This window comes from Argiope bruennichi, chromosome X2 (assembly GCF_947563725.1).
Source record: "Argiope bruennichi chromosome X2, qqArgBrue1.1, whole genome shotgun sequence".
NCBI classification, from domain to species: Eukaryota; Metazoa; Arthropoda; class Arachnida; order Araneae; family Araneidae; genus Argiope; species Argiope bruennichi.
The window spans coordinates 44,677,724-44,820,341 of record NC_079163.1 but is presented as its reverse complement, the minus strand read 5'-3'; the positions used below and the strand labels follow the sequence as shown (position 1 = coordinate 44,820,341).

At 28.8% G+C, this 142,618-nt stretch overlaps 4 protein-coding genes across 4 annotated transcripts; 1 reads left to right on the top strand and 3 right to left on the bottom strand.

Moving 5' to 3' along the window:
- Window positions 1-22,354: 22,354 nt before the first annotated feature.
- LOC129960262 (serine hydroxymethyltransferase, mitochondrial-like) lies at window positions 22,355-47,592 on the bottom strand. The gene is made up of 12 exons (XM_056073544.1): window positions 47,349-47,592; window positions 42,805-42,993; window positions 42,624-42,703; window positions 37,320-37,520; window positions 32,266-32,347; window positions 31,797-31,919; window positions 30,188-30,327; window positions 26,215-26,377; window positions 25,933-26,032; window positions 23,296-23,451; window positions 22,642-22,749; window positions 22,355-22,553 (listed from the first exon to the last, which is right to left on the bottom strand). The coding sequence occupies exons 1-12, from the start codon at window positions 47,400-47,402 to the stop codon at window positions 22,423-22,425; spliced, it is 1,527 nt and encodes a 508-aa protein (XP_055929519.1). The 5' UTR covers window positions 47,403-47,592; the 3' UTR covers window positions 22,355-22,422.
- Window positions 47,593-57,699: 10,107 nt separating this feature from the next.
- Window positions 57,700-76,816, bottom strand: LOC129960500 (protein ABHD11-like). Its single transcript, XM_056073969.1, has 7 exons — window positions 76,662-76,816; window positions 68,850-68,935; window positions 66,211-66,367; window positions 64,243-64,416; window positions 62,542-62,727; window positions 61,164-61,363; window positions 57,700-57,887 (listed from the first exon to the last, which is right to left on the bottom strand). The coding sequence occupies exons 2-7, from the start codon at window positions 68,927-68,929 to the stop codon at window positions 57,755-57,757; spliced, it is 930 nt and encodes a 309-aa protein (XP_055929944.1). The 5' UTR covers window positions 68,930-68,935; window positions 76,662-76,816; the 3' UTR covers window positions 57,700-57,754.
- A 14,841-nt stretch (window positions 76,817-91,657) lies between these two features.
- On the top strand, window positions 91,658-115,180 carry LOC129960686 (trypsin-1-like). The gene is made up of 7 exons (XM_056074255.1): window positions 91,658-91,803; window positions 94,400-94,542; window positions 94,842-94,948; window positions 97,578-97,677; window positions 107,566-107,755; window positions 112,638-112,780; window positions 114,809-115,180. The coding sequence occupies exons 1-7, from the start codon at window positions 91,683-91,685 to the stop codon at window positions 115,004-115,006; spliced, it is 1,002 nt and encodes a 333-aa protein (XP_055930230.1). The 5' UTR covers window positions 91,658-91,682; the 3' UTR covers window positions 115,007-115,180.
- Window positions 115,181-123,417: 8,237 nt separating this feature from the next.
- On the bottom strand, window positions 123,418-140,573 carry LOC129960180 (trypsin-1-like). The gene is made up of 7 exons (XM_056073388.1): window positions 140,399-140,573; window positions 137,726-138,240; window positions 137,408-137,514; window positions 128,074-128,173; window positions 126,348-126,528; window positions 124,954-125,096; window positions 123,418-124,092 (listed from the first exon to the last, which is right to left on the bottom strand). The coding sequence occupies exons 1-7, from the start codon at window positions 140,451-140,453 to the stop codon at window positions 123,913-123,915; spliced, it is 1,281 nt and encodes a 426-aa protein (XP_055929363.1). The 5' UTR covers window positions 140,454-140,573; the 3' UTR covers window positions 123,418-123,912.
- Between the last annotated feature and the right edge of the window lie 2,045 nt (window positions 140,574-142,618).

Genomic DNA, 142,618 nt, shown 5'->3' with positions numbered 1-142,618 from the left:
CTGGGAGAACTACAAAAAATTCCTTAATACTAATGTAGATCTAAGAATTCCTGATATCCAAAACCCAAACCAACTCGAAACTGAAATTAAAAAACTAATGTCTGACATCACTGAGGCATATAATAATAGTTCCAGGCCTTTAAAGCACCATGAGCAACTGTATCTACCTCCCAGCATCAGAGAACTTAAAAAAATCAGAAATCGTGCCAAAAAGAATTGGCAAAATAATAGGGACCCATCCTCTAAAAACACCTACAACAGAGCTCAAGAAAAATTTAGAACTGCCATAACCGAATACAATAGTAGTGTATACCTAAAACAAAATGAAATCCTAAATTCGCAGGACAACTCACTATGGAGAGCAACGAAAAGGCTTAAACAAAAGCGGTCCCCCATCCCCCAACTAATTGACCCAATCTCCAAACTTCCGGCTCATACTGATATCCAGAAAGCTGAGATAATAGCTGATCACTTCGAAGACCAATTCAAGCCAAATAATCTACCCAACAAACAGACTGAATAAATGGTCCAAAACTCAATAAATAATTATCTTAAACAAAACCCTAATTATAATTATGATGAAATCAAACCATCAGAAATTGTAGAGTACATCAGAAAAACAAAAATAAACAAAACTCCTGGAATTGATGCCATAACCAATAAAATGATCAAAAAACTCCCAATCAAAATATTAATTAAAATAGCAAACCTCATGAATAAGATTTTTGAACTCAGATACTTCCCTGATTGCTGGAAAACAACCAGAATAATACCCATACTTAAACCAGGCAAAGATCCTGGCAAAAATTAGACAAAATTACCTAAATAACCTCGAAAGATGGCTAACAAACTAAAAAATCAAACTAAATGTAGACAAAACCGAAGCAATAATCTTTTTAAAAAGAACACCCAACTGGACTAAAATTAAACTATACAATACAGAAATAAACTGGAAAAAAGAAGTGAAGTATCTTGGCATCACCCTTGACAGGTACCTAAACTATAGAACACATATTGAAAAAACCAGAGAAAAATACAATAAAGCCTTAAGAGCGCAATACCCCCTAATATGCAGGAATTCGGGTCTCTCTCTTGACAGTAAATTGCTAATATACCTTGCTTACCTCAGACCCATTTTAACATATGCATGCCCGGTTTGGGCTGCTACTGCCAAAACCAATCTAAACAAAATTATAATTCTGGAAAACAAAATCATCAGAATGATCACCTCTGCAAAATGGTACCACAGAAACGCAGATATATCTCATGCAATTGGCATTCCCCCAATCAAAGAATTCATCATAAAACTTGCAGAAAAATTCTACAAGAATATACCTGCGACAGAAAATTCAACCCTCCAAAAACTCCCCATCTACAACATAGATGGCAAGCAAAACAAAAAAAGGCCTCTCTGCTCTCTCAAAATCTAAAGTAAACTCCTCTCCCCACATACCACTTACTATCTCTCTTTTTTTTCCCCCACAACAAAAACAAATGATAGTACACAAATTTCCTAATAGCTAATGGCGCAGTTTAGCCAAGGTTGGCTCTTGCGCCACTAAAGCTCACAACCAACCAACCCTAATAGCTAAAATAAATGGTGTACACTCTAATCCAACAAGAAAGTTTCATTTGCACTAAGTCCTAATTATTGCTAGATTTGCAGATGATGGGGCCTGCGGCCCCAATGAGCTGCAACTCCTCCTACAACTCAGAGAGCAGAGTAGTCGGGATCGACGGTAAAGAACTGGCCTTCCAGAGAAAAGCGGAGCAGCGACAGAGTGAAGCTAGTTCTGAACTAAGCTGTGCGCTACTGACTGCAGTAGAGTCTGTTGTTTGCTGCTGTGTATGCTGTTGTATGATGCACGTCTCGGCTGAAGATAATCGTCTTCTATGCTGTATATAGTTGTCGTTTTTGTGCTGTCCTGTTGTCTTCGTGTAAATAAACGTCGTTGTTTTATTTTCTACTGCCGCTTGGTGATTGAGCGTTCTTCACACCATATAACTTCCACTATCCAAACGAACCTCGGAAATTTCGTAACAATATGGTGGGATGTTTATGATATTTGCCTGTACTAAGTGTTTTTATAGTTTAGAAAATGTATATATTTTCGTATTTTTTTACCTCTTAAAAATGTCGCTTCATTTTTATTTCGTAATACACCTTGAAAAAATATATCCCGAAATGAAATATTTTATGAAAATAAATTTAAATTATGTTTTTCATTTTTGTTAAAGCTTATTTTTAACGGCAGATTGGTTCACCTTCATTTGATCACTATTTAAATTTTGATGAACCTTGATAGAATTTTCGATGTTTATTCGATGTCCACCGAACTTTTTATTCTGATCGAACATTCATGTCATCGAAATTAAGCCGGGTAATTAATACCTTCCGATCGGTTTCAGAGGTATCGCTTTGGAAGCATTTCAGAAAGAAACGTACATATTTCTGGATTGATAGACCTTTATTATTCGGATTTATTTCAGAATGTATATGAGTGAAATATTTGTTAGAATGTTTATCGTTTTTATATTTTATTTCATATGCTTCTATATATTTTCAATAATATATAATTTTTCGGAGCCTTATACCCTTTAAAATATCATTTCTATTTCATAATATATTGCTTAATTAATTTATTTCACTTTGCATTTTTCATAAAGATTATTTTTGGTGATAGATCGGTTCGCCTGTCGTTTTATAATTATTTAAATTTTGATGCTTATCGAATTTGATTAGGCGTTCAGTGCTGATAGTATGGCAGTAAAATTGGCTTTATGTTGATAAGATGGGCAAAAGGCAATATATGATGGAATTATAAATGCTTTTTCTTGGGTTTTTTTTATATTATATAATTGAATAACATATTTCACTTCTTCATAGATTTTCCCTCCGTTTTCTTTCAAATATTCAATCATTTTTAACGTCTAAAAATATCCCCCTTTTAAATTATTAGAATTTTTTTGTTGAAATATTTTATTTTATTTTTATAGTGCAGATTATTTTTAAGATTCATTTTTCATATATGTAACACTTTTTAATATTATAATTTTCAGCTTTAAAGTTCATTCGTCACAATATACCTAAATTTTTATAGAATAACCGGAAATGCTATTAATATTCAAAAACATAAGCGTTTTTCTTGGATAGTGGTTATATTTTGATAAGTTTATATTGATGTAAATAGGAGCATTTTCTTTTATTTGACCATTTTAACTGCTTCAGAATTGAATGCCGTTTCTAAAACTTTTAACACATTGCACACATATTTATAATGTGTTCATAGTCACAAATGCCTTTAAAAAATCCATAATAACGCATTTCGGAACTATTACTTTTAATTTCTGAAATTTTATGTTCAAGCTTCTTTAGTTGTAATCATTTTTTCAGCAAACTGAAATCAAATTTTAATCGCATATTTAAATTAAATATTTGCTAGTATTCTTTAAATAAGCATTTATTATAGACATACTGAATTCATTTTTCATGAGACTAGATTTTATACCTCGAATTAACGATCTGTGACGATTACTTAATTTAGCGTGTTAAGAACTTAAATGTTTTGTGTTTGTGTGTGCGTGTGAAATATAAAAAGAATCGAAATTTTTTAAATAAGCATTAAAGTAGGAAACATTTAAAAAATTTCTTTATTGTGCAATAAAATATTATGATATATTGAGAGATAGAGACATAGTAATACTTTCTATTGAATATTTTAACAATGCTATATTTTAATATTTTTATTGGAAGGAAAAAAATATTTTTATTACACTTATTAAATTTGGCAAAGTATCTGAAAATCTCTCTTTTTTTTGGAGAAATTTTGAAAAGTCAATATGATAAGAGAGGCTATTTATTATTTATTATTGTAATAAATAAATAAAAAATCATAATATATCAAGAAATAACGATTTATCTTTGACGATATATCGTGATGATGAAATTCGGTCATCACCCAGTCATATACACAAGCAGCATCTGAAATATAAATGTTCCAAAATATAAGTGGTTAAATCTACAGCAAATGACATAATTATAATGATGAGTATTAAGAATTTCAATTCAAAAGAAAATAATTAATAATCAACACTCAATAAAAGTCATTAAAAAAGCATAAAAATTTGAATTTATCTAAAGGAATTATTTCAAATAAAAATTTTACTGAATGCTTCTGTAAGAAATGATGGGTAAAATTCAGTATCATTACAAAACTTTAAAAATTGAACATCACAATACAAGGAAGAACATAATTTTCATGTTAATGATTTTCGATCCTAACAAAAGGTACAATTACAGTACTATCTTTGTGAAAATGAAAGAGTGCATGATTTTCCTAATTTCTAGTCTCCGCCAATTAAATTTACATGGCATTTAGAAGGAAGAGACATTTAGCAATCTCCAACAAAAAATAACACCTTTTCAAAAACGCTGAGTTATGAAATTTTCATTTTAAATCTTTTTAAGTATTTCCAAAGTAAATGTCAATGCACATTTAAATGGCTGTTGAAGGAAAATTATACTACATATTTTTTCTTTACAATTAAAGACTTTTATATAATGCAATCTGCAATAGTCCTGAAATCTTTAAAAATAGAGAATCAACTCTGCGTGTGCTTCAATTCTGACATCATATCTTCTCAAAATTAAAACAGATTGTAATAAGTATTAATTTATGAATACTATATCAAGCTGAATGTGATACTGATCACTGATGCAAGCCATTTTCAAAAAAGTCTGATACTATATGAAAAGTGAAAATTTAGTTGTTTTAAAAGATATTTTACAGTACTGCAGTCTAGAAATATATGAACAGTTGTTTGGGCTTTAAAACAGCATGTACATATAAACTGCTATTTTATACTTTTAAAAAAATAGGTAAAATTTACTTTGCTACTTACAACTGCTCAATATTCAAAATTTATCAGACGCTTTTTGAAACAAATTCTCAATCAACATCTGAAATACAAATGATAGAAAAAATAAATAATTCCATCTACAGCAAATGACATAATTATAATGGTGAATATTAAGAATTTGAATTCAAAAGAAAATAATCAGCAATCAATGCTCAATAAAGGTAATGAAAAGAAAACAAAATTTTCAATTTATCTAATGGAATTATTTCAAATAAAAATTCTGTTAAATGCAGCTGTAAAATATGATGGGTGAAATTTAGTATCATTAAAAAATCTTAAAAATTAAATATCACAATACAGTACACTCCCGAGTATCCGGCCTAATTTGGCGGAAGTTTAGGCCGGATAAAAGCAAAGACTTGAAGGCCGGAATACAGAAGACAAAGTTTTTATACCAAAATTCACTGATATAATGCGTATTTTATCACTTCTTATTGAGTACTAAGCCCTCCATTTATCTCAAGCCACGTAGAATGTGACCGCGACCCAGTGAATCACAGAAGCCGTTGCCGGTAATATGTCGAGTTAAAATGGAATGCTATGTACTGATAGTTTATATATAATTGTTGTTTGCATAATTGTCTTGCATTTTTCAAGAATTTATTAGAGAAAAGTAAATTACAGGATATAAACTATTCACATTTTAACATCAATTCAGTAATGCCTTACTTAAATGTAGGAAACGTAAACAAAACATTAATGTAAATCGTAGGCCTAATTCTTAAGAAAATTGATTCAAACAAATTTTATTTTTCACTAACAAATGATACACAAATAAAAAAAGGTAGCCCTCAGATAAGAGTAAAAATTTACAATTTTTAGTTCTTGAAAAACTAGGCCGGCTAGTGCGGAAGCCGGATAGTCAGGAACCGGATACTAAGGAGTGTGCTGTTCAAGGCAGAACATAATTTTCATGATAAACAAATGATTTTGCCACCTAAAAAAGATACAATTAGATCACTATCTTTGTGAAGAAGGAAGTGTCCAGGGTTTTCCTAATTTTTTTATCTCTGCCAATTAAATTTACATGGCATTTAGCTAGGGAGAGACATTTAGCAATCTCCAACGAAAAATAACAGCTTTTCAAAACATTAACATTACTTCAAAAATAGAAATAAACGAAGATTTAGACGGGAACAAATACAATGAGGAAAATCGAGAACGTTTGTTTTGTTCGGAAAAGGGAAAAAAGGTGGAGAAAAAAATCACTCGGAACTCTCAATGAAAAATACATATAGATATGAAGGTGGTAGATTTGAATAGATAGAAAGGTGGCGCTCTAATGATTTTACACTGTATACAACTACAATAAAAAAATTAAATTTATATATTTTTTTATCAAATACTATGTTTAGAAAAATGTAGATAAGAGCTTTTAGAAATTTTACTTTTATATCTGAGTATAAAAAACATGAAAATTTTTATTTTGCTAACAAATTTATATGATTCAATTTCATTAATCTTGCTTCAGATACTGACATGTACGAAACATCGTGATTAATCGAAATGATAAAAATATAATTTATTTATGAATTAGAATTTAAAACAATCTGCTTTCAATGACATAGCAAAAGAAAACATTTATTTCTAATTTAGTTACATTATTTTCTTTTTCACAAATTAGTTTCTCTAATTTTATAGAAGAAATTCTCTTTATAATTCATTTCTGTATACCATTCAGTCCACTGTATTTATCTTTATTTCAATTTAAAAAAAATCATGACAGCCTTTAAACATAATGATCTTTCTTTTTCAATTCCTACTATTAGTTCACACTCTCCCTATACATATTTATATATCTTGTTCAAATTTTTAATCCTTAATAAAATACTTTTTATTCATCCACTCAAGTTCAAACACATTTTTTAAAACTTGTAGTGGATGACACTTGATGTTTATACAATTTTTTCAAATATTAATTCATTAATTATTAAATTTAATTATTTTTTAATACTTTAAATAGAGTTTTAGCAGGTTGTAATGAAAATTGAAATAAGCAGGCAGTAGCTCAATCGGTAAAATGCAAGGATTTCATTTTTTTTTCACGTGAAGGTGAAGAATGCGAGTTCAATTCTTGCGAAAGTAGGAATTGACTTAATTTTTTTTTTTTTATATATATATATATTATTTGTTAAACTTGGATCCACTTTTAAATAAATGTAATTTTCAGTTTGTCGATCTGTTGAACATTTGTATTGTGATTTTACACTCTGAATAATTTTTCATCAAAGTAATATTTGAATACATTTATTTTTGTTTTATGTCTCTAATGGTATTTAATTCTGAGAGTCCAAATTACTTATACAGTTTAAAAGTTTGATTTGCAATCTCTTCCTTTTCGATTTTTAGCCTCACTCGCATATAAAAATCCAAATAAAAAAAATCTTTTTATGTTTTCTCTTAGGGTCATGCTACAATTATATCCATTTCTGTCCATATAATATATGTAATCTTATGATATTTATGTAATTAACAGTATTTCATTATATTACTTATAAACAAGACAACATTATTTTGCAAATTCATTTGTGTGTGCTTCTTTGTATTTTTAAGTTTCGGTATTAAAAATTGCTTTGTTTGTTTTATAGAAAATGTAACCGAACTGAAAATATTTTTAGAAACCAAAATATATCTTCCTAAATTCTTATCTTCAATATGATTCACTTATTTGTGGAGGCAGTTATTTATTTGCATCACAGCTATAATATATATATATATATATATATATATATATGAAGAACCCTAATTTAAAATATTTCTACCATACTAGGACATTTAGATTTAAATTGTTTAAAAATATTTGCTTTTGGAAATTCAATTTCATATATTATTCAATGTTTAAAAAGCTGAAATATTAACATTATAGTTGTTTAACTTAAGAATGACAGATTCATCTCATATTTAAACAAAATTTGGATATTAGGACTATGTAAATCATAATTTTAGTAAATCATAATGATTGAATGTTTAGAAATTTTTGTTATTTTATGATACTTCTATTTGTAGTAAATTTTGAAAATACTAACAAATAATGATTTTTTTAATAAAAAATACTTTATGAAACGCTTTTATTCACTTTATATGATAGATTTTTAATTAATTCATTCTAAATTTAAATAAAATTGCTTAAGAAGAACTATTCTTTGCACTTGTAGAATGTTTTTTTATTTACTTCTAAATTTTAGATAATGAAAGTAAATTTGTATTCCAAATAGCAATTCGAAGGTGAATCTTTCAATAAAATCCTAATAGGCATTTTGAAGTTTAACCTTTTTACAAAATACTCATATTGTAACGTTTCCCTCTTCCCTTAAGGACATTCAGACCAGATGTAACATTTCCCGTTTTCCCACACATAGTTAAGTACATACGGACCTCCAAATGACCTTTCACTAGGAGAGCCATTGTGTCTAATCAGTTGTTACTGTATCCAGGCGTGGGAAAACAGTATGCACCCTGTCGTTTCAAATAGATCCATCATGTCTTCAAGGGAGAGGATCGTCGAAGCTTCCAGATGCTAATTTTTTCCTTCATGAAGAGACTTCTCAAGTTATCAATCACCAACAACCATTGTCATTAAGCGTCAAACCCAAGTGGACTAGAGAGACAGTGCTTCAATGCTTGGAATGTCTCCTAAAGAGATGAAATATTATTCGATAGTTATTAATTGTGACATGATGCATCGCTTATTTGAGACTTGAAATAATATTTTCAGGAGAGATACATTCAATTCAAGGTGTTTTTTTTTGTAAATTCATTAGCTAAACGATTTGCTAGCTCTTTCCAGATTATATTCGAGTGACTAGGTACCGGTAGGAGGGATATTCTTTGATTTAATTTGATCAAAGTTTGTGCTTTGGAATACGTTGGATGATTTTTGGCAATTGGATGGATATATTTTTCAAGGATGTATGCTCTCTGTAAGAATCAGGCAATTTTTTTACGGGACGAGGAGTACATCTAACGTTTTAGCAATGGCTAAAATTTCTGGAGTATAAAAGGAGTTGACAGGACGGGTTAGAAATATGACTTTTTGGATAGGGGAAAAAACTGGAAATTGAAATGTGTTGGAGTGTTTTTTTAATGCATCAGTAGCAATAATAAACTGACCAGGAAAGAAATTCCGAATGCATTCTTTCAAATAATTATTAATTTCAATCAAAGGGAAGCTTTTGTTTTGAAATTTAAAATCCGTAAGTAAAATTTTGAAATGATTGGAATTAGTCAAGGAGATTTCAAGCAAGGTGCTAATTTGGTTGGAAGCAGGGATTGCAATACCGGTGTACTGAATACCGGTATTTTGAGCCATTTGTATAATTTTGTAATACCGGTATTTACAAGTTTAAATCCTGTTTTTTCGGTATTTACTAGAAATTTTTTAAAGTGTCTCCACTATATGTTCAGGGATCGCTAACATTGCAAAATAGTATACGTTTTTGTTTTTATGTCTCTCTAACGGGCGAAATTAATTAGACTGTGAATACAAAGTTGCATCGTACAATCAAGAGAAGTGATAACAACGGATTGATGGAAACGGAACAAAGTGACAACGGATTGTAAAACCCTCCGCTCTAAAATGACAGCATTGGATGGTTTGCCATTTCGAGTATTTTGCACTTCTACTGAATTAAGAAAATTACTATCCGCCAGAGGTTTTAAAAATCTACCAACATTGATTAACACTATAAGACGAACTGTTATAAATTTCAGTAACGGTGTTCGCAATTCTTTGAAACACGAGCTAATACAATTAAAAGTAAATGGTGAAAAATTTAGTCTTACATTTGATGAATGGACAAGTGTAAGAAATAGACGCTATTAAAAAATAAATATTCATTCAGAGAAAAAAAGAGATTTTGGAATACAGAATTTAGACATGTCTCGGTAAGTATGTCTGCCGAAAAATGTGTGGAAGTGCTTACATCTAAATTAGCGAAACATTGATTATCCCTAAGAAGATATTGTATCCATAGCTATTGATGGAGCAACAGTTATGAAAAAAGTTGGAAAGTTGATTGATGCAAATCAGCAATTGTGCTATGCTCATGGAATTCAATTATGAGTAATAGATGTATTATACCAAAATAATAAAGAACAGAAGAATCCAAATACTGTGGATATAGAAACTTCGGTTTCCGACTTTGAAGAGTGTGAAAGTGAGAGTGATATTGACATTGAAGATAATGACAATGTAATTGTTGAAGAAGATATTGTTAATGAGAATGAAATATTACCCCATCAATAATTGCTTCCTATAATTTATAAAGTTCGTAAATTATTAAGATATTTAAACGTTCCCCTAGAAAAAAATGCCGTATTATAAAAATATATACTAACTGAAAATAAACAGAATATATGTTAATATTAGATTTTAAAACACGTTGGAACAGTTTACTCCTAATGATGGAACGATTTTTGAAACTGACAAATCCAATCCAAAAAGCAATAATCGACTTAAACCTGCAAATTAATTTTTCAGGTTTAAGTTTTTCAGATAGTTTTTAAGTTTTAAGTTTTTCAGATAGTGAATTCGACTTAATAACCAGAACTGTATCAGCTCTACTTCCAATAAAACTGTCTGTTGAGGCATTATGTCAGAGAGATTCTAATTTATTAACAGCTAATGCAACAATAAATTTCATGTTGCAGTCCCTGAAAGAATAGCATACATCACTATCTGAAGAATTATGTATTACATAGAAAAATCGCACAGAAGAAAGGCATACTGGAATAGAGTATATTTCGGTATAACTTACGATATTTACATAATTATAAAGATTTTAAAAAATAAAAATGAAAAAGAAGAAAATTGACTAACCATTTCAAATCTGATCAAGTTTATAGTAAATTTTCTTAAAATAGTTTATCCTCAAACCTATCCACATTCAGAGGAATTCGGTACAGTTATCGAAGATTATGATGAAACTAATGTTGATAGTGAAAAGGAATTGTCTCTTGAAAAAAAATTTAGAATTAGCGATAAATAAAAAAATTTCAACAAACCAAAATTCAATACAGAAATCAGCTATATCCAAAACCATCCGACGAGAAATTGATTTTAGAGGTAAATACTTGGAAAAAGTATATCGCGCATTGCTAACAACAGTACCACCAACTAGCGTAGATGCCGAAAGAGCGTTTTCGACATCTGGTAATTTTTACACAAGATTATGTTCCAGGTTTAAAGACAGTACAATTGATGTATTATGTTTTTTAAGATCACATTTCCAAAAACTGTAATAGTACCACAGACTGAATAGTGATATTTACACTTCTTTGTGGTTTAAATAAATAAGATGTTTCTTTACTTTTTTGTAATTCTTTATATACTGTTATAATTTATAAGTTACAAATTATTTTTTGCTATATTTACACTCTCTAATAAAACTGGCAAATAAAACAAAGAAACACCTGTATTTTCTTGTTTTTTCTAAAATTTCTACTACTGGTATTAAAACCGGTATCCCGGTATTGAGATCTAAAAAATACCGAATACCGGTATTGAACTTTTGGTCTGATATTGTAATCCCTAGTTGGAAGATTAGTTTAAGTTCTTGAAAATAAACAGTATGGATTTTTTATCTTTGGTGTTCAATTGAATTACCCGATTATTCTGAGAGTGCTATGTTAGAAGTGGGGGATTTAAATCATTAGCTATTTGCTTAATGAAGAATTGGGAAACCAGCCGCTTGATTTTTTTTCAGTGAGAATTTCTTGTGAAGCAGTTTTAAAGAGAATAACATTCGGGGTCCATTTTGAGAGACTTTTGAGAGAGATCAATTCACAAAGCTATTGTTTAAACAGTGATACATGCTTTAAATTAACTCTCATAAAACTTATTGATTAGGCAGCAAACATAATAAAATATGCTGAAAATTCTCTTATTTGTGATGTTGATAATATCTTTAGTTCTGGGCCATGTTTTTTGATACAAATATCTTCTGTCCATTTATTTTTTTAGGAACACGGTTTGTGAGGAATACTAAGTTTTAATTACTTTTAGAGAAATGCATACCAAGCAATTTAATAATTTCATTCCATTTTAAAGGTTGTCCCCGAGTAAGAAATGCAATAAGGTGCGAGGATACGATGCAATTTTTTCTTTCTTGGAGAATTCAGCTGTTGCACTTTACTCTGGAGTGATTTCTAATTTCCAGTAATTGCACCACTTATATATGTTTTGAAATTTTTCGATAATAATTTTCCAGGAATGATGGCTACAGAAAACAAAGATATCACCCGCAAAGAGAATACATTCAATCCCTTCCTTTGTGGTTTCGTGGAATTCGTGCATAAAGTTGGCAAATAGAATGGGCGAAAATCCACAGCACTGAGGTAAGCCTCTGATCAGGGTTTAGATATCTGGAAAGTTCTGGGTTGAAAGAAGTTGGACAACTATTTTGCCATGTTTCCTGTTATACTAAGTTGTAAGTACCTAAAATTAAGGCTATTAATATGGACAGAGCCACAAGCACTTTTGATATTACGATGTTTAACTTTTCTTGTTGTTCATGAGCTTCTGCGATTTTTGTCTGAATGTGGTAAATTGCAGTTCGGATATCTTTGAAGGGTATAAAACCATGCAGGCTATTGTAAAGTTTTTTTTTTTTTTTTTTTTTTTTTTTTTTTTTTTTGTTACAAGTTAAATAATAAATAATACATTGAATGAGGATACGGTCCACGATTTTGCAAAAAACTGAAGTTAGGGCGATGGGACAGTAGGAAGAAGCCTTGGTTTTGCCTTTGTTTGGATTAGGAATCTGAATGATTAGAGCATGTTTCCTCTGTTTAAGGATGTCAAACGAATCAAATTGATGGTGAAATAATTTCAAAATAATTTGAGGTTGATTGACTGCTATTGAGAATTTTGAACCAGATGGTTGGGATGTTGTCAGCTTCAGGGGTAGAGTTTTTAATTTTATAGATTGAATTTTTAAATTCCCAAATTTCGAATTTGCTGTTATGGAATGAGTTTATTCCAGAAAAATTCAAGTGAATAGGTTTAATATTTGTATTTTCAAAGAAAAGTTAATAGTAAGTAATTCACTTTGATGCGCTGGAACACGAATACAGCGATTGTTTTTAAAATATCATTGTTGTATTTAAAATTTGAATTTATAAGATTCGAAAATTTATTTAGGATTCTAAAAAACCTTTTTTGGATTACGAGATATAATGTAAATTTTTTTTCTAATAATCTCTTTTTGCCTTCTTTTACGGTGAAATCGGAAGCGGCTAGGAAATTTTTTATGCTTCATATAATACATTACAGATTCTGAGTGCTTTTTTTTTTTTCGAAAATACTTATTGAGCTTTTCATAATTACAGCGAGAAAGATTCCGCCGTGGATTCCAAATTGCATTATTAATGCCGCGATTTAGGAAAATCAAACGATGAAGAGAAGAGAGGAGAGAACTGCTTAAACACTGCCATCTGTTGGTAGCTTCAGAAAACTCAGAGAGAGCAAACAGAATCGAAAACATCAGCAAAAGGCGCAGTTCTGGCTAAGGGAGAAGTGGAGTGGAGGTTGGGGTAGACGAGTCGACCAATTAGCGAGGCGTTTGGGAATTGATAAAGCAGTGGAAGGAGAGGCTACAATTCGGATTTCGTAAAAATCTGTCGACGAATCACCAGCTAATTCGTGTTACAGAATTGATTCACAGTGGCTTTGTGAAGTCCCAAACCACAGATGCACTTTTTCTGGACGTAGCCAAGGCCTTTGATAAAATTTGGCACGAAGGGCTTTTATTCAAGTGCATGCGACTTGGATTTTCGGCGCAATTTGTCAAAATTTTACGCTCATACCTACTTTCACGTAATTTTCGGGTACGAGTCAACGATGTAATTTCCTCCCCCAGACCAATCTTGAGCGGTTGTGCGCAAGGGAGTTTACTTTCTCCAGCTCTTTTTAACATCTATGTTAATGATCTACCCAGAGCTAGTAATTGTCATTTAGAAATTTTTGCAGACGATACCGCCATTCTCACACAGCATAGGGATCCACATACAATCATAGCAAACTTACAACAGTACATGACCGTTTTGCAGTGCTAGCTCATCGGCTGGAAAATAAAAGTCAACCCAAGTAAATGCGCGTGCCTCCTGTTTACTAAAAAAGTGAATATGCCTGACCTAGCCCCAATCCAAATATTCGGCCAACCCGTCCCCTTTGTAAATGAATACAAATACTTAGGGTTAGTTTTAGACGCAAAATTAAGCTTTAATAGTCATATTAAAGCAGCCCTCTCCAAAGCTACCAAAATGAGTTGTAAACTCAACAGCTTAATTGCTCCATGGAGTCAGCTATCGATTAGGCTCAAGCTTCTGCTCTACAAAGCTATTTTAAGACCAATACTGATGTACGGCTCCCAAATATGGGGGCGACATCAGCCACTAACATCAAGAGGTTGCAAGTTTTTCAAAACAGACAACTGAGGAAAATAGTTAACGCACCCTGGTATGTCAGAGAAAAAATAATACATAACGACCTCAAAATTGAACCTGTTTCGGAATTTATTAAAAGAACGTCAATTAAGTTCTTTGGAAAATTACCCCAGATTCGCAACGAGTTATTAAACTTACCAGCGTATGATCCTGCTTTACCCAGCTCTAGGAAAAGACCTAGAGCTGCAATTGATAATGTATACATCAATTTCCCAGCCGTAAAAAAGCTGAGGACATCTTAACTCTGTTGCCAATCTGGTGGCTTAAAATTCTCAAAATTATTACTGTTTAGGCCCTAGATAGCTACGATGTGCTACACGCGTGAAAATTTTCTGTAATTTTATTCAGCCCAGTTAAAATCAGTCCCCATAGAAAAAGGCACGTGCAACGTAAATCCATTAAAATTATCTATCTACCCCATAAATAATCTTTTTATTATTTTAATTAATAAATTAGATCAAATATTTTAAAAATATGTATAAATAAAATTAATCACCAAATTTCATGACTTTAGAGCTTTACTGCGCTCGTCTAAACTAGTTCAATTAAATTTAACTTTCCCTAAACTAACAAATTAAAGTATCTATTCCAAATTACGATGTGGAGGTGCTCGTGACCACTTTGTCACATCGCGGAACTCCGAAACATCACGACGTTGCCATTGCCGAGAGGCTACATCTCCTCTACAATTTTTTTTTTCACAGTTGGAAAATTTGAAAAGAGGATTGAGCGGAATATTTTCTGTAAAATTTTGTCTCCAGTTGGTAATTCTTTTTCCTAAGTTTTTACTGATATTTCCTCGAAGTAATTTAATTATTGAAGAAAAAAATTTGCTATTTCAAAGAAATCAGCAAAATAGTTTGCTGATTGAAGAAAATGTCTATTCTGCTTCATGTGGAAGTAATACTCGTATTTGTTAAATCGACGTTTTACTTATAGATTCAAACATAAGTTATTTTTTACAGATAAGCAAATAAAATCAATTGATTCTCTTTAGTCGACCATATCAGATTACCAAATCAATGCGATTAGTTGGCAAATGATTATGGTATTAAAAACTAATAATTAATGGAAGTCAGGGAAAACCGGCCAAAAAAAAGCTGATAAATTTTTAAAATACATCATGTCTATTTTTCAATAAACAAATGCCATTTTTAATGTATTTAGACTGAAGCAATTTTTTGAGTTGTATAATATACACCAAATGAAACTCCCCCTCCACCTAAAAAAAAACAAAAAAAAAACAGATTTTTGACTATTAATAATAAAATTGAAAAATAACAGAATTAACTTTATTATTGATGCAATTTCATAAAAACATACAAATATTAACAGAACCTTGCGTGCTTTTTATACATAATATACAATTAATATTAATATATATTAATTATATAATTGATATTACCATTCAGTTGTGTTGATGGGCATTGCCTACAGTAAATACCACTTTATTTTGTGCTTGCCAGGCACAGAAAATCCAGAAGTACCATACTTTTTTTTGTTGTCGATGCAGTATTTGGGCTGCATACAAATTTGCTAAGGCCATATGCTGAAACACATTTGCGAGTCGAAACGAAAATATTTAACTATCGATTTGTCAAGCAAGAAGCTACATAGAATGCGCTTTTGATATGCTCAGCAATAAATAGAGAATATTCCATCGTCCTTTTAATCTTCTATCACAATTTGAGATAATATTTTTAAAGCAGGCATTTTTCTTCATCATTATGTTAGGGATAGAGATGGATACATGATTGAGAATAAAGTGTTAACTATAGGATTGCAAGATATTCACGAAGACGATATCACAAGAGGAGGCTTCAAAGCAAACAATATGAGAAACAATCTATATGGATATTTTATTTAAAATGCATGCATGGTTTCCTGGCATATATCTACAATATAAACATATTCTGATCGCCATGATATTAGCGACACGTAACGAAAATATGCCGCTTTCTTATTTGAAACAAGTATTGCAAAAAAAAAAAAAAAAAAGTTTTTTGTTGCATTATTTTTATTTACTTGTAAAACATTTCTGATTTATTAGAACTAAGTTAAAAGAATAATACAACTTTTCGAAAAACGTAATATCACTACTAATTTTTCAATAAATGATAAATTGGAAGAAAAAGAGAGAAACGATTGATGATAAATCCATACTTTCTCATATACGAGAAAAAAGATGAAGTTGTAAAAATTCTAATTTTGAAATTCTAGAAATGACAGTAGTAACACTCTCAAGTTCCAGAAAATTTTCATTTACATTGCACTATTGTTTCTGGATTTAATTATAAATTCTTTTTGTTTCTGAGTTGGCTATTATTAGCAAATGGTTTTTTTGTAAAAATATAAACAATATTAGAAAACTAGTAAAAATATTACGTTTTTCAAAAAAGTTTTATTATGCTTTTAACTGATTTCTAATAAAGCAAATATTTTACAAGTAAATAAAAATCACGAGAAAACAAAACGGTTTTTCTTTGAATATTTGTTTCAAATAAGGCAGTGGTATGTTTTACAGTTATCTGTCGTTATATTATGGCGATCAGAATATTTTTATATTTTAAACGTATGCCAGGAAATCATGCTTACATTTGAAACAAAGAATCTACATAGAATGTTTCTCACATTGTTTGCTTTGAGGCTCCTTATGTAATATTCTCACCTTGAATACTTCCACTCCTATAATTGCCACTGTATCTCAATCATATATCCATCTCCATCCCAAACATAATTATGAAGAATAATACAGGCTTTAACAATATCATTAGCAAACTGTGAGTCGTTAAAAAGTCTGTGAAGTGAGTTAAAAAGTCGATGCAATATTTGCCATTTATTGCTGAAGATACCGAAAGCGCATTATGTATACCTTTTTGCTCGATAAATTAATAGTTGAAGATTCTCTTTTCGACTGTCAAATGTGTTCCAGCATATGGCCCTAGCAAATTTTTATCCAGCCCAAATGCTGCATTACCAACAAAGAAGTATGGAACTTTTAGATTTTCTGTGCCTGACACGCACTTCTCATCAAGCACATTTTTTTAACTACTTTCTATTGATTTCCGCAGTTGAGTTTACTTAAAAGTCGAAGAGTCGCAGTCTTTTCCAAAGCTGCACAAAAATAAAACGGTATTTACTGCCGGCAATTCCTATTAGAACAATTGAATGATAATATTAATTATATACTTAATATATTAATATTAATTGTACATTAATTTTTAATTATATATTTATGTGTGTAAATCGTATCTAAGGTTCTATTTATATCTGTATATTTTTATGAAATTGCATCAATAAACACAGTTACCTTCAAAACTTTGTAATAGCAATGTGTGAAAATAATCGCAAGTAAAACATTTATTTAACTCAATGCAATTTAATACTCCAACTTATAGATTTCAGAAGTTATTTTCTTATCGCAGTGTTATTGCTAGCATTTCTACAGGCTGAATGCAATTACTCTTTTTGGTAATTTTGTGCTGAATAATATCTTTTAACCATCCATGTAATCCATCAAAGGAAGTCATCCACATTTTAAAGTAATTGAAGAATCTCTTGTCTCAAATCTTCAATTAACGCATAAAAAGCTCCAAACTTATCTTTTCCAAACTCTCTCTCTTTTTTTTTTATTAATTGAATAAATCCAAATAAGTCGATTTTTTTCTTTTCCTCTTCATTCGATGACAAAATAGCAATAAAAATAGAATTTGTTCTATATTCATTTCAAATTACACTTCAGCAGTAAAGGGTTTAAATAACTCGGTTAAAGTAAATTTTTTTATTGATGAAAATCCGCTGACTACGCCGACGGCGACGGAAATTTTACCGCCTCGTGTGTAAACGTTCGATTTCTGTGAGCGGTAACGATAAAATAATATCCGCAGCGGGGAAAAAAAAAAAAAAAAAAAACACTCTGTGTGTAACCAGCCTATAACCAGAAGATATCTCTTTCATAGCTGTCTCAGTTGAATAAATGTGAGATTTCATAGGTATTTGCATGATGCAAAAATTTTGCGCACCAAGTTCAAATTGTTTGGAGTGATGTGTTGGCGAAATTATTTTGCACAATCTGCATAAAATATACTCTGCTTATAAGAACAACTCGTGTGGCTCGAAGAATAGTCCTTTTGATTATTATATATTGTAAGCAGTACCACTGTGCCATGGGCTAATTTTCCTTTCGAAAGATAATCTTTTCTACTTTCATCCAAGTTTCGTAACGTCATAGTTTCACAAACAAATAAACGTGCATTTTAAGCACATAAATGACATCATTTGCATTATATTATAATAAATAAATAGTGAGTGATAAAGACTTCAATTGTACTAAATCGATAATGCTCCAGAAATTTATAATTCAAATTTTCCCTCTATCTCATGTCATTTTGTAGATAAGGCTAACTCCCTCGTTTTCCACCAGGTGACGCTGTAAATGTTTTCATCCAGTAGTGTATAGTCACTTTAACATACTTAGACACCACTCTTAAGAAGGTAGCTGCAGCTATTCGATAATTTGGTTTGGTTTGATTCGTTTTTTATGGCGCGAGGGCCATAAAAAACAGCTGTGCCACTGGCCACGCTGTGCCAAACTCGTTCAATGAAATTCGAAGGTTTCTATGAGAAAGATAGCTCGTGAACTGGAAATAAGGGACCGATCAGAGCAACGAATGGCAAAATCAGAGCTTGGATTGAAGTTTTACAAGGTCCAGAAAGTTCAGCTTCTCACTGAAGAAAACAAACTCGTGCGGCTCGAAAGACGCCGAAAACTTTTGAAACGGGCCGCATGTCAGAACTGAGAGAGATTACTTTTCACTAATGAGAAGTTCTTTACCGTCCAAAATTTCGTAACTCCTAGAACTATAGGATCTGGTCTGTAGACGCACCAAACACTTCCAACAGTTGGTGAACATCGCAAAAATCGGTCATGGTCTGAGGAATTTGTGAAAGCTACAAAACATCCTTGGTTTTTGTGGATGAGAGAGCTAAAATAATTCAAAAAGTGTACCAGTGGGACATTCTAGAAGTTGCTATGTTTCCGTGGCCCAAAACGCACTTCGGCAATGTAAAGTGGGAGTTTCAACAAGACTCTGCATCAGCTCACAAGGCTAAAAAGACAGAATGGGGGAAGAAACATTTTCTGGACGTGATATCATCTGCAGAATGGACACAACACTCGCCGAATCTCAATCCCATGATTAAAGTGTACTGTCCAATTTGGAGTCTAGGGCTTGCATTAAACGGCATAAAAGTTTGGACTCTCTAAAGCAATGGCTTCTGCGGGAACGGGATAGATTAAAGGAAGAAGACTTCCTGTCCATTGCTGAAAATTTCAATAAGCGTTTGCACCTCTGCAAAAAACGGCCACTTTGAAACCAATTAAATTTATTTATCAGTAAAAGTCTACTCTTATTATTATCTGTTAATTTATAAATTTTTAATCAAGTTATATTAAAATTTGTTTGTCTGGGTTTTTCTGCCGCACCCTGTATATTCGATAAATTAAACGATAATACTCAGTAATTCTTCAATTTATTATTATTGTTATAATTGACTTCTTTCAATCAACCTTTTCCTTAACTGTATGTTAGACGTGTTCATTTAGTACAAGCAAAATGCGTCGCATAATTTGTACACTGGAGTTCACCGCTCATTTTACATGAAGCAAAAAATAGTGAAACTACAGCATCATGCATTTGACTGTGACTTGACTATATCAGAAAGACTCTTGCAGAAATAGATCGCAGGTGAGAGGCTATTAAAATAGCGCAGCTTATATATTCATTTGATGTTTAAAAATCTTTATTAAAAGATCCATGAACAAAACTTTTTGTAGATCTTAAACTATTTTTTCAAAAAAAAAACAAAACAAAAGGATTTAAAATAAACATTAAATTATTTCATGAGGAATGTCTTATTCAAATATGCGATTGTTTATTACTTTTTTTATATATGAAGTATTGAGAAAGTATCGTATGATCGTCAAAAAATTCGAGCTCGCGATTTCGACCAATCTCCAGAGTTCGCAAAACACATTTTTGACATTATAAATGTGTATCCGACTATCTGTAACATACATAACTCAAAAACGATTCGAGCTAGACTGATGAAATTTGGTACAAAAAATTACGAGATTTCTATCACATTTTGAGCAAAATCCGTTCAGATGAAGTCTGTCTGTCGGGCTGTTCGAATATAAATTAACACGATAACTACAAAACGAAGGGAATAGATAGATAAAAATCGGTATACAAATTTAATATCTATTGAGTATATACGCAGCAAATTGACCCAGACCGAACAAGGGTGACCGTATGTCGGTCAGTACATTCAGAAACATGTAAATCCAATAACTCAGAAACGCAGCAATTATATATAAAATTTATTAGGAGAGTTTACGACTATAAGTGTAGTTTTGCGCCAAATTTCTATTTCAGTCGGTTGGAGGAAAATCCGTCTAAAACACAAATTCGGTTTTTGGATACTGTTCATCACAGACCAGGGATTAAACGCCAAGAATCTCACAATAGATTCAATAAGAATGCTAAATTCCTGCCAATTATTAATATTTCGTAACTATTGTATGCCAATAAAAGGCGTTCTTTGGGATAACGCCTTTATTAGAAAGTATGCCAGAAAGTTTTGGGAAGACCACTGCCGCTAGTTTGCTAGTTCATACTTAAATAGTTTGTCATACTTAAAAAAATGCCATATTTGAGAAATTGCAAAATGGTCTGAATAATTTTACCATAATTATTACCATATAATTACCATATAAAAACCAAATAAATATGGTCTGAATAATTTCGCTCATACTTGATCGAAAATAATTTTTAAAAATCAATTTTAACTTCCTGAAAGTACGTTCTGTACTTTGTATGGTAATTGATAAGGTAAAAAGTTTCAAATATTGTTTGCACATTTAATTATATATGCACATGCATCATTATAATTATTATTTAATATTCATTGCAAAGTGCCTTATTTTTTATATGAATCTTTTTTAGTCCCTTATCAATCCTCTTAGCAAATCTATTTCCTAGATCAGATTTCCATCTACATGATCCTTATAAAGCTATATAAAAATTTTTGATAGGGTTTCTAATGCATGTTTGTTTCTATTAATTTTTGTACCGGTGATTAATCTGAAATTAGAAATACTATTTAATGTATTTTTAAATCTTACATCGATTTGTGTTATTGCAAAATCAACAACATCACCAAAACTTGGCATTTAAATTTCTCTGTTGGGGTCTTGCAAAATTTCTTCCTTTTTTTAGTTCAGAATATAATCTTTTCTCTCTTCGAATTCCCCGCGAATCATAATTGTACAAATTCAGTTCACTTCATAGAATTAACTACTTGGTTTTACCTCCTCTACTTCCAAATATTTTATTATTTGAAAAAGCAGCCATATTCATTCATTTGAATTATGAAAAATGCATTTGATGGTAATTCCTTTTCAAGGGGCCAGTTCAACTGAGACCAATTCTCTAACGAAATTTATCAGTAAAAAATATTTTTTTTGTAGCTGTCTTTAAAAATAAATCTGAAAGCTGAAGGCAGACAAATACTGAATGTCATATCTCCAGTTATTGAGATTAATTAGAAAAGTTTAAACAAATCATGCAAATTTTATGTTCTGCCAGTAGATTTTACTGCAGCGTTTTTTTATGGCAACATTATATGATGGGAAAATGACCATGCTACATATGTTATCAAGATCAAATAATTGAAGTACTGTCAAAATTGGGTTTTGAAGAATCTGCTATAGTCTAAAGAGAAGAAAATTTCAAGAATAAGTTACAGATCTTAAATGGAATGTGTCATTTCAAGTTTGTTCAATCTAAATCATGAATTATTTATGCGAGATTTATCACATAATACACAAAAGATACAGATGCTTCCTTCAGAAAAACGCAATGTTATATTCAGGAGAAAAAAAGTTAATTAAAAATATCACAAACTATTCAAATGAAATGCAAGCACATTTCCTAGAAATATTTTATTTTTCATATAAACAACTTAAGAAGAAAAAATATTTTAAGGATTAAGTTCTTAGTGATCAGAAAAGCCAGGCATTGGAAAAGTTGAGGCAAAAGCTTCCACATCCTTACGCAACAATCTCATCTGTTCTTTTACTGCTTCATCAGTTTCTAAAAAGGCTTTGAATTCTTTAACTGTTTTGCCTGTGGTCAAAAATGAGAAATTTTGATTTAAAATGTTATAACATGTAGGAAGTTTCTTTAAGTCAGAGAAATGAAAGTTTATAAATACCTGCTTTTGATTTCACACCTAAAGCAATTTCTACAGCTCGATGAATAAACTCAACAACTTGTTCAAAGTCTTTTTCTTTAAAGTTGCGAGAAGTAAGAGCAGGAGCACCTGGGCAGAAGAAAATAATCGAAAAAGATTTTTCATTTATTAGGATTATAATATATTGCATTTCAAACAATTTCAAAATTTAAAAGACAATAAGAATGGCTCATATCCTTTATATATATCGGATGAATTTTTTTTTCATATTGTGGATTACGTACAAAAGGATTAATTTTCTCCCTCACATACAAAAATTGTTGCCTTTATGCCATAAATTCCTTTTTAATCAAAACACAAACTAAACAAGAATTTTAAAAATAAAAATCTTTTAAGATTTCTTAGCTAAATTTTTTAATGCACTTTAACAAAATTTGTTAATTTCAAACCATCACAAACGATAAAAGCTCAAAATCAAATGTTTTATTTCTCTAATTTCATAATATCAAATAGAATGAAAAGTTAAATAACCTACTATTTTATGTTTTAAATAATGAGGATATTTTATTACAAAGACCAAGTTATGAATTTTGATACATTTTTATGTTAGGCATAAAACTGAATTCATGTCATACATTTTAAACTTGGATTTGAGGAATAATTTTGCAAACTTACCTAGTCTTACTCCACCAGGAACTAATGCTGACTTATCCCCAGGGCAGGTATTTTTATTGGCAGTTATATTTGTTGCATTCATTACACATTCCAGTCGAGCACCATCAAGACCCTTAGGTCTGAGATCCAATAACAGCAAATGATTATCTGTCCCACCTGGAATAAGTAATGTTCTTAAGTTATGCTTTATTATTATTTTTTTTTTTACATAAAACTGTTCTTAAATTATGTTCTATAAAAATTTTTCTATACCATTTCATATAAATTTGATAAGCTACACAAAACTGCTTTTTAAATTTTGTATAATTATATGAAAATAAAATGCAATAATGAATAACATGCAAATTTACATATAGCACTTCACAAATGTAAAAATTTACGAAAGTATGAATGCCTAAATTTGTGAAAATATCACATTTCTAAGAAATATTCTTTACCTTTTACAATTTATATGAAAAAGACAAACTGTAGAACAATACAAATTAAAATTTATAAAGGAAAAAAGCAGTAAAAATGATTTTTAATTTTCTAATACAACAAGTGCTGTTTTATTTCTTTAAACAATATCCTTAGAATAATACGATATTTATTGATACAGAAATGACAATACTGCAGAACACATTTTCGTCTAGGTATCTTTTAGATATAACAAATCAGCTTCTTGGATTTTTTAAACCTAACTTTAAATCACAACTTTAAATGTAGCGAATATTGATATCAACTTGGATATAATAATCTAAAGTATTGATGTTGCACCAAATATTACCTAGTATTGATCTGGATTCAAAAACATGGCAAAGATTGTTATTAAATATAAGTCTTTCAACAGCAAAGCAAATGAGCAATCTGTTATCCATAATGACATAAATAGCTTATAATAAAAATTAATGTGCTTAAATGTGTTTTTAAATACAAATATTGAAGGACCAATTAAAAATTATATCCATATAAGGCATACAGTGGGTAAAAAAAGTTTCCATATGGAATACTAAAATAAAAAACTAGCATAATTTCTACTCTTTGCTTTTTATCTTTATAAACTACTTATATATTGTTAATACGAGTCTTTAAAAGGGAGTTTCATAATAAATTTCTCTTTTTTACAAAACTCAGCAAGTCCGTTTGCAATTTTTAAGATAAATGACGAAGTATCATGCAAAAAAAGTTTCCGTACGCAATATGCAAATTCCTCCCGACTTGCTCTACAACTAATCCACAGTAAATATTCGAAGTTTGATGGTTTGTCAGAGTGAAGAATACGACATAACAGCAGTTGTTTAATTCCAATGTTTCGCTGATCGTCTTAAAATGGAAATTCAGAAATCCATTTGAGAGTTAATTATTCGGTTGCGAAAAAATAGATTATTTATGAAAAAAAAAAAAAAAAAATCAGTTAAATGATTTACAAACCAAAGTCTACAGTGCAGTATATTATTGAAACATACCATAATGTGTAAACATTTCAGGATAGAGATCGATCCGAAAGAACTCCAAAGTGAAATCGCTTGGATAAAAGAAGTATCATGTGTAAGATGCAAGATAAGCCCTCGGATAAGTGCACCTCAACTTGCAACTGATTTAATGGTTAATTACAACATTAAATTCGCATCTTAAATTGCAATAAATGCCATTTAAAAAAGGTTATAATGGATGTGGGGCCCCGTAAGAAGCCTTTTATAAGTCTCTGCTACAGAAAAAGCGTCTCGAGTTTACAAAGAAGCATATAAGCAAGTCTCTATCTTTTTGGGAATCGGTCCTTTTTAGTGATGAATGAAAACAGCATATGTTACTAAAGAATTTATGTGGAACTGTGAAGCACGGTGATGGTTGGAATATGGTATGGGGGTGTATAAGTGCTGCTGGTGTTGGATATTTATGTTTTATAAATGGAAATATGGATAGGTACATATATATTGACATTCAAAAACAAAACGCTTTAACCAATGCAGATAAACTAACCCTTGAAATGGACTTTACTTTTCAACAGGACAACGATCCTAAGCACACCTCCAAGTTTTGTGAAGAGTAGTGTCTCTATAATGTTAATAAACAACTTCATAGCCCTCCCCAGTCTCCCGATTTAATCCTTATAGGACATTTATTGGAAGAAATCTGTTGTGAACTAAAAAAATATGACACAAAGTACAAGGTTGAACTCAAAAGGGTCATTCAAGACATTTGGAGTAGTATTTCTAAAGAAACAACAACAAAAAACTGATGGGGGTTATGCCACAACATTTGAGAGAAGTGATAAAGGCCAAAGGAAGGCCTACCAATCATTAAATGCAAGTTGGTTAGCATGAAAAAGGTTTTTCATGTACTATGTATATACCGTATGGAAACTTTTTTGTTCCTTATTAGTGACATTTTTTTTTCTTTCAATTTAAGTATTTAATTTTCTTCATAGTTTTTCCTTTATAATATTCATAAATAATAAATGAAATTGTGTTAAACCAATTTTAAAATTTTCATTTTCATAACAAAATATTTTGTGCCAAAAATTAAACTTTTATTAACAGTCATAGGTATATACGGAAACTTTTTTTACCCACTGTATATCCATGATATTGTTAAAATTAACAAATTACCCCTTCCAAAAAATAAATAAATAGTGTAGTAATTTCACTGACTACTTACCAGAAACTAATGAATATTTTTTGGCAATAAGAGCTCTAGCCATAGCTTTTGCATTTTTCAGAACTTGTTCTTGGTATGCGCGAAATTCTGGTGACATTGCCTAAAATTAGTATAATACTAAAAATTAATTTAATAAAGTTATACACAGAAAAAGACCAAAGAAAGCATTCTCTTCAAGTACAATGTATTATGTATTAAAAAAAATTAAGAACACTACTTGCTATTAGAAGAATAACACATCAGTAAACTGAAGCAAACCACTTAATGAAATTGTCAATGTACCTGTTTCAGAGCAACAGCCACAGATGCAATGGCATGATTGTGAGGCCCACCTTGTAAGCTTGGGAACACTGCAAAATTAATTTTTTCCTGAAAATCGTATTTTATTTCATTTCCCTTCTTGTCCACATTTTTGACACCCTTACGAAAAAATATCATGCCAGCTCTAAGAAAGGGGGAAATAATAAAATACATGAAAAGTATAATAAGCTGAGAGCAATTTATGCAACAAAAAGTGAGAGATCCATTAATATTTTTGTTCTCTAACAAAGTAAAGCAATTCAATTTAAGATACAACTTTTTATTCACCCAACAAAAAAACAGGATCAAATCCTATATTAACACTAAAATGTAGACATATTTAATTTTTAAATGATTCAGAGAATAAGTAGGAAAAGATAAGACAGATACATCTTAAAATACGTTTTGACAAAAATCAGAGAGGAAAAGTGTACAGAAGATATATAATTAACAAGTTAGTTTTATATTTATGGTATAAAAATAAATATAAATTCAATTCAAGAATGAAATGAATTCAATTTAAACAATATAGATGAACTATGAACATTTAAACTCATTTTTTCAAATTTATACATTTAATATAGCTTTTATTCCTGATTTTAAACAGTTTAAGTTTTCAAATTGATGCTTTAAATTAACATATAAATAAAAAAGCATATTAAAATTGTTTTGAAACTACACGGCACATCATATAATTTAATTAATAACTGCTTGTCAAAGAAAAAAGTACTTACAGAATCAGGAAAAAAAAAAAAAAAAAAAAAAAAAAAAATCACGAGTTTTTATGTTATGACTCATGATGAAAATACTTCTTAATTACAATAAAAATACTACCAATTAAAAAAAAATAAAACTTTGAAAGAAAATTTAATAAAAAAATTATAAATATTGTAAAAATTACAGATTTTGTTATTGTAATTCTTTATTCATGAACCATGAAAATAATTCTAAATTAATGCACAGAAAAATGCCTCGTTCATAATTCTTCAGAATTAAAAATATTTTTCTTTTACACATATACCATGAAATGAATATTCTGTTTTAGCACATCAGAAAAGAATTCAAACAACGATATCAAAATGACACAACTATTTCAATTCAGAGGTGTAACTACAGGATAGCAGAGGTTCCATGGTCGAAAAGCTCTAGACTCGCAGGCTTACAATTTCATGGGCACTCATACACTATTATAGTCTTGCCCTTCAAGATTGAAAACAGGATCCATGCTATGTAATTATGCCACTGATACAATGAAGAATTTTTAAGGAGGGGCACTTAAAAAACAGATGTAAAAGATTTTATAGAAAAATATAGAAAATTTGAAAAATACATAAAGAATTTATTTAAGTATGCCTTTGAAATATTTAAAAAGAACCTGTAGCATTGAGAAATGAGAAAAGAAATAAAATTACAATCTTTGTAATTACCTTTCAAAATTATTAGAAAACATCCCACATACTACAGCACAATTATCAATAATGTATAAATGACAAACTAGGAAATATAATTGGTTCTATTACAATAAACAAATTATGTAGCTAAATGATGTCCATTACCAAATATGACAACATCTGATTTGTCTGTATTATGGAAGAATATGATAGCCACAATTTATTTGAAATTAAGACAAAAATGTAAAAAGTTATTGGTGGAATGTTATACATCAAGAAACTCAAAATTATGATAGCAATTACTGCATGAGACATTTATATAACCATGGCACTGCAGAGGGGGGGGACCCCTTTTAATCATACTTATTTTTTCATGATATATTATTCATGACTCAAGAATAGCTATTTAATTTACTTTTACTAAAGCAATTTACCAATTTACTTTTAATTCCTTTTTTAAATACTAACATTTAATTATGTGAAAGATTTGTTTTAGATACAGAAATATAATGTAACTTTTGATTATTATAAAAAAAAAAGCCAATTCAAATGCCATTTTACTTTTTAAAATTTTAAGATGCATACTACAATTAAAAATTTAAAGCACAGAAATAATCATAAATGACAAAAACCTTTTCTGAACAAGTTGTTATGAAGGACACTTGCAGAAAAACTCGTTTAAACTTATATAAATGCCAAGTAATTGCTTTAACTCAATAATTTCCATTACAGAAATACAAGGTGTTCGAAATTAAACCACCGCTACTTACAGGGCCCTGGAAGCCGTTTTACTTGTCCGAAGAGAAAAAATATTTGGACAACAGACACTTTGGAGAATGCGTTCGAGATTTCCGAAATAAAAATAGCCAGTAGATGACGCTATGAGTTATCAGATGAAGAAAAGACAAACAAGGGTCCGAAATAATGAAGGATCAGTGGTCTTAGATAAAAGGGACACAGCAAGGTCAATATACAACTGCAAAATTGCTCTCGCAATTGATTAAAAAAAATAACATATCTTTAAGTAACATACTGTACTAAGCATGCAAATCAAGGCTTTACTAAAACATGTTCAATATACGAACCATCATGTTCAACAATGCACTCCATTCTGAAAATCGCGCTTACTACCTCTGAACGGAGAAAGTCAATATGGATGTTATGAATATGGCGGCGAAGACCGTTCTTCAAATCTAACATAGTTGTTAAACGTTTCCGATAAACGTTTCTTTCAAAAAACCCTATAACCAGAAGTCGCAAGGCATGAGATCGGGCGATTGTGGAGACCAAGCTGATGGGAAACATCGGCTGATCACTCGATAGTTTGTAAATATTCGTCTCAACAATTGTTGGTTTGATCTTGCTCTGTGAGGTGAGGCTCCATCTTGCATGAATACGGTTTCTTGTAGGCAGCCTCGTTGCTGAAGCATAGGAATTACGTAGGTCTGCAACATATCAAGATACCGTTGCCTGTTAATAGAACAGGTTGTTCTATTAATTCACTCGTTCAAAAAATAAAGTCTGATAATGAATGAAGTAGTGAACCTGCACCATATGTCCGCTCTCGTATCATGCAAGGCTGCAGCGTTCATCACATGGTTTTTTTTTCTGCTGCCCAGATACGCCGATTATGGCTATCCACCTATCCATCAAGATGGAAGTGTGCTTTATCCGTCCACAGAATGTTCCATGGCCATAAAACATCAACCACCATTCTCAAGAGAAAGTGTAATACCAATGTTTTGCCAGTGGCCGGGTTTTGCGTTTTCAATTGCTGAACCATTTAAATCTTATATGGGTAGAATTTCAAAATTCTACGCATGATATGTTGGCGTAAGGCATACCAAGACTACGTGAAATCGTCGGTACCCTGACAGTTTCGTGAAGCGATTTATTTCCTCAACGGCAGAGAAATTTCCTCTACGACAGTGTTGATCTTTTTTCTTCCTCTTTCCGGCTGAACGACCAGCTGCCCTGTTTGCTCGAATTTCCCATCATGTCTCGGAGAGCACGTATCGATATCGGCCCACGTCTTTGCATCTTGTGACGGCGGAACTCTCTCACAGCTGCCGCTGCATTCTCACTATTGCGATAGTACCGTTTCGCTAGCAGCGCTCCCTCTGGCAGCGTCGGCATTCTGCAATGCTCATCTGATTGTGGCATATGAGTTGGGTTGAAGGGGTACCTAGCCCCAGCAGGGGCTTATCCCCGGTAATAATGTTACTGTTGAAAAGCCTTTCTTGCGGTGACTTTTTGGATGGAAATCTTCGCTGATATCTTCTGACTTCATCTTCGTTGAATATCTTGAATGGAAATCCGACTACGGCACGAACAAATCTTCCTTTTATCCTGCATATCATTTTCACAAGTTGCTACAATGTGTTGACTAGCAGCGTTATCTGTTACCGATTTATTAAACTTTTTATTTTATTTTATTTCTGAAATCTCGAGCGTATCTAAAGTATTTGTTGTCCAAATATTTTTCTCTTCGGGCTAGTACCGAAACTAGCCACCAGGGCCCTTTGAGTAGCGGAAGTTTAATTTCGACAATCCTGTACATTCACCTTCCTCCTCTCAAGGTTTTATGAGTAGTTGTGGTAACCACATCTGCATAGTCAAATGGACTTGGAATAACTCCAGCAGCAACAAGACCACTTATATGAGCAATATCTGCAAGAAGAATAGCTTTCATGTCGTCACAAATCTAGATAAGAAAAAGAAAAGAAAAGAGAAATTATCTTGGCATTGCACATAAAATAGACTAAAGAGTTATTTATTTTTTAAAGTATTGTGGATTTATTAAATTCTAATTGAGAAATTTTACTAAAAGAAAAATAAATTTAATAATATATATAACTTTATAGTCTTTATGATAAAATTCAGTGTTTGCTTACTATTAAAAAAATTCTAAATGAGATTTAAATATCCTAAAATTAACTAATTAATGCTGTTCACTATTCCGAGGTGATTCAGTTCATATTGTCACGATGTTTGTGTGTTGTCAATGAAAGATAATGAATAGTATTACTTTTTTAATTCCTTATTTTTGTATAAATTGTGTGTTCCTTGCGCTTATCTGCGTTATATTGAAATTTGATTTATGAGAATTTAACATGTGAAATTTTGTATCGATATTAATATTATTTGTATTTCAGAATATTATATATTAACCTGGGAAGAACGTTTGGTATTTATTCCAAGGTGATTTAGTTCACATTGCCAAGGACAAAATTCTCTACCCCCAGTAATTTCTTTTGATAAATATTAGCAACTTCTCAGGTGAGAGAGAATCTGGACAGATGCTACATGTTTTTCTTTTTTGTGCTGTGCTTCTTAATGTGTAATGTGAGCTCTGACTAGCTCAATAAATTCAACTTTAATACTGAATACAGCTCAATTTTTTTCCCCTTGTGTTTCCGACATAACAAATACAACTTATAGTTTCACATTTTAAACTGTAATTTATAGCACAAAATGTAAATACATCAAAAACACATAGCTCTAAATAAACAGTTAATGAAGAAAAAATTTTGAAACATTAAATGTTTACAATATATTCCTATAGTTGTACAATTATTTGGAAATATGTACTTTTATCCCATCAGTGGTTTCATTAAAATATTTGCAAGTTTTTAATGGAACAAAAAAATTTGATCAATAGTGTGCAGTTATAAATCATATTACTAATTCTTTTCAATCATTTCTACTTCTAATTGGACGACCCCAGATTTCTCAGGCTTGAACAAAAAGTGAATTCACCAACTGATTGATATTTTTTTTCCTTCTGAATAAAACTTTAAAAGTAGCCATTCTTTATAAAATAGAAAAGAAATCCAGCACCCCTTTCTTTATAAAATGAAACAGTTGAAATATAAAGAAAAAAAATTCATATCCTAATTCTCTTTCTCAAAAATTATTCCACATCAAATCAGCAATAAATTAGCAACAATATGTAAATTTTACCTAAGAGCAGTTTTAAGAAATTTTAATGAAAGGAAATCCGAAAAAAAAAAAAGCATATTATTTTATTATTAAACAAAAACAACACTGAACAAGAAAGATCCAAAGTATTACAGAAAATTTGTTTTAAAAATATAACTTCTGTGTTTTGTTTTTAAAAAAGAGCATTTAAAATTGAAATTTCAGACTGAAATATTTAATTCAATATCTCACCTGTCTAAAACGCTTATAATCCAACAGTCTAGAGTAAGCACTAGTTCCAGCAATTATAAGTTTTGGACGAAACAATTTCGCCATATCTTCCAATTTATCATAGTCTATTAAACCAGTTTCTGGCTGCAATTAAAACATATTGGAAAAGTTCATAATTTATATATAGCTATGATTATAAATAAAAAACTCAAATGACATGCAATTCTAAATTTATGATCAAAGGATGTTAACTTTCAACGTGTTCATAATTCACACCATTTATTTTTTCTGATCTTAACTGACAAAAGAAAAAAAAAAAAAAAAATGGTAAAAATTATTTCAGTCTTCTTCAAAAAGAAAATGACTAGTGGTGGATGACTATTCAATATTATACAAACTGCATTCAAAATATTCTAAAGTTATTTAATTAATTAAAAGTAATTTATAAATAATAAAGAAAAAAAAAAGGGAAAGAAATTTATATACTCACATTTAATTTGTATCCCATGGATTCAAAATACACTGATGTAGCAGAAATTCGTTTTTGATCATTCATAAATCCATGAGTAAGACTAAAAGGCACAAAAAATTTTAGGATTATCTGTGAATATAATTTGAAAGCAATATATTATACGAAATATGAATATCGGTCTATTTAAATTCTAATTTCTTTGAAATTTAAATAGTATAAATCAGCATATTTATGCTTTATACATCTTAAAAATTTCTACACAAATTTAATTATAAATAATGAATCAAAAGCAATTTTTCATAAATGTACATAACTTTTGCAAATAAATTTATCAATAGGAATTACATTATTGATGAAACAATTAAAATGAATTAATAATATTTTTTACTATTAAATCACTGGGGCTTTCTATTATACATGTTGGTCATACATACTTTCTTAAAAACGGAAACATAGATTTTGTTAATGGATATTTATTCACAGTATATAAATTTGATACAATACGTTAAATAATTATGAATGCAACTAATAGTAATAATTTAATTCCTTACTAATTTCCAATTCCTTTCTTTAAAACTTTCAATTAATCTAAAAAGATTAAAAATTTTTTCATAAATTAGATCTTGCTCAATATTAGAGACTATATGAGAGACTTTAATTTAGTTATACTAATGTCCCATTTTGATACAACATATGAAGTATTTTGGGATTAGACTTAAAATTCAGAGCCATTATCATGATTCTTTCGAACTTCCACACAACACCAATGGCAGGATGTTTAACAATGACAAATTTAACATAAAATATGTTCATGTCAATAGAAAATATTCAGTGGAATCGGGTTTTAAATAAGGAATTATCAAGTACTATTCAGGCTCAAATCCAAGAAACTGCTCACTGGTCAAAGTGACTAAACTGAATTAGGGAAAGCTATACTACTGGAAAGAGACAATGCATTTCTAATTCTCAGAAATGAATAACAGGAATTTGCTAATTTAAAAAAACATACAATAAATTAAAGAAAATGAGATGACGTAATACACAGACAATAGTTATTAGTTGAAATAACAGTAATAAGTATTCTTTTAGTTTAAAAAAAAAAAAATCATATTTACCCAGAGAGAAATCATGAAAAAGGATGAATAACAATTTAGAATTGCTATAGCAAAGAGTTATACCAAAATAAGAATCAAGAACTACTTTTTAAAATTTGTAGAATAAATCAAAGATTACAGAAAAGAGTATTCTCTGCAATAAAATAAGCAAAAAAAAAAAAAAAAAAAAAAAAAAATTAAAATTCAGCCACAAAATCTCCTTTTTAAATACATGCATAGAAATATGTATACATACAAAGCACTGTCAGTTAGTTGTATGAACCATTTGAAGGAAAAAAATTTCCACAAAACCGATTAACTTTTGTATTTGTAAATAAAAGTAAACATAACCAATTTTCTCAAAAATGGTCATCAGTAATTAAAAGAACAATAATTATTAAGGGTAAACACCGTAAGAAATACTGAAGTAATATGTCTATCTTATCATCACACATCCCATTCCTTCTTCTATTATTCTACATATAATACAACAGAAACAATTCTCATAGTAGCTTGTATTAAAGTGAATTTTCAGAATATTAGTATCTCTTACACATAAGTTCATAATAATAGCATTTTATTTCAGAGAAATAACTTTAACAGAGGATAATATTATTATATTTCAACAAAAGGAAAAACAAAAGAATAAATGATAAAATTCATTGAAAAAGTTCATAGCCAAGTAGTATTTTTAGTAATTAATTGGTTAAAATTACCAACTTATAATGGCAATTTTAATGAAAAGGCACAAACAAGTCTATTACTTCCACCTCTTATTTAATTTTTCATACAAGAAACAAGATGTTCTCAGAAAATCCAGTCTCATCAAAACAGCAAATAATTAAGCAGATTTACAACATTTACATACAAAAATAAGAATGAATTTTATAAAAAATTTAATAATATAAATTTACTTTGGATAGTTAAATATCTAAAGACTTCAAGAAATTATTACAAACAGCTATTTTTAAAGCAGTTATTCCTTTTAATAAAAATTTACCATATCCATCTCACATAAATAAAACTTTTACTCAATAGAAAAACATACGTATAGACAGACCTCGCTAATTAGCAACTGCCATAATGAACAATTAGCGAAATGAGCAAAACAAAATAGTAAAAATATATTACTCTCTTAACGATCAATGTTTCACAGAACTAGTGATGAGAAAACATGATGTCACATGTAGGATTGGCCTGTATGTCAGGTATCAGTCTGTGTTAAGCGTTTATTCGAAGCGAATTCTTATTTCTGCAAGGAAGAAGCTCTGGCCGGATATTGTAGACAAACGCGACTCAGGGGAGGAGTTTGAGCAAGTGCATGTAGAACCTTAATCAATAAGACTGTCTCTGGAAAGATTATAGGGATAGCAACAATACTGATGAACTAGTGTTAGAATATGGCTATAGGGATCAATGGAGCTGCATTATGTGTCACAGCAAAGAGCTGCAGAGGGATAACAGCTTCAGAAGAGCATCAACTTAATGAATTAAAGGAAAAAGAAATTATTACATCATTCATTAAGAAGCATCACTGTTATTAGGCAGTAAATATGTATGCTGTATCTTATTTTCTCCAAATTTTAAAATATAGGAAAGAAAAAAAAAAAAAAAATCCACCAACTTTTTTGTAAAAAAAAAAAATGCTTTATAAATAGTGAATTACATAATTATATTTTGTTTGCATATTTTTTCAGAATGGAATGTATTGTTCTATTTTATATGGATTCCTAATGAAAATTTTTTGTGAGCGTTGCGCATTAGAAGTATGGGTCTGGAATGAATTATGCTTCTAAAGCGAGATTCCAATGTACTTAAAAATTTTTACATAAGACATTTTTCCTAAAAAGAATAAATTTCACTGAAAGCAAGGAGTATAGACTAATTTTATCTTTAAAAAAATAAGCACTTTATAAGTACCTTTAGAGAAAAAATAAGGACCAACTTTAGCATATTATTTTTAATTATAGAACTATGAGTTTCATGAAATAAATTTGGAATTAACTAAGTAAATTTCCAATTCTATACAAGTATAAACATAAAAAAAAATTACCAGAAATTACTAAATAGTTATCATTAACATTGAAACTTTGTTGTTTCAAGTGTTTTTCATGCAAGTTTCATTTGTGAAATCTTAATAAAAAACTTTTATTGGATATCTTAAATTATTTAATGACACTACAATTAGTAGTATAAGAAAGGGGAAAAAAAGGTTATACTGTAACTTCATTATCCTTAAAAAAAGTTATACTATGACTGCATTAGCATCCCTAACATACTGCTACATCATTAATATCAGGTTAAGAACACGAAGAAATCTAGAATATAAAAATAATGGTAACTTCATTAAATACTAATTGTCTTTGGTAACCAGTTGCTTCACTGGAGATATTAGTTATATTTAATTTCAGTTAGATTAAACTTTTATGTACATGATTCCATCAATTGTCAGACATTAAGGCTATGTAATTTTAACCTGTTGCACTCGAAAAAGTAATTCGATGCATAATTATTCACCTAATACAAGGACTTGCTCATTGCTCCGAAAAATAAACATATTTATAATTTTTTAAGTTCAATTAACCCGAAAAATTACTTTACATCGTCTTGCCCACTCTAAATATTTTGAAAAAGAAATTAAAAAATAATACATAAAACGACAAAATGATGTACCAAAATGATAAATGGCGAGTGAGGGGCACCATCCGAGTGCAAAAGATTAATAATCTTGATTCGATCTATTCATTATACATAAGAACGTTTCTAATGGAGATAAGTTCCATGGCATCATAGGTTAGTTCCATTATCTGACTCATCTCTAAATTTATTTTATGAAATTTTTTTGTCATTATTTTTTTAGTATTTTTTTAACAAGAAAAAGAAATGACTTACAAGTAACTTTGGAGCATAAAACATTTTGCTTTACTTTTATTTTTGGAAGCCTTGAATCATTCACTGTGCTCACTTATGGAAATCTACAATGAATGAATTACACATTTTCCTACATATTGTTATAATGCTGTGAACTTTTTCACAAAAATTGTTTGGAAATAAAATACTTAAATCATTCACTGAAGGCGAATTACTAAAAAATGTTGAGATATAACTAATAAATGCTCTATAAACAAGTAATCATGCATAGAAAAGCAACAATTACTGTTAAAAATTAATTAATATGGTTTTATTAAAAAAAGGATTTGCACTTTATCTAAACAAGCTAAAGTAGGTGAAAGAAGAGCCAAGTCAATGCAAGGGTTATATTTTTCACATACTCTCAGTATTTTAAAACTGAAATAAAACCATTTCAATATACTTCCTGATTCATTAAATCCATTAAACATTAAAAGATCCAATACCACAAAAAAAAGTCAATAATTGGGCAGATTTAGCATTATGAAATGGTTTTTCACCCCATCAGGTGAAGAAAAAAAAAAAAAAAAAAAAGCCCCTGAAATAATAATAAAAAAGCACTTTTAAAGCCATTGTATAAGAACCATAAAAATAGTAGTTTTTAAAGACTTTTAATAATGCGTTTAATAATGAGATCAATTATATGCTAGCATGACACCTATTTATGCCACTTAAAATATCACATATTCATATTATAGTAAAGCTAAATTACTATATAAGCATGATAGCATATATTATTTTTGTTCTTTTACAATTACCAGATGTTCTTTAAACAATAAAACACAGTCTTCAGTTGCTTTTTAAAGAGAATTTGAAAAACAAAACACAGACCAATAAACAAAAGAAAAATACGTCAGCTCTCAGTGAAAAGCAATCTCCATATACAAAAATTTTCTTTGATTTTTTTAAAAACAAAATCACAAAATGTATTCCCAACAATATAATATTCAAAAGTTCAATAAATAAATAACGCTGATACAAATTTAGAAATTTTAAAGAAATCAGTAGAGATATTTAAACAATATATTTTGATTCTAAAATACAACTGACATCACTTGAGTAACTTACTGTCCACCATCAGGCAAATCTAATCCCATCAGTCTGTCATGAGGGCTAAGAAGAGCAGTATATGCAGCGAAATTGGCAGGAGAACCAGAATATGGCTGCACATTCACTCCCCACTTTTCAGGATCAAGACGAAATGCTTCCAGTGCTCTCTTTTGACATACAATTTCAATTTTATCAATAACTTCTGTTCCTCCATAATATCTGTTTTGAAAAAGTAAGAAATTATGAAAGAAGTTATTAAAAACATTAATCATGCATATTAATTAACAACTATTTTTTTATCATTTTTTTTCAACACTGAATATAATATGCAGTGAATTCTTTGTATCTTTATAACATCAAGCATTTTAATGGAAAAATTTCTCTGTCTAACATAAATCAAGGTTGATAATAACACACATTTACTATCCTGATTTAAATGCCTATTATCATTCGAGAAGTGAACAACACTTATTTCAAAAACATTTTCATAATGCCATAGAACTTTTTCAGTGAGTGTATATATTTTCTATTTTCTCGTATTATGTACAGTCTCTTGAAGAAAGAAGGGTGGGGTAAAAAGAGCCTACCAGCCTTATTTTACACTCATTCATCCTATATGGAAAAAAAAAAAGCAAGGAGCTTAAGCATCTAATTATGGCATTAATACATTCCAATTTAAGCATTACGGAGATGATCCTTTAACAGAAAATATCCATTTTCTCCAGATACAAACATGATATGTGAAACAAAAATTTTCTCCAGATAATTTGTTTATGAGGGATATATCAGTGACATAAAAAAAGTGATTTGCCATGAGGAAATTTAAATTTAGCAAAATTTTACATGAAATAACATCAACTAAAAGATTCTGTGCCTATTAATTACAGCATAATCCCTCCTCTCTATTTCTATATATACATACTTAAATTATAGAAATTTTAAAATTTCCCTATGACAACATCCTAGGATTTTATTATTTTTTAATTTTATTTTGTATGCTTCAGTGCATTAACAGAAATGTAAACAATGTATAATTTTGTACTGACAAAAATAATGGCAGTTTGAAATATTAATTATTCCTTTGCAAATCAGTAAAATTATCTTAAAGTCTTTGTTTTCTTATGTGCATGAAATGAATACAAAATTTATTTTATTACGAAAAAAAAAAACATTAAATGTTCACTCTAATGATACCTTGATGTCTCAAATTAATTCTGTTTTTCATCATAAATAAATGTTACTTACAATTATTAATAATTATTTTAAAATATTTGGGATTTTGTAAGAAATTTTGAACACATAAAAAGCATCAATACTAAATAAACAGAAAATGCCCCTTTCTATGATAAAATAAAATATTTATTATGTAACAGTAAGAAATAATTTGGTCTGCATATCGGTATAGTCCCGAAATAATTCGGAAGTCTACAAAGTATTTAATAGGAACCACAATTCCTATTTCTTAATAACTTACATTAAGGGAGTAACAGTCTTTGTGCCAATGAGAAAAATGCAAATATGTTGCAAAGACAGATTCTGTCAGTTTTAAAAAAGGTAGCAACTATTAATAAAGAATAATGAAATTGGGAAGCATTTCTTTTTTCCTTCTGATATTTTTTTCAACCATAATTTGTATGCAATCTAATAAAATAAGAGCATAGAGAATAATATCTGATATAAGAAATGTATGTGCAATAATAATGCATTTAATGTCAGACAAAAAGTTGGTAACATATAAAAATTTATAAATACTTCTCTATATACCTCATTTTAGAGAAAACAGAAAAAATAATGTAATAGAAAAACTACAAATAAGAAGGAATTGGAATTTGTTTATGACCACATAAACGGCCTTATGATTTATGTAAAAACTTTGGTGCATTGATAATAAAATATAAGTAATAATTTTGATAAATAATATCACATACTAAAAATTGTCTTTAAATTATAAGCGCAAAATATATAAAATCTCTAAAATTTTTAAGTCAAAGATTTCAGATCAATAACAATATTTATTTCTAATAAAATTAATAAAAGTCCATATATATATAATATATATATTAACTTTAGAGTCAAAATTTTGTTAGCTTATATGTCTGAAGGGAAAAAAAAAAAAAAAAAAAAAAAAAATAATGAAAATTAATTTTCAGGAATAACTTTGATGCAATTTTGAAATTTAGCAACAAAGAAGGTGTCGCAATTCGCAATTTGTTTTTATTTGAAATGTAGACAACTGCTTATGAAATTTTTAGATTTAAAATCCTTAAAAGTATGTTAGTTTTTTAAAAATATCTTGTATATGAACAATGCCAGAATTAATCTGGGTGACTAATCCCCCCCCCCCAATGTTATACATGAAAGCTTATCTCTAATTTCTTTCATGTCAAAATAATTATATTTAAATCCACAAATCAAATTTCTACATTAATTTAAAGGTTTGTAAAAGTCAGTTATCACACCGATTATGAAAAGATCCTTTATATTTCTGTGTAAAAATTAAGATAATGTATTTTTAAAAGAAATATCCAGTAACGAATAATACAAAATCAAGTATTTGACAATCAACATATCTCCACAATATTTTTGATTCTCATTTTACACCCAAAAACTGCATATACTTTCAGGTTTTTCTGAAAAATCATATTTCTCACTCAAAACCGATTTTAACAAGATCTACACTTATTAATCAATATACAATGTTTACAAGATTCCTCATATTAATTAGGTTTAAATTTTCCTACAGTCAACCAAAAATAGATTTCAAAATTGATAAAGACCTAACAGAAGAGAAGCAAGAATCTGTGAAAATTAAATTTCTAAGTATCTTATACATGGAGCATTTTAAAGTCTGCCCAATAAAATTTTACTTCGATCAACAACTACAGAAACTTTAAAAAAGGAAGGCTAAAGAGCTGTAATGACTTCAACCAATACATCACAATCTGAAATTATTCCAGACATACAGGGGTGTTTGTGGGACCCCAAAAAATCCCCTGAAACTTTTACGGACTTACTACCGGCATTTTGGAGTTTCGAGAAGGGGGGGGGGGGGAGAAATGAAAAATTACAATTATGAAGTATTGAATGACCTAATTATAAAAGTTCAATGAATTACTTTTTTTGCAAAATTAATAACCATAAATTTTCAAACATATAAACTACTTCATTTTATGCAAATCTTTTAAATTACCTAAATTAATTCTTTTAAAAAAAATTATCTAATTTCTGCTGCTTTTTTTTTTATTTTCTGATGTTTGTGGGCTTGTCTTTCTTTTGTGGTGAACTTCATAATTGCAGGAAGGTTGACTTTTATTTTCCTCATTTACAGTTGAAGAAATTTCCTCGAGAACTGCACATGCAGAGGTAGAAGCAGTTTGCTTTTCTGCTAATGTAGAAGGTTTTTCAGAGACTTTTATAGGTGACTCATCTGAAATACATGTTTTTAAGTCCTCTTGATATGTTTTCCAACTTCTGTTCATATTCAATAAGAGATCTTTGTGAATTGGATCAGTCATTGGATTTTTTGAGCCATATTTTTCACATGAGGTTTCTTTAGAAGCCATTAAATCATATTTAATAGTCTGCACTGCATCTAGGGAATCAATCTTAAGAGAGGTTCTATAGTCAGTGACAAGTGTATCCATTAAGTTGAATGCACTTTCCACTAATGGGCCATGGAAGCAGCTAAGGCAGGCTTTGACCAATTTAGCCAATGTAGGATACTTATAATCATTTGTGAAATCATCTTTTAAATTAAAAACTTTAGACCAATATTTATCAATTGTACACTTAACTTGATTTCCACTTTCATCAGATGTGTAGAGCATTTCTTTGGTGATATCAATATCACTCTGGTATAACCTTATTTCAGCTTCTACTTTTGACTTTTCATTATCACTAAAAATATGGGACATAAAAGATGATAATTTTTCAAAAGCTAATATTGTACTGGTTTTACCTCTTAGCTCTGGATCTAATGCTGTAAAACTAATTAGATATGAATTTTTAAGGGGTAATTTCTGTTTCATATGCTGAAATTTCTAAATGAAATTCTCTTGCGTACATAAATAAAAAAATATTTCAATAAGCGAAACGAAAAATTTACACGTGCATCAATAAATGAAACGAAAATTTTACACAGCGAAGAAAAAAAAGTTGCGAAGCGATCAATGACAAATAGCTAATACGGCGAAAAATCCCCCTTCTCTACTTATTGGCGCCACGCCAGTAGAGATAAGACCTTTGAACCCATAGTCACATTATCGCACATCTGGTCGAACGAAGTCTCCCCCTTTTTTTTCTGCCGCGCCTACTTGCCGAAAAGAATCCAGAAGAGAATGTCCGAGAACCGGGGGAATGAGTCATAACTCGCAATAAGGAAAGAACAAAAAAGAAGTTTTTTCCCCCTTTTCACGCATTATCACTGCCTTTGGAGAAAGAAAGGAAAAGTTTTCACCACACACACTGACCTTGCGTTTTCTGCTTTAAAAGCAAACAAAATTACCCAGAACAAAATAAATAATTCATTATTATTCCTACTTCCTTTTGAACGACGATCCCCGGAAATTCCGGGGATCGAAGTTCAAAATCCCCGGAATTCCGGGGTTTCCCCGGAGCACAAACACCCCTGGACATATATACACATGTGCTAAGATTGTAGATCATTATCACTGCAATTGTGAATACTATTCTCTGTACAATATTCTGCTGCTATACAAAGATTATCCCGAAACATTTTTTGATATTTTTATGTACATACATACATTATATAATGACCTACAATCTTAGTAAAACAGTGTCCAATTCTCCACATCACTATTTAAACATTTTTTCATCACACGAGAGGTTATATACCTTTATGCATAACTAATACACACACGATCCTTCTACAAAAATTTTTGATGTCACAGAGTAACATCAAGTTTATAGGTTAATACCATTACAAGCAGAACACAATATACCATTTTTTAGTGATCAACAGAGTTAGTTTTAATACTTTTGAAAAGATCTACAAAATCACAAACTACCAAGAAATCATAAATACCCCATTATTATAAAACTGGATATTATGAGCTATTTCGCTCAATTTTCAGTTCTGTCAAAAGACCTCTGTTAAAATAAGTATAATCCTGCTTTTCATAAAGTTAGTTCCAGAACTTCTTGATACACATAGGGATATATATATATTTATATGTTATATACCACAAAATATGACTGACATAAAATAAACTGTTAAAATAGTGCAAATAGCACAAAAAAAATCTTTGCATTTGGTATAACAGAAGATATAAATAAAAAATAAAATCAGAATTCAAAATATACCTCTGTCCAGGATAACCTTCTGAATACTTGTTATTTAAACAGGAACCTAATGCTTCTAGACAAGAGCGACTAGCGAAATTCTATTAAAAAAAATCTAAATTAATGTATAGCTGATAGAGAATAAAATATTCCTGTAATATATTTATACTAAAATTTCATGTTTTTATTGGATTCTACTTACTTCAGATGCAATTAATTCTAAACCTGAAGTCTGTCTATGCTTCTCTTCTTGAACAAGCTGCCAAATTTCTGGATCATCTTCACTAAGTGGTTCAGTTCCTTTCCAAGTACTATATAGTTTACATGGAAGAATTCTCGATGTGTTTACCCCAAGACAATTCTTGCTTTCAAAAGTCAAAAGGGAAAGATTCTAAAAAGTAAACAATTAGTGAATAAAAGTAATTTAATTATATGTAATGATATACTTAATAATTTATTCATATTGTCAGTATGCTGCTAAAAGTGACCCAATCGAATGAAAAAGAAAAACAAGTTAGTAATGGCCTAGCTCAATTTAAAGCATAAATTAGAATCAATTTCTTTTAAATTATGTTGTTAACACCAATATTAAGAAAACTTCAAAGTACAATTAAATAAAAACATATTTTTAGAAAATGGAGAAATCTGTATAAAGTCATTAAAACTTTATAGATATTTATTAAAAGACTTTTAAAATATAGTAACATTTCAAAAAATAAAGATTACTTTCAGAGTGAAAAATAATTCAAATTATAAAATGATGCTGCTAATTCAAAATTAAGTTAATTTTAAAAAATTTCAGTACAATATAATAAACTTTACTGCTTTTAAAAAATAATACATGTAAATAAATATGATTTATTAAAGTTATTGAAAAAATACATTAAAATACACTCTAGCTTAATATATATTTATTCATAAACTTCTCTCGAAAATAAAATAATTCTATTTTAACAGAATTCTGCATTTATTCAATATTTCTCTTTTTAATGATAAGAGACAGCAGTCTCCCAAATGCAATATAATTTTGTAAGATTTACATATCAAACTTATGGTTCTCCTTATTTGATGTGAATAGCATGATGAACTGCTGGCGAGATGCCAGTGACACTGTATTCATATCACCAAGCTTGCTAATGGCATCATGTTGATGTCGCGAAATGGGAAAGTGCAAATGACAGATCAAATGTTAAATCCTATTTATGCTACATTAAACACTAAAACTTACCAGGTCTAGTCAGTTTATTTGAAACAAAAAATAAATTAACCAATAATTTAATTTAAAAAATCTTTATTAAATTGAAGACCAATATTCTTAAAATGAGCATTAATAATTGTTTTCAAATATTAGTTTTTAATGAAAAAGTAGATATTGACTAACTATTTATATTTCTATAACAATGTTAAATAAAAAATTTAAAAAAATTATGAAAAAAAAATGGAATTCTTTTACAATAGTTTCTGTTTTAAAAAGTTGGATGTGCTTACTTTTGCTTCAGGTCTTGGTAAGATTAGTCACATATTTTTTATTCCCCATAAATAATAATCACTATTTTATATATTATATAAACTACACAATATTAAATTTAATCCAGACCATTGTGCATTTCCAAAATCTAAAAATATAGTTTCAAACATACAAATTTATACCTTTTTAAAACTTGCATAAAAAATTTAATTTAAAAAGGCAAAAAGTGAAGCATTATCCAGATTCACAATCCCATTTTCAAATCCGAATGAAGTACAGTCCGTAAAAAAAGTTGTGCTTAATATTATCACGTATAGTCTAAGTAAATAGTTTATAACATAAAGTTATAACATCAATTCAGAAATTTAAATTTTATCTAAATTATTATATTCCTGATTACATTAATATTAATATTTAAAGAAATCCCCTAGAGAAGTGTAAAAATTCTGTATATTGCTAATAGGATAGTTTTTTAAAAGAATAAAACATTATGCAAATGTTTCTTAAAAATTTTTGAATGTGAGAAATTGCAGTTTGAGATGCCTTTTATAAATTCAAAATCACACAATTAACCTGCTAACCAGGTAATTAATTTATATTCAATTTGTTTTGAATCGAAATATTTTGTTATACTTAGTTAACAGGTTAAAAGCCCTTAATTCTTAAAATAGAAATAAATTACTGATGATTAGAAAAAAGCAGAACATAACTTGATGAAGAAGCCATATTTATAATTTTTATGAAGTCTAATTCATTTTTTCTTCTTTGCAAAAGAAAATATCATGCTTATTCATTTGATTTTCAAAATAGTTTATAAATGCTACTAGCTAATACTTCTAAGCTATAAAACTAGTTTATGTATGACAATATTATAGGTTAATGGAAACTCTTTCAGCTACAACGTAGATATGCAGCAATGTAAGAAATCTGAAGCAAAGTAAAACAGCTATTTCTGAAAAAGAGTTTTTTGGTGTTACTACTAATTGCATAACGGTAATAAATATAGTTGTGAATACTTGACAGAATTGAAATTATCTCAATAATTAAGCTATAAAAAAGTACCAATGTATTCGGCAAAAATTCAAACAAGAAATCACAAGCAAAAAAAAAAAAAAAAAAGCCTTTTTTTGCAAATGACAAATCAATAGTTTCAACTAATAGAAATACCAACTGTGATCTTTATTACCGTTATGCAATTAGTAGTAACTCCAAAAAACTCTTTTTCAGAAATAGCTGTTTAAAAAAGAATATTAAAAGATTCTAATGCTACATTTTCCTTAAATCAAATATTGCATTAAGAATAGCCTGTTATGTAATGGATGAAATTGGTTCAATACTGTAAAGGAAATCCACTTTTGTGGTAACTTTCAAAAGCAAAAAATAAAATCACAAAATGGTAAATGGTTTCTAACCTTATAACTATTTCCTCATGGTGTTAGTATCAGCATTATTTTTGAAAACTTAAGTATATATCCAACATTTTATTGATATACAAGTTTCAGTGTTTTATGAATGCATTTGGTAAAAGTTTTTAATAATTCTTATATTTCAGAAGAAAGTTCTTTGATATGACCCAATCATAAAAATAACATTTAAAAAGTTAAAGGAACGAAATCTATTGAATTATTTTTTTTTCTATCCCTTCCATAAACACAGAATTTTATTTATATGCAGGTATTTCAGCATCATTTAGAACAATTTTATTGATAAATTGTTTTTTGAAGAATCTTATTTCCAGCATACTTGCTTAAATAAGAAACTATAAATTTTCACATTAATTTGTACATAAAATACATATTTACAGATGAATCTTTCGTCTATTTAAGATTTATCTTTATTGGCAAAATAAAATGCTATAAATAAAAACCATAAAGCAATACCCCCCCCCCCACTTAAATATAAAAGATTGAACTAGTAATCAATGCAGAAAATAACCGAGTAATGAATTATTTTGTCATTATTATAAAACTTCCATTTCATATATAACTTTCATGTGATTGTATGTTAATTGGTCAAGATCTGAAGTTCACCTAAACATAAGTATAAATGTAGATTCTTCAGATAATTTATATATTTCTCACTAGGAAAGAATACACTACAATACAAAATATATAATTTTATAATGTAATGCATACCATAATTATGCCTTAACAAAGTTAATATTTATTAGAATAAAAATGATAACATGCAATATATTGAATACCATCTTTTTAAAATTAAAAACCATTATTGTTATTACTATTATTGCTTTTTTTAAAAACCAATCCTGCCCCCTCAAAAAAAAAAGAGGAAATATTTCTAACTGGATTTAATTGCATGTCTTTCAGTACAATTCAAAGCACTGATAGCAAATAGTTTTATGATTTAGACTTTAAATATTGCATATTTGATGATTGATGAGTTAATAAACACAAAATTAAAACAAACAAACAAAAAAAACCAAACATGCATTTATTTAGGATAGTTTAAATGTATGATAACATTTTAAGGTGATGGAAATAAATAATAAAAGGCTTAATAAAGATGACCCTAGTGTATTCAAAATCAATCTGTTACTTTAACTGAATATTTATTTCATTTTAATTTCAAAGATAAAACTACAATGCTAAATTTATAATAAATAAGCATCAAAAACTTACCATATACCCACGTTCTGAATTACAATAAAATTATCTTTTCCACATTTACATGCTTTATCACTTTTAAATAACATAGGAAACTAGTAGCTGAAAAAAACTCCTTTGCTTTATTTTTCATTTTATTAATCTACCTTCAGAAAAACATTTATTGTAGTGAAGAAAAAAATTTTAACATTTAGATTGTTATTCAAAATTATTGGTTTAACACAATTTTTCTTTCAAAAAAGCTTATCAAGATCTAGGTCTGGAATTAAATAAGATAAGACAAGAAAATTTTCATTTTAACATTCATTTTTGTATAAAAAAAAAAGTTTTCTAGTTGCTATTTGCTTCATCAGTAAATAGCACATTAAGAAATATTAAAATAAAAAGAAAATACCAAAATGATTTTCCACCATGAAATGTATCTGAAGCAAGATACACACAACTCATAGTTATATTTCTATACGAACGTTTCAAGGAATTCACAATTTTTCACCGGAACTTCAATTCAAAACCGAAACTCAACTGACAAGAGGTGCATTTGACCGAAGATGAGGTCAGTGAACAAGAAAAATTTCTCATTAGTGTTTTACTAATCTGGAATTTACCAAGAAAAATCAGATTTCTGAAAATTTCCGAGGAAATGTTAATACATACTTGGTGCAGCGTAACGGTTCTCAGAAGACGTGTGCATGCTACTTTAAGGGCCATGTTTCGTAAGTAATGTGAACAATCTTATCCACGATGTTTTCAGAAGGTGAAGAAACTGCCTATCAGTTGGAGCTCTAGTTTCGTCCATCTGCCATAATATCAACAATAAAACAGGTTTACTAATAGTAGAGCTTACGTGAGTCGTCGCGTAAGCTTGCGATTTCATTTCACATCTGTTTGTTTAAATAATTTAAAGCACTAGATATCGTATAACTCCGATACGAACTGAAATATACGCATGCGTCAAAACAAACTCTTGACCGTACGAAATAATTCTGGTATGTAAACTGAAATGACATCAAATGTCTTAACTTAACTTTACATGGTTTCGAGGACATGGTTTTACATTCCATGTAACTAAAATGCGATGCATAACGCAATAGTACACGTGCTGACAAAAAAATACTCATGGAAAATGCATATAACTTGATTGCACGTGGTGCGTTGGTAAAAGTTTCGAATAAAAATACAGTGCATTCATTGAATATATTTTCACGGCTTCTTTGATAAAACTAATAAAATTATTCAATTCTTCGATTCCTTTTTTGTGATGCCCTGTGAAAAAAGTTAAAGCAGCACAAAGAGGTTGTTAACTCATAAATAATAGCGGAGATAGCACTTGCAAAACATGAAAGCTGCTATTATTAAATTATTTCATATTTTTTTTTCAGATGTTATGCTTCAGATATTAAGTTTCCATTTAAGTTTTTCTTAATGATTGTTAATTGTTCAAATTAAATAGTGTATAATATTTTCTTTGATTACTATAAGTGGTTCAATTAAATTTGAACGTTTTATCTTTTCTCTATACCTATTCTTTCTTTTTCAGTTTTTTTTTATTTAATTATAAATTTTATAACATATATTTGAATTACTTAAATATGCATGAAAATTCATTCAGATATAGAGGGGCGAATATGATCCATAAAAAGTAATTCGAAATATTTTTGCTAAGAAATGTCATTCTATCTAAATAAATTTTCTATGAAAATTTAGGACTATAGACATATAGGAAAAACAGTTAGGAATATAGACACAAGAATTTTCAAAAACTGGGTTTAGCTCGGAAGTAGATTATCAATAACTATTGTATTTAAGATTATTTTAACTTAATTTTTTTTGAAAAATATTTCTTGGAAGTGACTGGAATCTGTAAAAATCAGGAGTTTTATTCTCGTGCAATTTGTTTCTAATTTCATATTCCTTGTGAACAGCTGGTTTATAGTCAGGACAAATTTATTTCATCCATTTTATTTACAAAAAAAACAAAAAAACAAAAAAAAACACGATTTTACTTTTTTTAATCTGGTTTTATTGAATATATAGTAAATGAGAACCATGAGTAATAAGATTATTATTACTTATTGATTTTTTCTTACTTTCTGGAAAATTAACTGCATTAAGAAGTTTCACAATGTAAAAAGACTTATCATGAAATAGGGAGCAGCTAATTTCCCGATAAGAAGAGAATACTGCAGTAAATGCGTTTTTTTAAAAAATCAAATAAACTTATTCCATGTTTGTTTTACATTACAGAATTTAATTTTCTTTCCACATAAGCAAGATTATTATTATCAAACAACAATTAAAGATAGTTTATATTGTGAGAGTTAATAAAACAATATATGACAATAAAAATGAAATTATATGAAAATTTTTTTATTCTTAATTTCTGACTTACATGTGTGTCCAGAAAATCTTTATAATTGTTATAAAATATGTTTGTTAAAATTATAAGCATGTTTAAAACAAAGATTAATTATATTAATGTTGCATTTTGAAGCACCTCTAGGGCTATTTTGAAGTGGAACTCGTGATTTTGAACCATGGTCAGAAGACGAAGTCAACACATAAACCGGCACCTCGGTCTTTCAAACTTCTGAGCCACACCAACAGTAGGACATTTTACCTTTGATGTCGTATTTTAATATGCACCAGGTCCACATACATGGAGGATCTCTGTTGGAACCAGGTTTTGAGCCTTAAACTCTCTGGTCTTGAAGACAAGAATTTACTATCAAGCCTCTGCGCCCCGCTGAAGATAACGAAAAAACTTCTTTGTTCATAAAAAACCCCAAAAAAACAAAAAAACCCAAAAAAACAGGATTTTGGCTTTTTATTGAATGTATACGTAATATCACCTAAATGACAGAAGAAACAGAAAAATGAAAAATTTGCAGATGTAAAGATTAAATAAGCATTTCTATTTTAATGGCGTAGCGAGCGGGGTATCGATGTCCCCAGCGACAGTTTTACGAAGCGCTATTGGAACAAAACATTTAAGTGTTTATGTCACTTTTCAAAATCAAATATCATGATGAAGCAAAAGAATAATGACATGCCCTGGGTGTCATTTACATTTATTACCACTAATGACGACAGAAGGAGAAAATTCATATTATGTTCAAGGAGATAGTTAAATCGTTACCCACTGCTATTATCTGAAATAAATTTTAAGTGCCTTGAATTGGACTACCGCAGACAGGTCTTTCTCTTTTTCTCTTCTGAGGCTCCGGCATAATCTGCTCTCATACACCACTCTTTGAATGCCTGCACACTTTTGTATGAAATTTATTTATTTATTTAATCTTCATTTACCTTCCTAAAATGGTGTGCAGCGCATGAAAGTCGACATAAAAGATTTTCAAAGCATACATGCTACAGCATATAAAAAAACAACAACATAGTATAAAGAATTTAAAACATGTGACATGCGTATCACCATTAAAAAAAAATTTAGAAAACATTGAAAAAATTTAAACGAAAATTAACTACAAAAACCAAGAATTAATGTAGAATATTAATGTAAAAAAAAAGAATTTTTTTTACGAAGTCTAACAACAAAAACAACATTAATATAGAATATTAATGTAAAAATAATACTCTTTTGCATGAAATTTTGAAACAACATTAAGGAAACAAACGAAGTCGTAAATAGTTTGGTTTATTTCCTCAAGTATTGAAAACACTTCCAGTTTTTGTCACAATGTGAAATTTGAAGTGATGAATGACAATGTTTGTTACTAATACTTAAAATAGTTTACGAATGTGTAGGTGATCAATATTCAATATTACAAGGACAGAAAAAAAAATGATAAATTAAATATGAAGAGAGCTCTGTCATGCTTATTTTCAGCACTATTCTTGAGTATTCTTTTTATATCAGAGATAAATGAGTTCATTCGAAATAAACTAATATTTACAGAATCTCGAAGAATTTCCTGATAAGTCTCAACTTTTTTTTAGAAACGATTAAAAAAAAAATTAGATTTCAGTTACTTATTACAAGAAGTTTCTTATTAAAATTATTTGAATAAAATACTAATTAGAGTTTTTATTATTCTATATGAAACTGGCTAGAAAATTAGTTTACCATGTTTAAAATTCTGTACTGCTGAAGAACGTGCATGCGGTGCTCATTTTTACATCTAAAGAATGAGTGTAAAATTATAGACAGCATGATTAGATAATTTATACCTATAAAAAGTAGTAAAATATAGGGATTTTTTTTTCTTTTTCTTTTTTTTAACGAATTAAAAGCATCTATTTTTCTCTGAAATATTTATATTTATCTTTTATCTATGGAGCACATAATTAGTGTTTTTAATTTCTCTTATACGACCTCCTTGCGTCTGAAAAACGTATTGTCTGTCTGTCTGTATATGAACGCGATAACTCAGAAAATTTTGAGCAAGGCGGATGAAATTTTGTAAATAGTCTCGTTTCGAAATTTGTAGATTTCTATTAAATTTCGGACGAAATCTATTCTGAGAAAGTCTATCTGTCCAGTTATCCGAATATATTGTAAATTAGCACTTTAACTATAAAACGGAAAGAGTTTGATAGATAAAATTTGGAAAGAACTTGATAGAAAATTTAGGTTTAACAGATTTAACACTTAAGTATAGCTATGTATCATATTCGAAACTAAATCCGTGAAGGGGTTGACCATCTATTTGTCCGTATCTTCACAAGCATGTTAGCGTGATCACTCAAAATGCAAAGACTTAAATATCTGATAATGGGTAAGGGATTTTGTGAATACAACTATAGTTCTGTGTCAAATTTTGGTTTTAATCGGCCAGGAAAAAGGTATCTAAAATAAACATTCGGTTTTTTTAGCATATGTGTATTAACAATATCTCAGCGATTAACCGTCAAAAATCGCACTTTAATAAGCTCTTTCGTAACTAGTGTTTGCCTGTAAATTGCAAACGCAAACAGAATGTTTTTCTCACCTATAATTCTTTAGTAATGTTAGTGACCTTATTTCTGCTTTATTTAAAAAAAAAATAAGAAATACCTTTTTTTTTTTTTAAATGTAAATGCAGGTTGAAGCCATGATCACACGTTACCTTTTTATAGAACTTCATGCATTTAGAGTTCGTCCAGAAAATTTTTAAAAAGAAGTTATCGATAACCACACTCACATTAAAATAATTAAACTTCATCAGTAATGCATTCGCCTTTTTTGCTTCAATTTGAAACTAGGTATCAACGACAAGGTTTGGTTTGGTTATATTAATGTCCCGTTTGAAGCAACACTAGGGCTATTTTGGGACGGACCTCGTAATTCTGAACCGCGGTCAGATGACGAGGACGACACCTGAGCTGGCACCCCCCTCCTCTCCACACCACACCAGCGGGAGGACGTTTGGTTATGACGGATTTGACGTGCAACAGACCCCCTTACACGACGGTTCTTCGGTGGAATCGGGTCACGAACCTGAAACCCTCCGGTTCCGAAGCCGAGACCTTACCACCAGGCCACCGCGGCCCGTTCAACGATAAGGAGTTATACTTCTGTGAATCATTTATTTTCATTGCATTATAATATGTATTTCAGTGAAAGTAAAGCTAAGATGAAAATAAATGAATAAATCTGTATTTATAAATAGTTCCTACAAAAAATAAGCATTTAAAAAAGCGTAAGCTTTGACCATTCAACTCAATCAAGGTTTTAAATTCCTTAACTTTCATTTTTTAAATTCCTTCACATACAATAGGTCCTCCATCTAATTACAGAATTTTCAATATTTATATCTGTTATTGAGTCAGAGTAGCAATTAATTTAAAAGACAAAAATCATTCTTGTACGTTAAAACATTTCAAATGGTCTTTACTTCTGGGATTGAGCAAAGGGGAATGACAACTCGCGTCCAAACTTTGGGGGAAGGGGCTAGATAAATTCGAATGTCAAAGAAATGAATTTATGTAATAAATCCAAAAGAAATAATTTCCAAATTTTCATTTTCCCTTCGACTATTGGAACGATTTACTTCTCACTTCTGCTTAATTTTAAAACATTTTTTTAAAGCTCTACATCGTAGAAACCGTTAAATGGTATTCTCAAAAATTCGATACTAGTAAGTCAGTTTCTTTCCGTTAATCTAATCTTTGCCCAACTTAATCCTTATCATAAAAGGAAATATTTTACTTTAGTTACTTAATCAATCAGTTTAAAGATACAACGACACTCGAGTGTTTTATCTGCGAATTTGAGTAATCATCTTTCGAAATCAGGTGGTGACATTTGCTGAATCCTTACTTTTATCTATATTGTACTTGAGACGTTAGAAGGTAGCGAGAAAAACCTACATTATAGAAATGAATAATGCTTATTCTGTTTTTGTTATATACAGGGTGGCACTTTTTTAATTAGTTCAAAGTGAAAATTCGCATTGTAGATTCAGTACTAAAAGATGGAAATATATTAAAAAATTATAGTGTTTGATTAATTAGGAATGTGAGGCATAATATGTTATTAAGAAATATGAGATGTCATAAATATGTAAAGCAAATAAATGGCGACTGACAAAAAGCAAAAAGTGATAACTTAAATACGAATTTGAATCATCTTGTGACAAACTGCAAGATTAATAGGTGGCTTAGGCATTGTGCCCTGTGGTCGATTTAGGCATTTTGCGGCCCTAGGCAATGCATATTATGAGGCCCCTCTCTTAATAAATAAATTTTATTTGATATTTAAGTTTTTTTAACGTTTTAATAATTTATTTTAGTTTTTACTTTTATTTTAGTCAACTTTGTGAAAATTTATTTGCTTTTATTTAAGATTATAATTTCTTTGCTAAAATTTTTTTTTAAAGATGACCAAATAAAAGAATTGAAAAAAAAATGGAAATTCTCTATGCCTTTTTGATAATTTATTTTGAATGTATGAGGAGTGGCAAATGAAATGGTTAGTTTAGTTTAATTTATTGATACTAGCCGTCTTTAGTTACCAACTTGTTCGCCCAGATTATTGACTTTTTAGGTTAACAATATGGAACATATTTAAATTTTTTTTTATCTTGTTATTTGATACGGCTGAAAAAATGAATTTGTTTGAATCAATATGCTACAAATTACCGTGGGATCAAATTAAAAAGTATATGTATTACGAAATAAACGAGGGAGCGAAAACCTTATTTCGAAGTTAATTTTAAAACAGTTTTCTCAATCTTAATTTTAACACTGGCGAAACCTTGTTATTAAATGGATCAATTTGGATTTCACCATAACATTAAAAACAATGTAACAGATCGCGCATTACATTTAAATAATTTATTGAAAATAAAGGAAAAATTACACAAATATGAGATTAATATCATTCAAAAAGTAATTTTTTGAATTTTTAGATAATGAAAACCATGCCTGTGGGATAATAATTTTGGAAAATATGGTCATTGATTTTCCTAAGTCGTAGCAATTACCAATCTGATGACGATTAAGCCTGTTTTCGCTTTCGATCAAACTTTCTCTTTGACGCTTATTTTTTAAATTTCTTTTACATTTTCTTTCCTTTGATTGGATGGAGTTTTTGGTGACACATCGAGCCCTCTTCAGAGCATTTCTAATAATATTTTGCTACTCCACTAATTAGAGTAAAGTTAAATTAAGTGCAAATGTAAAAACATTCGATGAAGTACTTTGAAACTTTCTTACAGTGATTTGTTTGCATTTGACTGTCAGCTTTCGACAATAAATAATAAGGGCTATTTCTAAGGACCACGTAACGTTAACGTTTTATATGTAAAGATATCCTGTTTTGAAACAGCACTTGATCTACCTAGGGACGGACATCGCAGTTTTGAATTCGTGGTCATAAGATGAGAATAACACCTGTGTGACTTACTCCCCAAATTTTCGCATCACATCAATGGGAGGGCATTTGACTTGCAAAGGCCAGATTTAGTATGCACTAGACATGTACAATGGATCTTTAATGGAATAGGGTTTCGAGCCTACAGCTCTCTAATGCCGAAGCCGAAATTTCGCTATTAATAGTCGTCACGGGCCAAAAAACCATTCAAGAGGAGATTATATATTTAATTATTTTTCTAATTAATTACATTTCTCGTCGAACATGATATCTATAGATAACTGGAATTTATATTGATGTATTGATTCTGAATATCCCTTCTTCATACTTTAGGAAAGAGTAGGTGATTTCAATATAGAAACTCCTAGATTGCTCAATGAATTCAATTTTTACGATTTTTTGCACTTCTTTGTAACCAGTGAACAATTCACTTTACAATGAAATTTTAAGTGAAACTATCGCGTGTGTATGGATGATGTGTGAGGAATCCCCATTAAAATTTGTTAGCATGTCAAGGATAATCTTGAACGCATTTGGCCTAGTGTTGTCTCAGAATGGCATTTTCCCTTTCCGAAGCTTGCCTCTGCATTGATTTTTGATTGACTGCTAATGCCTCAACATTACTTTAAGAGATAATCGTTTTTATGCTTCCAGCCTGTCAATAACGATTGTAGGTCCTTCTTCGCCATGAAAAAAAAAGAAAAAAAGGTGAAAATTTTATTTTAATTTATTTTTTGTGCAAGTGGCTGATTGCTTGAGTCCTGAGGGTTGACACAATGCCACTACAGAAAAAATCTTTTCGTTTGGCGCGCCATGTTTTATCTATGTAGTATCCAAAATTATCTTAAAATATTGAGGGTTAATTTGTTAAATAGTTATTGCTAAAACGTTATTATTGAATGACATGATTAATAGAAATTAAAAAACAACAACTAAATATTCTTTATCGAAATTTTTGGTAATCTACGGGAATAATTTTGTGCAATTTGATTTTCCCACAATCTGAAGCTTAAGCTGAATATGGAAGGCAGCTTCAATGTGGCATTCAAATGCAAAATCCAAAAGTTTTTAAGCCAATCATTGCTTGAATATTTTTCCAAAATATTCAAGCAATTTACGATTTAGATTTAGACGGATTTCTACGTTTTTCAAATGTTAGAAAGTATATAATACATTAAGCACTGAATCGAGCAATACTCTAGTAGACATAGGGCCGCAGTGGCTTGGTGGTAAGGTCTCGGCTCGTGAACCATAAGGTTTCAGGTTCGAGACCCGATTTCACCGAAGATCCGTCGTGTAAGGGGGTCTGTTGCACGTTAAATCCGTCAGGGCCAAACGTCCTCCCGCTGTTGTGGCGTGGTGTGGAGAGGTGGGTGCCAGCTCAGGTGTCGCCCTCGCCATCTGTCCGCGGTTCAAAATTACGAGGTTCGTCCCAAAATAGCCCTAGTGTTGCTTAAAACGGGACGTTAATATAAAGAAACTAAACTAGTAGACTTAAGTTTTTATGACGAAACTTTTTTATTTGATACAAATATCGATTTGAAACAGTGTATACAGTTGGAGATGTCCATTTATAGTTCTTAACTCTCATTTTATTTGTTAAGGAAGACAGATATGAAGCCGTATTTTTCACATTTTGCATCAAATCAAATAAGAGCTTTAAGTTCTGTCTCTATTCAATCAGATCACATTCATTATTTTTGTGGGAATTGGAGATCAAGAACTTGTGTATTTTGTCATGATATCGAATCTACTGTATCTGAAGTTACTCATAAAAAAGTTCTCATTTCCGATTTTTTCAAGAATGATTTGAATAATATTCTAGAATTTTCTCTCATTGTTTATTAACATAGCTAATTATATTCTTACCGATTTGTGCTGTAAGAGATATGCCAGTCTCAATTTCGCTTTTCTTGCTCCAGATCGTACATCTGTTGTGGAATCAAAATAAGAGCCATTACGTGCACGCGGGATTGGTGTATGTTAAATTCATCAAAATTAAATTATCTCATTTCAGAATAACATGGAAACTTGATCCTTGTGTGGCTTCAAAATAGGGCACTTATTCAACAAATTAAACGCAATGGGGCCATAATTTGCTGTTCTAGACTTACCACAAGATTTTGTTTAAAAACATTTAATAGTTTACGAGTGGCTATGAAAAGTTTCACCTATATCGATGTATTGCTCAAATGCAAGTAGCTCTAATGAGCACTTGCATTTGCCCGATTTGGTATCAAATTCTAAGAAAAAAAGATGATTTATGTGTCTTTGAATGTGTAATCTTTTTTATAATTGGAAATTTGTTTTAGAAATAACGAGGAGGAAATGAGCATTTATTTGACGATTTTAAAAAATGACTTGTTTGCGAGATGTTTATTATCTTGTTATTCAGGAATACAATAATACAGTGTTCTTTATTTAATGCTTAATAAGAACACTGAAAAACATCAAGTGCAGTCATTGAGCTGTATTTCAGGTAAAGTTGTTTCATAAATAACTTTCTTTGTAATTTTTTTTTAAATTTCGGTCGAATTCAAGTATTTTGATGACGTGAATTCAAAAGATCCTAAAGCGCATAATTAAAGTTCTAGTTTGCAGATCTTCGATGTCAAACTACAAAATGATTTGAAAAAAAAAATCATGAATTTAGAAATGTTGACGACTATTATCCAAGGACTTTAACTAGTGGCCACAAAATATTTATCTTTAAAACTTTGTAAAATATAATTATTTCCAAAGAACTTTGTGGAAATTTTTAGATATAACCTTCGTGTTGTAAAATTGTTCTTTAGATACGATGTCAACAACTTCGATGATAAATTTTACGTGTTTAAATGCTTTGAAAATTAATGAACACATATCTGAAAACTGTAGGAGGATCTGAAACAAAGGAGGAACCTTTGGTGATTTAATATTCACACTCGCACAAATACGACTTGATACTTAATGAAATCAGATTTGTAACCTGGACTTTTTGGGTTTTGAACCCGAAATCTTACCATCAGGCACCGCAACTCCCATATTTTTTCTACAAAAGCTTTCGTATGACTTTCTATGTTGAGCTTTATAACAAATAAGCTAGCTACTTTTGGTGATTATTTTATTTTCTCTAAAAGCGGATTGTGTTTTTCTTCAATCTGATCATGAATAAAATGTGTACTTTTTTTTATAAGAAGAAATGATAACAATAAGTTAATTTCCACATTTATTGAACCAGTTTAGTTATTTACATCAACGAAAATTTGTTTCATTTCCCGTTGATGAATCTGATGACTTCATCAACAAATTCTTCCCGTATATGTACCATATGAGAGGCTCCTTCAACTCCAACAAGCTTTGCATTAGGAAATAATTTCTTTATGTTACTTTCATCTTCGTTTCTGAAATCGAAATGAAATTATGTGACAAAAAATATGAACCAGATGTATCTATTGATTTTGTAAATTTATTAATAACTATTAGAATAATTATTTGAACATTTGTAAGACATTGCGATGATGGATGTTCACACATATATTTTAAACAATAACTAGAAACAAGTAAACCAATAATTCTATCAGTAAAAGCTTACATGTGTTTTGAGTTTATAGTGAAAACTGAAATAAAAAAATAAACAACTACAATAACTACCAAAAATAAATTATAATTTCTACTTTTTCAATGCTACATCTTTGTGATATTTAAATGTATTTATTGCGTGATCATTTTATTTCTTATACGTGGAATATTACATGCTTGTAACGATACATATAGTGCTTCTTTATATGGTGCTTCTTTATATGGTGCTTCTTTATATAGTGCTTCTTTATACGAATATCTACTATTGTTCAGAGTATCTAATATTGCTTATAGTTTTCGGTATGTGTGAATCATAATTTTGATATATATTTAAATGACGGGCATTAAAATATATATTAGCATTAATCGTTCTTTAAAATTTAATTGTTGAACTCTTTTTCTACGTTACTAAAAATGGGGGGGGGAGGGGAATTTAACTCCTGGAAGCTTGAAAAACTTAATGCTATTTATAAGTTTCAAGAGTTGAATTCAATATTATATATGATATTCAAAGACAAAAAGAAACAGAAACTATAAAATATGGCATGAGCAAACCTAATATAAAAAAATAAAACTAAAAAATATGAGTTCCTTTTCTTTTTCCCCAGAAGCTACGTCAGCACGAAAAAGCATAATAATAATAATTACAAAAAATAGCGAGAGAGGGGGAAGTGAGAAACGTACAAGAAATTTTCTACGAGTTGTCCGAGTTCTGCCATGTTTTTTTATTTTTATTTTGCATACATTTTTTATACATATTTTGTATAATTTTTCTTCTTCCTTCTTTCCTTTGATTAGAAATTACTTCTGATTTGATGAGAGGGTTATTGAAGGAATGAAAGGCTTATTATTTTAAGGCTCATTATTGGACAGAAAAAGGACCATACTTTGAATATTCTGGGATATTTCCACTTCGAACGAGCAATATTACATGGCGCTCTGTTCCATTTTTCATTACTTTTCTTTTCATTTTTTGTTATTTTTATATAAAGACTTCATTATAAATAAAATATGGACCATATTGTTCTGGAGCTATTCTGCTTCAGGGTCACAGTAACACAGCTTTGAAACTTGGTTTTACAGAATTCAAGGAATGTACGTGGGATTTTATCACTTTTAATCAGTTTTGTGGATTAAATACCCTCAAACTTGTGAGGTATGGAAGTTAGAAAAGAAGAGGGGGAGGGGGTACAATTATCTATTGTACCCCCTCAATAATCTCATAATTTTCAATTATCCCTCTATTGAAAATTATGAGATCTATCTCAAAATACTTCTCATGTAGTTTCAAAACAGGACGTTGATCTAGCACTTACAAGACCACACATTAAAGACATTAATTTTTTGAAAAGGATAGCCTGTAGATGGACCAATGCATTCCATAATCCAATGAAAGATATAATTCTTTAGGGCCTTTGAAGGTGGTTTCCCTATATTCGTGTTAAACCGGGACCAGGATCAAAAAATTGCGACATTGACGCAAAAATTTGCAGAAAAAAAATAATCTTACAGAAAGAAAATCAAATATCACATACTAGAAAGTTTAAAAATCTAAAATCCTCTAATAATGTATATAATTGCACAATTTAATTTATTTGCATGTTTGCAGTAATTTTTTGAAAGGTATGTATAAATCAAAACTTAAGCTCGGTTTTGCATATTCTTTTAGACTACATCTTGAAACTGAGCATTTAATGTCTTTTGTGTATCATTTATTAGAATTAAAAAGTTTCAACATCTCTTAAAGGTATTTGAAATACGAATATTGAAAAATGTTATCCTCTTTCAAAATTCAGCTGAAATAAATTAAAAATAGAAATTCACATTCGATTTCTGATTAATAAACAAAAAATAAAATACATAAAAAGAAAAGAAAATACTTCTTCAGTGAAAAAAATGATGTATAATTATGACATATTGGGAAAAAATCTACGTAAGGGACATTTCTGAAACCATGAAATATTTAATTGGATTGTAACTGAATATTTCATTGGATGGTAAACAGTTATCCAATTTAATCTTCCAATTCTTCTTCAGTCACCTAATTCTGTTATAGTTTGGTGAATTCTATATTTCTATAGTTTGAAGGTTGACAAAACAGCCATTATGAGTTACCTGATAATTTCTATGCATTTGAAAGAGAAAACTGGTCTCATTTTTCTCTCAAAGAATTCTAATTGCTACCCTTTTTGAATAATCTTTTCTTTTCAGTTAAACTAATTTCGCAGTTTTAAAAAGCATTTTAATGTTAAATTTTTCTCAAACTTGTATCTTCAACTTTATGCATCTATATATCACGATCTTTTCAAATGAAAATTTTTCCTTTCACTTAAATTTATGAGACTTGCTTCTGCCCTACTTTAATCCTTGCAACTACAAATATCACCGTTTCATATTTTAAGGAAAATATTGTAGTTGTTGAATTTTGCATTATTCTGTTAATTAACTAAAATGTGATATTAATTTTACTGCTAGATTAGAATCGTAAAATGTTTGTTAAAAATCATTTTTTTAAAAAAATTACCAAATATATTAAATTAACATTTAATTTCATCTGTTTCAATAACATCATAAAAACATTTTTACGTAGTAATATTTCATGTTTAAAAATTATTTTAAACGTTAGGCCAAAGGTTTTCTCTCTATTGTATCTTTTTCTACTGTATTAGTAACTATAATTCTAAGTTATAATTTCACTCCTTTTCAATGGTCTTTGTTAGATTTTGCATAACATCAGTTGAATATTAAGTTATTGAGATTAATTACCTTTAGTATTAGTTGCATTTGGGCCTTTTTAATGGTAAAATTTAATTTGATCATAATTAATAATAAACTTTTCTTACTTCGGTTTAAATAATTTTTTGTATTTTTTTTTTCGTATCTTTGTATTTCTCTTTTAATTTTTTTGTAACCCTCTAAGAATGAGAAACGCTGACATGTTTAGATTTCTTAAAATTTAGACAGAAGAATAGTTTTTTAAAAATTAAATTTCTTTACTAAATATCTTTCCCGAATATTTCAATCCGCACAATATTTTAGAACTTGTGGTCCAATCGCTTAAATAAAAGAATCATTTTAATAGTGCACAGCATACGTACACTTTGAAGGGAGATTTTGTGCCGTAAACAAAAAGCGTAGGTCCATCATAACGTCCAGAGCTTTCAGTCAACAAAGTTTGAAAATCCTTTAGTATTAATGAAACAAGTTGTATGTTGGTTTTCCACTCACATTTCCCTTTTTTGCATCTTATCGGAAGTACATCAACAACTTTTGGATTTAATAATTCACTTGCATTCAGCTGTAAAAAAATAAATAAATATTCATCAAAACTTTTTTATTGTCAAACTTCTTAGAATTCGCGTACATAAGCGAGTTCCGATGTTTCCTTTGTATTTTTCTCAGTTGTTTTTTAATATTCAGAATCAAAAATTATTTTCCCTCTCTCAACATCATAAAACTTCCCAACACATTTACAATGCTTTTTAAAAAAAAGAAAATGCACGGAATTTGTTTACAATGCAATTGAAGTATTTAAGAATGGATAAGTATTATTCTCTCTCCCCTAAATAATGTCTTAAGTTATTAAAGATCACCTTCCAATAATGAGATTTTGTAAGGTGTCGAAACTCAATTTCAATGGCAACTTTGAAGGCTTTATTTTTTTAAAAAAAATAGAACAGAGTTCGATTTTCTGGAACCGGCTCTTAAAAGAGGCATCACTTGAACCGAACAACCTAGATTCAATCGTAAATGTGTATTGCAAGTGGTATAAGAATTCAGTGGATCTACTGAACAAATAGTTATAAACACACAAATGTTTATTTAGCTCATGCATTTAAAGTTAAGCATGATAAAAAAATTGATACCTTTTACCATATGTTTCTTTTATTCATTATGTAAGTCATTTGTTCAATTCCTACTATTAGTTCACACTCTCCCTATATATATATATATATATATATATATATATATATATATATATATATATATATCTTGTTCGAATTTTCAATCGTTAATAAAATACTTTTTATTCATCTGCTGAAGTTCAAATACATTTTTTAAAACTTGTAGTAGATGACACTTGATGTTAATACAGTTTTTTTCAAATATTAATTAATTAATTAAATTTGTCTAGTAATTTCTATTTCGTCACCAAATCCGTCGCCATGTCGCCAAATGCTCCCCAAGTTTGTCGCCAAGCTCTGAGATTACTGACACGATACCCGATCATAAATAATATAAGATATATATAAATAATATAAGAAAATAAGTAGGAATTGACTTGAATTTTTTTTTATATATTACTTGTTTTCTTATGTTCTTAAGTTTCAACCACCGAGATTTTCTTCCTTTATCACTGCTTCACTGCTGTTAACTGAAATACTTTAACTACTTTTTATATTGATTGAAATTCTTTAACTACTTTGCATATTGATTCCCTTATAATAGTTACATAAATAAAACGTAGTCTCTTACCTTTGCTAGTTGATCATTCAAAAATTTAAATATGGTCTGTTTAGCTTCTTTTTCATTCACTGTTTCTGGCATTATTTCGGAAGTCTTCTTCAAAAGAAAGAGGAAACCTTGCACTTCTTGTAAAGCTCGGGGTGTCAAACCGTTCGGTCTCATGTCTTCAACTATCAGTTTTTCGACATTGGCAGGCTATTAGGGTCAATTTTTAAATATTACTAATCAGTATTTGGAGAATATTCTATTCAACAAAAATGGTTTACTTCACTCACTGATGGATTTGTTGCAAATTACACCATAAGCTAAAATTAGTAATTTTAGTTCTAAATAATTTTTACCTGGAAATTCAGAAATTCATATTTGTCAAATCTTTTCATTATTTTGTAGAATTTTAAAATTTCAATGATGTTGCTTAAATTTTGCAAAGTCAGTTTCATGAGACTAAAGAAAAATGTTATCTTCTTTCATGACTGGAATAAAAGAATTTATTTATTTGAAAGCTAAAAATTACGAAAGAAAATAACACTTTTCTAGATCCATAATAGAAAAACATTCTTCTTGCACATATTATCTGAAATAGATAAAATAATACAGTATAGATGTTTAAATTGATAATTAATCTTCACAAATGCACATATTATATAATGATTTTCCCATTACACATTTCGTATAATTTGCTTTCGTTAACATCTCTTCCTGTAGTGCTTTTTAGTTTTAGAGCAATTTTTCTACTTACATTTGTCCTTTTGTTTGTACTGATTTGCCCAATAAATATAACAAAATCAAATCCAAGTTATGTAGCTACTTTTTTATATTATGAAATCCAATTTTGGTGAGGATTTCATAACAATGCAACCAAAGCATTCGTTTATCCTTTAAAATGACATATTTAAATTTCAGATGGTCTATTGTATAAAGATTAGCACTTTACGCTGTTACAAGCATCAAGTTATTTTACTCTTATGTTAAAGTATTAAAAAGTAAATGAGTAGATCGTCTACATAATACATAAATATTGATTCATTTATGTAAATATTCATTTACATAAATATTGATTCATTCATTTTGCTTAATAACCGAATCAAATACAACTTATGTATTTTATATATACAAATCAGATTCTTTGTGTAATGTTTTTATGATAATAGATGTTAAATAATTTCATTTTTGAATCTTTAAGCCTCGTATTGAACTTCGAAAGAACTTATTACTTAAAAAAAGTATTGCATGAATGTAACAATATTAATTAATAATATTATTAATATTATTAATAAAATGAAATAATTCAAGTTATTTCCCTGTAATCTTAAGCTACAGGCTGATTATAAAAAAAACTTTGCCGATATATGAGCCTTTGATGAACATATTGTTCAAGAGAATGGAATAAAAGTTTCAGTGTTATTATATGGTATGTACTCAAGAATGACGTAGAAAAAAAAACAATCTAGTTGTCCCAGTTATAGATACAATATGAAAATTTCCAAATAACACCTACTTATTATTACCTACTAATTTTAGGAATTTTGTCATTGTAACTGTAATTGTGAGAACTGGCCTATTTTTTTTCGCATCTTTTCTGAGCCGCATACTGTAAAATACTTGTATTCAAAATTTTATTTCTTTCACACGAACAATGTTTATGTATCGGCAGAGTTTTTTTTTATAATTACCTTGTGTGAAAATGACGAGAAGATTGTACAAACTTACATATGTCAGCGCAAAATGAATTGCTACTTTCCCACCCATACTGTGTCCAAGCACAATCGCTTTTTCAGCTTTAAGTGTTCCCAAAAGATGCTTTATATCTTCAGCCATAGCAGCTATGTCAGCCTTGTCACTCCATGGGCTGTCTCCGTGATTTCTTAAATCCACAATACAAACCTAAAATGGTAAAACACAATTTTTAAAATAGCAAAATCGGGTTGAATTTATGACTTCTATTTCCGTTGATTAACTGCATAATACAAATGACCGGCTTTATTATATTAACGTTCCGTTTTAAAGAAACACTAAGGCTATTTTAGGACGGACCTCGTAATTTTGAACCGCAGTCAGATGACGAGGACGATACTTGACTTAGTATCCCCTCTTTAAATTTCCACACCACATCAGCGGTGTGGTGTGGAGAGCATTTGCCCCCGGCGGATTTAACGTGCACTAGATCCGCTTACACGAAGGCTACTTGGTGGAATCGGGACCCGAACCGGAAATCCGTTGGTTCCAAAGCCAATACCTTACCACCAGGCACCGCGGCCCGTATGTAAATCACCAATAATGTAAGAAGAAATAATCTAAATAAATCTGCATTTTTCAAGTATATCAAAAGAAATGTATTAAAATTTACAAGACAATATGCTAATAAGATATTCTGTAATAGAAATAAATGGAATTCTACAGTAGAATTATAATGATTAAAAATAATTTTAAATAAAAGAAACATATTTTAGTCACTTTTTGGATGTAAATAGAATCTATAAGCCGTTTGACAACTTCAGATGTAAAGTACCGATACTTGTGTTCTATTCATTTACTGCTAACCTCACACTGTATAGTGAGTAATATCATTATCACTACCATCTCTGGATTTTTCAAAAATAATCTAATAATTAATGAAATTGTATATTCGTAATTTAGTAAAAAATAATCAATATATTTTTATTTTAATAAAAATAAATTATACAAATTCAAAATTAAAATTCATAGTCATTTTTCTACATTTATGTATGTGTATTATTTATATATTAAGGAAGTAAAAGAAATAGTGCATTTATAGGTGTAATTGTCACTGTTCCTGTGGCATTCTTTCCTAAAAAATGAAATGAATACTGTAAGGCAGCCTACAAAAATAATGGTACTCGATCCAAAGCCAATTTCAATGTTGCATAAACATGTTCTGTGATTCTATATAATCAGCACTGTCTTGATCAGAGACATCTCCTGTAAATTTTTCTGAAACATTTATTTGATAGAATTTAAGTTTTATTTTCTTTCATTACGAACTAGTATTTCCTTGATCTATTTTATCTTCCTATGCATATCATATAAGTTTTGTCTACGTAAAAATGTACCTTTAATATAAAACAGGAAATATATGCATAGTTTATTTGTCTGTCACAAGAACTTTTTCAAAATGGTGATAAGTAACGATATGGAATTTCCCTATTTTATTCTGGTTGCTCGCATGGTCACACACACACACACACACACACACACACACACACACACACACACACACACACACACACACACACACACACACACTTAATGCGGTATGTCCCGTATTCATACTGATTACATTCTGAAGCATTTGGCAATGCGGTACCTGTTTCTTCAGATACCACATCTAATCGTATCTCACCCTTGCGTACCCACCTTAATACTTCAACTATTAACTACTACATAAGCTAGGTGTTTGTTCACAATCTCAGCATTTATAAACTTTTTTGTGACTTTCTTAAAGTAGTCAGAAATTTAAATGACTACTGTTTAAAACTCACTTAAGCAGTGAATAGCGTCCTCTAGTTCATTGTTTTGGTGTTTCCGGTCTCGCTTTCTCTTGCGAGTTTAGTTTTTGTTTTTTCTACCTCCCGTAATAAATTGTCTTGTGTACAATGTAATGATTGTCTTTGTGCGTTGCCTTTAAAATTGTCTTGTATACAATTTACTATTACTTACCCTTTTGTTTGTTTTTAAGGCAAGAAGCTGGTAAATACCCATCCAAGATTCTTTCGACATTCCAAGTCCATGAAGAAGAAGGATAGGTACATCCTCTTTCTTGTCGCTTTCTCCAGTCACTCTCAAGCAGGCGTATGAAAGATTCACCGGTTTGGGTCTAAGAATATTTTCGAATTCTCATTTTAAAACAAATATTTATTATTCTTATTTTAAAACAGATATTTAAAATGGAATTTATTTTGCATTTTTAAGAATTATTTTTAAAGCAAATTAAAAGAAAGTAAATAATTCTAGAGAAATTCATTCAGCTTCAAAAGACAACTTAGAAAAAGACCAATTGAGTTTTCAGCTCCAAATAAATCTATGAAGATGATGATACTGCTAATAGAATAATTTTTGGTTGCATTATAATACACTCTTTAAAATATAATGTATAATTGCAATGATATAGAATTATTAGATATATTTAAATTGAAGGAATTTGTGGGAATAAATTGAAAGTTTATTCAAGGGAAAAAAAAAGAAACCCATGAAAAAGGGAGAGCAAAAGTTACTGACTGCCTTCAATATGCCTTCAATATGTCATAATTTCATGAAGGCGTTGAATTTCAAAATACTCTTACATTAGTTGAAATTTATGTTATGTAACGTATGGATTCCAGGATTAAACTATAAAATGAAATCTGAGTCACCTACTCATTCAGAAAATCTTATATAACATATAGCAATGTGCCTTAAGAACTACTGAGAATGTGAAAATATTAAGATGGTGATTACAATTCTCCGAAGCTACTTTTTAAAAGTTTTTATATGCATAATGCACATATTCCTCATAAGTATGTATATGTTTGGTATTTGAAAACTTATATTGTTTCTCCTTTTAAGCTTGAAAGAAAAATCATGAAATCAATATAATAATGAAAGAAACCATTTTAGGAGAGAAATTAGCAAGTCCATCTGGTATTTTTTTAGCTATATACATATTCTCTGTGACATAAGTAAATTTCAGTGATTAAAGTTAATTTTTTTTTTACTTTATCATTTACGAATTATATATAGAAGAAGTAATCTAATTTTCAAAAAATTCGTTCTGGAGATTTTGACGAATATCCACGTTTCGGATCTCCCTGAAACCAAAAGATACATTTTTGGAATTATGTCTGTCTGAACACGATAACTTAAAAACGTTGCGAGCTAGATGGATGAAATTTTGCATATAGTCTTTACGCCAAATTTGTAGATTCTATCATAATTTTCACCGAAATCCATTATGAGAATGTCCGGTTGTCCATTTATAAGTTAACACAATAATTATAAAACAAAGTGCTAAATGTATAAAATTTAGTACACATATTTAACATCTAAAGAGTAGATACCGGTCGCATTTCGAACCAAATCCGTCAGGGGGGAGAATGTGTGTCCATATGTACTTTCATAAGCATGTAAATGCGATAACTTCAATATACGCAATTTGGTATATGATTTTGTAACTAGAATTGTAGTTTTGTGTTTAAATTTCAGTTTTAATCTGTCAGAAAAAAAAAAAAAAACGGCGTCAAAAATACAAATTCGATATTCTTATGTATTCACTGTGTTCCAGCGATTAATCGCAAAAAATTGCCGAAGATCGCACACTTATAGACTATTTCGTAATCATCAAAGACATGCTGTTAACAATACGTTAGAGCTTTTATTAGAGATTATTTTCTTTGTTGTGGTTATTGTTATTTTTTTAAAGGCATGCTTGTAAAACTTTCAAACTAAAAAATAAAACAAAATGAGCTGTGATGACATCAAATAATTCCTATTTGGATGCTGATTTTACTTCAAAATTATCTACAAATGATATTTACATGATTTTTGGATATTTCAGAATTTCTAGACTCCTCTGCCAGAGATTATTTGTTTTCATTGTACTTAGCGACTTATCACTGCAAATTACAGATTACGTGATTTCAGTTTGAATATCTCATGCCATGTAGGAATCGTTTGTGACGACAGACAAAACACCAACTGCTCGTTTTACATTATTAAGAGTTTACCTCATTCAGAGAAGTATTACACAAATGCAATTCTGGTTGAAGTAAATTGCAGTGAAATGTTTTCTGTAAGATTCTTTGCAAAGTTTTGTTATTATATGGTGCAAAAAAGATATCAAATTTTTGTTCATCGTCATTGGTAGTCGAACGAAAGAAAATTGGGAGAAATAATGAACCAAACAATAATCAAGAAGTAAATTCTAAATTTTCTGCTCAAATGACATTTCCTAGTAATTTTATTTAAATTAAAACATTAACTTATATAACAACATCTTAATTATCGATCCTGCTCAAATCTGAAATTGCAAATAATAATAATAATAATGTTTGCTCTGGCTGGAACCTGATTTTCAGAGTTCAGAACAAAATTAATCAATGTGAGACATCTATTAGGAAATTTACTCAAATATTGTTAAAAATAATCTTCAAAAACAACCTTGTGGCTTATAGCAATACAATAAAAGAATAAAAGGATATTTTTTATTGTCTTTCAGCTATGAATTTTTAAAGAAATTTATTTTTTAAGAAATAAAGTAGGATTTTTATTTGTTAAACTAAACATACTAACATTTTTGGGTACAAATTTCAAATGATATTTACTTTTTTGAAACAGGAACAGGCGTTGCTGAAGATGCTTGCAAAAGAGCTGCAACGCAAACTAGAATTGACAGCAGCAACATTTTGAGCTGGAATAAAAATCATTACCATGAAGAATTTAATTTGTTAGTTTAAGCATCCATCGTCAAATCTGTAAAGTGCTTTCAAATAAGAAACATCCTCGTTTGAAAGGATTTTAATTCTATGTTAAAGTCTATGGTTTAGAAAGAATTCTTTAAAAAAATTTTAATACTACGGTTTATTGGAAAAGTTGCATTATGACTAAGAACCCACTGAAAAAGGATTGGAAAGTAACTGAATATAGCATTTTCATAATTTATTAAACTTTCTCTCTTTATATATATTATATGAGAGAGAGTGTATATACAAGGAAGAGTCAAAAAGTAAAGGGGCATTTGAGAAAAGGGGAATTTATTCAAATGCTAGAAAACTGAAACATACATTAATTTTCTACATAACCATTCTAGACTTCAACGCATTTCCTCCAACGTTTCACAAGTTTTTTTGATTCCGTCGGAAAAAACGTTTTTCCGTTGTATCTGCGATCCATTTTGCACAGCATCAATGACTTCTTCATCGGTTGCAATTCTTCTTCCCCTTAGCGCCTTTTTCAATAATCCAAACATATGAAAATTGCTTGATGCCATGTTTGCACTGTATGGCGGGCGTTCCAGCTCTTCGAATCACAATTCCTTTATAGTTTTGGCCGTCCGTTGGGCAGAATGTGGCCAAAAGTGTATGCACATGAGTAAGATGGGATATGCTGACCCATGACTGATATGTAAAGTATTGGCGATTCGTCTACTTTAATTTGTTTGTTTTCCATCACCATACCCTCCACGACTTTCAAATTTTTCGTCGCTACATAAAGAAACTCTTCTTTGTTTGAAGCACTTTATCCATTCGTAGATCTTGCTTCTCGATAAACAGCTGTCATCATACTGCCCTTGCATTCGACGAATAAGTTCTGAAGGATTAACACCTTTCGAAAACAAAAAGCGAGTCACTGTCCTCATTTCCTTCTTGGTGCAGATCGACAATGGAGCTGCCATATTTAACGGTCTGCTATACTCTAACGACTAACGCGGGAATAAGAGCGACATGTTGCATAGAAGTATTGCCGACGACTCTATTCAGCGCTGGATACTAGCAGTGTTACTAAACCCTGGAAAGAGAAATTACAGTGGCACTTTTACTTTTTGACTTTCCCTCGTATATATAAACTCTGAAAGTATTCCCTCACATCTTTTTCTTACTTTCTACTATTAAGTGCGTTGCGGTTTGGTCATGGATTTAACAAAGAGTTTATAATAATTGCTAAGATTACATCTTTTGCTTAACCATGAAGAATAAAGCTGTCATTTCAAGATAACTCCTTGCATACTATTTTCTCAGAAGATATATTTATGCTTGTGACGAGCACGTTGTCAACTGAGTCAATTGTTATGGCATTACAATCACATGACAAAAATGATTTGTCATGTCATTTAATATCTACCTATATACTATCTTACATTGTTTTATGACATCACATCCATTTTTATCCTGTATGATTCCAAAACTAAATTGGTGCATGGCATTTGAACTATGTCAAATGAACATGATTTAACTGTCGCATTGATCCACAAAGAATGACCCTCATTACCAAACACACAACAAAAAATAGGCCTGTATTTTTGAAATTTTGATAAAAAGAAAGGGCATTTTGAATTAATGGTAATGCTCTGTATTTGAAAAAAATTGCAGTAAATATAATGGCTCTCTATTCATCATCGTTTATATATGTTGCAACTTCGCTATATTTATTATATTTATGCAGTTGTTGATGTTAGCAAATACTGTTTTATTTGTCTAATTAGATCACACTAATTTATTAGACTGAAAAATAATTAACTTTTCTGGGTTAGAATAATTTTTTTCAAGATTATTTGATTATGGATATCCAGTCTTTTCATAAATTAAGAAATTAATTTGTCAGAAACAAGTATCTTGCAACGAAAAATACATTACATTAGAAGCAAGTATCTAGTTTTCAATTATACAACATTTAGTGACTAACTGAAAAAGGAAAAGTGTTTGTTGACATTTATTTTTATTTGTGTTTTATGCGAGGAAGGCTATTTTAAGACAGAAAATGTAATTCAAACAAGAATTAAAGGTGAAAATGTAATGTAATGCAATTAATTAGGTAAGGAAACAATATATGAATACACACAATAAAATTTGAATCTTATCTGGTTATAAAATACAGAAAATTTCATGGTTATATTTCTTTTTCATACTTAGTTATTCTCTGTTTTTGAATTAATTTGGAATATTAATTCAAATTAATATTCCAAATATTATTTTGTTCTGTCATATTTTTTGTAAGTAAGACACCTTTCAAAAAATTTTGATCTGATTATATTTTTTAAAAATTTAGCAAATTATGTTAAACAAAACAAATTTCATTAGAATTGCGATTATTTGTTCTGTCTGATGATGCATCCATTTTTTTCAGAATAAGAGGTAAATACTACAGAATTAACTCAAATTCGATATAATCCACTAATTATAATTTATCTTTTTAAGATTGTTAGTATATATAATTATCACATATCTACATACATACAGAACATAAGGCTGTTTCAAAAAACAGCGTGAAAATCTGTTTCTAATGCTGCTTCCGTTTCGGTCTTCTGAATTACAGGATAGTGGGTTTGAGACTCAATACTTTTTAATATCACAACTTAGACAGCATTCTTTTATAAAAAATACACCCCACATAATTTGAAGGGCTGGAATCTATCATTTGCAGATGTAGTCGAATGATATCCACCGAATTTAGAAAATAATCAAAATGCATCTATGTACAATAAATACAATGTACTTATTCCCTAATAATGTAATATTTCCTAATAAGTACATTGCATTTAATGATAGCAAAATTGTAGTCAAATTCTTAGCATTCTTAAAGAATTAAGCATTTCATTAAATAATTTTATGCATTTTTTTGAAAGGAAGCTTAATGTTGAATCCAATAAACGAATGTTGAAAAGAAGTTATTTATAATTTAGTGTTTTAAACAGAGTTAAATAATGTGTTATGAGTGATGGCAATTCATAATTCTTGTTCAGAAAACAAATAAAAAAAAGTGTGTTCACTGCATTTCATTTCATTTTGGAATTATTGCTCATTTTGATTATATTTATTATCTTTATTCTGATTAAGTAATATTTCTGAAAATTGTGTTGCTCCTTTTCAATTCAACAAAACAATGAAAACTAATGAAAAAATAAAATTGGGCATCTATAGAAGAATGTTATACTACATGATTTTGGCCTTTTCTGTCCAGAAATTACAAAAGTAGATAGTGGGAATGGAAAGAGTTTATTCAATCAATTGATGGCAGAAGGGTAAAAACGATGGCTATTAAATGCAGACAACTTCTGAGAGATAATCAAAAATGAATTGAATGTAATTGGTATTTTTCAAGAACTATAAAGAGAAAAAAAAAGGTATTCGAAGAAAGCAATTGTTTCTGAATCGTCAACATTGCAGAGAAAAAAAAGGTATTCCAAAAATGCAATCGCTTTTTAATCGTCAACTTTGCAGAAAAAAAAGGTATTCCAAAAATGCAATCGTTTTTGATTCGATTGCATTTGAAATAATAGGTGAAAGTACATGTTAGTTGAACAGATGACAAGTTGGAAAGGAAGGAAAGGAAAGTTGTTTGGCCTGTTGAGAGTAACATATTCTCATCATCAATAATTGCTGTGTGGAATAAGAAAGAAGTTTTATCCTGATTGTATTGAAGCAAATGTTAAAAATCGTAATAATTTTATATGGTTTCACATGTTGGAAGAATCAAAGTTAAAAACTATAGTCAAAAGTAACAGTCTGCTTCAACTATATAGGGTTCTTTCATTCAAAATACAAAATAAACTATATATTTAAAGTGCGAATAATGCCAAATAAGAGCTTGCCTAGCTAAGGAAGGTATGAAAAACCATCTGTATAAACTTTATGGAAGTCGGGCATATGGAAAGACGAAATACCCTAAACCAGATGGTCAAAAATAATGTTCAGAGGAAAAAAAAATAGCCGAAAAATAAATTAAACTTTGATTTGCGAAATTTCAAAAATAAAAAAGATTTTGCATGAAAAAAAATGCATGAAATCAAGAAATCCCAAAATTTTTAGAAGCTGTTAAGAAGATCTAAAATGAGATTTAAAATTATAAGATTAAAAATTATAAGATAAAAAATTTACAAACTTTCTAGAATGTTCCGCTGAATAATTTAATTAAAAATCCTGTATAAGAAATCCTTGATAAAAAGGAATAAATATAACTTTCTTTTGGATTCAGGAAATGTGCGTGATTTAGCATCTTTGTCTTCATCCTAATTAACGCCAAAATTATGAGCAGTGGAACTTAACTTATTCAAAACTGAGGAGTTGAAATGGAATTCGATTTAAATAAAAATTTGAACTAAGAATTTTTTTGATTTACTCATTTATTCATTATCTCATTTCACATTTTGAAAGAAAATGACCAAATAAAAATGGAGAAGAATGATTCTAAATATGTAATGTTTATGAAAACCATGCGATGTCTATTCATAATTTTAAATAACGCAAAATACAAATAATGCATGAAAGTTAATAAATAAAGTAATAATATTTATTGCATGATAAATAATACAAAACACCATGTGATGTCATAATTTTAATAAATGATGTACAATAAACTGCATGAAAATTAATAAATAAAGTAATAATATTCGTTTTTAAATTCCTAAATAAAGTAATGGCAATAAACTTATTTAATACTGAAATTTTAAAAAATTCAAGAAGGTGAGAAATTTTTTATTGCATTTTTGGTTGAATACACTGTACAGAAGCTTAGTTTTTGAATAAACTAAGGGCCTTAAAATGTTGTTTATTCGCGACAATTAAAGACATAAATATAAATGAATTGCAATGGTTTTTATTGTTAAATACACATGATAATGCATTTCTTATGAAAACCATTCAGAATACACGAAAAATAAATTTACAATTTTAGTTGTTAGAAGAAATAAAATAAATTCGAAGTGCAGACGATATTTTAAAGTTAAGTTAAACAGGAAATCAAGGGATCAGAGCAGGAAAAAAATTGAATAAACCAGAAATTCGAATTAAAAATGTTTAAATCAGTCAAACTCCACTGTAATGTTAATGATTTAACTCACATTTTTTTAAGTAGATTTAATGTAGATGCCGTGAAATAATTCGAAGCATTTTCTTTCAACGTCAAGCCACTTACTGGATTGACAAAAAAAAAAAAAAAAAAACTTTTTTTTTATACAATTTGTTTTTCCGTTGCCTCTAACTTTTGTAGAATCGGAAGTAATGAACTGCTTTGATGTAAAAACAATTGCACTCCTTCTGCTGCAGCCATAAATCTATTAGATTCAGCCTATTTTCAACTTCCTTTTCACAGATGTTGCAATCTGAAGGCATCATCAAATTACATAGTTCCAACTGGCAAATTTTTCTAAGTAAGGGAAAGAAATCCTTTTCAATAATTGTTTCAGTAATTTAGTTTCAATGCTTTTGGACTTATTTATCAAGATTTTGTTAAAAGAGCGCGGACATTTTTCTTAAAAGAAAGACCACCCGAAAAAGTCAGCTTGATGCTTATTAATTCTTCTCTAATATCTCAAAGAATATTAGAGAAGAATTAAGATGGTGATCGAAATAAGATGGTAAAACTGCTTTGGATATCATACTCCAGCTATTTAGATTCAATAAAGTTGAAGTGATAGATTACAGTTTTGGTAAACATTGAGGGTTTAATAGATTTTTGTGTTATTGAAGAATTTGATGGATTACAAATGTTTGTATCACTGTTTTGAAGAAGCTGGGCGAATGAATTCTATTCTGCATAGCGATAAATTTTTACTATGTCATTTTTTTCTTAGCTGTAGACGTGATGAAAATCAAAGTTTCATATTTAAAACTTCAAATATTTTGAAACTACAAGTATCTTCTATAAAATATTGCCATATCTTATAAATCATACTTTACTTTTATATGCCAATTTTCTACTAGCTCATTTTGTAGATAGTAGCTATGTAAAAAATTTCCTCAAGAACGAATATTTATGAGACTATGTACTTTTGAAAATAATGTAGTTTTAATAAATTGCTCTTCATTGTTAGACACAGTCTATCCGACCTCATTATAGTATCCATGACGTCTTTTCTACTCGAATCGAAAATCACCGTAACGATTTCATATTTAGAAGTCAAATTCAGATAGTTAAATTTAATTCAGAAAAGATATATTAGATTTTCTGAGTTTTTAATTTTTTTATAAATGCAAGTAGTTGCTTCAGTGACCATTGTTAGTTGATATTGTCAGAGACTTGTCATTTTACCGCATTTTCATGAAAATATTAAAGCCAAATTTGATCTTTTAATGGATTATTACGTAATGTTCTTATTAAAGTTTTGAAAAACAAAACTGCTTTTAAACTATGCTTAGAACATAATATATATTTTTTTAATGATGAACACTGGTTTCTGATACATCTACATAAACTGAAGACAAAAATGTGAAGGATTTTTTAAAGGTATATGTATTTATTAAATCTGAATGGAAAATTTGTCGCTATGATAGCTACAGTGTGTGTATGCAGTTTTGCAATATTTTAATTTAGTATTGGATATAAAATTAAATGTTTATTTGCAAATAGATCTATTCAGAAGCGTCGTATCTACATAGAAATAAAAATAATCAGAAGATGCCGGAGCAAATCTTAATAGTACGATAACAAAAGATAATGAATAGTTCTCTATAATGACGTTAAGTAAGTACTTTCGATAAACTAATTCTTCTGGCCATAGAAGGATATTGTTTCCCTTTCAATTTTTTGGAATTAATATTAAAAGCTTGAAATTAATATTATTAGATTGTTTTAAGTATAAGGTCCACATTTAATAAGGAAAAAAAAATAATCCTGAGCAGCATTGATAGGATATGTTTTACTACATGCAATTACGGGTCTATGAAAATATGAGAGTTCCGGAACTGAGAAGGAAGGGAGAAAAAGATTTTGTGTATTATATATTAGATATAGGATTATAAAGTAAATTAATATCTTAGAGACAGTTATAAAATGTGAATAAGTGAAATTTGGCGACGAAATTAAGAGTTATATCTTGGTAAAAAACACTTTAATATAGAGTAAAAGAAGTAGAGTAACTTGTATTCTGAATGGTCAGACTCCACGATTCAATACGTATGTAATATACAATACTACCTTATGACGATTAGCCATATATTTGATCTGCCATAATATAATGTCCGGAAAATAATGCGCCGTCTTATAAGAAGGTAAGCAGTTTCGTACGTCAATGGATTAAAATAATGAAATCTATGCATATTTGTCTTATCAAACTTATAAACTAGGTATTTGTGTATCTGCGCATTAGCATAATTAAGTACATTGCTCCTCTCATTGTTTATTAATCAATCACATTAATAAAAATAATTTTATTCTTGTAATTGATTTATTTAAAAATTTTCCAAAATTTTTCTTGAAAATCATGACTTGTTTGAAAAGGCATTTTTTTAAAAATAATATTCATGATTTCCATAAAGAGAACTAATATTTTCTTTACTTGATCATTATTTTCCAATATTATTCATTTTTTTTACTTATAATGTAAACATTATGAAGAAAAATTCTGTAGCTTTATTCTTTTATAACATGCAACTAATTATTTACTATTTGGAAACTTAAAATAAATCAGATTTCTGGCTTACCTGAGTCAACGTCTACGTTTATGGAGACAAAATGAAGATTTAATTGCCGAGATTATATCGAAAAATCCTTCTGTTATGTTTCTCAGGGTTTAAAGTACAGAGAACAAACTAGAACTTTTTTGTTTTTTGGAGATAAATGAAAAACAAATGTTCTATTCTATCTTGGGTCTAAAGGTTTTTAATTTTGTTAAAACGGGATAAGAATATGGTCTTTATTTCATTTGATGTGATTATAAAATTTTTTTTCAAACCCTTTAATGAGGAATAAATCGCAAATGTTTCATTCCCTTCAAAATCTGTTGACATAAATCTATGCAAAATGGAATGAATGAAAGATTATTTTATATCAAGTTAGTTTTTTTAGCGATAAATATTGAATCCTTATCATGAAAAGGTAAAAAACAAAATATATTAATATGAATATTGGTCAAAATCAGTTCAACTAAAATATATATTTACACAATATATGTAGGTTTGAAAATGTTTCAAAATATTTTCCTTCATTTGTTTACAATGTTAATTTTATTTTATAATTTACTGAAATCAGAAATCCTAATAAATCCTAATAACTTTTCAGAATCCAAGAAGTTATAATTACAGAGCAACAGTAATACAGCACCATAATCAAAGCTTATTTATTGCGCTGTTACTGTTTCAGATATATATGAATTATTACTGTTCACATATAGTATGAAACAGTAATACAGCGTAACATATATTTGCGAGGAACACTTCTAGAAATAAACTTATTACTTTAATTTAAAACTACATTATATTTTTGAGATATTTGATGAATTAGCTTTGATACTACGAAATACATAGGTAACGATATTAATCTTTTTCTTATTTGCGATACAATGACTAAAATATTTCTCTACTTAAGAGCCTGGTACGGTTGTTGTGCCAGAAAATAATTAGGATCTCACTCGCTCTACAAAATTATCCTTTCTGTCCCCTAATTATCTTGTTTTACCTCATACGTAATGGTTGTCACATGTTTAGCGCTTGACTGGCGCACTGAATTTTTTACAATGTAATTTCTATGGGCCCACCTGTCACCGGTGACCCCCACGGCTGTCAAAGTGTTAATTTTAGTTTAGTTATACTAACGTCCCCTTTTGGAGCACTACAAGAATTGCTTTGGAATTTCCTCATAATTTTTAACCGTGGTCTACTGCGGAGGACGGCACTTCATCCAGTGAAATTGGTCAAGCCCCTTTCCGATGGTATTACTTGGAAGGCTGAAGAGGAAATCCTTCCTCCCTCGTCCTCTGATACTGTTGAAGTCTATTGAAACGGGTCTTGTGGATCTGATCTTACTTTAAAATGGAACAATATAATAACTAAACTTAATTTATCTTAGTTTTAAAAATATAATTTTGGTGAATTTATTTTGTAGCTTTTATACAACTTTTCTGAACACATAAGTGAAAAATTAGGAATTATTTTACAGTTACAATATTATAAGGTTTAGATTAACTTTCATATAATTTTCAGCAGATTTGCTTATATTGAAAGAAAAAATATGTTTAACTATGCAAAATTAACTAGAAATAGAAATTAATAATTCCTTTATCAATTAATAAAAAAAGTGTTATGCTGCAGTAATCTTTTCTTATCGGGAATCTATCTATTTATTATTTCATGATAAATTTTTTTAAATTGTCAAGGTCTCTTAACACAGTTAATATTCTAGAAATTGAAAAAAGTTATGTTGCCCATATTCTCGTTTATCATAATCAATTAAACGATATTCAAAAGTAAAGTCAGTTTATATACAATTAATGGAAATAAACTAAATTCAAATTTTTTCTAATTTATAAACTTAAAAAGTACTTTTGAAAGATATTTCGATATTTCATGGATATATTCAGTATTGAAATTTGATTATATTTTTAGTATTTTGTGAAACATCTGTAAAAAAGAGGACCGAGAATTATTTCAGATACTGAAATAATAAATATATTCGAAATATATAAATTATTATTTCTTATTATTCTACGGTCTAAATACGTTGTAAAAATATGAAAAGGAAAAACAATATGTAATGATATAAAAAATATTTAAGAAAACAACGAGTAATGATTCCATTTTTTATTTATGTGCTACTGAGCTTGTATTGGTAGGAGATATTCAGCGAATTAGTAGATTTCATCATTCGTTTATATGACTCAAATAAAAAACAATGAAAACATGACAAACGTCATTTTTACCACTTCTTCTACATTTGCACCTGTGATTTATAACAACACATTTATCTTTTTTTTCCTTCTCTCAAGGATTTTCAGCTGTATTTGCGAATGGTAATACAGTCTCATCTTATTCATGCCAAATCAGCTTTGAGGATGATTTTGGCTTTCATGAGGATACTACTAAATCAATAACGAATTATTTAAATACAATAATATTAAAATAATCAGCAACAAAACAATGAATAATTTTATTACTTATCGCAAAAGTAAAAATGAATACAAACTAGATTTGTTTGAATTTATGAATGTATAATTTCAAGATAGCTTTGATAGATAAAAAGGAAAAAAAAAACATTTCATAGATTACCAATTCCAATTTCCTAAAGTCAAAAAATTGTCTAAATAAGTCTGATATAAGATTTTACAAAAGATAACATTTGCAGCATATTAATTTTTTTTCATATTCAAAGTATATTATAGATAATTGGTTGTTATTGTCTAAAAATTCGACCTCGAGATTTTGATGAATCTACGATTTAAATAAATTTAAAGGAGATCAGAACTAATAGTCCGAAACATTACATTATGATATTTTCGAGCTTCGGATCCATGCCAGAGAGTCAATCCGGAGCACATTAGATTTTATCGTGAGTCAGAATCAAATATCAGAACAATCTTTGGGAAAAACGAATCTCTAGAGCTTTCTTGTACCAGAGCCGAAATTATACAATGGCCAAATTGGCATCAACCGATTATGAAAAATTCCAGATGATACATTGTTGCTATATTTTCATTATCAAAATTGTGACAAAACTGGTTAAACATTTCATTTTCACGGTTTATGGAATACAAAAAAAGTGTAATACGAACTTAAAAGCACATTTTTTAAACTTAAAATTTGCCTAAACTTTTGGAAAAATGAAATGTTAGACGATTATGCAAATTAATACAGAAAGAATACTGGTCAATATGATCGCTAAAGCACATGTTAGGTAGACAGGAATTTAAAATTTAATCCGGTTAAGTCTTCGCAATTAAAATACTTTTGGTTTTTTTTCCCCAGTTTAATTCCAAGATAGATACCTACATAATTTATACATAAATGAGCTCTAATTCAAAGTTATTAAAGTAGCAAATTAGATTCATTCTTCAAATTGCTTTCCTAGGGAAACATTAAATTTGAAATTGCACTTTTCTAAACAAAAATCTAATATTTTATAACGTATATTTATAATCATTTATTACATATTAAAATATATTTAATGTAGTTTTGATTATTCAATCATATCTCATAATTTTGTTATCCAGAATTTGTAGAGTTTAAACAACAGATCAAATCTATATTTCAAATTAATAACTGATCATGAGCTTTCGATGTTACTACTTAGAGTTGTCACTATGAAATAGTCTCAAAATAAATACAATGAGCTATTGTGGTTTTGTTATCGAATCGTTATTGTGAAAAACAAAATTAAGTTGCTAAGAGACTCGATTACTGCTGAGTGATACTAATTTAAAAGGTTCAATGAGAATTTCGAATTGAACGGAATTCGGTTTGTATAAAAAGATACATTCTATTTTATTTCTGTTAGTTTCTGCAAGTTAATTAATAGTTTAAAGCAATCCAAGCCTTTTTCCAAGTGCAGGATCGAATCAAATTTCTTGCGAATAACATTGGTATGCAAGTTTCGTAATCAATTCGAGATTTTTCAGTTTTTGATATACGCGCAAGCTATAGTCCAACTCAATTGGCTTTTTTAGCTAGATCAAAAAGAACTGAAGAGAGACGGAGCCTGAACTGAGCATCCGAATTTTCTTTAAATTTCAGCAGACCGTCACAAGACAGTAATCTAGATAAATTTCTTGTTTTGTGACGATGTTCGATTAGGAATTGATTTCAAATAGTTGGAATTTTACATGTCGAAAGAAAGGCTAACCAATAAATACCACCTTATTAGCTACAGGTTGAGCTGCAGTATTAATATTGAAACTCCAGGGTCGCGGTAGCCTGGTGGTAAGGTCTCGGCTTTGGAACCGTAGAGCTTCAGGTTGGAGACTCGGTTCCACCGAAGAACTGTCGTGTAATCGGGTCTGGTGTACGTTAAATCCGTCGGGGCCAAACGTATTCCAGCTGGTGTGGTGTGGAAGTTTGAAGAGAGTTGTGCCAGTTCAGGTGTCCTCCTCGTCGTATGACCGCGGCTCAAAATTAAGCGGTCCTTCTCAAAATAGCATTAGTGTTGTGTTAAAACGGGACGTTAATATAACTAAACTGTTAAAATTCCAGGAATTTTACCCTCCATTCAATATAAATAATGGGACGATAGTTTTAAAATAAAATTACATTTTATTTATCAAGGGTTTAATAAAATGTTATTTTATTTGAACAATTCGAGTCCTTATATCTCGAAGGATTTGGAGGCAATTCCACAGAAATTAAAATTCCATATTGGCCGATAATTGCAATTAAATACCATCGTATACACGTTGTGCTACCCGTCTTTTTAGTTAGAAAATTCTTTATACACACAGTATGCATTCCATCTCAAATGGATTAAAGAATACTATAATAACGTTTCAATTATATGAACAATTAAAAGTTGTACAGACACAATTGAAAAAATCACAGGGGGTTGGCATATAATACTTTAGATCTATTTCCAATTTCAGCTAACAAAGAGTTGCTACCGATGTTTGAAGTACAAATCGCATTATAGGTTCAAAACCTTTCCCAAACATTCTTCACTTCCATAGTATTCAGTATACACATTTGAAGTATTTACATTTACCCTACTATTAAAAATCATTCACTGATCAACCGAATTCTAACCTTTTTTTCCTTTCATGACATCCACTCGGTTAACACGCAAGTATCTTTTACCTTGCGGACAGGTGGTTTAAATGGAAAGTTCCGGTCCCCATTAGCCTAAAGGTAAATTAAACCCGGACGTACTTGACGTGCGGACATCTGTTCTACTTAATCAATATCCTCTCCCATCGATCGAGTTTATCCTAAGGAACTATCTTAGTGCTATTTCTAACTTTTCAACCTTAGTGTCGGCAACTGTGATAGTAATTAGTTTGCCGAACAAAGTAGCCGTAAAACAATCGAAACGTTTCGTTCCAAATCACATGCTTCATGTATACCCCAATTACATAGACCAGCGAAGGAATGTTCGTTTAACGTATTTTCGAAATTTATTCAGTAAGCATTTTCCAACAAAATAGCTTGAGAACATTTTCAACTATACAAATTCTGATAATTATTTTTTTTATGATCAAGATATTTTATTGTAACGGAGTTCTCCTTTAGAGATTAATCCTCTTGTAGATGAGAATTTTAACTCAAGATTATACTTCGTAAGCAAGTGCAAATCTGAAACTATGCTGTTGCCAAAACGTGCAAACTGTTCTATTTTTATTGGCTTTGTTGTTGTGACTCATGGCACTTAACAAGCCCGCTGACAGTTATCTGTGAGAGATTTAAGCCGAATGAGCGTCTCTTGGTTTTTCAGTAGCGCCAACTAGGGCTAAGATTACGACTTAGCTACTCGCACGTCACAACACTTTTTACGGGTCGGACTTCATTCATGCATTTCATTCACTCATCCACAGATCGTATTTATACCTGAATCAGAGAACGATTTTTATTGGCTTTTAAAAGGAATACCAAGAAGGTAAGTAAAGATTCGTTTCTCATCTCTATATTCTTTAAAAGAATAGTTTAAAGGGAAGGGTGCCCATATACGAATGAATGCATGAAGATTCTGTAACAAGTTGTCATTTTTGTGATTGAATGTGAATCATTACAATGCATTTAGTTTATACTGTTTATCGTCCTTGTGAGTGGTTACAGTAGCAAGTTTATGTGATTATATTAATGTAAGTTGATATTGTGAGAGCGATTTAGCTTTGGTAGTTTTTATATCTAACCTCAGGCATATTCAAGTTTGGTTCTCGTGAATCTGTATTGCCATAAGCATAATTTATTCAGCAGCTATTCAACTTCAGGAATGAACTATGTAACCCCAAATATGATCAGGATTTTGACATGAAATGGCGATTATCCATTTCGACCCATCCACAGCAACTTGCAGTACCGATGTTTCTACAGTAGATTTAAATACAGAATGTAAAATATATATATATATACACTTTTTATTATGTAGAGACATTAAAACATGCCAATATAGTGTACATACTTAAAGGCAGGTTTTAATACACAGGTTAACTGAAGACTAGTAATTTAGCGACATATTTTGCCCTTTCGGTTAAGTTACTAATGAAAAACGCCACTTAACTATACCTGTATATTTAAGTGAGTATTGAGAAAACTCATTTAATTATTTATCGAAAATATATTTTTAAGCAAACCCAATTTGGACAGGCGGCAAAAAAATACAAAAAAGGAGCATTGCATATTTCTTTCTATTGAAAAAAAAAATGTTTACATTGAAGATTGCTGTTACAGTCATGAAATTAATCCTTAAGATTTCAATAGCCCCAGAAATTAAAGTCCATTGTATTTTAATACCTTATCCCAATTGAGACATTTTAATACTGAAGCAATGCTAAACAGTAAATGGTTGAAAATCATTATTTACAGAAGTCAAGATACATTGTATATCTAAAAAAAATATTTTTAAGCTTAAAAATGAATTAATAAAAATTTTACAAAAGAAATCACTTACATAGGAAAGGCAATTTCGTTATCATAAAACTCAACAAGGAAAGGAAATAAAATAACAGCCTTTGCTACTATACATCCTACATTGCTTACGTTAAAGTGAAGGAAATAAAATATTCCCATGAACATTTAAAATCACTTGATTAGAAACACCCTAAAAGGGGAAAATAGCCGATGATTAATCTATTTTAAAGTACCTTCAATATCTGCCAAACAATCAAAATATCAATATCCGAAATAATTTTTTTCAGTCTGAATTTTGAAATATATCCGTATAAAACTAATTCGTCTATTTTTATGGGGCCACTTTTATATAGCATTAGAATCATGATTCTTTGATCCGATTTCTCTCATGGTCCATCATACACATGCTGCTGGTGTACATTAATTTAGCATCGTAGGTCAAACGTGACATGCTCATATGCTTCTTAGTCGTTGTTTCATCTGCTTATGACTCGAAATGGCGAGATTCATCTCACATACCTCTCGAATATCATAGTGAATGCTAGATTGAACGAACATGAATTAATTAACCCAGAATGGTTTTTGAACTAAACAAATAAGCCTTGAATAGACGTTAATCTAATTAAGCTAAATTATACTGAAATTGTCTTCTTATAGATTTATAACGGGGTTTAACTAATTTAACTATTAACTAATTTAACACCCAATAGAATATAAGTTAAAGAGGTATTTTCTCATTCATTTCTTCTCTTGATTCTTACCTAGATATACAATCATTTTGGTTCTATTTTTACAGGAGTTTAGATAAAACAGACTTAAAAACACAGTTTTGTTTCGAAATAATCACTAATACAGAATATTAGCAAAATCAATTTGTTTAACAATAAAAAATATATTGTAAACGACAAATTCATTGTTTATTTAAAGAATCGGAGGACTTCACTCTGATTAAGTTATCACGCCCAAGAATTTCGATACGATAGAGTTTTCACAAAATATTTGCAGTCATTCAAAAAATGCTAAGACAAAATAGAAGTTCACAGAATCTAATTTTAAAATATAACTTAAATAAACAACTTAAGCAAATATATATATATATATATATATAATTTTGATAGCTACAAATTATAGTAACTGAAAAAAAATCATATATTAAGGCAATTATGATTACAATTTAAAGTTTAAAAAAATCAAATAAAAAATCTGCTTAAAAAAATACTGGGACACTATTCAATAAATTAAGAAAAAGAACTATGAACTTAATAGTCAATATATTGTTGGGCCACCCTTGGGCTTAATGACTTATCGCAGTCTATTTGGTAGGGATTCAGTCAATTTTGCGCCAAGTGATCAGTTGATTTCGGCCCACTCTTCAATCAGATGTTCTGCTTGTTAGAAAATTGATTGTTCATTGATTTTTTGCTGCAAATGATCCCACATATGCTTAATGGCATTAAGATCTAGACTCTGGACAGGGGTCTTAATCACACCAGGCAGTGATAGAGGATGCATAACTTTCAAATATCAGCAGTATGTTTTAGATCGTTATCCTAATACAATTTAAAATGTCTTGAGATATCCAAGTTGCTCACACTTTGCTATACATTTCGCTTGAGAATGCTAAGGAAGACATATTTATTAATTGTAGCATTTATAAAGTGTAATTCCCGGTACCAGAACTTACCATGAAATTCAGATGGTTAAAAGTCAGTTTTAGTTTAAAGAAAAAGCAAAAAAATTTTGCAAAAATGCATAAAATTATGTTTTGAAATATATATATATATATATATATATATATATATATATATATATGCAGAGAGTGAAAAAGGGCGAGAGTTAAGGCATTAATCGCTCCGCATGTATTTATCTTTTCTTTCCTCTTCTCATATATATGTTATAGATATTTTTTCTCAAGCATACTTAATGTTTTCACTTTTATTTTTGTTGTTATATTTTTTATTTTGTTTTTAAATTGCTTTGTATTTTTATATATTACTATGTTTATATATATATATATATATATGCAATTCTGAGTTATTGATTAATAACTATCTTCATACAATTAACCTTATTCTTATAAATGAATAATAGCTCAAATATATTTATTTATTTTACTTAGAATGACTCTCCTTGAAAGGCGAAAAAAATGTGAAAAATAAGAATGAAATGATCTAGAACCTAATGTAGCTAGACTAGATTATATAGTCTAGCGTTTCTTTGACCACGAATATGACTTATCTATTCAATTTAAGAGTTATTTTTCAAAGCGATGAGCCATGAATGCCTCTTCATCTCAAGCACAAATTGAAAAATGCTGTTCTAAATATAAAAAGAAGCGGATGTTTTTAACAGAAGTAAATCTTTTTAAAATTTTAAAAATGAAATTGAGAACGGGAAATAGTTTTATTCTTATCTCTTTTATGGGTTTTTAATGGCTATTTTCGTGATGAAACAAAGGAGCAAAAAGAAATAAAGGAGATTTTGATCTTATGAACGTTTGTGGAAAAAATAGAATAAACTCCTCTTTATGAATTTAAATTAGCTCATGCATTATAAATGCAGAAGCTTAAGAAATCTATTGTTTCCTGAAATAATCATGTTCAAATAACGATGTGTTAAATTAAAAGCAATATTCTCAAAATTGTTCTTCTGTTATTCTCTGACTACAGTTCTCAAATATTAATTAGACTTAAGTAAAAATTATAACACCTGAGTTCAGTTCATAATAGTGAAGCCAAAATCTATAAAATGGTGGTTAATTCTCCAAGGCATGACTCCGTCAAATCGTAGTAAATTGATTCTCCAACAGAAAGAGGATACAATTAAAAAGAAGATCTTAAATTAGTTCCACAGTTTTCATTGAACGAGCATTCATTCATGCTGTAACCTCCTTCCTTCGGTCGATTTTAACCAAATTTTGATACAGATAGTCAATTTTAATGCGAAAACTGTTTGCCACATTTCATTTGTCTTGCACTTTTCGATAATGAGTTTCCTTGTTCACATACTTGATGTAAGTTAGATAGATAAACCGTCAACTCTTTAATGGATTTATTCTAAAATTTGATACAAATCTGCAAATTTCATGTTAAGACCATTTACCTAATTTCATCTGTCTAGCTCATTTCAATGTTAATATATTCACATACTTAGGGACAAGCATGCAGTAAGACATAATACCAGAAACCCTTTTTTTTAGTCTGAAATGTCTAAATTGTGCAGATTCTTCAAAATTTTAAAATGTAGTTCTTTTGTGGTTATAATACTTTCTCTTTTTGCAGAAATCCTGGACGAAAGGTGTTCACGGAACGTCAAATTAGTTACATCTTTGACCAGTAAGTTTGGCAGCCTGGAACGATGTTTCGATATTAATCGCCTGATGGACTTCGGAATTTTTTTTTTTTTTTTTTTTTTGTCAACGTTCCAAGAGAGCAACTTCCTTGAATTTCCCAATGACCTAATATCCACAGAAAAATAATAAAAATTTCAATTCATTAAATGAGCACTTTGTTGCAAGTTTTTGAGTAAAGAACAAAATCTAGTTCGATTTAAAGCATTGCCATTTTGAAATGATAATTTTTCAATTTTCATGAAATTGACATTTTTATTTGGAAATTTTTGTAATTGTATTCTTTCGATATCAAAAACTGATTTAAATCCTAATTATTGAACAAAATGAGTTTTAATATTTTATAGTTAATAATTTTAAATTTTTTTGTTCAATTTACCAATTTGGCTCCTATTTTCGTACCTTATAAAGTTATCAAATTGTGAAAAGCATAACACAATGATTACTAATGTAACATAATGATAGCTAATGTATGTCGAAACAAATTTAAAAACATTTTCTGTGAAATCTGCACATTACATTATTACATGAAACGTATCTTTACAATCTGAAATTATTACTTTATCCTTTTACACCATCTTTAATCCTTTTTCAAGTACTTATTTCCTTCATGAATCACAAAATACAAAAATAATCAATTATAGGCTTTCTTGTTGTCTCTTTTGATAAAAGGTAACTATTAAAAACTTGTACAAAATAAAATAGTTGTAAATATACAGAAAGAATTCACAAAAAGGGATAAATAGCTTAATGAGTCTAGTTTTTTTTTATATATCTACAAAATTATATTTTCAGAAAATTATTATTTATTTTCAGAATCACTGTTGACTCCAAAGATGATCAGTAAAAGAGAAAGTTCAGAACTTATTTATTTATTTCAACTATTGCGATATGGAATTAATGTGGATGTTTCTTTTTCGTCTGGGTTCTTATTACTTTCTTATCATCGTAGCTGTAAATTTAGTTTGATTAAATAAATAATTCATTTTTCTTCTAACAAATATTTTCGCAAAAAGTAGTCATTAGAAAGGCGCAATTTTGAAGTTTATTTTATGGATATAAGATTAATCATAAAAATATTAGTTACTTAAAATTTTCTAATCCTTTACATGAATTTTTTCTATTATGTATACTACGAATGTTACAAGCATTTTATGCCGGGTATGAATTTTATAATCAAAAGATACTACATGTTTTTTCCACGAATGTATAATTCCTGTGCTTTTTTTTTCTAATTATTTCGTAAATATTTTCCTGTAATATAAGTATTTTCGCTTTTCAAGGCTATTTTGAATTTTACCAGTTAATTTTAGTCTAAAATGCAAACACTAAGACTAAACACACAGAAAAAAGTTTTTACACCTTAAATAGTTTTTTTGTAAATGTTGTGTTTTTAATCATTGTTTGTTCATACAACATTTGTCACACCAATATGTAATATTTCCTGAAGAAAAAGCATTACTTAAATCACAGAAAAATATGAAACCGTATTTTGAATTCTTTTATCTATGTGAATTTTATCTTCATTTATGAATTTTCTTATCTTCTAAATAGATGCTCCATTCTGTTTTAATAATTTGAAATTATTTAAATTCACATAAGAAACTAAAAAAAAAGATCTGTAGCATTTAAGTCATCCATGAGATTTTTATCCCTAAAATAAACTGCTACTATTGATTTAAATATTTTTCCAGTGACAAATATCTTATAATCCGATGCACGTGTCAGAAATAGCATAGCATTTTCAGAAGAAGAAGAAAGAAAAAAAAAGAAAAAAAGACGCGAATAAGAAACGCGAGTATAAGAAAATGTAAAGTTAGATGGCATAGGTATTTAAATTTAATACTCAACTGTGATGCCACGTTGAAATAAGCAGACTTACCTTTTTTCATGAAATAAGCAGACTTACCTTTTTTCCTTAACTTCGAGAGCTGTTTAATCAGTTCTGCATTAAATAATTTAACATTTCAAATAATTATAATTACATAATTAATAATTATTCTATTGATTATCAAACTAGTATTGTCATATAACTGTGATGCCTCTTATATTGTTTCCATCTTTAAAACTATTCGTCCCAGCCGGTCTTGAACTTTTAACCGGCAGGAAAATTAACCAGAACATCACACAGAAATTATGACATTTAATTTGCTTGGATATTTACGTAAATTTTATGATTTTTATAATTAAATCCTTTTTAAATAATTTAACTGCCTTAATAATTATAGCTACTTATATTCATAATTTTATAATGTATTAATAATATAAATATAATGAATGCAATTGCAAATGTAAGAAATGCGCTTCTGTATCTGATCATCTTCAAATGGAGGAAATATCGCTCCATCCGATATGAAAATTGAATTAATGAAGTTGAGATGCTTGAATTTTAGAAGTTTTTGAGAGCCAAGTTTGGAAGCAATCAAACAATTAACGCTTATTAAAATAAATAGTTATATTAAAAATAAACAATTCAAACAACTTTAGCTATTTTTATGTATTTACGCAAGTGTCAACTAAGGGGGCTCTGCTAGTCAAATGTTGCAGATTTCACACAAAAATATATCTTTCGACAAAACTTCCATCAAAATTGCGTTATTCGTATTCGACTAGGAAACCTTTCTCAACAATGTGAGAGAACCGGGAATCACTGATCTTAACTTCCTTATTTCTATTTCTTCGTGCGCTTCCTTCTCCTCTTCAACCTGCGACTTTTTACGAATAACTTTAAGAAATCACTCATTTTAACTATCTATTTCATGCATTTTAAGGCACCCCTCCCCCCTCATTTATTGTTTTCTTTTTCAAGCAATTAACTCATCTGGGTTGCCACTTCTTGAGCTAAATATCTTTTTAAACTGTTGTTGCTATTATTTTTACTTTTTGTGTTGAAGAAAACAGTTTTTGTAAAATGTTATTTTCTTGCGATTTTATTCAATTTTTAAAAGTATTCTTCTGGTTTTTCTTCTTATTTTAAAAATTTCTCTCTTTATACAATAAAATTAACTGAGGTTCTCATTTTCATCTGATTTTTTTTCTGAATTACCCTTGTTTTGCTTATTATTTTGGCAATAATGTATTCCTGGGAAAAGTGTGTTGTCAATTCATATAAACTTTTATGAAAGTCCTACGCTTTTCTATTGGTAACTATTATTTGCTTCTGACATGATACTTCCGTGTTTTTTTAAATTTTAACTTATTGATATAAAACTTCTTAAACTGTCGCCATAAAAACCTTTTCTGTGCCTTCTTGTTTTAAATGTTTAAGTATTCTTGAAATAAAAATGGCTAAGGAAGGAATCTTTACTTATTTCTTTTTTACGAAAAAAGTTCCCTAAATTTATGCAAATATATGAAAGGGTTACCCCTTAATTTTGATCTTACTTCTTAAAAGAAAATTAATTAATTAGTAATATTAATCCTTATATTCAAGGTTCCTTGCTAGGAATTTACTTTCTTCAAGTCATAGATTCTGTAAATAAATATTGAATAAATCAAATTATTGAAAATTAATTGAAAAGAGCAAAAATGTTAATAAATCAATTATGAATCATTGCGTAATTTAGAGTTAAATATTTTGAATTAGATTTGCTAAATAACTCTTATGATTCGCTACTCTACTGTCTGTCTATTTGCCATTACTTATTAATACTTATAAATTTTAATTTTAAAGGCATAAAATTTTTAGCAGGAAAAATAAAGCTGAAAATTTCTACCACAAAAGGTCGAGAAAAAAGAATTGTGCTGCATGCTTAGTATAAAGTACCTCTCTCTGTTTAGCATGAAGTACTACTCTCTGCCTAATGAAGTTCTATCTTTGCACTTAAAACTTCGTTATAAAGAAAATTCATTAAACAAAAATCTGTAAGTTATAAAAAAAAGAAATTAAGAAACTTCAAAGTCTATAATATACTTATTCTCTTTAAAACATATTATAAACTGCAAACAATCTTTTCTCCTTCTTTTTAAGATTTACATGAACATTTTCATACTTTTGTGCAGACTAAAACACATTATAGAATCTTCATTGCATTCAGTTAATACTGTATAATATATGATGTTTAGTAAAATTTTTAGCAATCACAATGCCTTCATCAACGTGGAGAAAATTAAACTTTTCTAGGTCTTTTTCAACAACTCTCATTTCTTCCAATAATGTCATTTTCACGGTAGTCGATATGATTGATTTAGCTTAACAAATGAAAAGTTTCTGGAATGTTACAAAAAAAGAAAGAAAAAGAGAGAGGTAATAATAATAGTAATCGAAAAGACTACTTTATGAAGAATTTTTTTTCTAGTGTGGACCATAAATAGTATGCAAATGCCGTTCAAATTCAAAGCTCAGCACAGAATTATTTCTAAATAAAAATTTCGCTAAATAGAAGTTTGTTTATTGATTACTGTATATTACTGTTAATTTCCTAATATTTTATTTTATTTGTTTCTTTTTCAATCAGTTCCGACATGTTAGCTTCATAAAATGAAGCATATAGTATAACATGATACGTACTGTCTCTGAATTAAAACACAGAGCAGAAAATTTACACATAATATAAAAAATTATTATTATTATTCCTATCTTCAGGAACTATACAGATTGATACGCTTCATTAAATCCACTTTCTCTCTTCAACTCTGTTTAGATTAACCAAATTTCCTTTCCCCGATCCTAAAACTGAAAGCTTCGGACCTTTCTTCAGTAATAATGGTTTTTCACTTGAAATTCGCATGAGAAGAATGTTTAGTATGCATGCATGGTTGCCGTTGATCCGAGGAAGTTGAAATTGGAAAAGGAAGTTAATTTGTTTCCTTCAGTGCCGATTGAAGTATCAATGAAAGAAAAATTTCATTTCACTCCTGAACGCTTCTTGAAAATACAGCTTGGTTTTTCTCCTCGCATATCGGAAATGTTATGGTATTTGATATTTCAAGGACTTCTCGTTGGCTCTCATGGTACGTTGGATGCTTATGGTTTCCCTAATGCAGATATTTTTTTTCATCTTTGTTAAATTATTTTATATACTTTTAAAAAAATTAATTTTTAAATATATATTTTTTTAAATTTTGTTTATATTTCAACACAAAATTACTTGGAAATCCAAAACTTAGAACACATATCGCTGAAATAACTAGAAATAAAAATTTACTTACATTCCAAGATGAATATCATAAGTTAAATACTTACAGATTTTAATTTCAAAAGATGCAAGATATTTTACAATATAAGACTTTTTTCTTATTTTAATAACTGCCCTTTTCATCCTTTTTATCTTATATCCCTGACCTTATTTTCCAGATATTATTTTTTAGCAACTAATGTAGTAAAGTCATATTGCGAATTTATTTAATAATACTTGAATTGTTTCCGAATTGAAATTTTTTTGTTTTATCTAATTCGTTATCTCATTTTGCACAGAGTAATTTTGTTTTAAATCTTATGCAGTTTTTTGGCATAATTTATGCGTTAACACTAAAACATTTAGTTAACTTCTAACTTTCAAATTTACATACTTGGTTAAAGTGTTGAAATGAGACAAGACAAATGCAATAATATACGGTAACAGAACAAATGCACTAATATACAGTAACAGAACAAAAGCAGTTATCACGTATGTAAGGAAATTTCGTGAATGATTTAGTCTTCTAGCTATCCGTAAAATATAATCGTGCTGAAAGATAAAGCCGATTATTTAAAAAAAAGTATAAATTTATTATAATATTCGATTATTATTTACCTTGCAAACTTTCATGCAATTAATATATAATACTTATACGTAAGTTTTTATCTTAAGAATCAAAATATGGAAGAAAAAAAATGCCACTACATTTGAAATTCAATTTTAAGAAAGTCTATCTAGTGAGGAAGTGAACAACAAAACGTTTTCTTCCTCATATTAGTTTTTTTTTTCAAATCTTCTACTCCTCTCCCGAAATCCACTGACGATATGCGAGAATCACAATACATGCAAATATATGAATTTCCTTTATACTTAAACATTATATGAGTTTCCTTTATACTTAAACATTATATGAGTTTCCTTTATACTTAAACATTATATGAGTTTCCTTTATACTTAAAAATTTTGGTGACATAAAGTGACCCCACGAATTTATCATTAATTAAATAAAAAATTAACTGGAATTTTAATTATAATTATTATCCTTATATTATAAAAGCTCTGATGTGTAAAGAGCTTAGTTCATGACTTGTCCATATTATTATGAATCATTTTAGACTTGCTCGAACTTTTCAATGGACAATGAATTTTTTTCTAAAAAATGGAATTAATCTAGTAATATTTTATTCTAGTAATTCTAGTAATATTTTATTTTTATTTTTTGAAATCAAGGAAATTCAAAATTCAAATCTACTGTTTTCCCAAGATATTTTTTTCTCAAAAATGAAACAATTTTTTGGATATTTTTTTCACTCTGTGTACATGGTTATTATAACTGAAGTGACGAATGGTGAAATGAAACTCAGCTCATATATTTGAGTATGGATTTCGAAATTAAATTTCTAATTTTACTATTTTTTATTAATTTCAACAAAATTTTTAAGGGAAACTGTTTCTTATAACGTGATTGAAATTTCAAATTTAACACTACGTTAACTGAAGTATCATTTTAATTAACGTAGTTACTTCGTTTGTTATTCATTATTTACTTTCAATGCATAGAATAAAAACATTAAAAAATTCATAATTCAACTAGATTAGATACCTAGATTTCCCTTCATCTAGAGTTTCCTTCGCTTCATTTCCTATTAAGGAAGTTATTAATTGTTAATAACTGTTCTGAAAACTTTTTTCAAAAAGCGGCAGAAAATTTAATTTTCATGTTTATTAAATTACCATATATATGATTGATTCAAATTGCTTTCAGATAAAAGGGAAAAATGAAAGGGAATCGGAACACTTAATCGGTTACGCAGAAATTGTGATAATCGGATTTGTAAATTTAACTCTATTATAGTGCAGGAATTCAGTTACAGCTGTTCAGAGTGACGAAAACGAACGTCTTGTCGTGAGAATATTATATCTCGGTGGCATGCATTTCAGAATATATTTAACGATAACTACAATTCAATCATGTTTATATTAAGGATTCTCTGTTATCTTATCTATATTACATTTACACATTTCTTTTTACCTTGTTTAGAAACGTATTGCAGTGAAATTGTTTTACTGTGACAGCTAGCTTTTTCTCTATAGCGCTGTGAATGGAAATAAACTAATTTTAATCACCCGGTACTAATTTACCATTTCAGAATCTTTGGAAACTCCATGTTGAAAAATTCATTAGATTCGTAATTTGAAACTCTAATGGATTAGTAATTCTAAAAGAAATTTTTGTTCCTTTATAGTTAATTTGAATTCCAATCAATAAAATTTTACCAAATGAAAACGCATATTTTTTAATGATGATAATTTAATCTCAATGACCACCAATAATTTGCATCAAATTAAAGAGATCCGTGCTATACAATAACACATTATAACTCCTAGTTAAAGGATAAAAATTTACCAAAAATATATTTTATTTCTAGGGTCCTTTTTGGAAAACTTTTGGAAATCAGACTCCTTATCATCGACGTGTGGTATATCTAAACGAAGTCAATATCAAACAGATGAGCAGGAAAGTTTCATTGTAGGAGGAAGAGACGCCGATAAGGGAGAATTCCCGTGGCAGGTATTCACAATACCTACCTACTAACATCATTCGATTAAAATAATTTATTCTTAATGTAAATGAATAAAATTATTTTAGTTCTTTAGTCATTAATAATTTATACGTAATGTAAATGAATAAAATTACTTTAGCTGTTTAGTTATTAATAATTTATATTTAATGTAAATGAATAAAATTATTTTAGCTCTTTAGTTATTAATAATTTGTTCTTAATGTAAATGAATAAAATTATTTTAGTCCTTTAATTATTAATAATTTGTTCTTAATGTAAATGAATAAAATAATTTAAAACTATCTAGGTTTCCATTCAAAGACATTTCGAGAAAAACAACGGCATTTATCATATTTGTGGAGGTACTATAATAGCCAAAGATTGGGTTCTGACCGCTGCTCATTGTATTCGCATGTAAGTGTTTCAAAAATATTCTTTGATTTAACTTTCAAGTAAACATTCTTTTTTGTTTTTAATGATCGAAAAATCTCAAAGTATGTGAATCATGATATAATTTTTAGATTCCTCTTTTGCAAAAAAATTGGAAATATCTCTCCATTTTTTTCAACCAGAAATCAGTCGTTATACAATTAATACCACCCTTCTTTAATTCCTAGAGCTTCTTATTTCACAGACGTCTTATTTAATGAATTATTTTCTTTTCACGAGAATAACAATTGCGTATAATTTTGCTTCTAATTCTTCTAAGCTGTCAGCTCTGTCAGTTTTATGTGCTCTTATTTGTCTCATGTGAATGTCATAATATTTCTCAAAATAAATAAAAATTACACTATTCCATCTAAACTGGAAAGGAACATAACTAAAACTAACATAAAATAACTTGAAACTAACATAAAACTGAGATATTGGTGGTATAAATGTAAAAAACTACAATTTTGGAAAAGAATATTTTTAATATGAATCTCAGCTCGTCTATTAAATGAAACAGCTTTTAATTCTAGTATATTAGTATCTGTCTTGATTTTTTAGACCATGAACAATGCTAGGACAAACAGCTATTTCCTATCAATTTATCGCTTGGAACGATAAATTTTACTTACTCATTGTTTAAAATATTCTCTTTTTGATAATAAATTAACATATAATCGGCTTGGAAAGTATCGTATCTTTTTCACAATTACCGTTATTCCGCTAGCTATATTTTCTGGCTGATAATTTGTCATCGAAAGAAAGTAGACCAATAGAGCATGAAGATCTTTTATCTTTGCTGACTTTACATCGAGGTTGAAATTCACTGAACCCCACCTGAAGATGAAGCTGGTATATTAAGGATATGACTTCTTTATCAAAGCTACATATTCAGAAGGACTTATAAAATTCGTTGAAATTTACTACGTTATCTTAAACCTACTGTACAGTGCATTATGGTAACTCTCCAATGTGGCCAATATTACAAATCACTCTGCGATATCGTTCCTTAACCGGTTTCTACAGTTCCAATTACATATATAACCGCAACATCTTTTTTAATTATTATAAAAATTATTTAATTATTTTTAATTATTTTTTAATGTGTTTAACGATTGTTTTTTAGTTTTAAAAACTTGTTGAAATAATACCAATGAACAATTTGTGTGATTGAACAAATTATTTTTTAAATCAAAATGAATAGAAGTATGAACAAAGTATTTCAAAGATTTATAAGAAGTGTATTTTTATTATTTCTGTTAAAAAAATTAAAGGAAAGTAAATGAACCTTCTGAAAATGATGATAGTATATCAGGATTACTTATATATGTTACCGTTAAAGTATGAAATCCGTTATTTTATAGAATACCTAGTTATTCCATAAAATAACTGGTTGTGTCCGTTAAAGTGTAAAACTCTCTTGTATTTCATGGTTTAACTAGTTATTTCATAGAATAACGATCTGCAGCCCGTTAAAGTGTAAAATAATCTATATCATATATCTCGCACGACAAATACATTTACCTTCCACCCCTACTGCACTTATATTTTTGTTTGTTTGTTTTAGAAATAAAAAATGTTTTTGTTTTAGAAATAATGTTCTTTGTAATTCCAAGTGTCATTTTAGTAATCCTTGTTGTAACAAAGGATTTTATGACACGTTTCCATAAATACCATTTATACGCTGCATAAATTAGATAAATTGCTTCTTTTTCATTTTAATTGTCTATCATTAGTTTAATTTCATTTTAGATAAATTGTTTATTTTACACTTTAACTGTCTCTCATTAGTTAATTTATAGAATACCTAGTTATTTCATAGAATAACTAGTTAAACTGTCAAATTAATAACATATTACACACTTTAACGGACACGATCAGTTATTTCATGGAATAACTAGGTATTCTATGAAATAACTGCATTATATACTTTAGCGGTAACATATATATTAATGCTTTGCGTTCATTGATCGTGATTTCAAAATTGCTCTGGTATATACTATAATTTTTGAAAATTTACTTGAATTCAGCTTTACACATAGTTTTCATTGTTAAATATTTTATTTTTATAATTTTTTTTAATGTGAATGTGAAATCAAGAATAAAGCGTTAGGAAAAGGGATAAGGCATTCAGTCAATTTCTGTTAAACAACTTATGCATTTCATTGCTTCAAAACATTTTTATTTAACGAATAGTTTCATGTTTGTAAAGTGGGGATTTTATAATTATTTTTTTTACTCGCTTGTTGATATGCTGGAGGGCTGCAATTAGGTATATTTGAATATTCTTTATAGCCATACAATATTTTAATATTTTGAGGATCAATAAATCATATAATTATCAATCAGTAATTAACTGAATTAGATTTCATTCAGATTCAATTTGAAATGATTTTAATATTTTTAGGATCATTTAATTATCAATCCATTATTAATTGAATTAGAATTCACTCAACGCCATTTGGTTGAGAGTTTGGAGAATTAATCTCAAGATTGAAAGGTAAAAAAATGATTAGAATTAAGCAATTTCTGATGTTTGGCATAATAATAAAAGCGAGTTTTAAAAACATTATGAATTTAATTTTTAAAATTTATATGTTTTCTTCCCTTATAGTTCGAAGATTTTAAAATACCGAGTAGTAGCTGGAACTAACGATTTATTAGACGAAAACAAAGTTAGAAGTTTATCTGAATCAAGTTATTCTGTACACAAGGTAAGTATTGAAAAGTTACATTTCGTTTAAACGATTCATCCTAAGACAAATGAATCTTTCGAACTTTCTAATAAGGAAAAATCTTATGAAACGTTAACGCTATAAGATTTTGTTTCATATGTGTAATTAAAATTGTATATTTGTTTTGTATCGGATTATAATAAACACTAAGATCAAGAAAACACAGTAAAAAAATGTTTAAAAAATTAATGCTAAGATAGTTAAAAAAAATAGCAGCAAGCAAAGGAATTATTTATATACATTCGTCTATTAAAAATTTAAAAAATATTAATACCGAAAATTCCAGAAAAAATTCAGTAATAAATTCAGTAAATTTTATCGATGCCACTTATTTTTACAATTTTGAATATACATGTAAAATTGAATTCTTTCCTCAAAATTATCATTTAAACGCACCAGGTTCCAGTTCTATAACAAGCGGTTGTAACTCTGAAAGAAGAAAAAAGTACCACACTCTTGATTAGCTTTAACAAACCTTTTTGAAGGCAAATAATTAAAGGAAATCGATCAAATTAAAAAAATATTTAAATAAGTTGAGTTGATTTATAAACTAAAAAAGGTCTTAATCTTTTAAGTAAGGAAAGTAAAAGATAGTTTTTCTGACTAAAAAAAGAAAAATAATTAAGGAATTTCTTTCTTTGAGGTTTGAATAAATTTCAGTATGAAATTAAGAGAAATCATTTTCTTCAAAATCTGTTATGACTTCGAAGTTCTAGTGTGAATTTCAAAAAGATATCTAGAATAATAAAAAAAAAGAAATAAGAACCCTTTTGAAATGGCTCCCATTATTATATACTTTCAATGTTTTAGTAAGAAAGTTTATTTACTGTACAATTATAAAAGTACATAGACGAACTTTTATTTTCATTAGTAGCACTAACATGAATTATTTTTTCTTGAAAATATTTTCCATGAAATTAACTCTTAATTAGACATAATTAAACCTAATTCTGATGAAATAAATCAGTTTTTGCTAAGGCAGGACATATTGATGCGTTCTTTCTTAGACTCGAATCCCAGGAAAGAATATCTTCTCGTCTAAATTCTGTTTTGTACATATTTGTTACGATCTAATCTGTAAACGGAAACGTTAATTCTAACTAATTTAAAAAGAAAGAGCGTAATTTAGATTTAATTTCTGAGCTCAACTATATGCGTGAAAATTTTGAGCTGCTTTAAAGCATCTCAACTGATATGGTAATAGGGGTTTAAATAGTAGTTGCTGTTGCCAGAATCAGCAATAATCTAGTGTACATACTTTTTCTTTAACACAATCTTATCACGAATTTGTCATTTAAATAAGTAAAACGAATTTCAGTACTCATTTTCACATAAAATTAAAGGGTAACTAACTTACTCTATATAATACCCGTCTTCATCTTTAATAGCTAAATATTTAGCATTTTTCAAAATTTCTTGATTGAGTTCTTGAAAATTGTTTTGCATTCTTTTACTGAGAGGAAATGTACTTGTATTGTGTGATACTTTTAAAAAAATTCTTTTGTGTAGCAAAAAAAAAAAAAAAAAAAAAAAGCACGTATTAAGGATGTTTTGATGCTGCTTACTATTCTTTAAGGGTGTAAAGATTTGTTTGAAGAGAATAAACAAAATTTTATTATACATTCCCTTTTCCATTAAAGATTTTGATATGCTTGAGCCCACATGCCAATATATTTAATGCAAGTGTTTTGAATCTTACTAATATTATTTATTATGAATTTTGTCATGTATTTAGTTTTATTGCTAGAAATTTTCTAAGATTTGAACATTTAATCTTATAAATTACATTAAACTTCCCCCCCCCCCAAATATATTATTAGTAAATAACCATTTTCCCAAATTTAAAGGTAGACACAGTTTTTATATTGGTATATTCAGTTTAAGCGCTGTTTGATGGCTAATTTATATAGTATTAATTTAATTTTAAATTTAAAAAGCAGGTCACCTAGCATTAATTTTTGAAATAGTTTTCGGAGATGTAATTTTTTAGTTCTTTATTTGAAAAATATTACGAGTACCTAATATCTTCCCCATGAAATTACTAATTCCTCACTCTAAAACGTTAAATATGACTTATTTTAGTTAGGCATAAAAAGTTTAGAATAAGTATATAAAATAAGCATGCAATAAAATTCCTTCAATTTAATAACAACTTCTTATTTTACTGAAAATGTTATTTTTATTGAACATCTTGACATAAAGATATAAATAATACTTTAACGATTTTCTTCAGGAAGTAAAAAATCTTTACAAATATATCAATTCAATATCTTGTTTCGGAGAAAATGTCACAATATTTATTTCTATATTTTTTTACAGAAGTTAATGCATTCGCGCAATTTTATGGACAAAACTAAACTAAGTTATAGCTATATAGTGTAGAAAAAGAATGTATTTAGGAATAAAAATAAGAAAATCTAACGATGGTTTTTAGAAATAAGTCCCAAATTTTCATTCTAAAAATAAGTAGACGTGTTTTCTTTTAGATAGAAATTCCGTACGTTTTTTTCACATTGAAATAACTACTTATAAAAGTAATTTGAGGCACGACTTTTATGACAATTTCAATCGTAGCCAATGGTGCATTATTTGAATCTGGTAAGATACACTGCGATTATTCGACAACAAGTGGATCATTTGAGTGAATTGCTCCTGTGGAAATCACTTACGCGGAACAAATAGAGTGAAAAAAAGTAACTACTTTCCGTTCGATGGCTCTGCGGATAGAATTTTCACCAAATTCAGTGAGATAAATTCTTAACACTTTGTTTATTGTTGTTGACAAGATCGTATAAAGATAAGATATGTAGTCTAAAGTTTAACAAAATGATTGTTATTAATACTTAAAAAACAACACTGAAACTGAAGCGTTGATGCTATCTGGAATCTAAATATAATGAAGTCTAATATCGAGTTTTTTTCTCTTTCACCAGTATTTTATAAATAAAGGGAATTGAACATTTCCTGATTTTCCCAATTCCTGTTTGAAAAAAAAATAAAAAAAAATTAGGTACTTTTTTTCCTTCCCACGAACCTATCTATTGAGCACATAAAAGGGTTCTATGGATAGAATTTTCACCAGTTTCATTCAGTTGTATTCCTGATGATTTTTTATTGTTATTGACAACATTCTATCTTGATAAGAAAAGTAATCTAAATGCTTACAAAATAATTCTTATAAACGCTAAAAAAAGACTAAAACGGAAGTTTTAACGTTGTCTAAAAATAAATAAAATGAAGTTTGATAACGAGATTCTCTTTTTGCCTTTTTACCATTATTTTACAAATAAATCTAAAAGAATGATGGATTAATTACCAAAGAGTAGAAAAATGTTACAGATGTTATAGTTTTTTCCAATTCCTGTTTGAAAAAAAATCATTAGTCACTTTTTTCCTTCCCTCGAACCTATCTGTTGGGTATATAAAAGAGTTCTATGGATAGAATTTTCACAGTTTCATTCAGTTGTATTCCTGATGATTTTTTATTGTTATTGACAACATTCTAGCTTGATAAGATATGTAATCTAAATTCTTACAAGATGATTCTTATAAACGCTAAAAACAATAAACGGAAGTTTTAACGTTGCCTGAAAATAAATAAAATGAAGTTTGATAACGATATTCTTTTTTTGTTTTTGTTTTTTCATCATTATTTTACAAATAAAGTTAAAAGAATGATGGATTAATTAATAAAGAGTAGAAAATGCTATAGATCCACGATTAATTATTTTGTAAATGTAACAGTTGAATAATTTTAATGAATAAAAGTATACAATGCGGTTTCTTTTCACTAATTAGGCACAGCTGGTAAAATTCTAGCTCGCTGCAGATTCAAATGGCCTTTTTAAAATAAATATTTACATTTGTAATAAGTCAGCAATTATTATCTGAATTGGAAGTCCAATTAATTAGTTAGTTTAAATAACGATGTTGCATGAAAAAATTAAATATATAGTACTTAACAGTAATTAGGAACGAACAAAACATTCTATGAAACAAAATGACTAAAATTCAACAAAAACCATGAAACAAAATTACAAAGGGAATTTAATTAAATCTACACTGAACATAGCTTAAATGTGAAATTTATGAAATTGAAAAAGACTCGATCAATTAGGAATGGAAAGCGGAAAATTTTCGTGTTTTCGCAATTTTTGCTTGAGAAAAATCATTACCATCTTCTTTTCTTCCCACAATTCTATCTATCTGGCATGAAAAATTAATTAATTAGTAATCATAAAGTTCTAGTTATATTTTTGATATATTTACGTGAATTAAAATTAAATAGATATACATGATTTCAAAAGATTTTTTCATGATTTATTTGATGAAAAAAAAATTACTGAAGAGTTTTCGATTTGGAAACTTTTAAAGACACAGAAGTCACAAAAGGCATTAATTAATACTAATTTATATTAAATAAGCTTGAACTTAAAACATTTTGAATTACCCAAAGAGAATTGTAATATAACTATGTAACAGTAAAGTGAATATTCTTCATAAAAAATACTAAGAAAAACTTTGAAACTTCAATAAATAAAGCAATAATTCGAAAAGCTGTAGAGGATGCATTTTTGGCGCTTGAAATATTATTATTAAAGCATAGTGGAATATGGCAGATTAATAAGTTCTATAAAATATTTATATAGAATCCATGTGTTCAAAAGTCCTAAATTAACCTTTTTATAGCTATCATCATTTCTTATTTTGAAATATTATGACAGCAAAATAAAAATAGATTGTTTACATTTATCTTTTGTTTTGTTACTCTGCAATAGATGTTTCATTTTATGGTTTTGAAAGTTGTTGCCGACTGATTTATGGATTTTTTTTATTTCCTTCTCAAAAATTGACTTACTTCAGATACAACCATTAAGAGATTCAACTGGAAAATTTATCGAATTTACTTTTTCTCCAAATCTCTTTTGTTTATTATAGTAGACAAAATTTATATATCATTTAGTATAATTTTGACAGTGAAAATAAAATTTTTCTTAATTTTAAATTAATGATACTCCTACTTAAAGCCATTTTGTTTCAACATTAAAAGTAAATGGCCTCAGCCAACAATATTTTATATCACTGAACGATTCTAATTAGTTTTCTAAGATTTTTAAAACAATATTTTTATGTATTTTTTCATCTTGAATTTAACTTCGCTTGTGGGAAACAAAAGAAGGAAAAGAAAAACCTTACCGAAATTTAGATACGTAATGTTTAAAAACACGTTCAATAGTTTAGTTTCAATAGTAATAGTTTTTTATCGTCCATACTTAATAATCTTAGATTAAGCAAGGAGTACTCTACTTGATTTGATTTCTTATATTAGCTTATCATTTTGAAGCTAATTACTGTGAGTAATATAATTACTGAGAATTAGTATAATTTTGATATGAGGTCCAATGAAAAGAAAGGCATGAAAGATAATATAATTTTAAGCTTACACATGAAACAAACGTTAAGAAATTTCAGACAGAAAGCTACAAAGCGTTTTGTCTCTAATTGCGTGTTGGATCATCATTGCAACTATAACTCGAATAATATTCAGTAGCCGTGCTCAATTATAGATAGTCATAATCATAGTTATTCATCGCATTGGCAATTCAAGTTGACAGTACGAAAGTTTAATAAATAATAGTTACAAATAGTAATAGTTTCAATTTCGAATTAAATAGTTTCAAATCTGATCCTAAGGTAATTGGATAGACAGATTTAAACAGAATTTAGTTTCAAACCTCTGCCAATATTATTCGATATTAAAAATGATTTTTTTAAAAGTATGCTTTAAAACACATATTACGTCATTCTCTTGTCATTCCGCCACTCTTAGATTCCTACGTACTGTCAGCTCGAGGTGTACTGCGGCTATATAGATATGTCTAAACATTTTCGACATTGGAGAGGTATTTTTAAAGCCTCATTAAAACTTTTCTCTTTTGCGATTAGACACACATGCTTTATCAATAAAAATAAGTTTATTTTTAAAATGATAGAGATCGTTATTAAATTTTAAAGCCTTCCTTATAGATAACGTGGGAATTACATTAACATTTCAAACAGTTCTTTCCATTTAAAAATCGATTAATATGCGGTTAAAAAAACTCAGCTATGTCGCGTGTCATCTACTTTCTTACTTATTCAGTGACTTGTTAGGTCAAGTGAGATGATCGATAAACACAGGCGGAAGATCATTTAAGACGTGAACAAGAAACGATTTCGAATTTAAGGTTATGTTAACAGTCGCGGAACCCTCTTTTTTTGTCAATCCGAGCATAACAGTCACGCAAAAAAAAAAAAAAAAAAAAAAAAAAAAAGAGAAATGAAACGATAAGCTGAACAGTGAAAGTTGCAAGTTCTCTGGAACAGGAAGTTGGGATGAATTTTTTTTGGAAGGATCTAAAAAGAAAGAATATTTTATATTTTTACTTTTCATGCATTAATTAGCATATTGAAATGCTCGACGTAAAGTGAAGGCGTTTTAAAAACATATTCTCTTTTCAAATATTCGTTTAGAATTGTTCGTTACCTTTAGAATTGTGAGTGTTTTTATAATTAGAGTTGTAAATATACTAAATGTTTCACCAGCATATTCAGAAAATTCTGATTTTCAGACTTCCTGTGACTGTTCATTTATATAAATTAAGTTATTAATGATAATTATTTGACATCTGAAATATAAATTTTTAAAATAAAATAAATAGATAAGAACTGTAATCAAATCCCATCCAGAGCTCGAATCCTAGCCAGGGATTTGAGCCTCCACTTTACAGATTTATAGTCCTTTCGAAATTAGACTAACCATTTTTCTCCGAAGTAAAAACTGTTTGGATGCTTAAAATTTCAGCTTGAGATTCGAGCCTCTACCTATTAAAAATTTCTCTGTCATGTTTCCCATAATACCCTATTATTTACGAATATGATAAAAATTATTAATTTTGGTTTTATTATTTCCTGCTTAGTAATATTTTCTAAGTTAATGATATTCCAAGCACATTTTAGAATTCTGTTCTTTCCAGCTTCATCGAAGTGACTTTGTCTGTTTTATTGCTTGTTGTTTTGAGTTTGTTCCTTGATTTTTCAATCTCAGGAACATTAATCACGAGTTTTTCATTCGATCTTTCTTTTTTTTTCCTTTTCTGAAACGCAGCATTAGTTGACAAGACGACTCGTCTGCTTCAGTTCAGGCTTCATAATTCGAACTTGAGATTTTGACGAATATCAATGTTTCAGAACCTCCCTCAGCAAGAAAAGCACAGTTTTGGAATCATGTCATTCTGTGAACATGATAACTCAAAAACGCTTTGAGCTAGATGGATGAGATTCTGTGTTTAGTCTTAACACCAATTTTGTAAGCTTCTATCAAATTTTTAATGAAATCCATACTGAGGAAGTCTGCAGTCATGATGTCCGAATAACGCGAACATGACAACTGTCTAACGAAAAGGGCCAGTTGGATAAAAATTAGCATCTAAGTGTAGATCCTTATCAAAATTAGCATCTAGATGTAGATCCTTATCAAAATTAGCATCTAAGTATAGATTCTTATAAAAATTAGCATGTAAGTATAGACCTTAGGGATCAAATCCGTCAAAGGGTCTGTCGGTGAGTATTTTAGCGTGCATGTAAATGCGATTACTCAAAAAAGCAGTGACTTAAATAAATGAAATTTAATACGTGATCTTGTGAATCGAATTGTAGTTCTGTGTCAAATTTTGGTTTCAATTTTTCGGAAAAAAGATGTCCAACAGATATTTTCAGTTTTCTTGTACTTGTTTATCAATCACATCCCAACGATTAATCGTCTCCAAAGCAGAAAGAAAGGTAGCCAAATCTGATATGTTAATATGCTCTTTCGTAACAATTATTGGCCTATGGAACGTGGTTAAGAATACAAAATAACGGATTTCTTTACTATATTACGAGGCACACATGTGTGGGACTCTGAAAATAAAAATCTGATCACACATGGCATTTCCCAAGATCAACAATTTTTATGCGAAAATAGTGATGGAAATAACGCCTTTATTAGAGAGTGCGCCAGAAAGTTTCGGGGACCATTGACACTAATTTTGTATTCTTTTTCTGCGTCTCATTTTATATACTTTGTATTAGTTTTTAACCTCGATTTATCCTTCAGATTTGCCCAAAATAGTACAAAACTCAAATGCAATCATAGTTTTTTTTTTTTTTTTTGAAATCTGAAAAATATTTTCCCCACATGTTTCTTTAAACGCTTACATCTTGCTTTCTCTCACATCTTTGTTGATTTCCTCAATTAGGGCATCTTCACGATTTTAGTTCCAAGAATATGAAGTGGCATTAAAGTTCTCTACAACGCTCACATTTTCTGAGCTTTCATAATTCTTGCATGATGTTTATACGAAATTATTTATATCAAGAAATATTCTAATTGCAGATAATGAAAAATGTTACAACGCAGAACTTAAATGAGATATTGATTTTTTTTTAAATATTCATCTATCAAATAAATCATAAAAATAGCCATAAGTTATTATGCAACTGATGCAACAACAACAACAACAAAAAATATCGCTTCTGTCATACTTTCCTTACTGATGTTTCTAAATCTTCCAGTGGCGCAGTATAACCAAATATGGTTCTTGCGCCATTAAACCCCAAACAAACAAACATCTAAATCTCTTTGCGGAAGAATAAAACTATAATTATGTTTCTTTTTTGAGAAGAAAATCTACTCAAAATGGTTTAAGAAAAGAAAAATAAGTAAATAAAGATTAAGATTTACAAGAGATTTAAACATTTCAGACTTTATAATGTAGTTTTAAATCCTCTTAAACTATTAGTTCCTTACATGCTCTTCCTCATGTCTGATGTTAAAGATAAATGTAAAATTACTGTTGAGACTTTTTTGCAATACAATTTTCTTATTACTTCTTTGTATTATTTTAGAATGTGTTATTCATTATTATTATTACTTTGTATTATTTATTTGCATTTTTCATGATAATTTCAAATAAGTAACTTAACACGTTGATGGATAGAACGCCCTCAGGCATCAAGCTCATGAAAATGATATGACAGAACGCCTTACGACGTAAACGGCTTAATCCGTTCTGTCATATCACATAATTCTATAATTGTGCGTTGTGACGCTACGCCTATAGGCAATGTATGAAATTTCGTTGTGTCTCAGAAGGTACTGCCACCAAGTTTGTACTGTCCATCAACGTGTTAATAACCATGAACCATTTGGTCTAACGAAAAAGAAAAGGTGAACAACAAATAATTTTATTCTCACCATAGAGTATCGCATGATAATAGAATATCTTCACCCATTCTTCTGTATCACTTTTTTATGCGACTTTTCCGAAAGGGGTGTTTTATCGAACCTATTTTTATTCCTTTCCCCACTCATAAATCACTATGCAGCTCTCTTATGTAGTAGAATTAAAAGTTAACTTCTAAGTAACAGCATTTTTGCTGTTTGAGGCTAACAAACAGTCCTAATGCCAATAGCGTTTCTTATCATTGTATTAAGAGTGAGGACGTTGTATGAGGCACACCGTTCTGGGCCATATTTTCCAAAGGCGCGGTTTAACATTGTTTGGCGGCCAATCATTAATGTCATTTTTCGTGACGTTATATGGTTTCAATTTTGGCTTTCTCATGATCAATATTATAAAATTTATGTGTATTCTAGTTATTTAGAAATAATACTAATTATTTAAAAATCTACTTATTTAGATACGAACAAGCAGAATCAAATTGAATTTTATTCACTTTAATGATAAATAAATCACGAATAATCTCTTTTTTTTAATTTATAGAAAGAAATTTTCTGATTCATTGTTTTGAATATTTAATTGATTCTCTTACACTTCTTTTCAGGTTTTTGATGCTTACGTTCACGAGGCCTTCTCCACCCAGACTCTTCAGAACGATATAGCTCTTTTGAAGGTCGAACCATCTTTTGACCTTGACCGTTCAGATGGCATGTTAAAAGCAGCGTGTCTACCTCCACCACATCATGAGCCTTATGGTTATGCTGTTGTTTCTGGATGGGGAACAATGAAAGAAGGTGAAAGCAGTTATTAATAACGTTAGTGAAGCATGTCGTACCCAAAGTCTAGACAAATAAATGACCAGAATCTATAAGAATATGCAGTTCAAAGGGGGGGGGGAAATGCTTCCATTAAAAAAAAACCTCAAGTTATTTCTAAATATATGACATTTAAAAAAAGAACAAGGGGTGAAGTAAGTGGTTTATATTTGATGTCATCTTTTAGGATTTAATCTCGCTCACAGTAATCACTGTGAAACTTGATAGAGGATAAATTTTAGCATTTTTGGATAATATAGAAAATGTATTTCCTTTCATTAGAGTAAATAGATATTTTAATTGGTAAATTTTTCCATTCGGAAATAATTTCATACATAAATCTGAGAGTGTTTCAAAACTTGTCTAGCCAAAATTCTTTAATTCAACCAGCAATTCCCAAAATCAAAAACATTTATTTTCACTGCGAAATCAAACTATGAGTTTGGTTAGTTCAATTTACATATAATTTAGTATTCTATATATTCTTAGAAAATTGATAACATTGATACCTAATTTTATGAAATTTAGGTTACGCCTTTCAACGTTTCAACTCGTGACTCTATTGTGACTAGAGAAATGCACTACGGCGCCATATATTTTATTTTGCAATCCCATACGAGTCTCTACATAGAAGGATAGAACAATAATGAATGAATCATTATTTAATAATAAACGAATATAAATTGTATTAAATACGTTTATTTGCTAAATTGGGATAAAATATTCCAAACAACATGGCTTCCTGGCTTATTTTTCTTATTAAATTTAAAGGATTTTTCAGAAGCACTCGCAGACATTGTTTTTGCATTCATGTTCATGCGCCAAAACCTCCTGTAACAATTTAAGATGACATTTTCTTATTGGTGCAGCTTAGTCGTTATAGAGGCAAATGTTTCTTGAGCTATAAAACTCTAATTTTTATCCTCGTTCAAGAGTTTTTATGCCTCTAAATCTCGCATCAAGCTTATTTTAAAGGTTAAAAATTTAAATAATGTTCCTCATATTTTTAGTAAGAATATTCACTGGTGACCAGTATTTATATAAAAATGTAAAGTTAAAATTTCTCTAAATTATTGCCAGAGGCTTGTGTTGTATTGTAATATTAATTATACCAACAGAAGTATTTGTAGTGGTTCACATCTGGCCCATAAACAGTGAGTGTGGCATGTCAATGTTAATAATCTCGATAATTAATGAAAGAAATTTACTGTTGATTTTCATGAAATTTGGAAGTTTAAAAAATGAAGGTGGAGTAATTATACTAAGAAAAAAAGTCAAAAGATAATGAATTTTATTATGTTTCATTTATGCGGGGAAACGAGAAACGTGATAAAAGATGGTGATTTATGATAGATAAAGCATTTCATCATTATCGTGAAATATAAATAAAAAAAAAACATTTCAAACTTCACTTATATGAAATTTATTTCAAGAACCAAAACACAGTCTCTTGAACCACACATCATATATTTAAATATAAAATAAACTGAGATAAAGGAGTTAATAAGTTCTGACATTTTCAAATTGTATTAGTCAGCTTTATCGACTGTGTATCATTTCTAAATAAGCTGCTGTTTTCTTTATTGTCATGAGTGGCGTAGATCGAGTATTCGGTCATACAGTCGACTCCCGATTATCCGCGCCTGCCCCACAAAGTTTTTTTTTTTTGACTGATTTTTTCAAAAAGGTGCAGTTTTACAGTTATGCTTTTGTAATTACATAATACATTACAGTATTAAAACAGTACATATGTATTAATTTACAAAGCACTTTTCTGTTTTCATTAACAAAATGCATTTTAGGTTAGTTTTGAGTGATATACTAAAATATTAAGCGTTAGTTAAACATTTCCTGCTGTTTATTTTACGTTTTATTGTACATAAAACTACTTTTTAAAGTTGAAATGACTGTTTTCTTTTTTGCTATATCCGTTTTTAGCTTTTTTCGGATTATCCGCGATTTTTGTTATCCTCGGCGGCCACGCCACCCAATTCCGCGGATAATCGGGAGTGTACTGTATATGATTTTTTTACTTTCAATAGTCATCAGTGGTTAAATAGATGTAAATGACGCCTTGGATATGCTCTTGCTTTTTTCAGCCTTTCATGATATTCCTCTATAAACATTAATGTTTTTATCTTCATGCTTCTAATGTTTTTATCTCACTCAGATTTCAGTCCAGGTCATCTAAAACTATCTCCCTGGTTAGCAGTCACTACGCCACTGACTGCCATCTGAATCCGAGGGTATTTTGATTTAGTGCATGAATATTTAAATGAGGTGTGATTTAGATACTTTTCGAAAAATTACGCAATCCTTGATATATTTCCGACCAATTATTCATATGAGCCTAATTATAAAAATTCTAAAATAATTCTAATATTCTAATTAATTTTAATATAATAATTTATATTGTTTGAATAAAATTTTTAAAAATAGTTGTTTTTTAAACATTTTTTTAAGAATAAAAACAATATGATTAAAAATATGTCGTGCTTCATCCGATACCTATAGCAACTTATGAATATATTTCTTTGATAATATTATTGATGGTGATAGTAATCATGCAGCCTTTTGAATAATAAAATACATATTTTTAATTTCCGAATTTACAAAATTTTTTCTCGGATGGTAAGTGATCTTCTATATCTTCATTCTCTCTGTTGGACTTCACGGCCTTTGCTACTTCCATCAGTCTCAGTGCCGTTAATGATGTTTTTGCGTGAATAATGGGAAAAAGACAGTTTCTTTGTGTTAACAAAATTTTCACGCATCATTTCACTCACTTAATCTTTTTTCTTTGTCCTCGGGTTATGGAATATTCAATTTCTGTAACGTCCATTGAAACGGTCGTTATTTATAACATGAAAAAAGAAAGTCATTTTGTCTTAGTTTTTCTGGGCGATGGGCGGGGGGAGGAGGGCGAAAATCACTTCTCTGATCACTTGTTTAAATTTCATTCCACTTCAGCTATCACCAACTAACTACACAGAGTTATTCTGATTTACGTCCTTTTTGTATGCAGAAAGGATGCTATTTTGATATTTTTAGTTTTGAATCTTGGTTAGACAAAGAGGATGACTGTTGAGCTTGTTCCTTCTTTTCCAAGATTCACTTTGAGACTCTAATGTTGTAGAGAATCTTTGACGTTTTATCATGAAAGATTTAATGTTTATTAGGCCACCTTACTTTGATGAAATCGGATCTTATACCTACGATTTTCACCTTTTGAATAGAGACTTAGTCACCAATCCACCACTGTCCTCGATTCTCACGCGCTTTGACGAATTTAAAATAGCAGAGATTCCTTAAAACTTGGTTTGGATCAATTTGAACATGGGGACATCAAATAGTGATAGAAAACTTTCTTTTCCTATATTTGATAAACATAAATTACTTGGTAAATCTAAATTACCTAATTTTAGTTCCAAATAATGTTCATGTTATTTGCATACGCAATAAAGAATGAAAATTATTTCGATTAATTTAATAGAGTAAATAAAAAAAATTAATCATTATCTTATACCTAAAACCTACCTCTTAAAATAACATGCGCAACATAGAAATTAACTGCATCATTTTCTATTTCACTATGTTGAATCATAATTATGAAGGAGTCTAGTTATTGATATGAGCTTGGATTTCAAATTTACTTTTAACATGTAGCTATTGCTATTTTGTGTCATTATATTAAAAACATTTGCTGAACTAGAGCAAATTGTCTCTAAAACGAGGAAGAAGTTTTAACAATTACTCTACTTAAAAATCAATTAATAAAACAACAAGAAAAAGCTTTAATCACATTGCCCAATTACAAGCAATAGGTTAATTAGGCATGAGGGCCACAGCGGATTGTTAATGTTTTCTCTTTATTTTGATCCAAAATCGAAGGTTCGTAATTATTTAAAAAAATATTCCATTCAGTTTTCTTGTATAAGTTGCAACATCTTAAGTTTCATATACATGGAATTTTGAGGAGCTATTCTATTTCGATGTTGCTTCTGCCATGATAGTCTACATTCTCTGACTTCGATTTAGAACTACGAGATTCCTTCTTTAACTTGAAACCTAAATATTTAAATCTAAGACATTAAATTTAGTTTTAAAGTTATGGGTAGTTGGAATTTATTATGGATACTTTTAAAATGAATATTTTCAAAATGAAAGAGGGAAATTCTTTTTTACCTTTTAGAAGTCATCGAGTGATGAGATCTGTGGGTTTTATTTCTCGTTCCTTCATGGAGTTATGTTTTCTTGTCTTCTTTCGTTAGCGATGAATCTACTCTTAGATAAAATGGTGATACAAGAGGGAAGTGAAACTATAAACAGAGTGATTAGGGGAGATAAAGATTAGTTCCAAGGAATGATATTTTAATGACATTTTGATACAACATCTGTACCGCTCATAAGAAGTAACTAATTGACACAATAGAAAGAAAATGAAAATGTTTTCGTGAACGAGAAAGACAAAGAGTTTTTGCTAATCGTATGACTTGATACGACTAAATTTCAGAGAATTTTCAGTTTTTCTTGTACTAAGAACTTAAATATACGATGAAAACTTTTAGTAGAGCTTCAATTGCCTAAATAGGAATTTATACCAGGTCATAGTTATATTTCGATAATTTTAAATGACAGAATAATAGTCATTACTTTTTGTTTTACTTTGTTTATCTGTTTAGATCGGATGCATTGCGAATATTTTGAAAGAAAAGAGTTTGATTGGCTAAATTTATCTAAATGCATATCCCAGCACATTTTGATGATGTTCCCTATCATACATTACTACATGAATAAGGTCTGTTTTTGTTTCTTCATTAAGTGATAAAAAATTAGAATCTATGTATTAATTTTGTTATAGGATCGCGTGTTATTCCGACGAAACTTCAAGCTGTGGCTGTTCCTATTATAACCGACAATGCTTGCAGAAAAGCGTATGGTAAGGCTATAGTTGAAACTATGCTATGTGCAGGGTATGAAGAAGGTATGCGAGACTCCTGTCAGGTAATAAGCTATAATATTTTCATTATAAGCTATTTGATTCTTTGTGTTTCTTTATTTTCGTATTATTTTTATTAGAAACATTAAAATGAATCGTACTATGTAGCCCAAGGTAGTTAATTCAGATATAATAATATTCCGTCATGTTCGTAGGTTCTACCAAAAAAAAAATATTAAGTTAGTAAATAAGTAGATACAAACAAGCAACTCATTAAAATAAGAATGCAATAATTTATTTTCATTTTGAAAATATGTTTGTATAATCGATTTAAAAATACAAAAAGAAATTTTAAACATCCTTCAACTTTTCATCGATTCAATTATTTACCTATGATAGCGCCATCTATCGATAATAATGAAAGTCATAAATTTCTATGATCCCTCCCCCCAAAAGGCGTATTCTTGATTACACTAATTTATTAATTTACTTAAATAGATGAAAAAATAAAATTATTACACTATAAAAAGAACTAATTGATCTTATTTAATATGCTTTCACCTTCATAGATGGGAAAGAAATTGTTTAATAACTTATGTTAAAATATGGGAAAAATCAGATGTTATCTACTTTATTTGCTACATTTTTTCATGATTGCAACTAGAAATATTAATTAATGTCCTAGAGGAGTTTCATTGTGCAGGATATATCTACATCTTTTGTATGAAACTCGTCATAGAAAAGAAAAAAAAAATCAAGAACATTTATTTCGAGTAAGGTTTTAAGAATACGGTCTTTACTAAAATGATTTAGTTATTTGTTATCTATAATTAATTTGTCGCAAGAAAGTTTTTGAAGATCTTATTACGACTTTTTCTCATACATTATCATTCTTTTGTTAAGTGTTCTGTCTTCCAGATCTCATTTTCATTCACTTTTTAAGTATATAAATATTTATTGTTGATTTAATTATAAAGCATCAATATAATACTCATGAATACCTATGATAAGATAGCAGTTTTATGTAATCATTTTATATGCGCTTTTGCGGTGTCCTTTTGGAAATTTTCACTTTCTCAATAAACAGCACCACATACCGATGTAGAGCGCAATTAATGCTGAAAAAGTTTGCCATTAAGGTGCTCGAAGACAAGTACCCAAACTTTTGTATCCTTATTCCCCTTTCTACTGGCATTATAATAAAGGTAATTAGTTGTGACACTGGAAACACTTTAAAAACAAGTAGTTATGCCGAGTATTTAACCTTAATTTAGGAAAAATTTATGTGTATTGAATGATAACTTAATATTTCTTTTAATTGATTGAAGGAGAAAATATGTTTCCTTTTATGAATTCGCTATCTAATACATTTTCTAAAATTGTTGGATTTTTATATATTCGTTTTTAAATTATCGAATTTAATGCATATAGTTAAGATTTAGAGCAAATTCAATTTTGTCCATGGTTTCCACATATCAACGTGTAAAAAAAAAAAAAACAAAAAAAAAAAAAAACGAAGTCTGCAATCAATTATATCTAGAAAAAAGAACAACTAGAAAAGAATCTTATCTAGAACAAAGAACACAATAAACAAGTTTTGGGCGAAAGACTGATTATATTTTGTATTTTTTTTTCGTACCTTTGAGAGTGATAGTTCAAAAGTAATGATGCTAAGAAAGTCTTTCAAGATTTGATAGCATGTCACTGAAACGTAGGAAGGCGTAAAAATGTCACTCTTTAAAAACAATCGTGCAGAAAGATGATAATCGTTTCGTTTCGCTAACCAAGCAAACACAATCTGTCACGGATGAAAGTTATACGTTGTAACGTGACGTGTAGCAGCAGAATACAGCGATAACTGATATAGTAAATTCTTTTTAAATCTTTGCTAGTATTGATTTTTTTTTTGTAATTAGGGAGATTTCTGTAGTGTAGTAATGCAGTTTTCATTTGTATTTGTATACATTTTTGCATATAGAACTGGATTATGACTGACAGTTAATAATATTTTGAATTAATTTGTATTTATTATTGTACTTTTAAGCAGATTATGGTACCTCAAAATACAATCGCATTCATTTTTCTATTTTTAGGGAGATTCTGGTGGTCCGCTGGTTCAGAAATCAGGTTATGGACCTGCATCAATCGTGGGAGTTGTTTCTTGGGGTCAAGGCTGTGCTCGTCCGAAATTCCCTGGTGTTTACACACAAGTGTCTTATTACATTGACTGGATCAACAGAATTGTAAAAACTGAAGACATATTTGATGACATTAACAAATTTCCTTTCTAAGGAACCATCATATCATACTAATTTATGCTGTTATTTAAGATTTCATGTATTCTTTTTAGGCATAAAAATGTCATTATAACATTTGTACATACATAAACATTATTCGCAGAGCACTATAATTTGAACTAAATGTTTGAGCATTAGTGCCATGATGTTAAGAAATATATGGAGAACATTTATGGATAAATAAAAATTATTTTTCCGCATTTTGCTTTGCTTGTTTATTTCGTAAGTAACATTAGTCATGAATTCGCAACTTTTCGTTCAAAATGTTTTCTGAAAAAAAAAAAAAAAAAAAAAAACTATTTTCCCTAAAATAATCTTGCAATAGATGCACTTTCCAGCGATTACTTCAAAATATTAATAACAAAAAAATATTTATATCAATTTTCTTGTTCTTTTCTTGTTCAATTACATCAAAATTTCTTTTAATAGATAAACTTTTTTTATTAATTATGGTATGCATTGAGAGTTTAAAAGTTCTCACTACAGCGATTAGCGTGTCATTAAGCGAATTGAATAATGTAGAAAATTATATATATATGAGAAAATATAAGTATGCAACAAAAATCATTTATAGATTCAACAGAAAAATTGTAACGTTAATAAAAATGCGTATTCCTTTATGTTCATATCGATTAATTTAATAAATTCTATATTTTTACCCTGAATAACTTTGAAATAATTCAATAATATAATTTTTTATATCCTTTTCTTCTTTCCTTTCTTTTCAACGACTTGATTTGAAGGAAAAACTAACCATTTTAAAATCTATAATGTTTTTTAAAAAGTTGCATTTCTTTATATTTAAACGATGAACACAGAAACTCTTAAAAATGAGTTTGGAGCTTCTTATTAACCGGAAAAACCAAATTAAAATTAATAATTGATTGAATTGAGATATTTTTAATAAGTAATATGCTAAAATGCAGAACTTCTATATTGAACCAGCACATTTACTATTATATTCAAAAAGCTGTACACGCCTTTTAGCCAAAGAGAAAAATGGGTCTATATACATGACGAAATTCCTCTGGATTCAGTAGTTTCTCTAGAATTCCTCATATCTCTTTCGCATCGATTAATTAAGGACGCAAGTCCTCCTTGGTTTCATTACTTTAACGAAAACAGAGTGAGAATTGCCAGTGATTAATTTAAGAACATTGTTCTGACAAAATGGATTGCTTCAGAGGCAATAATCAATTTTATAACTATTTTCGATAACAAAATTCGTAGAGTGGAAAAAGGATGCAAAGGAAAGGATTTTTAAATATTTTACTTTACATCTGCCAATATTTTACTAATTTATTTCAGAAAATATTAATTTCTGTAGTTTTATAAGAAGGTTGTTTGATTTGTTTCAAATCAGACATGATTGCTTCGTGATTCCTGAATCCCTGACGCTTGTACATGCAATGAACAGTTTTAACTGAAGAGAAATATCTCTTTAGGATTGAAATTAAGTTGTTTGATATTCATCTTTTCATTTTCTCTGATCATGATGAACAATTTCTAAGGGAGTCTTGCATAATATGGTGGACCAATTAAGGAAGTCTTAGATAAATCTTGTTTGTGGTTCACAAGATCTTTTTTTTATTTTCAATAAATATTTTTCATTTATTATAGCATTCTTAAAAAGTTTAAGCACAATAAAAAAATATAGCTTTAAATAGTAAGTTAATTTCGATATATCGTTTATATGTTCATAAATTTGCAGTTTTAAAATCGTATTAATTATAGTTATATTTTAAACCTTCCACCCTTCATTTTAAGTAATAAACGAAAATTATCGTATCAAAAGATTAATCCCCAAATTGATTCTATGCAAATTTACGAAATCATGCAACGAGTTATCCACGCATATGATATCTAAGAACTTGCTGCTGATTTGACGTTAAATTTACTGCTGATTTGACGCCAAAAATATTAGACAAGAAGAATTTATTTATGAGGAAAGATCTAATATCTGGTGTATGAGTACAAAATAAAAATACAATTCTGAAATTGCGACTGCCTTAAAAAAAGTTGAAACATAGAATTTATTAAATATTGATTGAAATATTGAGTCGGGACTTTTATTTTGGAATCAAATCATACTACGTGATATCGTCAAAAATGACTTGCCAATTCATTTCCAGACTCCATTTCTCATCTTCCGGGAAAAAAAGAGGCACCATGACTCAGTCCAGAGCAAATCAACGAGATGTTCGATGTACTGATTTAAATTTGCCGTGTTACCATAAAATCACGTGAATTAATTCCTTTGAGCAAATCTTGATCCACAATACTTTTTTCTTCTTTTTTCAGCCTGTCTATAGACCAAATTAAAGTTACAATCAACCAAACCAAAAATAAGAATCATTTATTCAGTCTATTTACACATGCAGTTGATAAAATAATTAAATAAATAACTAAACAAGCACTAGGTAAGTTTTAATACCTCCGGATTAAAGTTCAAGCAATTTGTCAAAATCATTGAATTAAGTTTTATGGTTATAGTTTGACATAAAATTTCTTCAATTAATTGTTTTAAACAATTTGTGATTGTTTCAAAGAGGTGTGGACATAAGCAAAAAATTCGAAAAGCTTATAAAAGCTGAGTTTTTTTTCTTTTTTTTTGTGGAATTGAAATTTTTAAGTCACCCCTTAAAGCAAAAGAATAATTTCACACTTCACTTACTTTTCAATATATTGGCATAAATAAAATTAAATCTGTCCCATAGCTAAAAAAAAAAACGACAGATAACTTTGTGAGAAATACATCTGATAAGTGTTTTTTAAATTTGTTTTGTCAGAAATTTCACGGATTGTAGCTCCACAATGGATAGTTCTTTTGCTAGTAACAGATGTAAATCCAAAAATCTTCTTTCAAGTACAATTCGGAATTAATCAAATAATACATTTATTAAAAGCTATTTATTCATTAGTGATTTTTTTAGTTTGAAAGCTGAACATAGATTGCGTAGTTTCTTTATGAAAAATATAATGCATTTTTAGTAGATATTATCGAAATTTTGTTTATCAATATTTAATTGAAAAATGCACTTGCAAATAAGAAATGAATGCCCTAAACATAATATTTTAGTTTCATACATTTTACTTCTCGTAACTTTTGAAATATTATCGTGTCTCGGAATAAAAATGTGATTTATTAATGCATTTTCACATTACAAAGAATAAAAAATGGTGCAGAATTTCAAACAATATAATTAATGATGTACATATAGCTATTAATGAGCAAAGTTTCCTGATTTGTTTAACAATGAATGAGCTAAAGGGAAAAAATTATCCAAAAAATTCAAAGATTGAAAAATATCACCAAAAAGAAAGCAGTAGTTGCAGACAAGGATTTATTTTTATCTGAAATAAAATTTAACTATGAAATATGAAAGGAAACATTTTATTTCAAAATTATTTATATGTTTATTTCTTTTTTAGAAGATATTTTTTAAAAAAAAACAGTGTTAGCAACATAAATGTTGTAAAAAAACTCTGAGCTCAACTTTTGCAAATTTAGCATAGAACATGGTAGAATTTAAAATGCGGTATATATAATTTCAACATGTATAATTAAATTTGTATTTTAATTTCAGCAAAATCACTGTTTATAAACTAACAGAGTGTTTCGCATAAAATTTTATTCTATAAAAAAATGATAATTTTATTTGGTTACAATATTTGGGTTTACTGACTTATTCTCAGATAAATTCTTGGATTTTAAATTCTAAATTTTTCCCAAATTCGACAGGAAATAGAATAACCAAAAAGAGAATGCTATTTCTGAAAATAAAAATAAACTTTTTAAATTTATACATTTATTTTAAAAATTTTGCAAATTTTAAGAAATTATTTAAAATAACTATTGCTTGTTCATCTTTATTAGCTGGCATTGAAGAATCTAACAGAAATCCCACTGTAAATTTCAGTTACAAATTTTTTAGTGGTTCTATAGGTCTCTTCAAGAATATATGCTTCGGGTTTATATAAATTATGTAAATAAATGCTGCAGCTATAGCACAGAAAGCATAAATAGCTCACTGCCAAAAATGTTTTATCCTGTTTGTAGTGAAGAGAGGCAAGAGTGAGAATGGGTAGAAAGAAGCAAAGGAAAAGGTTATTTTTATAACTTGGTTATACATTTTTTTTTCCTTTTGCACAAAATTTAAAATTTTTTATTCATTTTTAGGGCTTTTTATATTGACCAATTACTAATTTTCCATGCAAAAATTCAATTAAAAATGTATTCCGTGTGGTAGTTGCTTTTTAAAAATTTTGAATTAATTAATCTATTTGACACTTGTTTCAAGGGAATTGGAATCTCTCCATTTTCTGGGTAAAATACTTAGCAGCTTCGCAAGAAACATATAAAAATATAGAAATTGCTTACTTACTCTAATATATTCTTAGCAATATTTATTACACATCGAAAGATTTCCTGTGGAAATAAAGCTTAAAACAATTTAAAGATTCACGCAATCACCAACATTTAAAAATTTTGATTTTTTCCAGCGCATGTCATTGTTATTTTATAAATTTGAATCGATGCTGAACTTTTCTTAAGTGTTTATCAGTGAATTGTACCAATTTGCAATCTCATTAACCCAACTGTTCTTTAAATGAGTTAAGGAATAGTTCGAAGTAACTTTTATTTATTTGCTTATAAATTTTTTTTGAAAAAAATTCTTTAATAAAATTTTTTATAATAATTTTATGACCTATAGTTTAAAAATTAATATCAAATACGTTTTTTTTATTAGAGGAGGGTAAGGAAAAAAAGAATTCAATGAAATTGAGCTATTTTCTTTTTCCTTAATGTATTGATAAATATATATTTCAATATAATTCCCCCACCACTGTAACTACATCAATTGTAAAATTAGGCGCTCACAGAAATTTGCTTGACATAATTTGTAGATATAAAAACGCTTATGTGGACGCAAAATCAGTCCGAATTTGTTAATCGTCGTTTGTAAACAATTCTCAAGTTCGGTTTGTTTAAATATTTGTGTCGAAGAAAAACCTGAGACAACGCTTTTTTTGGGGAGTTGGATAGATGAAAAAAATAAATTAGTTTAACATGAGCAGTTTCGATCCTAAATCGAAATCGTCAAACACAAGAAGTTAGGGCAAATGCAAGCTTGAAGAGTCATTCATAAGAAGATTCAGTTGAAATGAAAGAAATAAAGATGTGAAGCGTTTTTGTGTACGGAGCGGTGTTTACGAACTACAGGAGCATTGCCAATTTTCGGTACCATTTAATTTTGCCACTTTGAAGTATAACTAACCACTCAGAATGCTCTATCATTACTGCTCAAGTATAACTTAAAATAATATGGTGTCTTTTGTATGAAAAGATGTCATTCATTAATGTTGATTGACATGACTAAATTCATTTTATTAATATTTGCCGTATTTGGTGATTATTTCAATAATATTAAAATTATGCGACCAATTTCAATGAAATACATATTATTAAAATAGGGAAAAAGAAGCAAATTATATTTTGATTTTTAACAAATTTATAACTAAAGATTTTTGCTTTCCCACATTTATATATTTTTTTCAATCAGAAAATTTTTATCATAGAAATTGATGATTTTAGCAATTGATGAAAGATTAATGTTTGCAGTTAATGCAATTTAAATTTACTTTTAGTATTGATTGCATTTATAAGTTCTTATTGCTAACAGAAACTCATAACTATATGTTGAACAAATGGAGAAAGCCAGGATCATATTGTGATTCCAAAAGAGTCACAACGTAATTCTTGGAGGTTGAAAGGAGGCGTAACACCAAAATTGTTTTTATAATTTTTGTATCGGGGTGTTAATTTTGTGTGGAATTAAAAAGAACGGGAATGAAATCTTCATGTAAAACTGCATGAAAATATAGAAGTATTTAATCATTCATTAAATCAGAATCACTTAAAAATTAAAGAAATTGATTTCACTTTCAAGAATCTTTATCCAAGTTTTGTTCAAATCTTCGGAAGGGGGGGGGGGATCGAATTCTGGATGTAAGTTAACAATCGATCAAAGCTTATAAATACAGAGGCGTCGAAATCGAAGATAATGAAATTATCTAAGTGTTAGCAGCTAATTGTGAGTAGCATTATTTGCAATTTTTTTAATGTTTCAAGAAACTTTGTTTACAGCCGTTAACATGCCGTCAATCCATACTCAGTTGATAATAATTAAATGAGCGTCTCTTATTTGATTTTAGAACCCTTTGGCTTCTTGCATTTGCTATTCCTAATTTTGAGTCACTAGTGATTGTAGAGTAACAGTAGTTAGGCATTAGACGATATGTATATTTCTTTTTGTCATAATATGTCATTACTTTTGTCATAATATGTCATTACTTTTGTCATATAATGTCTCCAACAAAGGAGATTAACACCACATGAGCAAGAACGTTGAAAGAGAACATTATAAAGTAATTCATTTGATCATAAATTCTAAAAAAATATGCGAACGAATTTCAATATACAAATTTTGGAACAGAACATCTAAGCTTTCATGTAATAAAATATCTTAAAAAAGAAACTGAATTAGCGTAACTTTTATCCATTTCATTTGACTTGTTGTATAGAAGATGAAAAGAAAAAAAAAGTCTTATTGAAGCGTTTTAAGTTCGGAAAACTATGACTATGCATCAGACGCACATATTTTATATCTTTAGTTTATGTTTCTTTGTTGATTAATTAACTGGCAGGGAATAATTAGAACAGTTTTTCTCTCCTTGTTTATCAAATTGTGAAGCAATTTGCTCTGTTTCTTTTTCTTACAATGCTGAAATTTGTTATAATGATTTATATGCCAAAAATCTTTTGTGACCTCCACATCTTCAAAAATAAACATAATAAATCAAACCATAAAATGTACTTTTTTCTGGAAGTTATTCTAAGAACTATTCAATTCATGTAGCGCAAAAACCATTTGAGACATGTAGATGTGTACATGATATATATGAACATGAGTTACGATGTTCAACACTGTGCTGTGACATCGAGCAGTTTTCACTCTTATAAAATATATTGCGGCTATCGAAATTAAATTGATGCAGAACAATTGATCTAATCATGTGAGCATGAATCGAAATGATGAAAATTTGAAATCATAATCTTTATTTACAGCATATGAGTTATAAACTCGAAAATTTAATTTAGTTAGAGTTTTTTTTTTACTTCAATGGGAATTTCTTAAATTCAGCTTTTTTTTTAATGAACTAGTCAAATATATTTTCTGATAAAAAAATTGATGATACTGATATTTTTAAAAATGTTCTCCTATTTCAGAATTCAAAATTTCCTTATTTATTATTAGAACGTTTATAAAGTTTATGTTATTTTGATAGTTTTAAATCACATTAAAAGACCTTAATCCTACTCTACACGATGTTTTTCTTTTTATGTTTCGATTAGTTTATTGACAGATTAAAAAACGAATCCTTTTTAGGGTTCCTTCATCTTCTCTGAAAGCTGCACCATTTTTCAAATCTATTCTAATTTCATTCAAAGTGTTTTTCAAAATTTAACTACTTTTAAATAAAATTTAATACATTTTGTTATGTTAAGGAATTAAAAAACACTGTAAGATTTAGTTTAAAATTTTTGTCTATCCATCAGACACTGATGTTACTTTCTAATATATATACAAAATGAGAAACGACATCATTTGCAAGAAGTTTATTTTCACGAACAGCATACAGATACAAGACAAAAAGTGACAAGACATAAATTAATTCATCAGTCAACGATTCAAAACATTCTTTGTACATTAATGGCGTTTTGACACTAAATGATTATAATCTTTTAATTTACACACAGTGTCATTTTTGAAGAAACGATTTGAATCGCCAGTAGAATATTACAAAAAAAGATGCAAATGCTTCGAATTTACAAAATTTAAATATTTGATAATGAAGAAGAAAAAGCATATTTTATTGTAACTTATTTTGTTGGTCCAGTATTTTCAACTACATTAAAAAAACTTTATTCATAAGGAAATCATTAATCATAATTAAAATCGAATTCAACTCGAATATTTAAGATATGTATTGCTTGAAAACTCCTCTCAGAGTTAGATAGTAATTTAAAATTCAGATCCAATTAAGCAAAATTAATGATTTTATAAATTACGTGTAATTATTTGTAAACGCGTTTTTCATGTTTTTATATAAATCATTTATATGTGAGATATTAATCGATTTTATTTAATTAATAATTAAACATCGATTTGTGTAAAAATGGATAGATAACGTTACTTTTATATGGTATAATTAACTGATTTCATATCAGGTTTCTTATTTTAACTAATTTTTATACTCCATTTCATATAAGATTATTTAACAAGCTAGAAATTATGAGAAAATTCTGAATATATTTACAAATTCATCCTAAATTCTGAGTTAAACTTTTCTCAAAAGTGTCTTTTTTATTTTATTTGAAACGGATCTATTGAATGTATTTTGAAATTGAAAGGATTTGAAACACTGAATACGTTTAATTTTAGTGCTGAAGGAAATATTAGAAATTGAAAAATTTTGATAAGATTATAGAATACATAAAACCTTATTCAAGGAATATATTTTCACTTGTGATAAAAATAAATATCATAGAGACCTATAATTTCTTTGAACATTCATAAGTAAAAAGGGCATTATATCAGGCAGACATACAGACTAAGATCCAGACTTACAAACTTTGATAATTATACAATTGGATTATCAAAGAATTTCTATAAATTTTTTTCTCGAAATCAGTCGCATCACAATTAATATTTTACTTCTTGAGACACAACAACCTCATTGCGCATAGACATCTTAATAGAATTCTGCGCATACTTTTGTGCGTATGGCATCCCTCGGTGGAACTCACTTAATAAATTATGTAACAGGACCTAGTTTTAGTTAACTGCATTTGAACGTGCACCTCCAGTAATTCCATGGATCCAATCAATATAATGAGAAACTTCTGTGTATACACCGGGTTTTCCAGGTCTGGCACATCCCACACCCCACGATACGACTCCAATCAGAACGGCACCACCTCCATGGGATTGAAACAAAGGACCACCGGAATCTCCCTAAAAATTATATGAATTGTTAATATGGAATTCTTTTCTGTAAGCAATGAAACATTTAATTTAATAAAAGTTTAAAATGTTTGAAGCTGGAGTGGTAACGTGTGGCCACAATGACTCCTCTTCCCACTCTAGCTGAGATACATTTCATTGCAGGGGAGAGAAACGCCTCATCATGGCCTATGCAATCAATGAGATGAACTAATTAAGGACAAGATGTCCTCTGTGTAGGATTTGCTATCTTTGATTCAGAAGATAATCTTTTCAAATCTCCTGAATCAAATTAACTCTACGTACTGATCAAATCAAATGAAAGGAAATGACTCAGCTCCTCAAAGACGTTTCTTGTTTTAACTGTTTGACTGTTTTGCTTAATAGAAAAGGTAAAAAAAAGAAAATATTAAAGAAATAAAAGAGAAACTTCCCATTTAGCAAATAGTTCATATGCCTTCATCTAGTGTTTTAAGTTGCAAATGAGTGACTAATTACAAATATATTTTTTAAAAATAAATGTTATATTAAAAATATTTTAACAGAAAAAAATTGTCCCGGTTTGCAAACTATGTTCATAAAATATATCAACTTTTCTAAAGCGGACTAATCTTAAAACAGAAGACAAATATATTCCACGTTTTTAATGAATTACAGTAATAATGTTTTCATTTCATGGCTAAATCTTTCACTCTTTATAGTGGTACGTTTCAGTTTTAACAGTGAGTCCCTAAACTGTATAAATAATAATTTAGCCTATTTAAGAGAAAGATTTTTCTAAATTAAGAAAGATGAAGAAAGATTTTACAAAACTGATTGAAAGGAGAACATTTTTTTCTGGTTTAGACAGCAGAAGGTGTAAAGCATATTTACCTGGCAAACGCTTTTACCACCTTCTTTGTAGCCTGCACAAATCATTGTTTCTGCCATGTTGTCACCATAGGCTTGTTTGCATTCAGCATCACTCAACAAAGGAAGTTCCACCGCTTGCAGTGTGCTTGGTGTGATTCGAACGCCTGCGGAAGGAAGCAAGCTAAGTGACACGACTTATCATTCAGTAGAAATTGTTGAATCAAATTATCACCATAAAAGTTTCATAGTAAGCAGATTAATGTTATCATAGGATAGTGCCCATTAAATGGTTTCGAAGCGTGGATTATTTGAATAAGAAATCCTACAATTTTATTAAAATGACCTAAAACGCTCTGCATTCAAGAAGCCTAAATAATTTTGGTATGGAAAAATCCTTTAATTACATCTATTAATAAATCTTAAAAATTTGAGTCATTTCAAAAGATTTTATTTATTTAACTGTATTTAAGATGAGTGAATAAATGATTGCCTAACAGCTTACTGGTGTTATAATGCTAACAAACGGTAGTCTGAATTTTGATAATGAAAGCGATGTTTGAAATATTTTCCAACTCTTTGAAGTAAATGCTACTGATTGCTCACGAGTTCTTTTCACCTGGTTTTTAATTTATTAACTTAACTGTCTTGAGACGAATTTTAATACAAAAACAAAACTCTTCTTTCTTTTTAATAGTGTCTTCTTTTCCTCAATGTTTGTTAAACATTTTCTCATTAAAATTGAGGTTTAACTTATTTGTTAATGTTTAAAAAATATTTATTTTTTATTTTAGATGTGACAAAAAATATAACTACTGAATATTTTCATGATCATAATGCAATGAAAAAAAGTATTATCATTTGATACAAACGTTCATATAATATTCTTAGTGTATGTCCTTAATAAAACAACGATTTTCAATAATTTTTAAATAACATTTTGACTGCGTGAGAAGATTTGGTGGTAAGTAAATAATTAGATGTTCTGGTTTATGCCTCATTTCCTTCATTACAGTCAGCTCATATGGCATCATAGATCAAGTATTGAATATCGCCGCGAATGTTATTTAACAATTAATTTCATGATAACTTAAAAGCAGTTACAATGTCCTGCAAGACTCTAAATAGATTCCAAAGCTAAATTATCTTGGCTGGCTTGATAAATAAGTATACGGAAATATGAACTGGCTCTATTGTAGCATTGTCTTCTATTTTCAAATGAACGGGGCTGGTGCAATTACTTTGCGAAACGTCTATATGCTCATATTTGTAATGTTGGGTGACAAAGTTGCTCAGTGAAAGTTAATCAAAAGAGATTCTTTAGGTATCGATAGGGGAAAATAGTTTATTCTTTTCTACATTATGCTATGAATTCATAAAAATTAAAATTAGTTTCATGCAATGTAAAAACATTTTACCTTCTTGCATGAGTCCCCATCCAGAGGCATATGCATGACCTGTTGCTGTGTGTCCAGGAGAGGGTAAAGAAATACTCTGAATTTTGTTGCTGAATTGGAAAGGTGGATCCACTCGAATGAGAGCAATATCATTTCTGAAGCGGAACATGTCATACTGGTCATGAATTTGAACGTCCACAACCTGGAATGATAGAGATCATTTCATTTAATTAGAAAATTAATTACAACACATAAAAGAGTTAAAACAAATTTAATTACATGATCATTATCATTTTAAGCTCGTTTCATGAGATTCATATTTATGAAACAAAAATGTAAGAAATAAATGCGAAGATTTTTACTTCTTTGAAATATTTCAATCTTTGAAAGTTAAGAATTGTCTTAAACTATATGATTTGCTCTAGTTGATGAATTAAATAAAAAATAAATTGGAGGTGTCTAATTTCGTGTTTATTTATTTGTTGAAAATAGTTTTTTAACGTATTAATTAATAGTTGGTATTTTTCTGTCATTGGGACTTGTTTATTTTTTAAATTGCTTTATTTGTTGCTCTATTCATGTATATATGCTATCATGTTGTCGATCCTACTTCTTTTTCGTAACCATTAAAATTGTATCTTTATCAGTTTTTATTTATTTTTCATTTTTTCTCTTTTGTTCGGCGCTCTGTCTTCTAACATAAAAAGTATGCCTCTCTATATGCTTTTATAAATGAACAAACATTACATAGTATCCCCTGATTAATTTGCGCAATTTTTCTCCGTGCTTTAATTTTTTTTCAATTTTAAATATTTCTAAAATTTATATATATATATATTCCTTTTTACCTGAAACGTTTTTTAGATCTTGCTTTTTTTAAAATGCGTTTTAATTTTTTCAAGCTTTTTTAATATTTAGAGAGACACAGCTGACGGTAATAAAAAAAAAGCTCTTACGTAAAAATTCCAGAAAAAAGTTTCATGCTTGTTAATTTTTTTGCATTTAAACTTCCTTTATTTTTTTTCTCGAAATTATTCAGCTACATCGCGTCTCAAATGCATTCGGTTTTGCTGTTTAGAATATATTAAAAAACCCTTCATCTTCAAACAGATTAAGAAAGTTTTCTCTGTTACAAACATTCGTTTTTAGCGTCCACTTTCTTAATTATTTCCTTTTTCATTATAAAAGCTTACAAAGAAAGTTCTTTTAGTGTAAATAATTTTTCTACACTTTCCTTATTTTATTTCGCTTTAATTAATGTATATAGAGCGAAAAAAAGGGTTGCGCACAGAACCGATGTATTAATTTTGCCATTTTTTTATTTTGATGTCTTTGCTAATGAGATCTCTGTTAATGATTTTCATCGCACAAAATACTTAATTACGTTCGGTGTTACGATTTATCTCAAATCTTTGCTTTTAGTTGAATAAAATATTTTTCTTTTTAATTTAGAAATGCTAAAAAATAAAGGAAAGTTTTAAAACGGAATACTTTTAAATTTCAAATGAATTCAATAATCAAATTGATTGAAAGAAATATTAAATAAATAAAAGATAAGTAACAAAATAACCTTAAAACTTAGAGTTCAAAGCTATTTTTCGTAAAGAAATAAGTATAAAAAAACACAAAGATTTTAAAGACAAATATAAAAAAGGGAATCTAAAATGAAAAAAGACGTAAACATTTTTGAATTATTTAACAGAAGTAAGAAATAGTTACAATATTGTATACGAACGACATCACTTACTTTATGAACTGAATAATCTCCCCCATTCAAAGATTTAATTCGATTTTCATCTCGAAGATTGGTTGTAGCAGCAACAACTCTATAGTTAGACAGCAAAGCTCTGCAAATAAAAAGACGTAATATGTTTTTAATTACTAGCTACATCGACTTGAGATTGATTTATGCAAGTTAATCTACGAGTACAAGCTGATGTTGAAAAAAAAGTTTGAAAGTCACTTCAATAAATTTATGCAATTATGCAGAGACTTTAATGTTCTAAGCTTAATCTTTTAAATTATTTTAAATAGTTGATCCAAAAGTTTCAATCGCATTTCGCACTTTTGAAGTCACACATACAAATTAACATAAATAATAAAAGTTTAAAACGTGATCTAAATAAATAAATAAAATATTTTCAGTTATAATATTTTATGTTCAAGTGTATAAACCAAAAGAAATGATATGTTTGAAATTTTTATTAAGGTAATTCTATGGTATAATCGCAAGAAACTAAAAGAACAAAGAAAGAAAATAAGCTGATAACATCAACTTGTAAATATCCATATAGAACTTTAAATCTGAGAGCGTTTCATTAAAAATTAATCGAAAACGTAGCTCAATTTCTATGCTCTTTATCTGTTAATTGAAAACAATGATTGTTTATTTCAATAACTCGTATAGTCTATCACAAAATGACTCTAGATTATGAAATTTCTGTAAAATAACTTGGTTGTCACCTTAATAAATGCGCATTTTCCATATTTTTTTCTCGTTTCATCAAGTTAATATATTGATTATAATTTGATATACTGAAAAAGATTTTGAATTTTATCTATGGTTCTTAGAAATTTTCCCTGTTAATGTATGTTTAATTCATTATCATAATTTAGATTTTAAACAATAAAAAAAATTGAAGGTCACAAGAAATATTAATGCTTGTTGTTAGAGCCTCCTGTCGAGTAATTGGGAAAATGGAAAATGTGTATGCAAATTTATTTAAGAAGCGTATGACCAGTTCTCATGACTTACATTTAAACATATTAATTTTTTGTAAATTGCATGCTGGTTTAATGCTGGATAACGGAGCCCTACGAATTCATTCTGGTTGAAATCAAAAGGATATCAGATTTTCCCTGAGCAGAAAGTTCTGCCCAATTTAACAGCGGATTCCCGTTTCTTGCCATCCGTAATGCTTGGTTGGACACCAAATCGAGCTTAAATTGTGCAAACCATCAAAGTTATTATTTTTCTCATTAGAAAATAAAAGAAAATGACATTCAAAGGTCAAGGGCAGAAATTGAAAAGTTAAAACTGTATCTATTATGCAAAGAAGCAGAAACTAGGTTGTAGTTTTCGTTAGTTATGACAATTGATGAAATGCCACTAAAACAACTATGTGAATTAGAATAATAATATTCATTTAGAAAATTTCAACTTGCATCTTAGTAATTCCATGGTCCATCGGCTGATGTATGCAAAATGAATGTTCTAAAATAAGGAACCTTAAACTTTAAAAAAAAATTTCATCGCTTACTTGTATAACAATGAAAAAATTTGAAGTGTGTATTTTCTATAAGGCTTATTAACACTTTAAAAAAGTATGAAGAGTGCTCCATGAAGCCAATTCATACTCATGGGAGACATGTCAAGCGCATCGCACCAATGAAATTTGTATACTCATTGAGTATATATAAGGAGGGGAAAAGAAGCGGCATTACAGCACAATATAAGACAAAATGCAATTAAATACTGCATATATATGCTGCTATTTTAAATGAGTCAGGAAAGTTTTATGAATAATCTCCATTCTTGTGAGATTTTATTTGATAATGATTCATTTGGTTTTAATATATTTTAAGAAGAACAGATTGTATCAATAAGGTAGACATTTATAATTGAATATTTCAGTCACATCAGTTTAATAGCTCTTGAAACTTTGATTAAAATGCCTGGAGGTGTTAATTTGTGTTTTAAAAGCAGAAATTTTTTAAAATAATCCATGGGAAATTTCTAGTTTTTTTTAAAAGAATTTTTATTCTTTGTTCATAATTTATCTATAGTCAGTAAGTTCTTCAAGTTCCACACATTACAAACTACATTACTTCCTGTTATATGAAGAAACTAGTTAAATTGATCTTCAGTAATTCGTTCAATAATTTTTCTATTAATCTCTGCAATTGAGTTTTTCTCAGGCCAAAGTTTTTTCTTAATTTTTTTTAAAGTTTTGGATAAATTAAATTTTAAAAAAATATCCTGAAACATTTTTATCAAAATCATAAATTTCTAAATTTATAATTCAATGATTATTTGATATATATAAGCTTCAAAATTCAATAGCCTATAAAAAAAATTTAATTTCCATGTTTTCTTTCGTGATTTAAACTATCTATTTAAATCCTATTAGAGTAATTGTTAAATAGACAAAGCTTAATGGAGTCAAGTGAATCGACATCACTGTAATGTGGTTAGCATTAGAAATAATCTAAATTCTGATTGCTCATTTTCTAACACTGTATGTGGCGTCAAATCTTTCTACTTTCTTCAAGTGCATTCAATGGATTCCATAATTACATTGGCGTAGTGCTGTTGATTTACGTCACTCGATGATGAGTTAAACCTTTTATTATGGTACGCCTTTTATTATGGTCTCTCGTAACATCTATTATCGATATAAAGATTTAACATTTTCATCCATTTATCAATGAATGTATGCAATAACTTTAAATGAATTTGAAATTATTATGCTTAAGCGAATACATAAAATCTTTCGATTTCAAGTAAAGCCAGGATGAAACTCAGCGCAATAAATTGTAAGAAATTTAATAGGGCCTTCTGAAAATTTGCACTAAGAATTTTGAAATTTTTATACCTCTATACTACTTCAAATTCAGTTAACCTAATTCTCTTTCTTCGTATTTCTTAGATCTTAAAAATTACTTTAAGCTGCTTATGTGAAGTAATTGGTATTTAGTTCAGGCTCAACACATCCCTTTCAAAATATACATGAGATTTCGGTTTATTTTTCAAATAAACAGTCAAATTTTAAACTTCTGCTGAACCTTAATTTAAGAATATTTATAAATTAATACAGCTTTGAAAGCCAGGGTAATTCCGTGGTGAGAAAAATGCAATTTCAATCCTTGTTGAAAAGGCTGAGATTCGAGTTTAAGCTCCACATAAAAGCTGCCCTAGACAATATACAATTTAGTAATTGTTGTTAAAAGACTTCGTGTTGTTATGGTGTGGAAATTAGAAAAGTGAGCAGACAAAGGTATCACGTTTCCCCAATCGAGAGGAAAAGTCAAAATTGAAAAGTACGTTTCAGGTTGTCATTTTTACAATGCCAGTGCTCTTCTTTAATTGAATTGCGAATAACAAACAAAAAAAACAAATATTGTTTGTCAATTAAAAGAATTAAAAGATGTTTTATAAGCAAATTAATTCCCGTAAAGGTGCAATAAATGTAAGGTAATTTTAGTTAGATTAATGATGCATCATTAGGTCACTTCTTGAGTTTTTCCTAGAAAAAATCACAATAAATTTCCATAATCATCTCACAATGATTCATGTAAACATATGATTGCTACAAAACTCAAAAAAGTTTATCAAATTTCAGCTATTTTCTATTAATTTTTGATAAAGATATTTAGATTTGTTCTAAATAAAAAAAAGCTTTGTTAAAAATAGGTATGGTTATTAATAAAAAAAATGCGGAACAATATCGCAAGGAACTCTTCAAGGCTTTGGCGATCCCTATGCTGCGGAAAATCTAAATCAGGAAAAGGGCGAGCTAAAGCCAAATTAGGAAGAGGAAGCAAAACAGAAAGGAAATTTCCTAATGGTTTAATAATTTGTTAATGATCTTTAATTTCTTTTTGTTTAAAATGTAGTGAATATTTACCACAGATAAGCATTTCAGAAGGAAGTAAATAACATACTTTTTATCGATTTTCTTTTAAAATTCCTTTCGGGGATATTCTCATCTAACACAAACAGTATGTTAACAAGTTAACTCCTTAGTTTTGTCTTTTATTTAAATATTATTGAAGCAGGATGTGTCAAATTTATGGTTTCCTCAATGAGTTTTAAGAAACATACAAGAAGTTTTAATTATACAATGAAAATCATTCTAAGCATTTTATAAGCAATACATTTATTGGTTTCCTCTTATGTTTATCACCGTGAAAGCTTTTAGAGGCTAAAAATGAAACAATGAAAAAGAAAGTAAAGTGAAAAAGTGAGTTTCCGGTGATGACTTCGTTTCGGTTGAAGAATTTACTATCAGAGATTGACAATACTACGATACTTCAACAATTTATCATTTTATTTTTATTCTTGCATAAAGAAAAAGTTATCTTGTTGCTTTGAAATTACCTCCTTTTTTTTAATGCTTTATACTCTAACATTTTATGTTGAAAACCAAGTTAAAGAAAATAATTGGAAGCAATAAGTTGTAACAAATATTATTTGTATCGAAATTTTTTTCCGAGAGTTTGCAATCATATAATGACTCAATTTGCAATAAAAGAGATGCAAATATCTATCGTTTCATTGAAAGGTTTTTGGAAATATTAAAAAAATATGAAATAAATATGATTTGAAAGTTGAATTCATTAGGCACTTTTTGCAACTAAAAGATTTTAGATTAAATTTATCAATTTTTTTGAATAATGTTTGACTTGTTTTTAAATAATTTGCATTTCTCGTATCAACAGTTAGTTTATCTACGAATACATCTACATTTTGCTTATCTAAGTATGAAACTACATATTGATTACATGTAAAAAATTAAATACTGGTTGCATAAGCAAGCAAAAGAGATAAAATAAGCAAATATTTTTAAAGAGAGATAAAGTTCTTCTTAAGTGACTGCTGTTTCGGGAAAATTATTAATGAAGTAGCTTCTTGTAGTTTATTTCCTTTAGAATGCATTCCATTAAAATATTTTGTAATTATTAAACAAGTTTTTACAAAATTAACTTGCGATTAAAATTTTTTGATAAAACAAATTGTGCCATCATTAAAAACAAAATTCTATTTTTTATTTTACGTTTTCCACACATTTTTAACTTTATTCTTTAATTTGATATTTTATGCTTTGAAATGAACTACGATTGAATAATATACCCCGATTGAATTGTGTTTATTATAAAATCATTTATTATCATTTTCTGGATCTTTATCGCGTTGTTTCCTCCATGTTTCAAATAATGCCGCTATTAGGTAGGTCTAAATAAGTATACTTTATTTCAAACAATCAGATAAATCTGAAATTCAGTTCTCATTCAATAAAGAGTCTTGAAATGGCCATGAACTTTTACAAAATCTAGCGATGATAGCATCTGAATAAATGGGTTTACATAGCGGATTAAAGTCAGTTAATACATTGCAAATGAATCATTCTTTTCTTATCAATGATCAGCATTTGAACTCAAATGGGGTGAAGTTCAGCGAAAATTTCTCTCCCGCTGTTTCACAGAGCGTTCACTGACATTTTTATCCCTTTATTAAATATAGAACAAAATTATCTTCTATATTTATCTGCATATCAAGGATAGAACTCTAACATCTCCCATGTTTAATGTTTCAACAGTTGCTCAACCATGAAAAAAGAGCAAAAGAGCGCTTTCTGCAAGTATGGGTGCCTGCTCTTTCAACTTGCATCAAAGGAAATTTAATTTTATAAAAGGAAATAAGAACAATAGTGAATTAAGATATAAATAACTTTTTTTTAATCCTTATTAACCTTAAACAGCATTAAATACTATGCGTTTTGTTCAATTCCGTTCCCTTTAACGCAAAGGAGAAACGAATTGGTATGTAGAATTCGACTAAACCGAAAAAAAAAAAAAAAACTGCCAGTAGTTTCAGTTTAATACACGAATTGTTGATACGCATATAGTTTTTCCAAACAGTTTACCGAAAATTGCAATTAATCAGAACTCTTAAATTTAATTTATAGGAATTGTTCTTATAAGAATTCTCTTATGTAAAAATTATGCATACGGGCCTACTGGAATGTGAATTATGATACAATACCTATTGTTTTGGTATATGACACTGATGTAGTTATTTATTTTTCTTTTTAAAGAGATGGATGAAAATTTCCAATCGACATTGAAGATTTAAGGAATATTTGTCTACGTCTAATTAATTAAAAACAGGTTTAATAATGTGCCAGTCATTAATATTTTTACTAAATAATTAATATAAAAATAAATTTTAAAATCTCTGTATTTTTATTTCCATTATTTTTATTATTTTGCTTTTCATTTGTGAGCTATATTAAAATTTTGTTAAGAAACAAAAATATTAAAAGAATGATCTCTGATAACCTAAAATGATATTCATGACAATTAATAAAATATGTTTTCGCAGAAAATCTACCGCATACCTATTGAAACACTTATAGCAGTTATCTCAAAAAGTACATCAATAAATTAATGAATATAGTTCAATATAGTACTAATTCGTTCAGGCATATAAATAGATTTATTCAAATATAAATTCATATTTTAAATAAAAATTACAATAAATTTCCTTCCAAATTATTTTGATGACGCTTGAAAGTAAATAAGTTTCATGCATGCCCTGCCAAATTTTGTTATAATTAGTACAGTGATGATTGTTTTGAGATATAATTGGTTAAATTAGTAGAGATTTTTTTTGAAATGCTTCATTAATATAAAATTTTGCTATAGAAAATATTTAGCATGGTTAAACGCTAATTTTAAGCTGTAAAATTTGCTCACTCTAAGAGTATTCAGATCATAATATATTTAATATTACACACATATGCGTACTCATGAGTATGTTTTAATTCTATAAATTAGTTTATTTGTAAATTAACACTTGCATTAAAGGTCGAATCAATTTTACATTAAATGATTTGAAAAATAAATTGCTTTACAAGTGTATCAACGATAGTGAGCATCTTATTTTGAAACATTTTGAGAAACCCCTACCGTAAGGTACAATTTGGCCGATTATTTTAAAAGACTTTATTTGTAAACAGTCGCAAGATTCAGATAGTTACATGTCATTGATAATGGACAGCGAATTATACCAAGGTTTGAGCTGTTTGAGAAAAAGAAGAAAAAATTGTTGAATTCGATAGAAAGTAGGTTAAAGTTAAGTTAAAAAAGGGATGATATTTCCACAACTTATAAATTTAATTTCTTTAGGAAAAAATTGAAGAGCGTCATATTGAGATTAATTTGAAACATATAATTTCAACCTAAAATTGCAAATTTCTGTCGAAAATAAGTAAAAGAATCAAAGCAATAATAATAAAAAAAAAACTGCCAAAATCAGTACAAGATGGAATAAATTTAGATTAATTTGTATTAATCTAGTGTTGTACATTATTATAAACAATAATTATTTGAAAGAAACTCCAAGTATACTATTTTTATCATTAAGAAAGATTATTGCTTACATATTACTAAAAGGAATGAATTTAAAAAAAATCATAAGTGATTTTTTTGGGGATTATACTTGTGTTGAAATGAATTGCACCTACTCATGGTAGCTATCTGTTGTTTGAGCGTTGTCATATGAAAACTGTGGGTTTTGCATAAAAATCTTTTGCAATATTAAGAATTTTATAATTCAATATTATATCTTTTTGATTATTTTGTTATGGTTCTTCTTATCAGTTGTTTCAGTTTCTCAATAGTTTAAAAATTATTAATGGGAAAAAAGGACTTGGATTACTCATCATATTCCTATTTAGGCCTAACATTTCAGCAAACATATCTTGATACTAGTTAATTAATCCTTTTAATAATGAGGAAGACGGAAAAATAAAAGGAATAACGTGAAAATTCCAGATGTGAAAAAGAAAAAAACCCAAAAAAACATGGATTTAACGTCTTAATATTTGTGAAAATAGTAACAAAACAGTAAACTTTCTTCAGGTCTTTTCTTTTCACTGTCAAATGTTTTTGCTTTTTTTTGTAAGTGAAATAAATAATAAGCAAAAACTGATCCCTTGGAAAAATACTATATCTCTCTTCTCGATCGCAAAAAGTTTTATTTTTATTTGTTTATTCATTTTTTTACAACTCTAAAGAAACATTTTGAGAAATTTGTTCATGCGTAGTAAGATTCATTTAACCCGCAAAAGCTTGCCAAGGTTAGAAATAAAATATTTTACGAAAATGTTTGGATATACTTAAATAAACTATTAATTAAATTCTTCATTTCTCCACCACTTGAATAGTCCTTTAAACCCATTCTGTTAATAGAATATAATACTTTTTTTATCACATTTTTTTCTTTCTTATCATTTCTTAGATAGGAGACAATTTTTTATAAGGCTAAGTTTTTATACTGTTCTTGAGGTTATATTTTTTAAAAATATATACATTATATATAATATATTATATAATATATTATATATATATATACATTTATATAAATATATTATTTATATTCATATAAATATAAAATTAACCAATATCAAATTTTTGTGCTCTTTTTATAATCTATTTTTCGTCTAACTTCAAAAAGATTTTTACGAAGAAATGACATTAGCACAGTTCATAATATTGAAATGGTTAAAGAATAAAATGGATTTCCTTTTGGGAAAGAAAGAATTGGCGCTAAAATTTATTATTTATAACTATTTTTATCCGGGTATATTGATTCAGAATTTTTTAAAATTTCGAATTCAATTAAGAAAACGGAATGATTTTTATAAATCACCCTTTTGGTCTTACAATATTTTTATTATTTTATCTTTTTTCCATTTTAGATTAATTGGAAAATGAACTTCTGTTAAAAATATCGCAGATAAAACATTTAATAAAAGCATTAATTTTCTGATATTTTTAAATAAATGCTGGTTTCATCTAGGATTATAATATTTGTTTCATCTAGGTATTTTTAATTAAATCCTAGTTTCATCTAGAATTATAATAATAGTTTCATCTAGATATTTTTAATTAAATCCTAATTTAAGGATCAATTTCATATAGTTTGTTACTAGTTAATCGGAGAAATAATTATCTTTATACGATTAAATGAATTATACCACAGTTAGCATTAAAAAAAGAAAGAGAAAGAATGAATTAAATTCTTTATTCTTTGTTTGTGAAAAATTGTAAATTTATATTGGGTCTCTGAATTTTCTTTTTCTACGTTTAAGTAAAAGTGGCAAATACAATCAATGAAAATTTTACTCGCAATATAAAGCAAACATTTCATCCTAACGCAGCCTCAAATATTTAAAGATATTTGTGTTGAAATGTGCGATATCTCTAACTAGAAAAATTTAAATCCAGAAAACAATATTTAAATAGATTTATATGATGCGTTTTAAAAATTGATTTTACTAGAAGAATTTACTTACAAAGCTACGCAGTGTGCAGCAGTAACCACCCATTCTCTGCTGATGATGGATCCACCACAGATGTGAAAAATACGACCACTTTTCATGGATTTTCTCTGGAGTGAAATCTGAAATAGATAGAAATAATTATCAAAAGGCCATTTCAGAAGTACGAAAGGGAGAAGACTTACCTTTATGACTTAAGTTTAAGCCTACATGTCTTTTAAAACAAAATGAAAGTGTTACATACCTCTCAACACTTTCTCATCTTTTGATGTTATTTTGAATTTATGTTCCATGTTTAATCCAAATAAAACAAAAATTCTTAATATACTTTACCTGCCATGGTATCTCCCCTTCAGATACATCTCTGCCACCAACAACTCTTTGTTCAGCTTCTGGGATCATGTTAGTTTGTTGATCGGTATCTTGATTTCTTCCTCTCAAGGCCATAGGTTCTGGAAGCCTACTGGGAATTTTGAAGTCATCAGTGACAAAACTGGGTAACTTGGATCGTCCTGATACAGGATAGGAAAACTGTTCTCCGCCCATCATGTAGCTGGACATTTTGCTGTCACCGTGCATAACTCCAAAATACCCATCTGATAAATAAGAGCTTCCAGGTGCTACATAAGGGCTTCCCATATCAAAGTGCATGCTTTGCACTTCTGGCTTGTGAAAGAATGAAAACGTTTCTGGAGTTTTCCATGCGAAGAAATCTCTTGTTGGAGGAGCAGCTGCAATTTGGAATGGTTCATCATCGTCTTCGGAATTAGAAGGTCCTCCTGGACCTTCACGAAGTAAATGATCTAATGGGCTGTCCACAGTTTTCATCCCGGGAACTTTGAAATAGCCTGAAAGAAAAAACAATGCAGATGGTCGTGAATTATTAAATGTACTCGAAATATTTATTACCTTGTTTAAATAAGAAACTTTCTTGAAAATATTCTGTGGTAATTCAGATTTTTATTCCAAATATATATTTATGAAGCAGTCTGTTTGAGTGACACCCTTCAATAAAATTGAAAATAGTTTATATAAGTTGTTTCATCAGTTTAAAGTAAATGGAGGTGCTAGTTTTATAGATGAAATAAGCATTTATATTATAAGCATTAATATTAATTTTTTAAAAAAAATTGTTAATAAACAAGATGCATGCTATATTTCTCAAATTTTAAAATACAAATAAGAAAAACGTCCGATGATAGAAAAAAAACAAACACCCCATCGCTTTCAAAAAATAGAAAGGAAACAAAATCTATTTTTACTTTTTGAAATTCGTCTTTTTATTCTTTTAATAATAAAGATTTTTTAAGGAAAAAATTTGAGATCGTCTCTGAATAAAATAATTTACGATATTTAAAGAAACTGAACCTGGACAAAACTAATTTGAGGTATTGGGATTATTTTAACAAATTTAAATTATGAAAAGAAAAAACTGCATTTAATTAATTTTTATAATCTTATGCTTAACATTTCCTGCGTGTCGCAAATGAAGATAAAAAGATACCATAGTGGCTTTTATAGGTTAACTGCTAAAATAGAAATTATAGTATACAGAACAATACATTTATGCATTTTTAAATAATATGATGTAGTTGATTAAGAAACAACCTAAACGCTACTAAAAAGAATAGAATCTCAAAACAGTGCAATATTAAATGGTATTTGCATATTTTAACATTAGCGCCTTAGATCAACTTACAAATCATGAGTAATTATTTCAGAAATTGCATTCCTTTTTATTGGCCTAGAATTTTTTTTCATTCAAAAATGAAAAATTAATATGTTAATTTTATTGTAGCTGCAAGAAAAGAGACTTCTTTTTTTTTAAATCATTTAAAATAAAAAAAGGAATAATTTTATTTGATATAAATGACTACTGAATCTTATTAAGTTTTAATCAAACGAAAGAAATTCACGAGGGTGAAGAAACCCTAAACGCCGTAAATATCTTTTATAAATTATATATATTGAACATAATTTGAAAAAATTATTCATTGTAACAAATCCTAATTTAAAATAATTTTAAATTTCCTGAAATCTTAAAAGTGGCTGATGAATAAGATACAAAATACAGGTTTACATTTAGTTTTAGTTCCATAAATTAAATGATCAAGGACTTTTGAGAGATAATAAAATAGTACCGAAAACACGAATTTTAACAGTGAATGAATTTCAAGATTTAATACGAAAACATCAAATAAAATTGCTCTAGAAAGAAAATTTGAACCTTGCAATATGGAAGTAAATTTATACATCAATAGATACACAGTGGTATCCGCTATATTTAATATTTTCCCTTTTCTTTATAAATATATTTTATTTAATAATTATAATTTCTGCAAAATTGAATTGGCATTTTTAATAATTTAATAAACTGTCTTCACGAACATAATCGGTTTTAATTTAATTAATCTGCTGTGAAATATTTTTAATAGAATAGCAGCCTATAATTTAATGATATATTTAAATATAATTGATATTTATACTCATTTTAAATGGAAAATATTTTTTTTGTAATTATGAAATAATATATAATGATTAAATTTGAGAATTCATTTCAAGGCCTTTAATCATAAATATCTATCCCTAGAATATAAGTCTATCGAAATTGAGAATCCGTCGATGGATTTACCTTTTCATTAAATTAATTTGTAGTAAATGATTTTTCATTGGACTAGTAATATATAATTCATGAAGATATCTACTTTTAAAATGTTTCTAAAACTGAGATTAATATTTCGTTTCATAATTTAAAGAATCCTTTATATCATTAGGGTTGGCAGCTCATTTTATGGGGCTAAATGGTAAATATTTCACTTTGAAAATAAATCCATATAAATTATGAACCTTTCCCATTCTATCAAGAAGCAATATTCCTTCTATTTATGTTTCCACTTTTTGACATTGGGTCAACACAAAGATAAGGAGGAAACAAAACGCACAGACAGTAGGAGTCAGTAGTGAATATAAATATCCATTATTCCAAGGCGATAAGAGATACTTTACCATTCCCGGTGGAAAGAAATCCAAAGACAAAGATGACTGAGCACAAGAGTTTCATCGCACTGATTCGTTTCCTTATTTCGGTAAAAAAATGAAATGTTATAAGTGTTGGAGAGCTTTATATGTGGGTTGGAGTAGCGACCTGGAATGGATTGGCCTCTGCCGTTCTCTCTCTGGGTACGAGAGGGAAAGCTAACCTACTTCCTTGACTTGTTTCCTGTAGGAAAATATCTCATTAGAACGCCGCGAATGCCTTTTTAACTTGCGCGCCATTCATTTGGCGCAGGTTGGCAGGTCATTATCATTCAAGATCTGCGCTTAAAACTTGGGTTGGCAAACAATTCCATCCCATCAACAGCACCGGCATGCCGATAACAAAACGTGTTAACATGTGCGGTCATGCTTCCTTCGATCTAAATTATGGTATCGGATTCGAATGAGAAATATGATCAACTCAGGCGTGAGAGAAAATTCCCATTGCATAAAAGATTATATTTAATTTAATACTAACATAATTTGCTGGTTAAGAATTAATGGAATTCTATGCGGCATATCAATTGGTATAATGCATCAAAAATAGTTAAAATGTTAAAGTTCTGTAGAAAGTTTATATTTTTTATCACAAGGCATACAAGAATATAAAAAAATTTCTTATATGTTGTCTTTGATAACAAGAAAAAAGGATTTACTACCTATATTTTGCAGTTCCGAACTGTTTATTATTTTGGCATGATTTGAAAATTATTTATTCAGATGTTTCAAAATTTTTCATTAAAACAGCGGTTTTTTAATCTCTAAACCAGCGATCTCTAAAACAGCTGCACATTATCAAATATCAAATATTTGTATAAAAGTTTCATTTTTATCCGAAATAATTCAAATATATTACTTTAACAAACATTTTTTTTTGTATAATTCATTTTTTGTTTTCGGCAAGCAATACATGCCGACTGCAAAATAAGTTGTTAATATATGTCGTATTAACTTTACAAATAGTTTTAAATTTACTGTTATTCCAAGTCATTCATCAGAAATAGAAACGTAAAAACTTTGACAGTATCGTAATTGAAGTTGCAAGCATCACCAAATATGACAAATTGTTGTCTAATTATGGCTCGTCATTAAGAGCATTTGAAGTGCACCAAGATTTGAGATACTTACCTTTGAAGCAGAATATTGTGCAAATCTATGCATCGCTTTTCTTTCGCTGTAGGTTTCTGAAACGGATTTTATTCTGTTACAAATTTTACTATCCAAGCTTTTCAGTTCTTCAAAAAAGAAATTGAATCATATGCACGGTGCGGTGTAATTTTACCATGCATCAATAAAACCTAAAACCAAACCAAAAAGTCAAAGCACTGTTTGTTTGGACGGATATAAAAAAAATTGCAAAAGGGATACTTTCCTTTTGTTGACTTAAGTCTTACTCAAGACGAAAAGTGCAAAACTATATTTTTCAGTGGCTCAAAAGTCGTTCTCATTTTTTATTTATACGTTTTATTTAAAATAGTAAATGTGAGCATTTCTCATTCAGAATACATCGAACGAGGTAAATAATATTTGCGTTTCTGCTTTTAATCTTTCTATTTCAACGCTTTTTGCATATAACAACAATATTTTTTTAATAAAATGAAAGGATTTAATATATTATTATTATTCAGAAATTCATACTGGGTTTTTCTTGAGACTTAGAATTGTTTAGTGACGGCACCACATATTACATTTTGATAAGAAATTTAATTCTGCATTTTTTATTCAAAATTTATCTGGATTATATGGATAGAGTGTTAGAAAGATATCTAGACTAGGTCTGATTACTTGTAATAAGAACTAAAAATATATTGCAACAAATAATATTTGAAAAATTTTGATACCGTGATTTGATAACTTGGATACTGCTTGATTCTTAGTTATCTTGAATGCTAAAAAGAAACTAACACTCAAATAAATTGCTTTAACTTCCATTTGCAAAAAGTTTTGAAACAAAACAACTGATATTTTATTTGCTTGAAAATCAACATTTTTTTTTTTAGTTATAAGTGATATGAAATCCCGATACATATTTTCAACACTTACTACCAAGAACTATCGTATAAATTAGAATGCTAAACACATACTAAAGAATTTTTGAGATAATCGGTCTTGTGCTTAAGTTCTTTTCGAGAAACAGAAATTATCCTCCCAATCATTCATTTTTAAAGCATCAAAACAAACAATTTAAAC

What these genes read in the sequence shown, in the direction of transcription:
- LOC129960262 (XM_056073544.1), bottom strand. Translation starts at nt 47,402, where the DNA reads ATGGCCCTTAAAGTAGCATGCACACGTCTTCTGAGAACCGTTACGCTG. An exon ending in ATTATAAGCGTTTTAGACAG is followed by an intron (nt 30,328 to 31,796) that starts GTGAGATATTGA and finishes TTTCTTATCTAG; the next exon opens with ATTTGTGACGACATGAAAGC. An exon ending in TCCTGGTGGAGTAAGACTAG is followed by an intron (nt 22,750 to 23,295) that starts GTAAGTTTGCAA and finishes TCTTCTGCCCAG; the next exon opens with GTGCTCCTGCTCTTACTTCT.
- LOC129960500 (XM_056073969.1), bottom strand. Translation starts at nt 68,929, where the DNA reads ATGTTGCTGCTGTCAATTCTAGTTTGCGTTGCAGCTCTTTTGCAAGCA. An exon ending in CCTGTTCCTGTTTCAAAAAA is followed by an intron (nt 66,368 to 68,849) that starts GTAAATATCATT and finishes AAATATTCTTAG; the next exon opens with ACCCAAACCGGTGAATCTTT. An exon ending in TTCATTTTGCGCTGACATAT is followed by an intron (nt 62,728 to 64,242) that starts GTAAGTTTGTAC and finishes TGACCCTAATAG; the next exon opens with CCTGCCAATGTCGAAAAACT.
- LOC129960686 (XM_056074255.1), top strand. Translation starts at nt 91,683, where the DNA reads ATGAAAGAAAAATTTCATTTCACTCCTGAACGCTTCTTGAAAATACAG. An exon ending in AGGGAGAATTCCCGTGGCAG is followed by an intron (nt 94,543 to 94,841) that starts GTATTCACAATA and finishes AAAACTATCTAG; the next exon opens with GTTTCCATTCAAAGACATTT. An exon ending in CAAGTTATTCTGTACACAAG is followed by an intron (nt 97,678 to 107,565) that starts GTAAGTATTGAA and finishes ACTTCTTTTCAG; the next exon opens with GTTTTTGATGCTTACGTTCA.
- LOC129960180 (XM_056073388.1), bottom strand. Translation starts at nt 140,453, where the DNA reads ATGAAACTCTTGTGCTCAGTCATCTTTGTCTTTGGATTTCTTTCCACC. An exon ending in GCTGCACACTGCGTAGCTTT is followed by an intron (nt 128,174 to 137,407) that starts GTAAGTAAATTC and finishes TTTTATTTGCAG; the next exon opens with AGCTTTGCTGTCTAACTATA. An exon ending in ATGGGGACTCATGCAAGAAG is followed by an intron (nt 125,097 to 126,347) that starts GTAAAATGTTTT and finishes TTCCTTCCGCAG; the next exon opens with GCGTTCGAATCACACCAAGC.